This window comes from Equus asinus, chromosome 13 (genome assembly GCF_041296235.1).
Source record: "Equus asinus isolate D_3611 breed Donkey chromosome 13, EquAss-T2T_v2, whole genome shotgun sequence".
NCBI classification, from domain to species: Eukaryota; Metazoa; Chordata; class Mammalia; order Perissodactyla; family Equidae; genus Equus; species Equus asinus.
Window position 1 is genome coordinate 56956437 of NC_091802.1, and position 140953 is coordinate 57097389.

At 54.5% G+C, this 140953-nt stretch overlaps 1 protein-coding gene across 3 annotated transcripts; it reads left to right on the plus strand.

Moving 5' to 3' along the window:
• Positions 1–7835: 7835 nt before the first annotated feature.
• On the plus strand, positions 7836–83564 carry MGAT5B (alpha-1,6-mannosylglycoprotein 6-beta-N-acetylglucosaminyltransferase B). 3 transcript variants are annotated; one of them, XM_044745759.2, is made up of 17 exons: positions 7836–8053; positions 11891–12003; positions 20722–20869; positions 38190–38305; positions 38870–38943; positions 39917–40087; positions 40850–41014; positions 41699–41868; positions 58133–58264; positions 59611–59744; positions 63919–64049; positions 72524–72679; positions 73755–73901; positions 74078–74194; positions 79612–79686; positions 80778–81034; positions 81966–83564. In XM_044745759.2, the coding sequence occupies exons 1-17, from the start codon at positions 7986–7988 to the stop codon at positions 82162–82164; spliced, it is 2373 nt and encodes a 790-aa protein (XP_044601694.1). In that variant the 5' UTR covers positions 7836–7985; the 3' UTR covers positions 82165–83564. The 3 variants fall into 3 exon arrangements, with proteins under 3 accessions (XP_044601694.1, XP_070339794.1, XP_070339795.1); XM_070483693.1 differs by lacking the exon at positions 11891–12003 and having other exon boundaries at positions 7917–8053; XM_070483694.1 differs by lacking the exons at positions 7836–8053; positions 11891–12003; positions 20722–20869 and adding an exon at positions 22978–23283.
• Positions 83565–140953: the final 57389 nt, after the last annotated feature.

Sequence of the window (140953 nt, forward strand, 5' to 3'; positions counted from 1 at the left end):
AATAATATTCCATTCTGTGGATATACTACATTTTGTTTCTCCATTCATCTGTGGATGGACGTTTAATTTGCTGCCACCTTTTGGCTCTTGTGAACAACAATGCTATGAACGTGGGTTTGCCAATATCTCTTTGAGATCCTACTTTCAGTTCTTTGGAGCTTATACTCAGAGGCGGGATTGCTGGTCATTCTATTTTTAATTTTTTGAGGATCATTCCTTTTCAAAGCTGAATAGCATCCCATCATGTGGACAAACCGCATTTTGTTTATTTATCCATCCACTGATGAACAGCTTGGGTTGTTTCCACTTCTTGGCTGTTCTGAATCATGCTGCCATGAACATTGTATACAGGCTTTTGTGTGGCCGTATCTCATTCCTCTTGGGCACAGACCTAGGAGTGAAATTGCTTCCTCCTTTGAGCCTCCGTATTTGCTTGTGAAACAGGAGTTGTGACCTCGCAGGCTAGTACAAGTTGATGAGATGTGTATCTGGTGCAAGATGGTGTGCCCAAGAAACGGAAGCTAATAATAACAATGATTTTATCTTTCTCTGTGCCTGAATCTTGTTCTCAAGCAGCTTATAATTTAGTAGGAAAATAAGACAAACAAAAATCAGCACTCACTGTTTATCTGGCCCCATGAGGCGTCCGCAGGTGTGGTGCTCGCTTTACACATGAGGGGACTGAGGCTCTGCAAGTAATTTGCCCAAGGTCACAGCTGGGAGCGGGAAGCAGGATAGGAGCAGAGTCCTCTCCGACTCCAGACTCACGCAGGGGATGAGGAGGCTTGTCGGGGCTGAGAAGATCCTGTCCCCATCCTGCGGGCACTGCCACCCTCCTGCAGGGGAGCATCCTTACCGCCTCCCTGTGCTGCCTGTCCCCTCACAGGTGGAGTGGGGCCGGGCCACACCCTGAGGGCTGGGTGGATACACACCCAAAGAAAGCCAGGAACAGTGTAGAGACGCTGACCCCAGGGGTGATACCCAGAGTGAGTAGGGATTTGCACAAAGGAAGCTGGTTTGGGGACAGTGGAGAGTTGGGAGGGTTTGGATGGCATGGGATGGGGCGTGGGAGTGACTATTTCATGAGAGGAGGGGTCTGCAAAGTAAAAGTGGGGTGCAAGAGGCAAAGTGAGAAATGGTCCTAGCTGAGCACATGTCAGGCTGGCCTTAGGGACAGGGGTCCTTAGAACCAGTCCTCCTCCTTTCTCCCCGCCGTCCCTGTACATATTCGTTCATTCAAAACTTCCCTGTTGAATGTGGCTTGTGTCAGATGCTGTTCAGGACATCTGAAATACATCAGTGGACAAAAGAGACAAAAATCCTTCTGGTTGCGGGGCTGGCCCCGTGGCCGAGCGGTTAAGTTCGCGCGCTCCGCTGCAGGCGGCCCAGTGTTTCGTTGGTTCGAATCCTGGGCGCGGACATGACACTGCTCATCAAACCACGCTGAGGCAGCGTCCCACATGCCACAACTAGCAGGACCCACAACAAAGAATATACAACTATGTACCGGGGGGCTTTGGGAAGAAAAAGGAAAAAATAAAATCTTTAAAAAAAATAAATGAAAAAAAAAATTTTTTTTTAAATTAAAAAAATCCTTCTGGTTGCGGGGAGGGCATCTTCACCCTCCTTCATCTGTCTACTCCTGAAACCTCTCACAGAACCTAGAAGGGGTCATGGCTGTCTCACCACACACTCTGCCGGGGCAGAGAGGGACTGATGGTCGGGGGACCCCCACACATGCCTGCTTCCATCCCGCCGGGGGAAACAACGGGAAGTCATTGCTCTCTCAGGGCGGGAAGATCCCAGTGCGACTGGATGCCATGAGATCTTGCTAGCCAGGGATGGATTCTGAGGTGGTCTGAGGAGGAACCCATCGAGGCTTGAAATCCGGCATCAGCCTCGCGTGGATAGAAACCAGAAAGGGGCGTCTCCCGGCAGCTGCCCTTTCAAGATGACCCAGGGGAGCTAAGGAAGCAGGAGAAGGAAACTGAGGCAGCTGCTTCGGTCTGGTGCTTGGTGGCCTGCCGTGTCGTCTCCTCAGGTGGCACCAGCCGCTCTCGGGGGGAAGGAGCCCTTCTCCAGGGGCCCAGAGTCCCTGGGGACACCTGTTCACACTTGCCTCTGGGACCCCTGGACCAGGGTTTTGAACCCAGGGGGTGACAGCAGGTAAGGGCGTGAGCTCTGAGGTCTGCCGGGCCTGAGTTTGGAGCCTGGATGTGCAGGGAGCCCTGGTGGAAGATACTTCACCTCTCTGAACATCAGTTTCCTCATCTGTTGCAACCTTCATCCCCTATTCCTGTGTAACGTAACATAGTCGCAGATTCCGGGCATCGGGATGTGGTCATCTTTGGGAGACCATGATCCTGTCAACCCCAGATGGCTGCTCCCCTATTCCTGCAGTGACCTGTGATGCAACTGGGGAAACTGCCCAGAAAGAAAGGGGGTCTTTTTTTTTGAGTAAGATTGGCCCTGAGCTAACATCTGTGCCCATCTTCTTCTATTTTATACATGGGACGCCTGCCACAGCATGGCTTGATGAGCGGTGCATAGGTCTGAGCCCAGGATCCAAATCAGTGAACCCCGGGCCGCCGAAGCAAATGTGCGTACTTAACCGCTGTGCCACAAGGCCGGTCCAGGGTCATTTTTTTTTAAGTTGCCTTGCTACAGCAAATTTAAATAAAATAGCTATGTGAACACGGTAACATATTTAGAATCCCTGGGTCATTTCCTGGCATGTCATAGGTGCTCAAAAAATGGAATCTCATGAACATGTTAAAGAAGGTCTCGCCTGTGTCTCCAGCACTGGGATGGGGTCCACTTGGGAGGGTCCCCTGTCCCCAGCTTCTCTGCTCCTCCCCATGCACATGCACACTGGTGCACACACACACACCACACACACACACGCACGTACACAGCAGCTAACTTCCGTGCAGAACAGCGAAAGGACAATAGCTGTGCTCCCGGCTCCCACCAGCTGTGCGGCAGAATGGCCTTCTGGCATAAATAAAAATAAACCCCAGACGCTGCTTTTCAATCGGAGGATTGGCCTAAATGTTGTGAAACAGAAAGCATGAAAGATGCATTGGAACAACAGCTCTCCGCGCTCCTCAGCCTCCCCGCGCGGCTCGAGGCGCCTGGCGTCTGTGTGGGGCTGCTTGTTCCCGCCCAGCGAGGCTGTTGATGATTTGTGCAGAGTGTCAGTAAACGCTGTTATGACATTATTAATGCTCCGCACTCCGGCAAAGGACAATGGCCTATTGCCTCTTAATGTGCTGTCTGCCGCTGCAGTTGGAGCACATTAACTGGGGATTTCAAACACTGTAAACCGCTTGTTTCCTTCTTTCTTCTTCCCACCCCAGGCCCCGGTCTGTGAGCTCCAGAAGCATCCTTGATGCCTTGAGAAGGTGGAGGTGGCAATCAAGGCTCTGATGCCCAGAGAGTCTGCAGGGGGGCCAGCGAGGGGGCAAGGAGAGCATCTAGGAGCATTGACCTTCCTCCAGGGGCAGTGAGGTGTCTGCAGGGGGAGCTGGATGTGCTGGGTGGGCAGGGCTGGCAGGCTGTCTGCTCTGTCCTCCGGTGACATCCGCAGGGAACCTAGACAGCAGACCTCTAATGGATTTTATTGGTCTTGCACAATGTTCTAAAAACACTGAGTCTACATTTTAGAATTATCTGACTTCACATGAGAAGCCCAAATTTTTGACTCCTTTGAAATGACCGGGACCACATTCACACAAAACAATGATAGCATGTCCCTCCCAGAGACCTCCGGTGGAGCCTCAGCAGTCTCTAACCACGCTGGCCCCTTTCCACCAGCTCCCTTGAGTAGGTTGAACAGTACCCCCTCCAAATTCACGTCTACCTGGAACCTTGGAATGTGACCTTATTTGGAAACAGGGTCTTTGCAATGTAATTAGTTAAGATGAAGTCATTCTAGGTTAGAGGGCCTAATCCAATGACTGGTGTCCTTATAAGAGGAGGAGAGGACACAGAGAGACAAACCCAGAGAAGAAAGCCATGTGAAGACAGAGGCCGAGCCCACAGTGATGTTTTTACAAGCCAAGCCATGCCAAGGATTGCCGGCAACACGGGAAGCCAGCAGAGAGGCCTGGGGCCCATTCTCCCTCGGAGCCTCTAGAAGGAACCAACTCTGCCAACACCTTGATTTCGGACTTCTGGCCTCTGGATCTGTGAGAGATGAAATCTCGTTGTTTTAAGCCTCCCCAGTCTGTGGTACTCTGTTGCAGCAGCCCCAGGAGACTCAGGGAGCCCCCTTCCCTCTTCGCCTGGCCCACCCTCTAGGCCTTTTGAGTCTGGCACCCCTGAATAGTAGGACATCACCCGCTTCCCCCAAATCCCTTCCTCACATCCTGCTCCTCCTTTTTGGACAGAGGGCCTGCTCTGCACGGCCAGGGCCTCGTGCTGGCTCTGGGCTTCTCCTGACCACTCTGGCCAGGCCAGCAGGTACATCCGGAGGGCAGTGGGGAGGCCCAGGAAGTGCTGCATTGAGAAGGCCCAGGCTGATGCAGAGTGTGCTCCCGACCCCACGTTGGGCCAGCTCGTGGATCTGTTTACACCCTCAAAAGAGAAAACCAATGGAAATGGGAAGGGTTGGGAATCCGATATGCCCCGACATCATCAGAACTTGGATGTGCCCCCCGATTCCTGCTCCCCCGTTCTCCTCTAGCTTCTTTAGGGTGACTCTGTTTCCAAAGGCCAAGGGCATTATCTAGAACAGCGGGTCTCCACCGTGGCCTGTCATGTTGGCATAATCTGTGGCATTAACAAACAAATGTGCCCAGGCCCCACCTTAGGTCCTGAATCACAAGGACTCTGTTTTCTTACATTCTTCAGGTGATTCTGCTGTGAGTGAGGGCTGAAAACAGGCCGATAGGGCAGGGTCTTGGTTTGAGTTCCCCAGAAGTAGATTCTAAGTAGATTCTGAGACAAGGATTCAAGTGCCAGCAGCTTATGTGGGAGGTGACCCCAGGAGCAGGGGCGGAGTGGTGGGGAATGAGGCAGGGAGGGGAAGGAAGCCAACATGGGGTGCATTAGAGAGCCGGGTACCGCTGCAGGCAGCTGGAGCTCAGTCTCACTGGGGAACTCTGGGAGCCGGTGTGGAACATGCCAGAGTCTCCTACCTGGGTCCCTATCCTTTCCTTGAGGGCTGCTTCGGGGCATCAATTCTCTGGCACTTCTGTCTTGCCCCTGCATGTTGGAGCATATTCCCATAGCCAGAAAAAAGCCTCAGGCAGTGTTGCATGTGTTCTCGGTAATCCATCTTTTGGCACGTAGAGGTGCATGCCCAGGGAATAGGGCGTTAGCTACGGGCGGATCAGTGACAAGAAAAATAATAACCATGTGCTGTGAGGGCTCGTAGGTGCCAGGCAGTGGGTTGCTTACACGTATCAACAGGCTCAATTCTTATAACCACCCAAGAGGCAGACTGTAAATAGTCTGATTTACAGCCGAGGAAACTGAGGCACAGAGAGGTTCTACCCGAGGGTACTCGGGGATGGGGACCCACCAGTTTCCTCCTAATGTCTAGAGCACAACAGAGAGCAAGCAGGACTGCTTATGCCAAACTTGCCTGCAGATGAGAGGCTGACAAAAGGGAAACAGACTCTGAAAGGAAGAGGCAGCTGGATGGTCCAGCTCAGAAGGTATCTTTCACAGTCAGCCCCACACCTCCCTGCCCAGCCCGGGCCTGCCAGCAAATGGCAGCGGGTGCTCTCCCCCTGCCTATCTCAAAGCCCACATCCAAGAGGACAAGGCCCAGATGGAGTGGGGAGTCCCCTCTCCCACCTTCTGAACTCTGGCTTCCGGCTGAGGGAAGGCCACCTTCTCAGATGGACCACACCAGACACGGCTGTGCCTTTTGAGGAGACCCATCTTCTCCCCTCCCCTTTGGCCTAAAATGCAAACCAGGTGTAAATTCGGTGCCCTGAGCTAACACGAGAGGCACACACGGTCGGAAGGGCCATTTCATTCCTTAGTGCAGATACAGCTTTTGCCTTGACATCCAGGACTTAAATTATTGCCTGAGTGTGTGTGCACGGTGTAGGCACCCAGGCACAAGGTGTGATTCAGAGGCCCAGCAGAGACCTCTGCCCTCAGATATCTCCTTGGCCGACCTGCCATGATGCCCAAATTTCCTGCCACCATTTGCCACTCTTCTGCACGAAGGCATGGTCAGCATGTCCTTGTTTGATGCAAATTTGTTACCTAGCTGGAGCAACACATTAATCCGCCAACACCAATTCATCATCGGTTTTCACATTAGCAGAGAGCAAGGCGATGAGATAATGGAACGCAGGACAGGTGAATTTTGATGAAGAAGGAGCAGGAAAAGCAGGAGCGTGAGTCACTGCCGGTGAGAAGTGGCTCAGAAGAGGGGCCGGGAAGTGGGCTTGGCGGGCAGCAAAGGGGCTGGGAGTGGGGGCCGTGGTTGGATGGGGCCAGGGCAGGAGGAGAGGAGTAAAGGTTTTCTCTTCTCCTAAGCCAGGCTGCAGAATCGCTGTCTGGGATGGAAAGACCCTCAGGCTCACCCAGGTCATTTTGCACACGGCCCGAGGCCTTGGGCTCATCCCACCCAGGGGCTTCCATGTCTGTACCTGACCAAGGTCTGGTCTCCAAAAGTTCTCAAATCCAGGCCTGGCTCTGGGAGCTGCGCTGGCTCAGTGTGCGTACAGGAGCCCTAACCTATCCCCACAATGGCAAACACATCCCCAAAGTCAAAAAGAGGAGGCAGGGTGGGGGCACATACGTGCTTTATAGAGCATCTGGGCACTCTCATTTCATCGTGGAGAAACCGAGGCTGGGAGCCTCCTGTGACTTGCAGGGGTCACCCACTGGTTAATGGAGGACCTGAGACTAGAACCCAGGACTACACAGCATGAGCCTGCTTCTGGGCTCAGGGGAAGAGCCTGAGCGCCTCATGCCGAGTTTGAACTCAGATCGGTAAGCAAAGGGGAGCCGTGGCAGTTTCTGACCAGAGAGACCAGAGGATGGGTGAGGGTTGCAAAGCCAAATCAGAGCGGGTATGAAGTGACCGGCGCAGAAGCCCACAATGGTTGGCAGAGGCAGCCGACCGCGAGACAGCCCTGGCACTGGGCGGAAGGGAGTGGGTCTCCTCCCAACACCGACCTCCTCTGTGCTCTGCAGGAGCCGAAGCAACCCTCAGTCCTCGGGGCTGGTGGCGCCCAGGATGCTTCCGAACGAAAGCAGGGCCCCGGGAAGTCGCCTGGCTGCAGGGAGGCAGAGGGACCCTCGCCCGCCCGCCCCCCGCGCCCCGCCCCGGGCCTGGAGGGCGCACTGCTGGGCTGCGGCCACGAGGTGGCGCCGGCGCGCCGAGGAAGCGCGGCGGCCGCTCCCGGGCCGCCCCAGCCGGTTGGGCCGCCTCCTCCGAGGAAACAATGCGGCGCCTCCGGGTGTAGCGCGGCGCGGGCCGGACGCCGGACACCGAGCGCGGGCAGCCGAGCGAGCGGGCGGCAGGGCGGGCGCAGGACGCGCCCCCGGGAGCCATGAGCGCGGCGCGGCGCGGGGCCGGGGAGCGGCGCGGCCCGGAGGCACGGGCAGCCGGGGCGCGGGCCCGGGGCCGCCTCTAGCCGGCACCGAGGGCGCGGGCCCGGGGATGAGGGCGCCCGCGGCGGGGAGCCCGTCTACGCGCCGCGGCGCCGTCCCGCCCAGCGAGCGAGCCCGAGCAGGCAGACGCGCGGCCGGCGGTCTGGGGGCGCGCCGCCTCCCGGCCCCCAAAATGTGAAGCGGGAGGGCGGAGACGCAGAGACGGCCCGGCCGGGCGCCCTCGCCGCCCTCCGGCAGCCGCGCCGCTCCCCTCCTCTGCCCGCCGAGGCCACGCCGACCCCGCGGGCCGCGGCCCGAGCAGCGAAGCCCCGCGCCCCCGCGCCCCCCGCCTCGCTCGGAGCAGGGCCCGGGACGGCGCGTCCGGCCTCGCCCGCGGCTCCTCGCCCAGACAACTTTGAACAATGGTCACAGTCAACCCCGATGGGAAGATAATGGTCAGAAGATGCCTGGTCACCCTGAGACCCTTCCGGTAAAGTTGTCTCCCGTTCAGCGCCGGGAGGTCTTTTTTCCCCGAGGGGCGCAGGGTAGGGGTGGGCGAGGCCGGACTTCGCGAGGGTGTCTGTCCCGGTGGCAGAGGGGGCGGTTCTTCCTTCCACCCTGGGTCAGGGCCAGTGGGGCTGGGGAAAGGGATGGAGCTGGCGTTCGGGTTCAGGTGGGGAGGGCTGTGTAATTCTGAGACGCGTCCTGAGTTGGTCTAGGAGAGGCTCGGGGTGCGACGGGGGGAATGGGGGCAGAAGGCACTCAGGTTGTGGTCCTGGGCCCGCGAAGTTGCCCCAGCCAGGGCGCTCCTTCCCTGACCCTCGGGGTCCTTGCCCGCTCGCGGACCGCCCCTCCACCCCAGCGGCGAAGTTAGCGCGCTGTGCCGGGCTGCACCCCCACCCCGCGGGCCCGTCGAGCCCCGGTCGGCCGGCCCACCCCCTCCGCCTGTGCCATCCCCTTCCCTTCCCCCGCCCCCCCTGCCCCCCCCCCCCCCCGCCTTTGGCGCGCACTCCCCTTCTCGCGGCAGGGTGCGGGCCTGTCTTCAACGGGAGGGGCTCCGAGGTTGGGGCAAGGACAGCCTCTGCTGGGGATTTGAGCCCCCATCGCGGCAGTGGAGAGGCGGGGGCAGGGGCGGCACTGCAGGGGGGAGAAGGGCGTGGGAGACAGCACCACTGGCGGGAGCGTGGAGGCAAAGACCCCCCCCCACACACAACCTTGGGCGGCCAAGACCAGGCAGGACTATGGCCGCGCGGGGCTGACCGGGCTCTGCTGGTTCCACCCCAGGACTCCAGAACCCGGCGGTTCCGGGGCAGCTCCCTCCTCTCCCAAGAGCCCACGGAGCCCGGCCTTCAGCCTGGGTTGGGGAATGGGCGCTAAGCGATGGGTGCCCAGCGGGTGCCATTTTGCCCAGGGACTGGGAGGCGGAGGGCACCGAGGGAGCGACGGGCCGGGGGGCGGGGGGCTGCACCGTGGGCTCGGCCACAGGTGGGGTCTGGGCTCAGGACAGAGCCCGAGAGGGCAGGAACTGGACAGGCGGAGGCTACCTAGGCTTGGGCTGCGGGAGGGGCTGGCTTTGAGCTCCTTGCCCCCAGCCCTATGGCCAGAGCCCCTGCCCCTCTCAGGCCCCCGCTGGACTCACTCTGGGCTTGGAGGAGGGCGGGAGGTGGGCGAGACCATGGCGCACGTGGCTCTGGCCTCCCCAGCCAGTCTAGCCCCTGGATGGGCTGGGCCTGTTGTGCGGAGTTGAGGAGACAGCCGCCTGGACGGCCCGGGTCATGCTGGGCCGGCGCTGCCCGGAGGGTGCAGGAGGATCGCAGAGTTGGGGGTCCCAAGAGGAGGGCCTTGGGCGGGTGATTGGGCATCTCTGGAAAGGGCCTTGCTCCTCCAGGGAAATTCTCAAATCCCTGGCCTAACCTGGACCGTTGGAAGGGTCCTCGCCCCACCTCTCCCACCCCTTGTCGGCTGAGCCCTCCAGGCCACAGGAAGCTCAGCCGCTGACCCCAGCTTTGGCTGGACATTTCCTGGCGCAACGGAAGGCGGCGGCCGGACTCCAGCACCACGGACAGCGCCAGGTCCCCTGCCTGGCTTCCCTCTGGGGGCCATGGCGCTCTTACCTGACTGGCTCTTATCTGACGGCAGGATTCTGAGATGGGTTTGCACACGTTCCCCTCCCCCCCCCCCAAGTTATGTAACTTCCCCCTCAGGGTCGCTCTAGGCTGCCCAGAGACCCACAGCCACCAGTGGAGTTTTCATATCCCATCCCCTTCAGATGGGTCGGGGTGGCCTCCAGCCACATCATCCTTGTTTGTTAATCCCAAGGGCAGGCTGGGGGCCCTGTTCCCTCGGGTTTTCCCAGAGCCTCTGGCAGGGATCTTATTCTGTAGCTGCTCCTGGAAGCTAGCTTGAGTGGGTACATGCGTGAGTGACATCATTTTTTAATTTGAATCTACTGTAAAAGGCCCCAGGATTGGGGTCTGGCAGAGAGGGATGCAGCTGACATGTGTTGGGGGCTTCAGATCCTGGGCTAAAGGCTTAGACGCCTTTCTCATAGCAGGTCTTTGGATCCTGTCAGCCCAAATCGCCAGCTCTAAATACAGCCCTATAGCTGGGCAAGAGGGCGGGGGGAGAGAGGGACAAGAAACTTGAGGGATTCATCCTTGTCCTCAGGCTGGGAGGACAAACAGCTGATGGCCCCAGGATTTCCCTGGATGTGCGAGCCTCCTGTTCCTATGCTGGCCCTCTGGCTGCTGTCCTGAGACCAGCCTGACTTCATCTCAGGAATCCCAGGGCCCTGGCCCACCCCTGGGCTGGGCGGAATTCAGTAAGGGGCTCTTCGGCGCCCTATCGCCTGTCCTCCCTGTCACCCCCTGGGGGAAGCCCCCAGTGCCCTCTCTGCCTCTGGGTTCTGCCCCCTCTCCGATTTAATTTCTAACAGCTTCCTTTAAATATGGGTTGGGAATTTTGTCCTGCTTTTATTTTCTTCCGCAATTATGTGTTTTCTTTAATGGACCAAATTTTAATTAAATACTGCTCTGCCAGTTTCAAAGATTGAAGATTAAAATGCATAAAACAAGTCTTGCATAGAGATACAAACAAATGTGGCGTTTGAGAATTGGGGTGGAGGTGGGAGGGCTGGAATTCTCTGGCATGACTTGCGGGGCTCCCTGTGGTGAGCCTGGCTCCACATGGGCTGAGGTTCCTCACTCTGACTCGGGGGGCGGGGGGGGGGCTCCCCTTTCGACTCTGCCAGCTCATCTAGTCCTCTGATAGAGTCAAGGGCCCAGAGCAGCCGCCACCTCTGGCGGCCCCAGGGCTGTGCTGGTGAGCTCAGGTCTCCTGCTTGGGGCCCAGGATCCAGTGTGGAAGCAGCAGGAGCCTGGGCTGGACTTGAGGGTGGGTCCCCCGCTGTCCCCCTGGGGCTGCCCTAGTGCCTGGCACTGGTAGATAATCAATAACTATGTGTTGAAGGAATTAATAAGAGTTTTGGACAGCTCTCCTGACCAGTGTGACAACACACACACCGTATGACACCCCAGACACAGGTGTCGGCTCACTCTGGCCAGTCTCTGCTGCAGGCTGACAACCTTACTGTGTGCCTGTCTGGTGAAGATGTGGGTTAGGTAGGGTCTGGGCACAGAAAGCGGCCATGTGGCCCTACCCTTCTAGATGTTGCCATCTGGTAATGACAGAGGGCACATGCCACCCCCCTTGCACATGATAAGGATGTGTTCAAGTAAGCTCGTGACTGATTGCTGCCGGAAGGCCTGTGTGCACAAGTGCAGAGTGGGGCCCGGGTGATTGATGGGATCCAGGTGGGTTTCTCCTGGGCCAATTACCTACCCTCTGGCTGGCGTCAGGTCCTGCTGTTTCCCTCTCTACCAGCGACCTTCAAACTTTAGTAAGTATCAGGATTATCTGGAGATGTGTTAAAACACATTGCTTACTCCACCCCCAGAGTGTGTCATTCGGTCTGGGGTTAGGACCCCAAAATTTGCATTTCTAACAATTCCAAGTTGATGCTGATGCTGCTGGTCTGGGGACCACACTTTGAGGACCGCTGCTGTAAATGAGCCAGACTCTTTCTGGAGGCCTTACACTATATGTGCATGGTTGTCCCTCAGGGTTTTGTGTGTGGCTCGTGGCCAGTTCCTTGGAGTCAAGTTCTCCTTATCTTGTGGCAATGAGAGACTTCCTGGCCTGGGAGCTTGGCCCCCTGATCTTGCATCTCCCATCCATCCATCCCTTCTTCACTCATTCGTTCTACGGAGCCCTTACTGGATGGGGCGTATGCTGCTGGCCGCCCTGACCACCCGTTTGCTCTCTGCAGGCTTTTCGTGCTGGGCATCGGCTTCTTCTCGCTCTGCTTCCTGATGACGTCTCTGGGAGGCCAGTTCTCGGCCCGGCGCCCAGGGGACTCCCCCTTCACCATCCGCACAGAAGGTATCTTCGTGGGGAAAGGAGGGTGAGAAACAGATGCAGGTGCCTGGGGATGAGGAGGGGGAGGCCTGTGAGCCTGGCACCGCAGGGCGCTTTCTGGGGTCCTGTCCCAGGCATTCGATCACCTCATTGGTGGCTGTGTGAGAGAGAGGGGCCTTGACTTGGGCTGCGTGACCTTGCACGCTGCTTCGGCTTTGGTCTTGGCGGTGGTCATCAGGCTTCCTCTGGCCTGGATTGTCAGGCCAGGGAAGGGCCTCTGGGCCAGGGTTTCCTGGGCACCAGAAGAGGTGGCCTCTGTTGCTTCTTTAGTGTGTGTGGAGTCTCTGAATTTGACACCTGTCTCTTTGAGACGCATATTCTGTGCCTTTTGCCTGGGCTGCGGCCAGAGCAGGGGGCAGAGGGCAGGCCTGGCCGTGGGCTCACGTGTCTTGTCTCTGAGCTCTTCGGACACGGCCTGGACCTTCAGCATTCCTTGCCCACGTGGTACTTTGAAAGCAGGGAAGTGGAGGTTCAGAGCTCAGCTTTGGGGACCAGGTGGACTGGCTTGTTCTGTGGGGCATCATCTGCCAGCTGTGTGCCATTGGCCAAGGCACTGATCCACCCTCAGGGTAGGAAAGCAATGGCACCTTCAGGGGTGGGGCTGGTGAGCTCTCAGGGCGCGGGGGTGGACGGGGTGATGACCTGGGGGACTCCTCTTGCACCTGGGTCCTGCCGCCCTCTCATCCTACTCAGAGAGGGTGGACAACATGACAGAGGCCTGCTCAGTGTGTTGGGGGCTCTTCTGGTCAGCAGTGGGAAGCAGGAGCGTAGTGGGGAAACTGATGCAAATGAGGTTTCCAGAACTGTTCAGGGAGCTGGCTCTGTGGGCTTGTCCCTGTCCCCCCAGGGAAGCCTCTCTCTGAAGCCCACCTTCTCGAATGCCCAGGGCTCAGCCTTCTGGCTTCCCTTTCCCAACGAAGAATATACCCTCAATAGAGCAGGTTGTCACCTAGGGCGGGTGATCTGAGAGGCACTCCTCATGCCATCTGGTGTCTCTTCATTAGATTCTTTCCTTTGGTTGAATGTGTACTTCTTTAAACTTGCAAAAGCCCCCGGCAGGAATTTCACATTTCTTAGTCATTCAAGCCTGAATGCAAATTAATTTATCCCATCTCTGACTCGCAGAGATTCCTCAGTCTTTCTGAGCTTCCGTTTTCTCCTCTGATAACTGGGACCAATAACACCGACGTTCCCCCCAGGATTGTCGTGAGGAGCGAAAAGATAACGTGTGTGAAGGGTCTTGTGCAGCCTCTGGCAAATAGCACAGGCTCCCTAAGTATTTACAGGGTGGGTGAGTCTGAAAGGGGGGCTCTACAGAAAAGGATGTTTAGGAAAGAGGACCAAGGAGGTGCGGGGATTTCTGCACAGGAGACGCCTGAGGACTGAGGCTGGAAGAGGATGGGGCAGTCATGAAGATGCCCTTGGGAGGGAGCCTGGGGAAGGACACTGGGCGTCATGGGTGGGGGATTGGTGGTGAGGGGGCTGGAGCGTGGGGAGATGGGGTGTAGAGAGTGATGCTCAAGCTACCTGGGTGCCACCCCTGGAAAGGGGCCCTGTCTGTCTGGCTGGGCTGCTACAAGGGGCTGGAGGAAACTGGACCTCCGGAAAGGTCAGGGATCCAAGAGATGGGAATCAGGCACAGGGGGAGGAGAGGTGTGTGGCTGAGATCTAGCTCTTCTGCTCCTGAGGGAGTTGGGGGTCCCATCCTGGCGGGGAGTGGGCCCAGTGGCCCAGAGAACAGGGACTTCTGGGAGCCCTGCCCCACTCTGCCCTGTGCAGTCGTGCCTGCTAGAGGACGCAGGGGTCCAGCTCCAATCTTGTGTGTTAGGGCTGGGCAGAGCCATCGAGCGGGGAGGATTCCCCAAGGTCATGCAATTACTCTAGAAGCCTTTGTGTCTACCTGTATGTGTGTGTGTGTGTGCGTGCGTGTGGGCACACGCGCTTGGATATTGGAGTATAATATCCACAGACTGAACACGTCCATGCAGCCTGCAACCCAGATCAAGAAATAACACCATCAGCCCCCAGTAGTGCCCCGTGCTGCGTCCCAGTCGCTTCGTCCCCAGGACGTCAGGACCCTGACGTCTGACATCACGGGGGCGTTTTGCCTGATGTTTGGACGTCGTGCGGATGGAATCACATAGCAGGTGTTCTTGGTGTGTGCCTTTCTCTCGGTACCACATGTGTGAGCGTCTTCCATCTCGGGTGTGCGGTGTAGACATTTGCTTTCACTGTTGTGTAGCACTCCACCGTGTGACCGCACCACGGTGCCTGGTTATCCACTCTCCCATTGGCGGACGTTTGATTGTTTCTAGTTTGGGGCTTTTGTGGCCAGTGCTGCTGAGAACATTCTAGTGCTTTTCTTTGGGGACACATGTGGGCATTTCTGTTGAGTCGGCCTAGGAGTCGAGTTGCCGGGTCTCCTACGTGTTGTGACATTAGTTCTCAGGCCAAGTTTATCCGAGTCAAAGTCTTCATGATTCCCAGGCCCCTCTGCTGGAAGCTAAGTGCCTGGAATACGGAACCGAAGGCCGCAAGGAGGAGAGGACAGGAGGCGGAACTCACCCTGCTTTGGTTCGGGTCCCGGCTCTCATCGTCCCCCCACTTCCTTTCATGCCTTGGGATTAGGTTGATTTGCTTGGAGAGACCCAAGGCAGGGACCTGGAAGAGGCCCAAGTTTACACTGTGGGCTTAAAATCCTGATCCTGCAAGAGTTGCCCACCTGAAGCGACACCCCCATGCTGAGGCTGGGGCGGCCCCGCAAAGCACCCAGGCGGCTCCGGCTTTTCTACCCAGGAGCTGCCCAAGTGAAGGATTGAGGCCGGGAGGGGCAGCTGTGGAGGGGCCTGGGAGGATACTGGGGGTCACGGGCCGGGGTTCGGTTGTCAGATAGTGTTTATTCCTGGGGTCTGTGCATCTGCAGGACACAATCAGGGAAAGGAAACCCACAAGGCACTGCCATTTAGGAACGAAAATCCTTGCATTGGCCAAGAAAATAGTGAGCACAAATGGAAGAAACCGTTTCTCCTCCCCTTGCCGGTCAAGCGTGCGTGCGAGGAAAGTGGCTTCCCACGTGGCCGGGGCCAGGGAGGGGCAGGAGAAGAAGGGTTTTCTAAAAGGGGTGACAGACAGACCGACACAGCCTCTTCTGGACGGTGGTCTCCCTGGGGAGGCTCCGAGTTCCCCTCTGGGCTGGTCTATATGTCAGGATAAAGTCTCTATTACGGGGATGAAAATGTGGCAGACTTCCCACTCTGTATTCTGTACATTCATCTTAAGATTCAGGGAGAAGGAGGCTGAGGGAGAGAATCGTAACTCGGCGGAGGTCTAACCTAATCCTCTTTGTTGTCGTTGGGCCTGGCTTGGCCTCGGGGGAGGGTTTTTTGCACGCTCCCTCACCAGGCAGCCCTCGCTCCCTTCCCAGCCCACTCCTTCCTCCTCCCAGCCTTGTGCCTCTGCTGCCCTTCTCTTGTCCTGGGAGGACCTTGCTTCCCTCCTAACGACAGGGGACGTGCAGCTGTGTCTGAGGCCGCCTTCCCAGCGTTGCTGCAGGTTCCCTAGAGCGCATGTGGCTGTTCCTGGCTTTCTGTCTTGTCTTGAAGAAGTAGAGGTTGGAGGCCATCTCTGGGGACAGGTCTGCAGGCTGGAGGTCCTTGGTTCAGCTGCCTATGTCTGCTCTGAGGTTCCCCCATGGCCTGGCCCTGGCAGACCCAGCCCCTGGCCAGGATTTGAACTTGGGGAATACCAGAGAAACATTTCCTTGCTCTGAGGCGGTCTCTGGCCCTGGAACTTGGTGCTAAGAAACTCTGGGGTTCTTCCTTTGAGAGGCTGGTGATGGATGGGTGGGCCACGGCCCAGGCCCTGCCCTTGCCTCCTGCACTGCCCTAAGCCCAGAGCTCCGACAGTCTCAGCTGGTTTCTGCCATGGCCGTGTGCAAAGAGACAGATGTGCTCATCGCTCCAGCTGGGCAAATACCAAGTCACAGCCCTCATCTCAAGTGCCAGGGAGGCCTCTCTTACCTGGCCAGGTGGGGGCTTGTTCACTTTCCAGGAACCAGCGGTAAAGGGTGGGGGTGGAGACAAGAAAAGCAGTCAAGGGAGAACAGGAGAGACAGAGAAACACAGAGCATCTGGGGAGGGGATGGCCCCGGGTGGTAAATGTGAGGAGATACAATGTAAATTTGTCTCTCTCCCTCCTAGCTTTCCTTATTTACATGGAAATATGGAGGGAACATGTGTGAATTCTGAGATGTGTTGCTGGGGACTCACGTTAAATACATTTTGATTTAGCTGACACCAAGAGCGGTGAGGCACCTCAGGGCTAGTCACATCCAGAGCCGGCACTGCTGACAGTCCTGGGGCTGATGGTGGCCTCCAATAGCGCATCACGCAAGGAGGGCCAGCCCGACTGGCTGTGCAAGGTCTGCTTCCCTCCCAGGATCCCACCGCCTGCCTTGTCCTGGGCAGAAAATGTGCTCGATGCCCCAGGAACTCCTCCAGAAGCCATGGGCGTCTGTCCTGAGCTCTCAGGAGCTCCCAGAGTCCTGCGCCATCTGCAGGCGATGGGAGCTGCCCCTAAGCCCCAGGTGCTGGGGAGGTGTCTGTGGTCCTGATCCAGCCTGAGGGAGGTGGCCTTACAGCCCGTCTGAGGGGGATCTGTCTCCTTACCTGCATCTGTGAGCCCCTCAGTCTTCTGGGGTCACTGTTGCTGTTGACATTTTTTAAGAATTGGCTTAATCCCTCCTGGGAAGGGCCATCCAGAACCCCCAGATATCTCCAAGGACTGTCGGGGGCTCACGTTTCCCTGGTTTCCAGCTTCTCCCCTGCCATCCTGCTCAGTGTCTCCCCGCTTGCCTCCTCTGTGTCCCCCACGCGGACCCGGTGGGAAGGGCACCCCTCTCCCCAAGCCTCTTGCACAGAGGCGGGGGCTCTGACCGCTCCTCAGCACAGCACGCAGATGACAGTTCCCTCTCGAATCCCTGCCTTTCAGAGCCCCTTTTGTCCCTGCAGCGGGAGCTTCCCCATCCTGCTTAGCCCCTCTGGCCGCCACTGCCACTGTCCTTGTTCTCTGTCCTTGTCTCCCAGGCCGAGTGGGGAAACGCAAGTCCTCCTGCTGGAATGTGCAGCGTCCTTTGGCTTTCTCTTCGTCTCACAGCTCTGGGCATCTAGACTCGGCTCTGGGCCCCCGGGGGGTTAGCAACGAAACAGAGCTGTCTCCCCAAGGGGACTCCGCCAGCTTTTACAGGAGCCATTCTTTCCTTCCCCATTTCCCTCATCCCTGGGGGTAATCAGGGAAGCGCCGGAACAGGAGTCCCAGCCCGTAGGAACTCAGGGCTCGCTAAGTCCAAGCCCCTCATTTTGCAGGAGGGGAAACTGAGGCCCAGAGAAGGGACGTGACGGGCCCTGCCCCCATCTGGTTGGTGGCAGAGCAGGCCTAGAGTCCAGGCTTTCTGACTCCCACCTGGCCTGTCCCAGGCCACCTTGCTGTCCTAGCCCCTGCACAGCTCTGTCGGGCTCTTGGGGCTGCCGCAGCTCTTGGCTGGATCTCACAGCTCTTGGCCCCGTCAGCTATTCCATAGCCTGTGCAACGGGGCTGGGGGTGTGGGGGGGGGTGCTGTGTCAGTGAGGTCCCGGTAGGGGCACAGGGGGTGAGGAGGGGCAAAGGAAGCTTGGGATGAGCTCGGAGAGAGGGGCAACAGTGTGACAGGGCAGGGTGCCATCCTGAGACATTCCAGGGAACACAGCACCACTCCCGAAACAGTGCTGTGGGCTCAGCATCGCCGGGGCACTGCGTCTGCAGGTTTGAGCTGCTTCCCAGGCTCTGCCATCCATTCCAGCCTGAGTGCTCCGCCGGGGCATGGCTGGGGGCCTCGGTTAACCGGCTCTGACTCTAGGGTGCCCTCAGCTGTGGGCTCGCTCTCCTTTCTTCATCCCACTCCTTTGGGGAAGGGGCCACCCCTGCCTGCGCTGTGAGCAATGGCTCTCCGGGGCTGCCCAGTGAGGCCAGGCAGGCCGTGCACTGCACAACTCCAGGATCCTGATGGTGGCCCACACCCCGGGTGGCACCGCTGGAGTTGTACAAAGCAGCGGCCGGGTCAACTGCCTGATGTTCTCCTAGCTTTCGAGCCGAAACGATGGGAACCTCGTCTTGTTCACCCTGTGCTCCCAGCCCTGGTGGAATGCTCGGTATTGCATTTGGGTGATGGGCTTGGGTGGGCGTCTCAGGGGTGAGAGGGACTTGAAAGACTCAACTAGGGCCCCTGACTCTGTGGAGTTGAGAGAGGGGGAGCTGTGTGCATCTTGCTTGCTTGACTGACGAACTGACTGAGCACGTGGGGGAGTGGGGAGGGCAGAGTGGTGGAGAGACCCCAGTTTGCTTCCTTTACCACTAGGGGGAAATTTCCCCGTCCCAACTGGTTTTTTGACAATCTACCCGGTTTTCCGAGAGGGTGAGTTTGAAGACCGTCTGCCGGTTCAGCAGCTGGGGTGGGGAGGAGGTGCAGGTGGTGTTTCCTGCCTGCCTGCCTCACTTAGATGACCTCCCCTGCCTCTGCCCTCCCCCATTCACGCCCTCCCGTTCACGCATCTTCCTTTCTTTGGGGCCGGGAACCCTGGCTCTTTAAGGAGGCCGCAGCTCCTCCCTGCTCTGCATGATGCCCAGCGGGCACTTGCACCACGTTTGGGTGAGCCCTCCCCGGCTTGGCTCCCCGTGGCCTCCCTTCTGACTTCAGGCGGGTTCAGCTGGCAGGGGAACCCGGCCGGGAGGTGACTTAGGCAGTGTGAGAAAGCAGCGGCAGCCACTGGCCTGGGCCCGGAGCCAGGGGCTATGGGGACGAGCAAAGCAGAAATGTCACAAGCCGCCCCCGTGACGCGGGGCGTCTCTTGGCTCTCCCTCTTCAGCTCCGTCCTGAGCTTGGAACAGAGACCAGCCGTCCTGCCTCCCCCATGGCCCCCCGTCTCTACGTTGTGTTCAGTGCCCTGCCATGCTCTCTCCTGCACCCCCCCCCCCCCCCCCCGTCCTGGCCCTGTGACATTGGGCTGCAGACGGGGCTGGAATTGTCTCCTGGTGTTGGGGACGCTGAGGCTGAGAGTGTTACCATGATTCTCGGCCACACGGGCGTTGGTGGCACAGGCAGGCAAGAGTCCGTGTGTCTGCCTCCCAGGCCCACTGAGCCGCTGGGCCCTGGCCTTTCCTTCCTGAGAAGCAGACGCTGTCGGTGCTCACACTGCATGGCCATCATGATCCCCGTGCACGTGGGTGGACTTGCAGCTGCTGGCACCTGTGGTTCTTTGCCTGGGGGCCTCCTGTAGCCACTTGATCTGTCTCTGCCACCCCAGGCAGGCAGAAAGTTCCAGAACATGGCTGTCCCTGGGAGCAACCCTCAAGCAGTGACTGGCGGCAGAGGGTGTGCACATGCCCCAGCTCCCTCGCCCCTCAGGGGGAGAACTCTGAGGCCGGTTCTACACCTGCTGGTCTCCCCAGGTTGCTGAGGCGCCCTCTCTGGGCTGCCTCCCCTTCCATGTGTCACCTCCCCATTCCTCAACTGGGGTTTCCTTCACCTCCCAAATAAACAGTTTGCCTCAAACCCTTGTCTTGGGGTCTGCTTCTGGGGAACCCAACCTAAGGTCCCCCCTGTACCCCCGGCGGCTTGAGAAGCCCCTGGAAGCTCTGGGTCTCCACCAACTCGGCTCATTGGCTCTGAGAGCTTCAGAGCCTGGCTCTTGGGGTTTGCAGGGAGCTGAGCTGGGGGTTGCAGCGCCTGGAACTGAGTACTTCATGGACCATTTGGAGGTGCTGTTTAAAACCTTCACAAAATTTAATTAGAAAGGGAGGGCAGGACTCACTCTCCCACACTGGCGCGTGCGGCGCTAATGATCGAGAATGATTGGAAAGGAAGTCGTGGAGAGTCCCCGGCTGGTTAACAGGATCTTGGTTGAAGCACCTCATTTTCACGTAATTTTATTCTCCACAAGGTCTCCCCTGCCCCTCAGCCCTGGGGGTGATCTTTGGGAACCTGAAGACCAGCTTGAGAGTCAGGACAGTTTCGCGATGGTGTCTACAGTGGGGTCTCGGGGGCGGGGGGAGAGGGAGAACGACAGGACTCTGAGCCCCTCCAACACGGGCTTGCAGCCTCTCCCGTGCATCCAGGCCACGTGGGGAGCAGGCAAAGTGCAGGCTCCTGGGCCCCTGCCCTGGGGATATGAATCAGCAGACCTAGACCAGGGCCCGGGAATCTGCATGTCAACAGCCTGGCCAGGAGATTCAGGTGCGGGGGCGTGGCTGACCACACTTATAGAAACCCTGATCTGGACGTTCTGTCTGGACCTTGATGTTGGGGGGCTGTGAGGTTCCTGTCCCACTGCCGGGCCTTCCCTGTCATCTCGCAGACCTGAGATTATGTCTAAAGCTCCACTTTGCAGGCGACAAAACTGAGGCTCAGAGAGGTTAAAAGTCATCCCAGTGTCACACAGCTGGTAGGGAACAGGGTTGGCCCAGGGCTCTCTGCATTCCTGCCCTGCAGGCGTGAGGGGTGGGGCAAGCTCACTCTCCTGACCCCTCCTCTTCCTGGGCAGATGGGAGTGGGGCTGGGGTCTGAGCCACCCCGGCCTGGAGACCAGGCGGCCTCGGGTGGCCTCCAGGCTGTTCGGCCTGCACCTGACTGTGCCCATGCTGTGCCCGCAGTGCTGGGTGGGCCGGAGTCTCGTGGCGTCCTCCGCAGGATGAGTGACCTGTTGGAGCTGATGGTGAAGCGCATGGACATGCTGGCCAGACTGGGGAACAGCAGTGAGCCGCACCGGGCAGCTGGCGACACACACTTCGCCGTGGACAGGTGAGGGGGACACGAGGACACGGGAGGGAGGGAGGGAGGCACGCGGAGAGGGTGCGCTGGGGCCAGGAGTGCTGTCGCTCGTCCCCTTTTGTGTTAATCTGGAGAAAACTTTAAAAATACAGGAAACCACACAGTCATACAACCCAGAGCTCGTTTCTGCCACCCAAATTCAACAGTCCTTAACATTTTGTCACATTGCTGGCGCATCTTTCTTTTCTCCTTTTTAATAAAACATCACTGCTGTAAGCTGAAGCGTCCTTTTACTGTTCCCCGGAGAGACAGGCACCCTCATGAATTTGGTGTAAGGTCTTCCGGTCCATTCTAAATCCTGTCACTCGTGCATTTTGTACACACGTGCATGCACACACACTGTAAATGCGCTGCGGGTGGTTTTCACAAATCTTACGTAAGTGACATCCCACGGAGCATGTTCTGTGCCAGCTTTTTTCACTCAACCTGACGACTTTGAGCTCCGTCTGTGTTGACAGGCATGTGTGGGTGTCCACGTGGATGTGACGGCCAGGTGACCATCTGTCCTCCACCCATGGTCCTGGGCCATCTTTGCCAAGAAGGTTTCCTGGTTTCTTCACTCTAAGTTGTTCCTCTCCTGAGGCCACAATGTGCAAAGATCTCCAAGAGTTTGTGCCATAGTCCCGTGTGTCCCAGTAGTGTCCTCAGGAGCCCATGGTTTGTTGGTGTGCGACCACATCATGTGTCTTAGGTGTGAGGGTGATCTCCGGAACCCCAGAGAGCAAGGGAGCGTGACGTCAGGGCCATCCCGATTGAGCATCCTGGTCCCCAGACGTGGACGTGGAGGGAGGGGCTTGGACCCACCCGTCCCGGGGAGACGGCCTCCACCTGGCCTTTCAGACATTGGGGTCCTTTATGCAAGACATTTGCTCAGTGTGTTCTCACTGCTGAGAAATTAGTTTGAAACCCACACTTTTGCACAATTTGGGAAAAGCTATACCTTGGCCAATGTTTTTTGCTAAAAGTGTTCTATTGCTAAAAAATATGTTTGGAATCCACACTCAGACAATTTTCAGAAAAGCTATACCTCAGCCAACATGCGTGATGCAATAGCTAAAGCCCCAGGCATTTCTGGGGTTTGGAGTTGGGCAAAATCAGAGAAAGCAATGGTGTTGAGTCCTGGTCGTGGTGGGGCCCTGGCCGGCCTGAGGAGGGAGTGTGTTTGCGGGACCCCTGCTGCGTGGGACCTGAAACATGGCCTCCCCTTTGGACTGGGGTGGGATCCTCTGCCCCGGAGGCTGCCTGGGCTGGGCTGCTGGCTGTGCGGCCACCTCAAACTAGCCTCGCTGATCAAATGTTCCGGATGCCCAGTCGGGTGAGCCGAGGTCAGCATCTCTGTCCTCATAATCTGTGACGTTTACTGAAAGTTCACCGAGTGCCTGGCTTTGTCCTCGTTTCTTACCTCAATTATCTAGTCAATGCCACAGCCACCTCATGGGGGTGCTTTAATCTCTGTTGCATAGAGGAGGAAACCGAGGCACAGAGAGGTTCAGGAACTCTCTCGAAGTTGCACAGCTGCTAAGGGGCTGGGCCTGGTTCTCGGCCGGGGCCCAGAGCCTGCCTTTCTAACCGCCATGCTGTTGATGGCTGTTCCTTAAACCTGTGGCTATGTGTGGGTTACTTTTTATCTCTTTGCAAGACTTTTCATATCGATTAGTTGACAACTCTGAAAAAAACCCCTTCGTTAGAGCTTTGCTGGGTTTTTGTGGTTTGGGAAAGGTGGGCCCTAGAGTTGCAGTCCTGGAGCCTGGGTTGAACGCCGTGGTGGCCCCCCATGGGGCCCGGCTCCTTGGGAGCTCTTCACGGCAGGAAGTCAGGCCTCCAGGGTTGGCTGCGTGGCTGTGTGCTGGCTGACGGGTGAGATGCTATCTCACCCTCCGGGGACTGAGGATCTGACAGAATAAACAGAAGAGAGGCGCTCATGGGATGCTTATTGGACCTATTGGGTGCCAGGCACTGCTGCGGTGCTAAGGACACAGCAATGAGCCTTGTCCTCATTCCTGTGGGGGAGACGGGCAGTAACGGAGAAAAAGAAATAATGAGCTACTGTCAGCTACTGATCCACTCTCTGAAGGATTGGGGGCGGGTAACTAGGAAAGTGGTGTCCAAACAGGGTGGTTTGGGAAGGTTCTTCCAAGCTGGTGATGTTTAAGCTCGATTCTGAGTGATGAGAAGGAGCCAGCCACATGGGGAGCTGTGGGGAGCTGTGGCTAGCTGTGGCTAGAGAATTTGAGGTAGAGAGAGCAGAGAGTGCAAAGGCCCTGGGGTAGGAACAAGCTTCAGAAGTTGGAGGAAAGGAATCAATGTGGAGGCTAACGTGGTGGAGCACGGCGAGGAGCAGCAGAGGTCAACAGGGCCGGTGGCATAGGGCTTTGTCAGCTGTGGTAAGTAGCATTGGGACATTATTCTAAGCTGTGGAAAGTCAACAAGGGTTTTCAACAAGAGGGTGACAGGATCTGACTTCTTTTTTGAAAGATTGCTCTGACTGATGGAGAATGGGTTAGTGGGGCAGCAAGTGGGGGTGCAGAGGAGCCAGGAGAAGAGACGGGGAGATGGAGGCAAAGGTGCTGGGTCCCCCTGGAGTTCCCTCTGCAGCCCGAGAGCGTTTTCTTCTCCGTGTGCACAGGTCCGTCTTCTCCAATGCTGCTTGTGTCCGCTCTGATCCTGCCCCTCGCCGCCCCCTCGTCCTTCCCACTTCCCTGTCTGCGCCCGCTGTGCTCCTGCCTCTTGGGCTGCGGGTCCAGCCTCCGTCCACAGGTCTGCCCCCCAGGGTGAGGGCGGAGGACCCAGCTGGCTCCGGGCTGGTCTTTTGGGCTGGGGGCTCTACTGCCAGCGCAGTCAGTGTCTCTCCGGTTTCTTCCAGTCCTGGCCCGTCCCTCCCTCCCTCCCTGCCCTTCCTCTCCCCGGGGAACGTGCGTCTGCCACCTCCCAGCTCCATCCCGGGAAATAGCAACAATCCATCATGCGCAGCAGAGCCCATCAAAGCCCACAGGCAGAGCCATAAATTTCAGACGCTGTTGCTTCTGGCTTCAGGGAGAGGGATGGTGGGCTCGTCCAGGGCATGCAGGCGGCTGCTTGCTCACGCCTCCCCTGGGCTCACACACTCCAGCCCCTCCTTACCCTTGAGCCACTCTGCTTGTCCAAGCTGAAGCCACACAGGCAAGGATCCTGCAGAAGCGCGTGCTGCTGTGTTTCCAGCAAACTCTCAGTTACCTGCGCTTGGATTCCTCACTTTGAAGTTATCTGTGGCTTAAAAAGAACCGCCCCGCTGTCCTCCTCCTGCCCTTCCAGAAGCTGCTGGGCTGTCACCTCCTGCCCATGGCTGGTGTGTCCTCAAGGAAAGCAAATTTGCTTTTTTAGCCTAGGAAAACATAATTAGGGATTATTTGCAGATTTGCTGCAAACGGCACCGTATTATGTCTCCTAAAGCCAAATGGTAATGATCTTTGAATTTTCGATAAGGCTTCTCTGCAGTAGCAAAGATGGTGGAAAGGTGAGGCTGCGTGCATTCGATCGGTCCATATGTGTTGAATGCCTACTGTGTGCAGAGTCTGGGCTGGAGTTTGGGGAATGGGTGGAGAGGACACAGGAGCCAGAAGTTGGAGCTCTGTCCTTGAAGAGTGACCCTCTTGGGGGGAGGAGGCAGCACCCCGTCCCCATGCACGGCTGGAGAATCAGAACAGGTCTGTGTTAGAAGCCACTGCACTCCTGTCCTGGCCTGACCTGCGTGCAGCGGCTCCCAGGGAAGGAGCCCCTGGGTCTGAACCCTGGCTGCTGACTGGCTCAGGTAGCGTCTGAGCCTCAGTTTCCTCCTCTTCAGTTGGAGACAACACTGATGGAGGGGAGAGCCACCTGGCCCTGCACCTGGCACTTAGAGGGATCTTCGTCTCCCTTCCCTGCCCTGTGGGGGCACAGAGCAGGGCCCACCAAGTCGCCACAGAGGAAGGGGCGTTTGGGGTGAGCCTGGAAGGAGGGAGACAGAGCCGGGCGGTCTAGACGGGGAATGAACAAAACCACCTGCAAGACCCAGACGCATGCTGATGCTGAGGGAGGGTGCTGGGGCGCAGGGGCAGCCTGGCCGCGCTCTGTGGCTGGAGAGCCTGGTGAGTGAGGGGGGGCGGGAGGGAGCCCCGAACTTGATAGCTCCAAAAACCGCCAGCTGACTCTAGAGTCCCCAGTTTGTCTCCTGCTGGGGCCGTAGTCCTGGACGCCAGTGTCGAATGTCCCCCTGCCCGCCTGCCTTCGTGTCCTGGGAATGCCTCAAATGCAGCGTCTCCTGGGTGCACCCAGCCCTCCCCGCCCTGGCCATGTCGGCAGCATCATTTTCATCACTCAGACCCCCGACCTCAGAGTCGACCTTGACCTTTCTCTCCCTGACCTGTGTCCACTCCATCAACAAATTCTCTCCACCTTTGGAATTCACCCAGGATCCCCGCTTCTCACCTGCCCCACTGCCACCTCTGCCCCCTGGCATCTGTTTCCAACTCAGGAGCCAGAGGGATCATTTAAAAATGTCAATTAGATCAGGTCCCTCTCTGCTCCCCACCACTCCTCATCTCACTCAGGTAAGAACCGAAGTCCTTTTTGTGGCCTGTGGCCCTGACATGCCCAGTCCCGTTCTCTCTGGCTCCTCCCTGCTGTCTTCCCACTTGCTTCCTCTCTTCAGCCCACCAGCCTCCTTGCTGTTCCTGGAGCACAGTGATCTCCCTCTGGCCACAGGGCCTTTGCATTGGCTGTGCCCTGCCTGGAATGCTCTTTCCCACATCTGGCTGGGTGAAAGAGCCAGTTTTCTCCCTCACATGGTTTTCTCCCTCCCCGTCTTCTAGTTTTTGCTCAAATGTCACCAGTGAGGTCCTCCATGATGACCTATTTCAAACTGCACCCCACTCTCCTGGACTCCCCGTCCTGCTTCCCTTATCACCTTCTCACACGCTGTGCATTCTCATTGTCTGCTTGTTCATTGTCTGTCTCCCGCACTGGGATGTCCACCCTGTGAGGGCGGAGATTTTCCTGTTTCACTTCTTTATCCCCGGAAGAGCAATTTGCACGTTCTCATGTTCAGTAAGTATTTGTTGAAGGAAGAAAGGAAGGGAGAGATGGAGGAAGGAACGAGGGTAGTTTGTGCACCCTTGGGTGCTTTGTTAAAGATCAATCTGAGGCGTTGTCCACATGCCGCGTGCCTGACGTGACGGGGAGGTAGAAGCCATGTGGGGCTCCAGCCAGCTTGACCCGGGGTTTGTTGGGCCTGATGCCCGTTCTGTACGCTGAGAGGGTTGGACCCCCTGGGAATCCCGAGTCATTGCCGTTGGCCTCTGGGAGCCGGAGCCGGTGGCCGGCCGCTACGTGAGTGGAGACTCAAACATGGTCACGCCCTTGGACCTGGATTTCCTTCTGGGAATCCGTCTTAGGAAAAGAATCTTGACTTCCATGATCGTCTTGGTCATTGTGGCCTTTTTTATAGTGTCCAAAAGTTTGAGCAACAGTTCAAATGCCAGTGAGGGGACAGGTAGGTGAGTTGCATCGGGCCCGCTCGCTGGGGCTCGTGCCGCCATGAAAGAGCATCTTGATGGGGAAATGCTGGGATTTTAATGGGAAGTGAAAGTGTGAGAAAAGCAGGTTATGTAATTATAAATATGGTGGTATTACATAGAGTGTGAAATTAAATAAAAATAAAATAGTGCAGGCATACATCTTGTGTGTGGGTAATGAGATGACGGGTTTTTTTCCTAAAAAAGTTTTTTTTAAAAGCTTTATTTAAAAACTCAAAAATGCTTCTATACATTCCCGCCATCTCTGTGCTGGCCGGGCCGTGTGGACAGGAGAACAGCTTCCCTAGGGGCCTGGGGGGTAGGGGGCGTGGGACACTTTACCTAGACAACTTTGGGCTCAATTTTAAGAGGTGCCTCACTTCTCTCAGACCCCGTGCTGGCAGGCCTAAAACCCAGTGACTCTGACATTTAAAATAAAAGGAAGGGCAAAATACATCTAAAAACACAAATGAAAAGAAAGTTTAGATGGCAACATTTACTTCAAACAAAGCGGAATTTGAGGCAAAAGAACATTTAACAGGACAGAGAAGGTGGGAGAAATTTCGACCTCACTGATAATAAAAATTCCACTTTTACGAAATGGTTTAGCTCATCAAACTAGCAAGTATGTTTTAATTATAGGACTTTTATCGTTGAGGGTACAGCCAAATAGACACATCTATATGCTACTATTGAGAGGACGATAGGAAAAGGTCCGTACAGTATGGATACACATGATGGAATAAAGTGTGACCACTAAAAATCATATGTTAAAAAATGTTTAATGAAAGGCAACGTACTTGTCATGTGATCTACATATGAGACATGAGACAGGCACCTCCAGTAGCATCTCAGTGTGTCTCAATTATAAAATATGCATGTGAGATATTCAAAGAAAACCCTCCAGGAGAAGGCCGGGCCCTGGGGTGGGGCCTCTGTTCCCCACAGGGCGGCTGCGACACCCTGGCTTTGCCCCACTCACGGGGCACCGATCCCTTCCCCGAGGGATGAGCCCACACCCAACCCAACTCCCGCTCTGTTCCCGTCAATAGTGGGAAGAGTAGCATCTGTCTGTCTACCTAATATACACATCTGTTTGTGTATGTATTTATGTGCACTCATGCGTCACTTACAATGGGGACCAGTCATGAGAAAGGCGTCATTAGGCGATTTTGTCATCGTGGGAACATCACTGAGTATTCTGACCTACATGAGTATACAAACCTACATGGTATAGCCCACTGCACACCTAGGCCGAATGGTAGTAACCTTATGGAACCGCTGTCGTGCATGCTGTCTGTCACCGAATGTCATTGTGTGGCGCATGACTGTATGTGTATGTATATTTCTTGGTGCAGAAGAGAGGAGTCCTCTCTGCTTATGCTTGGGGAGGGGCTGGCAGATCCTTGGTCATCTGTTTGGAGCCCCTGCCCCAGCTTCGGGGGCTCTGGATGAAGGTGAGGAGGGGCTGAACCTGAGGAGGAGAGCAGTAAAAATGCAGGGGAGGCTGGAAACCAGGCTGGGGGCTTCCTGTGTCCCGTGTGGTGCGTGTGAGAAGATGACGGACAGAGAGACAGACACAGAGGGGCACATCTTCCCGCCCACGACGCTGGAGTCTCTGGCTGTATGTGTTTGTGTCTCTTGGTACTTGTGTCTGCAGGCACCTGTGTTTTAAAAGGAAAGCGATCAGTTTCATAATCAAATAACAACTCCAGCAAGCATGCTGGCCAGCTGCTCGGAAATCGATACCCTGTTAATTGAATGCAACCCTCATAAATCATGAGAGGAACGAGAAATTAAACCTCCTTCCCGAGGCCTCCTGGAGCTCGGTCCCGAGGCCAGGGCGGCGAGGACTGGCATCTGTGATTACCTCGTGGGGCTGGGGGAGGGGGCTCAGCCTCAGGAGGCCTCTTGGGGGCCTGGCCTGAAGGGAGTTGATGACTGTGCTGGCGGCCTGAGGGGAAGTGGCCACTGGTGCCTGGGGGGAGCCAGAGCTCCCGGCTTGGCTCTGGCCCATGGCCCTGGCCCTGGGTGGTGGAGGGAGCAGAGCAGCCTGCAGCTGGCGGGCGGCCTGGGGTGCTGGCTGCCTTTTCAGGGGGCCCTGGGCCAGTGCCCAGAGCTGGCTGTACCAGGGTCAGCCTTGGGGCCAGCCAGCTCCAGCAGGCCACTTGTGCCCGAGCAAGAGGGGCTGGTGGTCAGTCTGTGGGCGTGAATTTGGGCAGGCATGCACGGACTTAGAATACTACGGATACTTAGAATAGCGACTGGTGGTCCCCTGGGGTGGGGAGTAGGGTGGGCGGGTGACCAGAGGCCTGGCTGGGCCTTCTTGTACTTTCTGAGTAAGAAATGATCATTTTGGTGGAATGCTTGGTCCTTAGTAGGTTTTTGGAAGAATACACAGGCCCAGGTCTCCGCCTCCAGGCTCCCTCCCGCTCCAGGCTCATTCAGCTGTTTTGTAAATGCAGTGGGAAGGAGCACGGGGGCCAGTGTGTGAGTCCCTGCTCTGTCCCCAGCCCGACCTCAGGGAAGTCGTTTTGTCTTCTCTGGGCCAGTTTCCCCTCCGTCAAGGAAGGCGCGGGGCGGCAGGTCTCCGGGATCCGCGCCGGCTCAAAGGGCCTGGGAGTGGAGAGTGCTGACTCCTGAGCCGGGGCAGGTTTTCAGGAGGCCACATGACAAGCTCCGGCCATCGAGGGGGCTGCACCAGGCAGGGAAGGGCAGAGCTCCCAGGAGGGCACCTGTTAGCCCGCTTCCCAGGAGGCGGGGACACTGGTGGCCTCGTCAGGAGGCGCCCGCAGATCCTGGGGAATTGCGTGCCCCCTACCACCCCTGCCCGGGGCTGCTCGCAGACCCTCCTGTTTCAGAGGCTGGCTCAGGCCACCACCAGCACCTTATGGGAGAGAGGTCAGGGCCTCTTCCAGGCAGTGCTACATGTGGGGTGGCCCTCGGCCCCCACGGGTGTGTTCCAGATTCCAGTGGACTTTGTTGCAGAGCTGGCTGAAGTAGCAGTAATAATAATTAATGATGACCATAGATAATAGTAACAGCCACCCCCTGTTGGGTACTTATGAACTTTGATCTTGACCAGCGGCCCAGTGAGGAGGATCCTATCCAGGGCCATGACCCACAGAGGACGGACCCGGGCTCAGCCAGGGAAAGGACGGCCCTAGGTCGTAGAGCCCGAGGCGGCCGGGCCTGACCTGCGTTGTCTGCACAGCCGGCAGCAGTGAGAGCTGGGCACCCACATGACTGCCTCGTTCGTGGGGCGTAGGGGGTGAAAAAGTCCCATGATTCTGAGTGGGGTCTCCACCTGGCTGGAGGCATGGTGGGACCATTCAGGCTCGTGTGTCAGCTCTGCTGGCCCCAAGAGTTTCCTGAGAAGGCAGAGTGTCTCCATGTTTTCTGCCCTTGCCCAGCCCCTGCAGTTTGCAGGCTGGGGCCAGAGAGCCTGGCTCTCCACAGGCTGGTGGTGCCGTCGGGGGTCCTCCCGGCCTGGCTCAGGAGTGACCTCCTGCTGCAGCATCAAGTGCAAAGGCAGGGGCCAGACTCTCTCTGCTGGCAGTGCAGGCCCTTACAGAGTCCCAGCCTGGAGGGGGCAGTGCCAGCCCATCGCTCCCGGGCGGCCTCAGCAGGGCCAGAATCCTGTCCTCGCCTCTCAGATCCACTTACACCTCTGCTTAAGCGACCCTGGTGTCAGGAGACTCACCACTTTCCACGTGGTCCATTCTGTTGTCGGGCATATCTAATGGGGGCTTCATCCTGTCCCAAAGGCATGGGACCTAACTTTGAGTGCCCACCATAAGTAATAATGAGAACCATGGAAGTAATCACTAAAATCAAGCTCTGAGCGTGCCGGGCAAAGGTAAGTGCATCATATCAGTTATTCCTCAGAGCAGCCCTGTGAGTGGCCTCCTGTGTCAGTCGGGCTTCTCCAGAGAAGTCCCACAAGCTGCTCTCTGCAAGCTGGAGATGCAGGAGAGCCGGTGGTGTCGTTCAGTGGGAGTCCCAAGGCCTGAGAAATAGCGGCGCTGCCTCGGGCAGGAGGAGATGGATGTCCCAGCTCAGGCAGAGAGTGAACCAGCCGCTCCTCATCTTTATGTTCTCTTAGCGCCTCAACGACGGGATGGTGTCCTCCCACGTTGGTGGTGGGGATCTTCTTCACTCAGTCCACCAGTTCAGATGCTGATCACTTCTGGAAACACCCTCACTGGCACACCCAGGAATGATGTTTGACCAGATCCCTGGGCATCCCTTAGCCCCATCATGTTGACACAAAATTAACCATCATACCTCCTTTGACAAATGAGGGAGCCGGGGCTCAGAGGGGTCGTGTCAACAACCCCTGGCTAGGACACGCAGAGCGGGGTCAGCCTGGCAGCCTGGTCAGCTCCTAAGCTCACGGCGTGTCTTACACAGTGCTGCTCCCTTCTGTCCCTTTCACGCCTCTCAGAGTCCCCCAGGAGGGCATGGGGATTCTTGGAGTGGGTCGACCAAGATGTGACCATGCATGTCCCCACCACTGAACAAGAAAGCAGCCAGCTCAGTGTGGCAGGTGTGGGATCAGGGCCAGGAGGTGGGAGGCCTTTGGTGACATTGCAGAGAAGTCCAGAACCTGAGAAGAACTGGAGTGTGCACCACCTTCCAGAGGGGGGAGTCTGATCTGGATGCAGACCTTCAGGTTCTGGCCTCGTCTCCGGCGCCCTTGGCAGGTGGAGCAGAGGGCCCTGGGGGCAGAACGAGGTGGGCATTGTTTACCTGGATAGTGTAGCCGTTGGGGGGGGTCTTGCTTGGGCTGCAGTTGGCTCTTCACCTCCTTGTTTCTGGCACAGCAGATGCTCAGGGCACCCTCCTCCTCAGCTGCTCTCTCCCAGGCAGGCTGCAGGCCCCCGCGCTCTCGCCAGTATGTGCCATTGAGCTGAATTCCCAATATCCGTTGCTCAACAATTGTTTTTCCATGTGTCAGTAAGTCAGGAGTCTGTATACACTGGACCACTGGGACTCCCGGGCATTGATGGCAGGAGCCTCTGGGGGCTTCAGTCCCCCCTCTGCTGAAGGCAGAACAAAGCTCTAGGGGCTGGGCCTGGGCCAGCGTTCTCTGCACCTCCATATGACCCTGAGTGCAGGCAAGAAGGGAAATGTCAGACTCTGCGGCCCATGGTGGTCCTGATGGAGCTGCAGACATGGGCACTGACACAGTGTGTTTGGGGGTCCCCAAAACCACCATTGTGTTCCATGCTTCACTGGAAGGACCCGAACTCAGCGAAGTTGTTGTTCTCACGGTTGTGGTTTATGATGTTAGATCTCCATCAGCAATGGGAAGAGGCGCGTGGAGCAGGTCCAGGCGAGACCAGGCACGCGCTGCCAGGTGTTCCTCCCAGTAGAGGCGTGCAGGCAGTGCTCAGTTCTCCCAGAATGACGTGTGACAACACACACTGAGTACTGCCACGGGGATGCTCACCTGAGTTTTGGTGTCTAGAGGTTTTACGGGGTATCAGTCACGTAGACATGACTGACCATCCACGTGGTGGACCTCCAGAGGCCCAGCCGATGCTGCGCAGCCCAAGGGCCCCCACTAAATCACATCGTTAGCGTGGACTCTCTGGCTGGCCACTCTTATCGGGTGGGACCCTTCCAGGACTCAGAGGTGCCCTCCCATGGTGGGTGAAGGGCAGGCCTTTTTTGGAATGTGTGGGGTGAGGACAACCTTCACTGCATGCAGCTTGGATTCTTGGCCGCCCACATGTTGCCCCCTCCCTGATGTTATAGGCACAGTGACATCGTGGGATGGCACCCGAGAGTCACCCCACACAGACACTACCCAGACTGTCCTCACCCTGTCCCTTCTCTCTGATACCCTCACTCAGGGCGTCCTTGAGACTGGGCCTGCATCAGATTCTCCTGTGTCCTCCAGGCCCAGAGCAGAGAAGGCACGCAGTAAATACGTAGGGAAGGCACATGGTGGGCGGGACCTCCTCCCGGGGCATCTCTTCTGAGATCTCCAGCCTTCCTTCTCTCTCCCTGCCTCTCCCTGATGTGGCCCTGAGTCTTCACTGCATTCCTGCCACGCTGCCAGGAGCCCACCAGTTCAAGCTCATCTGAGTTAACCACCTTCTGCTTTTAAAATACGTGCACCAAACATAAAAAAGGAAAGGGATGGAAATATACTCCAAGTGGGAGGAATAATGGGCTCTCAGTCCTTGTGCCAGTTGGAGGAAGACTGGGGCGCCTTGGGCAGTGGAAGTAAGGCTGAGGGCATCGTCCCCATGTTCCATTTGCCTGAGCAGACAGAATTCGAGGTTTGTACCCCAGGAACCGCCCTGCAGGGTTAGGGTGGATGTTGCCAGGGAAACTCCTTTGCCAGAACTCTTTCAGGCTTCGCCACCTGCAGGGGGGTGTTGGCGGTTATCCCAGTAGACGCAGCACTCACCAGGCAGCTTGGCTTACCGAGGACAAAGTGCTGGGGGCCCTGTACCGGCTTGTGAACTCTGCAGGTGTGTCCCGGTGTGTGTCTGGAAGGCCCGGCTCTCCGTCCTCCGGAATGCCTGTGGCTCAGCTGCCCCCGGGAACGTCTTCCCCCGTCTGCCCCTCTGCAGCACAGCAGCCGTTTCGGCAGGAGCCAGGCTTCCTGGTTGGAACCTGATCTTTCCACTTAATAGCTTTGTGACCTTGAGCAAGTTACTCAACCTTGCTGTGTCTTGGTTTCCTCATCTGGACCATGGAGCCGTTAAAAGGAATCATGATGTTGTCATGAGAATTAGATGAGACCATGTACATGAAGAGCTTGGCAAGGGAGTGCTCAATGCCTGTTGGCTGTTTTATTATCATGATCATTCGCAGAACACTTTCCTCATGTCCTTGCAACCGTCTAGGAAAAACCCTGCCTCTCTGGGCTGCATCATGACCTCAGGCACCTTCTTCCAGAAAAATCATTAGAAATTGTGTTAACATCCTAGGGCTGCTGTAACAGAGTCCCACAGACTGACAACAGAAATGTGTTGTCGCACATCTAGCGACCGGAAGCCTGGGATCAAGGTGCAAGCAGGGCGCTCCATCTAAAGGCGCCCCGGGGAAGATCTGGTCCAGGTCCGTCCCCGCCTCTGGCCGCTCCTTGGCTTGTGGCAACATCCCTCCAGCCCTCATGCGGTGTTCTCTCTGCGTGCGGGTTAGTGTCCAGATTTCCTCATTTTACAAGGACACCGGGCATGGTGGAATCGGGGTCCACCCCACTCCAGTATGACCTCATCTTAACTTCACAAATGACATCTGAAATCACCCCATTTTCCAATAAGGTCACATTCTGGGGTACTGGGAGTTAGGACTGTGATATGTGAATTTGGGGGCGGGGGGACACAATTTAACCTATAGAAAAATTATATTTTATGACCACATTGGTATAAAGATGAAGGCATTATCATTACATATTGAAACATTTTCTTTCAGCTACAAGTCTTCTTTCCTGATTTTTAAAGAAATTAAAACATGTTTGTGGACCCCTAGAAGCGCTGTGTGCCCTTGCCCCGCACCTCCTGGGCCTGATGGAGAAGTCAGTCCCCCACCACGTGACACCACGGTGACAACGCCACGGCTCTGGTCCCACCAGCTGGAGGCAGCTGCGCCATCTCCCCATCCATCCCCCCTTCTTCTTTTCCACGTCGGCCCTTCCCAGGTCACAGACCTGCTGTGGTTTGAGGCCTCGCGGCATCTACTTTTATCGTCATTTTCTAAAAAGCTTCTCAGGGAGAGAAGTCTAATCATATATTATTTGAAAATAGAAAGTGCTGTGCCAATGCTAAGTCCAGTATAATCATAGTGACGCCAAGTAATTCTGTTTTGCACAAGTTGAACTTGTTAAATCAGACAGATGCCATGTGTACTATTTAAAGCCCGTGCAGCGATACGTTTCATGCAAAAGCGCTTGTCCTCTGAAACTGCTGAATCCCCCAAAAAGAAAAGTGCTGTGCTTGGTAGTTAGGCTTGTGATACTCTCTCTCAGGGGTGGGGTGACCACTGTAGGTAGGGAGCAAAAGCATCTCAAGCCTTTATTGAACACCTGTTGTATGCTGAGTACTTTGAGGCTTATGTCCAAGCCACGCAATACTCTGCAAGGTAGTTGAGGTTGTTCCAGATTTTATAGGAGTTGACCCCTGAATTCAGGGAGGTTAGGTAACTTGCCCAAGATCACACAGCTGTCAAGTGGAACCAGGATTTGACTCAAGGACCTCTGATTCCAAAGTCCTTGCTCTTTCCAATAAATCTCTGAGGAATGGGGAGAGTCACGGACCCAGGGCTTGGAAAATTAAGGTGTCCCCTCGTTGTTCTTCATCTCCCACAAAAAAGGAGCAGCAGAATTAAGCTCGGGCTTCAGCGAGGGGTCCATGGGTTGGAGAGAAGTTCCTGATAGCAGGGGCAGGAGAACCTGGACTCCCTTTTGGTGATGGGTTAAAAACCATTTTCCCTCAATTCTGCAGGTGGTAATTGTATTCACTTCCTGGGGCTGCCGTAAACGATGACCACGAACCACGTGGCTTAAAGCAATGGTAATTGATTCTTTCCCTGTTCTGGAGGCTGGAAGACTGAAATCAAGGTAGCAGCAGCCATCATTTCTTCCAAAGCCTCCGGGGGAGGGTCCCTCCTGCCCTCCAGCTTCTGGGGGCTCCAGGCGTCCCTTGGCTTGTGGCCGCGTCTCTCCAGTCTCTGCCTCCATTGTCACATGGCCTTCCTCTCCCTGTGTGTCTTCACGTGGCCTTCTTAGAGGGACACCAGTCATTGAATTTAGGGCCACCCTAGTCCAGTATGACCTCACCTTAACTCCTTACATCTGCACAGACCCTATTTCTAAATAAGGTCATGCTCTGAAGTTCCGAGTGGATGTGGATTTGGGGGGACCCTATTCAACCCGGTTCAGTGATGGAGCCCTGGGCATGTGGCCCAGGCTGGGCAGTGCCAGGCTCCACATACGCAAGCGTATCCCTGTCCTTGGGGACTCAGGACTCTATTGGGAGTTTCAGGCTAGCCACTCACAGCCACGCCCCAGGGGTGGGGGCTCAGGGAAGTAATCAGGCTCCCTGAGGGGGGACGGAGCGGAGCCTCCAGGGCAAGGTGCCTTCAGGAAGGCTTGCAGTGGGGCGGGCTCCCTTCCAGACTCTCTGGTGGCCTGGCACGACCCCTGCCTGGTCTCCGATGTGGGTTGTTTGTGCCCTAGGCTCTCTGGTGAGAAGTCAGGAGGGGCGCCCCGTCCTTCCCTGACTGGGACCCTCCTGTTGTGTCTCGGCCGCGTGCGGCGCCAACCCCAACACAGCAGCCGCGAGGCCCCGGCCATCTGCGCTGTGGCCGCCTCCTTCGGTCAGCTAAAGGATCCCCTCCAGTCAGAGCCGCGTCCGTCCTGTCCGTTTTGGTTGGTGGGGAAAACGGTTCCACAGCCCTCGATCAGAACTTATTTCAGAGCCTGGTGGACGTCAGGGTCATCCCGTTCCTTCTCTGGTCTAACCCACGCATGCTCAGTGGGCGCAGATCACCCCTGAAGGGTGAGGTTTGGCTCCTGAGGGTGAGACAATCTTAGACATCACAGTGGTCTGTGGTCTTCCATCGTGCATCAACAGAGAAGCAGAATATCTGTGGTTTTAACATTTCAAGGGGGAAAGCGAATAGGGGAAAATGTCTAAAAAGGCTCCTTAGGGGGACGATAATGACAAAAGGCAGAGAAACCCTGGTCCAGCCAAATCCCTTTTGCTGCAGCTCCAGCCACACCACAATAACAGCACGATCGCTCACGCATACGGAGCTTGTTTCACGCAGGCATGGCTCATCTGCGCATTTTCTCCTCGTTCAGTCCTCACTCCGACTCCGTGACGGAGGTGCCAGTATCCTCTCTATTTTAAGAGATGAGAACTGTGAGTCACAGAGAGGCTAAGGGACTTGCCCAGGGTCACACAGCTCGTAAGAGACAGAGCTTCAGCTCATCTCCTCGTGTTTTTCTGGAAATTGACGATGAGCCGACTTCTCTTCCCCGCGGCCTTCCTTGACCATCTGAAGACCAAGGAGAGATATTTCTACTTCCTCCTGCCTGAGGACTTTTTGAGCAAAAGAAGCATCCATCTTTAGGTCTCTTCTCCTTCTTATTAGTAACCTCACAGGGGGCTGCTGTGGGTGGAATTGTGTCCTCCTGAAAGATGTAGTGAAGTCCGAACCCCAGAACCTAGGAATGGGATCTTATTTTGAAATAGGGTCTTGGCAGAGGTAATCAAATTAAGATGAGGTCGTACTGACTCAGGGTGGGCTCTAATCCAATGACTGGTGTTCCTCCAAGAAGAGGAAATTTGGACACGTAGAGAGGAAGGCCAATGCATCTCCCAGCCAAGGAATGCCAAGGATCGTGGCCACCGCCAGAAGCTGGGAGGGACTGTCCCTCAGGGGCTCCAGCAGGAACCAACTCTGCTGGCACCTTGATTTCAGACTTCTGGCCTCCGAAACAGGGAGAGAATAAGTTTGTGTTGTTTTAAGACCCCCAGTTTGTAGTACATTGTTACAGCAGCCCCAGGAAACGAATACAAGGGCAATGCCATTTTCCGTGAGAGTTTTAGTGTGTTTATTTTTAATAGGACTGACTGGACTGTGTATACATGTGTGTGCACACGCTTGTTTGTGTGTGGAGAGCTCGTCGCCGCCTCCTGCCACCTTCTTCCTCCCCCACCCCATGTCTGCCTCGTCCGCACCCGTCTCCTGCACCAGCTGCCCTTCTCTGTGGATGGGACCACCTCCTTCCAGAAAGGAGAGGAAGGGGAGGGCAGCCTGAGAGGGCAGGCAGCCTCGGGGGGGTCACCACTGTGCTTCCTCTGGTGGGCAGGTGGCCTTTACAACCCAGAATGGAGCCCGGGGGAAATCCTCCTGCACAGAGTTCTCCTTCTGAGCAGCAGTACGGACCCAGTCCTTGTAAACGGATCAACGGAGCTTAAACCAGGCCTGCAAAGCCGGAGGATGAGGCGAGAATCAAAGGAAATGGAATTCATGTGTTCAAAAAAGCAAGCAGCTTCTGGAAAAGGGCCCCTGGGTCTTGCTTGCACTGAGACCCATATGCCCGCAGAGAGAGATCTCAGTACAAGTTCTTGCAGTGAGATAAATATGTCATATGATGTCTAATAAACTTCTCTGAGAGCCGAGTAGTAATCAACACAAGGAAATAAATTCTCCCAAAATAAAGGCAGCACAAATATTGATGGGGGCTGGAGGGCTGTGATGTTCGTGGCAGTAAACTTGTTTAAGATCCTGGAAGAATTCATTCTTGGGAACCCAACAATAATTTACTAGAGGTTTAATAGTTGCCAAGTCCCCAGGCTGCTTTGGGTGGAATTTATTTTGGCACGATACAGCTCCTCTGGGAGGAAATAGAGAAAGACTCAGGGCAGCCGGCTGTGCCCAGGCAAAGGGCTTCTATCACCTGAGGGTCCCCGGACAGATGCTGTCCAGGCTCTTGTGTGGAGTTCCTCTGCCTTCTTCGGTCGCAGGCTGCCCTTCGACACATGTGCAGACACGCCTGGCTCATGCAGATATGGGCTTTCCCACATGGTGTGATGTGTGTGCATTGGATGGTTAGGGAGCCCCTCCAGCCCAGGCTGGGCCAGCAGACGGCTCTGTTTCCTGGCCCGGCTTCCTCCATCACAGCATTTTGGTTGGTTGCAGGGCAGCATTTGGGTACCGGGAGCATGACAGTCCTGCTGAGGCCCTCCCAGGAAGGCTCCGTTGGCTCACCCCTGGCTTCTCCCACTCAGGTTCCCCCCTGGGGCCAGCCTCATGGAGCGGATCCAGGCCATCGCCCAGAACGTCTCGGACATTGCCGTGAAGGTGGACCAGATCCTGCGCCACAGCCTGCTCCTGCACAGCAAGGGTGGGGGCCAGGGGGCACCCCTCTCCCCTCAGGAGGCCTGTGTCGTGGGTGGGACGTCTGGGATGGGGCCCTGACTTCTCCCCACAGCAGCTCCCCTGGCTCCTCAGGGCCCTGCTTCAGGCTCTCAATGGGGTGACTTGGAGTTCACCCCATGCCCACCTGGCATGAGGGTGCTGAGGACAATGGAGGTCCCTGGAGACCTGGGTGGCCCCTTTGTTCCTCTTGATGTGGGAGCAGCAGGCTGGGGGCTGCAGGCCCTGCCTCTGCTCCCCTCAAAAAGTTGGCGGTACGTGAGGTCTGCCCATCCAGGCAGCTGGTTCATAGCCATTCAAGCCAGCTCCTCACTGATTCTGAACCTCCTAAGGTGGGTGGGTACGGTGGCAGAGGGGGGCAACCCAGGCCTGGGGACCCCTCGGCCGTGGCCTTTTGGGTGAGAAAGCTCAGGGGGGAGCAGTGTGCTCTCCTGCCCTTGCCCTGCCCACCCTGGACCAACCCACTCCTCGCTCTCCACCGGGCTCCTCCCCGGACCCATGGCCTCAGCAAGTTGGCCTTCTCTCCCTGCAGTGTCTGAAGGCCGGCGGGACCAGTGTGAGGCGCCCAGTGACCCCAAGTTCCCTGACTGCTCGGGGAAGGTGGAGGTGAGTCCTGGAGCTGAGGGTGGGGGTGACCAGGAGGGGTGGGCTCCTCCTCAGGGGCCGTGCCCCAGACTGCCTCCGGGACTCCACTCCTGGCAGGGATATCCGCTAGTGAGGGTCTCTCTGCCCCGGACCCTGACCCTGGCACTAACTGGCAGAGGCTGACCTCCAGGAAACAGCCTCTCTGCTTGGGCCATCTGCCTGGCCCTCCTGCTCAGGTTGCCCAGGATAAGTCAAGTTTCAGGGTTTTCAGTACTTTCTTACAGTAAAAGAACTGTTAAATATGTGTGCACCACCACCCAGCCTGCCTCCTGACAAATTCAGACAAGGAGTAGACTCAGTCTCTGTCCGCATCCTCCTGGCCCAGCCAACCAGCTGGGCTGAGAGCCCCTCCCACCCCACCTCTGGCTGCGTGAAGTCTGTCCATCCAGGGAGCCAGTCCACAGGCGTCAAAGCCAGCTCCTGCTGGTTCTGAACTCTCCGAGAGGGGCGGAGGGGCGGTACTGCACACCTCTCCCTAGGTGACCACGGGGAATCACAGTGGGTGGGTCCTACCCTGGTCCCAGCTCTTGCACCCTCAGAGGCTGCTCCCACGCTTGGCCTCAGCTGAGTCCTGTCCTCAGTAACGGGAGTGGGCAGCAGAAGGAGAGGTATACCAGCCGGGCCCCGTGCTGCTGCCCCCCCGCTGTTTGCCCCAGAGCTTTGCCCGCATGTGCCCTGACCTGTCTTCGTTCTCCGGAGTCCTCCTCTTTCCGGGCCTGGGGGATAGTGGTCCTGCCCTGCCTTCCCTGAGGCCCTGGGACCCTGGTCCAGTCTTTCTTCTCTGCTGCTGGCCCTTGCTGCATCTTTACAGTGGGCCTGAGAAGCCCCCTCCAGAAGGACCTCATTGTCCCCAGGGACATGCATGCAGGGGGCCCATCAAGGGTGTGGGTGGGGCTGGCGACAGCTCCCTGGCCCAGACTGGCCCTCTCTGCAGTGGATGCGCGCCCGCTGGACCTCTGACCCCTGCTACGCCTTCTTTGGGGTGGACGGCACCGAGTGTTCCTTCCTCGTCTACCTCAGTGAGGTCGAGTGGTTTTGCCCCCCGCTGCCCTGGAGGAACCGGACGGCCACCCAGACAGCCCTCAAGCCTCTCCCCAAAGTCCAGGTGGGCCTGGGAGGCGGATGGGCCAGTGAGGGGCTGGTGGACAGATCTGCTGGCATCCCCGGGTGGGACATCCTTCGGGGAAGCTGGGAGAACGCTTAGTCCCCCAGTCAAAGGAGGCTGCCAGCTCTGCTGGTGGGTGGGCAGGTCCTACAGTGCCCGTCCCACCTTCTGGGGATGCTGCAAAGCTGGGCCTTCGTGAGGGGCAAGCTGGGGCCTGGAGGCACCCCTTCAGTGGACTAAAATAATAGTGGTAATAGCTGTCACTTATTGAGGGCTTCCTGTGTGCCTGACACTGTATGTACTTCAATCTCCCAGCAGTCCGTATGCGATCGTATTTGACAGATGATGAGTCTGACGTCTAGATGGTTGAGTTAACTTGTTCAAGGCATGCAGTTATTCTGCCTCCCCTGAAAGGTGGCCTGACCTCCCTGCTGTCCGAGCCCTGGCTCTGACCACTACACTGACTGCCTCCTTGTAGCAGCTGGGATCCCTGGGACCATCATGACTGACCACCTCCAGAAGGGCTCAGGACAGGAGGCTGATCAGAGCTGAGCGGGACAGACCACCTTGGCTGGGGGGGGGTGAGAGCAGGGCTCCCCAACTGTGGGGGCTGGTGGGCCTCTTAGAAAGGGCCGGAGAAGCCAGAGCAGGCCCCAGCCTCATGGGGAGGGTGCCAGCCCCTGTCTCCAGGGCAGTGGGTGACGGCGGTGGCACGGCTGCAGGTCTGAGGGTTCGACAACTGAGGCCTGCGCTCCCCTTCAGGCAGTTTTCCGGAGCAACCTGTCCCACCTCCTGGAGCTGATGGGCAGTGGGAAGGAGTCTCTCATCTTCATGAAGAAGCGGACCAAGCGGCTCACGGCCCAGTGGGCGGTGGCCGCCCAGCGCCTGTCACAGAAGCTGGGGGCTGTCCAGAGGGACCAGAAGCAGGTACTTACCTTCTCCTTGCGTTTGGGCAGCTGAGCTCAGAGAGCTTAGGAAACTAGCTCAGGGCCCCTGGCTTCCAGGTGGGCACTGGGTCTGCCCTTGGAAGAGTTTTATTGAATTTACTTGTGTTTGAGCAGGGTGGGGGGAGGCAGGCTCAGCATAGATGAATGTGGTGGTCCCTGGCTCTTTTCACGTTTGGGGCAGAATAACAAGCCCTCTCCGCTCCATTAGGGGTCCTGCATTCTGTAGACGTTTGTTCTTGTTAAGCAGAAAAGTCATGGCACTTATCTGGGATGTTGGGATTAATGTAGCCTGTTTGGGGGAGATTCATTGGTTCCTCTGTGCATCCGTCCGTCCATCCATCCAGTACTGTCTTGGCTCTCACATCACCTGTTTGTTTCTTTCAGAGCCCCTACCATTTCATGAGACTGTCTCTTGTCTGTGTTTACTGTTGTCCTCCTCTTCCATCTGAACGTAAGAGCCTCGAGGGCAGGATGTGACCGTCTTGTTCACCTGTGTCCCCAGGGCTGTCACTCTGCCTCTTGGTTCCCCCCCGGTGCTCTGGTGCCAGAAAGCGCCTGCCCAGGCACAGCCTGGAGGCAGCATCTGCTGCTGGCTGGGTCACCCTGGGGGTGGCAGGGCTGAGTGCCGCTGCTCCTCCACGCTGACCCGCTGTGTCCCCCCCAGATCCTCGTCCACATCGGCTTCCTGACGGAGGAGTCTGGGGATGTGTTCAGCCCGAGGGTGCTGAAGGGAGGGCCTCTGGGGGAGATGGTGCAGTGGGCAGACATCCTGGCCGCTCTCTACGTCCTGGGCCACGGCCTGCGGATCACGGTGTCCCTGAAGGAGCTGCAGAGGTGAGTGCTGGGTGGAGGGAGAGGGAGAAGGGGGCCCTGTCCCCCGGGGGCCCCTGCTCCACCTGCAGGTCCCTGGGAAGCTTCCTGGTGTGCTGTTGGATAGCGACATTCCTCATTTCCTCCTCCAGCTGCTCAGTCTGCCTCCCACCCACCCCCTCCTCCTCTGCGCTGGTCGTGTTTGGGAGGCACCAAGGAAGTGAATTTGCATGGTGCTGTTCAAACAGGGTCCTGTTCTCCATCCTGGGGCCCATGGGGGCCCTGACGTTTGCTCTCAGGGGCTGACAGATGTTGCTTATGGAATTGAGCCGCATCACACAGATGGGGTCCCCTCTGTCTGCCATCCTGGTCGGCTGGGTGCAGCCTCGGGGTTTCACTTCCGGAACTGGGCTCCTTCCTGGGCCTATTCTGGGGGCTGGGGGCCAGAAAGACCTGGAAGGTGGTGAGGTGGCTGGTGATGCCTTCTGCTTCCCCAGTGCTTGCCTTCGCAGGGTCCCTCTGATGCTGTTGGGGGGGACACTTGTGGTTAGGGGGGCTAGGATTGTGTGTGTGCGCTAGAATGATGGGGTTTATTTTCACTACTGTATCTGTGGGCTGTAGAAGTACATATGCTTTTTCTTCTTTTATTTATTAATATTTATTATATGATATTTGATATATACAAAAATATACATAGCATGTGTTATGAAGCACGAGACTAGCGTGCTCTCCCGTGATTCCACCATCCACCGTGAGAATGAGAACATGACCAGGACGCTTGTGTCCGCCTGGATGCGCTCTCGCCCATCCCTCTGCCTCCCCCTTGAGGAAACCTATAACTTGGATTTTGTTTTTATCACTCCTTTGCTTTTTTTAAAAAATTAGTTTTTCCCATACTCCTGCTTCCATAAACAATATATAACTTAGTTTTATTTTGTTTTGGTTTTGCAGCTCTGTAAAAATGGCATCTGTCATGTGTAGTCTCCGAGACTTGCTTTCTTCACCCATGATTATGTTTCAAAGATTTACCCACGTTATTGCATGCAACTCTCTTTCATTCATTTCCACTCCTGTCTGATATTCCATTATGTGGCTGCACTATAATTATTTATCAATTTTTCCTGTGTAGATTTTTTTTCCCTATTTTTACAAGTTATTTTGGATGATGCTGTGGCGGACATTCTTGTACATGTCACCTGGTGTACCTGGGTCAGACTTTCTCTTGGGTCTAAACTTAGATGCACAACTGTTGGGACTTGGGGCGTGTAAAGATTCACCTTTACAAGATAATGCCCATTGTTTCTCTAAGTGGTTGCACTGATTCACTCCCGCCCGGCGTAGGTTCCCAGTGGGCCGTGTTCTCACCCACACTTCGTGATGTCAGCCTCCCTAATTGAGGGTGGGAAGTGGATCCTGATGTCTCGTTGTGGTTTTAACGTGATTTCCCCAACAACTAATGCAGCCAAGCATCCTGTCCTGTTTGTCTCTCCTTCCTTCCTTCCTCTTGATGAAATGCCATGTTTCATGTCATTTGCCCATTTTTCTGCTGGATGATTTATCTTTTCCCTATTGAGTTGTCAGAGTTCTTTGTATATTATGGGTATAAATGCTGTCTGAGTTATATGTGTTTAAAAATACTCTGATTTGTGGCTTGTCATTGTAATTCTTTATTTTTTTTATTTTTTGGAGGAACAGAAGGTCTTAATTTTAATGTAATCAATGTCATCCATCTTTTTCTTTCTGGTTAGGGGTTTTGCGCTTGGTGGATTTCTATTCCTTCTTTCCACTGGCATCTGGATGAGACTGGCATCTGGATGAGACTGTTCTAACTTCACCCCAGGGCATAACTAAAGAAGGTCACCTAGTTATTTGCCTGCGGATTGACTTTTCTTCATCAGCCCATTAACTTACTCTTAGGTGGTTTTCAAGCTAAAATGTGATTCCTGTTCAAAGCCCACCCACCATCTTGGTGGTCTGTGGATTCTGGCTGTCTCTTTCTTTCTGATCGGCACCAATGCTGATGCTCCGTAGCACAGGAGTGTTGCTGATGGGGACACAGCCATCAACCATCTTAGTCACTTAGGTCTTGGGCAGCTTCTTAGCCTCTGCAGTTTTTCCCTGCGACTTGGAATCTGCCAGTAACCCAGTCTACGCTTTCCATGACCTCAACCAGAGGGAGGTACCTGGACCAGCCTTATTGAGTGCGGGGGGCGGGGGGGGGCGGGGGGAGGAGGTGAGACTGGATTGTGCTGGGAGGCCGCTAAACGACCTAGTGATTTGAAGACTTTCACCCTCGTGGTTTGCAATTCACACCAGTGAATCATTCTGTTGAGTTGATGCGCTTGTCTGCAGCGGGCCTAGTAAAGGTGAAAAGTGTCTTCAAGGAGGATCAGTGCGTGTAAGTGGAGACGTGGAACGTGGTCCATTTTGAAGAGGAGGAAGGTGACAGGGACTAATGAGGGGGCTGCACGGTTGTGGCAGCCTTGGGAAGCACAGTTCCAGGTGGGGGGCAGGGGGTTTTGGGGAAAAAGATGCCACTTGAGATAGAGCCTCCACCCTACCCCATCTGGCCAAATGTCACCTGGGCTGGGAGCTGTCCCCGAGAGCTGGTGCTGAACCTGCAGACCAGCTACCCAGCACTGGGAGAGGGAGCCAGTGCGTCTCAAACTCTGGCTCTCACCCCCATGGCATTTTGTTGTCAGATTCAGCCGTGTGAGTTGTGCAGACCCCTTCAGAGCCGGGTGTGCCCTCTCACTGCCCGCCACCGCACACTGCTGCTCACCATGCTGTGCCCACTCCTGGCTCCCTCTGAACAGAGAGCTCAGGAGATGCATCAACACTCTCTGTGGAGCAGAATGCTGCAGAGGCAGCTAACGCTTGTAAATAATGAAAAGAGGCACCCTTTGCCTGGCCTCGAGGCTTCCTACAGGAATTTCAGATGGGGCAGGGATGAGAGGAGGAAGGAGAAAAGGGACCCGGTGTGTGGGAAGCCAAAGTCTTGGGCAACTTACGGATGGCACGGTGAGTGGCTGTGGGTTGTCACGGGCCAGACCTGCATAAGGCAGAGCAGCAAGCACGTGTCTGTGGACCTTTGTCTTGGGTCTCTAGAGACCCCAAGATGCAGTGGGAAGAATCCTGGGGATGGGCGCTGGCCGGAGCCCTCATCCCAGGCTCTGCCACACATCAGGTCCCCTGAGAGTGTGGAGCATCTTTCTAACAGCATCACTGACACCTCGCCCGGCCTCAAAGTTAGATGAATTCAAGTTTATGAAACAGCATTCAGCTTGATTCCTCCCTTCTGACTGTGCTGCTTCTGGGGCCAGAGAGGTGAGAACTTCCTTCCTTTATTGCTCCCTCAGGGAACAGGAAGGCTTCTCCCCCGCATTTGTGACAGCCCAATACCACACTTAGAGAATCATGCATCCATGAGAGAGCAGGTATTTGACAAGTCTCCGTAAGAGTCAGAAGTTTCACTCAGTTATCCTGCTTCTCAGCCTACCCTGGGGTGTCTCCTCTCTTGACCTTCACCCTGAGTCCTTACCTGCCCAAAGGACTTTCTTCTCCTCTGACCACTTGTTGGGTGTGACTCTGAGCCTGTGGTTGGTGAGGCTGCCATTGGCCATCACAGGGCCACAGCAGTGAAGATGAGGGTCACTGCACTGGGGGGCCCTGAAGGCGAGGCCCTGGTGGAAAGTACCAAGATCAGAAATACCCCTCTGCTGCCATCTCTTTCACTACACACATGCACCCACGTGCATGCACATGTGTGCACATGCATGCATGCCCCTGTGCAGAACCATGTGTGTACACCCACGTGTGTGCAAACATGCTTATGCATGTATGCCCTGTGCCTATCCCATGCGTGCGCACACACAAATGCACATCCCTGCACACAAGTGTATGCACACGTGTGCACACACACACACATTCAATCCAAATCTTTGCACCAGCATGTCGCTTTCTGCCAGGCTCGTGCAAATCTGAAATTCCCAGAAGCAGGGGCTCCGGGAGAGGTCGCTGCATCTGTGATTTGCAGTCCATTAAATGGGCGGGCTCAGGGCTCTGCCTCGGTGCCCTGTGGGGTGTATGTGTGAGCGACGCTCTTGCTCAGACAGGGCAGAGCTGTGTAAACAGCCCGGACACCTCAGGGAACAGCCTCAGGAAGGTGCTCTCTGAATCTGTGACTAGATACAATTTTAAAACCACTAAAAGAATAAAAATAAACAGAAGAAAACCAACTTCCCCAGGAGACATAACACAGTTATGTCCACAAAATTAACAGCATCAGCTGTGGCTGGAATACGTTTCAGGTGGGGATTCTTAACCCTGGCCACGGCAGAACGAGCTCAGAAACAGGCCGACATTCGGGCCCCGCTCTGGGCGTCTCTGATTTAATTGGTCTGGGTGGGGGCCAAGTAGCAGTTTTCAAAGTTTGCTGGTCATCTGATGAGCAGTGAGGGTTGAGAAGTGGAAAAATTGCGACTGTGGCTTTTCTAAGCACTCCCCCCTTACACACACACACACACACAGCGTCCGGGAGAGGGGGTAGCTGTGGGGTTGGGACATTGTAGAATGTGTGGCTGGCCTTCATGGCTTGTTCTGTGTCCCCAGCATAGGTCCTGAGGGGCAGGATTAGGTCCTGGGATGGGGGTTCAGGACCTGAGAGATCTGTAGAAAGAGTGTTCGGATTCCTCCTGAGCCCACAGGTGCGCACCTGAAAGCACCAGCGCTACCTTTGGTTGCAGGGGTGAGGGCCCAGTGGAAGGGTGGGTCAAGGAAGCACCCTTGGAGGTGGCCCAGACAGTGGGGCCTCTTGTGCCCCACTCTGGGCATCAGGTGGGAATCTGCTGACCTCGAGTGTAGTTTGAGCCATGCCATTTCTTTCTTTCTTTTGTTTTTTTTTGTGAGGAAGATTTGCCCTGAGCCAACATCTGTGCCAATCTTCCTCTATTTTGTATGTGGGACACCGCCACAGCATGGCTGGATGAGTGGTGTATAGGTCTGTGCCTGGGATCTGAACCCATGAACCCCGGGCTGCCAAAGCAGAGCATACGACCTTAACACTACACCTCCAGGCCGGCCTCTACAGCGTTTCTTGATGTGCTTTTCTCTGTGACGGCTGTGGGCCAGGGCCATGAGCTCCCGGAGCTCACTGTCTGCCAGGACCACCCTGACGCTACATAAGTACAGCGGAGATGTGAATGCAGGCGTATACCAGTATGCTGGGGCTGCTGTAACAAAGTACCACAGGTGGGCCGGCTGAAACAGTATTTACCGCCTCCCGTTCCGGAAGCCGGAAGTACAGGAGCAGGGGTCTCGTCAGGCAGGGTTGGTTCCTGCGAGGAGACTGTCTCAGGCCTCTCCCCAGGCTTCTGGTGTTTTGTGGGTGATCATTGGCTTGTAGCAGCATCACCCTGATCTCTGCCTTCATCTGCACATGGCCTTCTCTCTGTGTGCGTGTCTGTGTCTGCATTTCCCCTTTTTATAAGCGCTCCCGTCATATTGGATTCGGATCCACCCTAATGACCTCTTTCCACTTGATTTCCCTTATAAAGACCCTCTCTCCAAAGCTCGAATTCCGAGGTACTGAGGGTTAGGACTCCAACATATGATTTGGGGGGACACAGTGCAACGCATAACAAGATGGTGACCGTTGGAACCTGGAAAGGTGTCGTGGGCAGAAACACCACTGAATATACGCATGGCGTTGCCTGGGTTCTGCAGGAGGAGGCAGGATCACCCGGGGGCCTCGCCTGCCAGCCTTGGGGAGCCATTCCAAGCAAGCAGTACCAGGTTAACTTGAAAGTAGGTCAATGAGATGTGAAGGTAATCCGAATTCTGACAGTCGCAGCTTGGCTCCTGCAGCAGAAACGTCTCCCTGGGCCGGCGACATGACCTGTGTGGGGAAGGCAGCAGGACAAAGACACTGCTTGGACGTTGTTGTAGTTTATTCACAGATGTTCCTGGCAGATGTCTCGGCCACTGACTAGGCAACAAGGCTGGACCGATGAGCCGCCTTTCTCTGCCCCTCGTGTTTTGGTGTTTTCATTAACCGGCTCACCGGAGTGATGTCTGGGGCAGTGCACAGAATCCACATCTGCCTTTGCTGCTGCAAGACGTTTCCAGAGTGAGAGAGGTGGCGTTCGGGAACAGTGCACTCTGTGACGAGCCTGCAGCGAGGTGATGTCAGACGTCCCTGCCCGCGCCCTGCCGCGTGCACAGGTGGGAAGCTGAGGCAAGGCCAGAGGCCCCATTGGCTGCACCCCGAGTCGTCCTCGTGAATGCCCGGATCCACAATGGGCATTTTAAAGTTCAGCCTTTCCCTTCCCGCCTGCCCGGAATTGGCTGTGCTCATCAATTTTATTTGCGTAATTTCAAGCATCATTAATAGTACATGGCATGAGGAAAAATTACTGAGCTCTTCCTCCATCCACGAGTGAAATTGGGTTTAGTAGAAAATTAGTTGACTTAACTGGCAAATGATGAAAGCTGAGAGGAGAATGTTAAAGGAGGATGAGGAGGGGAACGCTTGGCTGTCAAGCACGCGGCCCAGGCAGAAATCTGTCTCCTGGCCCTCTTGCTTGTTCCGTGTTTGTTCTAGGGAAATACCAGGGAGGGTCCTGGAGAATGATGAAAGTGGGGGCCACATCCTGTTCCTCGGGCTCAGCCCAGCTTGACCAAGCTGCGTCCAGCTAAACCATCTCAGGAGCCAGTGCACAAGCCTCAGGGCTTGAAGTCATTTGGATCTGGCTGTGACTGGCTCTGACTGGCCTGAACCAGGCTGAACTAGCCAGCTCAAAGCAGCCACTGGCTGGATGCTGCTGCCACTCTGAGGGGGGAAGAGAAAAGCCTTAGGTTTGGGGGTCCACTTGAGGGAGACCTTGAACTTGAGTTCAGACACTTTGAATTAGAGGTGCCCGTGTGGAGGCAGCCAAGTGATGGGCCCAGGGCTCAGAATGGAGATGGCATCCTGGCAGCCGATGGTGAGTGAGCACAAGTGTGAATGAAATTGCCCAGTGATAGGAAACAAGGCCTGAGAGAAAAGTCTGAAGAAGTGGCAGCCTTTACAGGCCTCTTAGAGGAAGAAGTGCTGGCAGAGAAGACTAAGGAGTGGCCAGGAGGGTATGGAGTCATGGGCACCAGGGAGAAGATGCTTCTAGAAGGAGGGTATGGCCAATGATGTGAAATGCTCATAAAAAGTAAGGAGACTGAGAAATGTCCAACAAAGTTAGCCACTTGGAAGTCATTGTCGACCCTAGACAGAATCATTTTGATTAAGTTGTGGGGGTCAAAAGTCAGAAGTTTGAGGGTTGCAGAATGAGGAGGCTGGTGAGGAAACCAACAGTGAGCTAAGGTGCTTCTCCCAGGAGCTTGTCTGTGAGGGGGAGGGAAAAGGGGACAGGAGTCGGGGGCAGTACAACTATAGGAAGAGGTAGGAGTTTCCTGAGGCTGCGGAAACAAAGTACCGCAAACTAGGCGGCTTACACAGCAGACATTTGTTGTCCTCCAGTTCTGGAGGCCAGAAGTCCAAAGTCAAGGTGTCAGCAGGGCTGGTTCCTTCTGAGGCTGTGAGGGGAAATCTGTTCCAGGCCTCTGCTAGATTCTGGTGGCCTCAGGCATGCTTGGCTTATAGATGGCTGTCTTCTCCTAGTGTCTTCACATCCTCTTCCTTCTGCCTCTGTGTCCACAGTTCCCCTTCTTATAAGGACACCATCGGGGCCAGCCCAGTGGCACAGCGGTTAAGTTCACACATTCCACTTTGGCAGCCCAGGGTTCGTCGGTTCATATCCCGGGTGTGGAACTACGCACCACTTGGCAAGCCATGCTGTGGCAGGTGTCCCACGTATAAAGCAGAGGAAGATGGGCACGGATGCTGGCTCAGGGCCAGTCTTCCTCAGCAAAAAGAGGAGGATTGGCAGTGATGTTAGCTCAGGCTAATCTTCCTAAAGAAAAAGAAAAAGGACACCATCATATCGGATTACAGCCCACTCTAGTGACTTTGTCTTAACTTGATCATCTGCAAAGACCCTATTTCCAAATATAGTCACATTCACAGGTACTGGGGGATAGGACGTCAACATTTTTGGGGGGGGCTACAATTCAACCTGTAACAGAAAGTATGCTTGTTTATTTTTCATGTTGGGAGAGTTGCAAGCATGTTTAAACGCTGGTGTAAAGGAGGCAGAAATGGGAGCAGTTGAAGATACAGGGAGAAGACAGCATCATGAGTGGTGGCCCGTGAGGGTGGCCCCAGGAGAAGAAGGAAGACAGCAGGATTGGGGGGTTGCTGACGGGCTACAGGGTTGGGGGCAAAGGATTGGGGCATTGACATCCGATGGTTTTATTTTATCGTTGACGTAGGAGGGACGAGCATCTGCTGGGAGTGAGGGGGAGGGGGCAGGAGATGTGAGGAGAGTGGACAACAGTGAAACACACTCCAAAGGCCCCACTGGGTTTGCGGTGTGTTGTCCTCTAAAAGAAAGATTTGAACCACATATGGCAAGATGTTAAGACTTGACAGGCCAGGAAGTGGGCGCACAGGTATTGATTCTATCATTATATTATTTTCTATAATTGTCTGGATGCTTGAAATCTTCTATAATACATAAAGTACATAGATCAGAACAAGAGAAGGGAGAGCTGCATTGAGCGGTCGCTTGGTGCTTAGTAGACTTGTGAACAGAGGCTCCCGCCCCCATCCCAAGAGGAGGATGAGAGGCCAATGGTTAATTTACACTGAAAAACTGCACCCCCTCGACCTTCTCCTTTGCCATTCTCCTTCCTTGGGCTCCAAGAAAGGATTTTAATCTCCTGTGTAGCGGGATCACGTTCAGCACAGCTGAACACCGTGGAAGATCTGCCGCCTCTGCTGCTGGGGGTCTGGAGCTGCCCTGGTCCCTGCTCTGGTCCCTGCCCTTCATCCTTCCTTGGGATCCAGGAGGGACAGCTCCTTGCTAGGCCAGCCCCCACCTCCCACTCCATGCACACTGAGACTCGGCTAGCGCAGTCTGTTTCTTGTAAAGCAAGGCCCCTGACCAAGTCTTGACAGTGGCCAATAAACACGACCTCACGATGCAGTGGCCGTGTTGCCTTTCCCAGTTCTGGCCTGGCCCATGTTGGGGTCGGAGGGCTGCAAAGGAAGAGACATTTAAAGGAAATCGCAGGCTCCCATGAAAGGTTTATGCAACCCAAGTGGGGTGGGAGGGACTTGGAGGAAGTCAAGTAAGAAATGGCGGGGGGGGGGGGGGGGGGGGGGGGGGGTGCGGTGCGGTGCGGCGGTGCTGACCCTGTGGCGCAGCAGTTAAGTGCGCACGTTCCGCTTCTCAGCGGCCCAGGGTTCGCCGGTTCAGATCCCGGGTGCGGACATGGCACCGCTTGGCAAAAGCCATGCTGTGGTAGGTGTCCCACATATAAAGTAGAGGAAGATGGTCATGGATGTCAGCTCAGGGCCAGGCTTCCTCAGCCAAAAGAGGAGGATTGGCAGTAGTTAGCTCAGGGCTAATCTTCCTCAAAAGGAAAAAGAAAAAAAAAGAAATGGGGTGGAGGACTGGTTTCTGAAGGCCCTTGAAGGGTGAGGAGGTGGGATCCATTCGGGGAGGAAGCCTCAGCACGGCTTCAAACCTCAGGGGCCGTGGGTTCTCATAAAGGGAGGTGGGGTCCCGTGTTCCCTCCCCCCAAGTGCACAGCAAGAGGAGGTCTTGTCAAACGGCACCTGGAGAGGAGGAAGGTGGGCCGTGGGACGAACTTCCGGGAGACTGAAAGTGCCCCCGACAAAAAGGGTGAAAGTCCACTGATCTGGCCTCAGAACGAGGACAGGGCTGGCCTGGGACTTTTTTATTCCTGGTGAAGCTGGCGGAATCATAAGATGGTACGAATAACCCCAGTGCTCCTTCCAGCTTTCGTTGAAACCTTAAGGGGTTCTGGTGAAAGCATGGCCTTTTCCTGGGAGCCAGGCTGGTCTTTCCTGAGCGGTTCTGGAGCGGACCCAGGGCCCTTTGCCGTTCCCAGCCGGTACTCGAGGGCTGCGTCCTTCCTTAACCCACATCTCCCACAGGGTTTGTTCTAACGGGGTTGAGAGCAGAGTCCTGCCCATCTGTGTGACCCCAGAGGCCCCTGCATAGGTTGGTTCTCAACCAAGCCTTGTGGGAATGAACAGAAGAGAGAGAGCCCCGGGGAACTGAAAAACCCACAGCCCAGGCCCCACCGAGCTTTGAGGCAGCACCTCTGGGGCCAGGCTGGGCGGCAGGAGCCACGACGTCATCTCGGTGATCCTGACTTTCACCCGAGAACCGCCATCCTCATACGTTTAAAGCACAGCTTGGATGAGAGAAGCCTCGACTCGATTCGTGCTCAGCATCCACAGGCATTTGTTATATAAATCCGGGCTGTCGGCAAGGAGGGAGGAGGCGGGAGACAGCGAAGGGATGTGTTCCCGTTTCTCTTCCCGCAGCAGCAGCATCACGGCTGCCCCCGGGAGCTGGAGGATGAGTCTGTGGATTCATCCAGCTCTCCTGGGAGCGGCGGTCCTATTCTTAGCTGCATTTGCTTGATAGGAAGGAATGCGGGGAAGGAAGCTCAGCTGTGAACAACCAGCAGCCCCCCACACCCCCCACCCCCACCCCGGTGTGGGGGAGGAGCTGCCCCTGTGTTTGCCCCTTGAGCCCTCGGCCCATGCGCCCTATGGGCCCTTCGGCTGAGGCTGACGCGCGGCTGGAATGTGCTGCCATCTGCTTTTCCCCTGAATTCCCTTTCCCTCTGAGCCCTAACCCCACTGGGGACCTGGCAGTTCTCCCTAGCTGTGGTCGGGACATCTACCTTCTCAGGAGACGAGGGCGGGCCCATCATGACGGCGTCAAAGTCTGCTTCTGTTGGGCACAGGAGTCAGTGCATCCTGGGCAAGAGAAGAAAACGCTGCAAGAGAATAGAATTCCTTCCTCGTTAGTGACCCTAACCTCCCTTCCTCCCTTCCCAAAGCAGCTCGTTAGCCGGCCAGGTAACTCCGCGTTCCTTCTTTATGCCCCGTGCTCTTGGGAAGAGCAGTGCTCTGCTCTAGTGACGGCCGGGGGAGAGGGACGGGAGCCATGCCGTGGTGCTCAGGCGATGAGCACTGGATGGGGTCAGAGGGTGACAGGCCCCCGGGAGACAGAGTGTCCTGGGCTGCCCCAGCCCGTGTGTTCCGAGTAACGAGATGGACCTGGGGAGGCTGGAGTGCCTGGGAGCACTTTACACCTGGAGCCAAAGATCTTTGAGCACTTTGAGAATTCCTTTTAATTAGGTCCTTCCCACACGAAGAACAGAGAGGGAGAGAGAAGAGTTTGTTCCGGAGCTTGAGCACTACCTGGAGAGACTATTTCCAGCCACAGACCCCGGGCGCAGGGAGAAATAAAGCCAGAGAATTTTCAGCCTAGAAGGGAGCGTGGAGATCCATCCCAGCTTCAGGCTCTGGGCGTGGAGGTGGACGCCAGGAAGGTTCTGCGAGTGTGCAAGGCCACCCAGCAACTTCTCGCCACGGCGCACGCCTGGGAACGCTTTTCAGTGTGCCGGAACTCAGCATTTTGATTCCCCAGCTGAGGGAGTTTATTTTCTTATTAAGCGTAGATTTTTTTTTTTTCCCTCCCTGCTTGTCGCATCTAACCATCCTACCTTCTGAAATATTAGCAAAGAGTGACGGACAGGATGTCAGTCCTTCCCCAGATGTTTGCCGAGCCCCCACATTGTGGCCAGCTGGGAGTCCAGGGCAGGGGCCCTGGAGAAGATGGGACGTGGGTGCCCCTGGGAGGTGGGTGCTGGGCATGTCCGGTGGGGCTGGATACAGCCCCTATGAGTGTGGACAGTTTGAGTTTGGCTTTTTTTTTAATTGTAGTAAAATACATGTAAGATGAGATTTGCCATCTTAGCCATTTTAAGTGTCCAGTTCAGTCACATTAAGCACATTCACATTGTTGCGCAACCATCACCACCGTGCATCTCTCCAACTTTTACATCTTCCCAGCTGAACCTGTCGCCACCACTCGCTCACTCCCGCCCCTCCCCCCACAGGTTGGCTTTCATGGGGGTTAATCTGGGTTGGGCGCAGGGGCCAGATGACAACCAGGGGAACTCTAGAGAAGCTCTCTTTCCCTAGGTCACCCCCTTCCCTCAGCCCTGTCATCTGTATTTAGACTCCCACTCCGGTGGCCTGGGGACATTCCGAAATGCATTCCAGCTGTCCAGCCTGTGAAGTCCACGTAAACTCCCGCCCTTCCTCGGCGTTGGTGGGGCAGGTACGGGCCAGGGTGCTGGGTGGGTGTGCCTGAGGCCGCTTCATGCGGAGATGCTGCCTCTCCCCGACTCACTGGCCAGCCCCCCAGAGAGAACTGAGGAACTTGACATTAGAATTCAGAGGGCATCTGGACGAGGGCCTTTGGAGGCGTCAGCACAGAAGGTGGATTGTGCAGCCGAACCTCGCAGGGCACTTTGGCTGAAAGTTGTCAGGAGACAGCGTTTTCAGTTCATGTCCCTGCTCCAGCCAACCACTTAGCGTAAAATTGCCTATAAAAGTGAACTTACATTACAAGTGAGAAAGCTGCAGCCCCTGCCCGTGGCTGACCCTCTGGCTCTCCTCGGGCGAGCTCAGATTCCTTGTGACAAGAGGAAGGAGGCAGCTCCATGGCAGTCTCCTTAAATTGGGAATCTTTGTCCTGGGGCTGGGGAGACCGTGTGGCTCCTCCTGGAAAGGGGACCTGTCGTCTCTGGGCCGGTTGTCTCTCCTCCTCTGCCTCTTGCCTGATGTCGTTTCAGACTTGGACCAGGTGCATGTGGCCACTTGTGTCCAATCTAATCAGGATGCTACTCACCCTTGGAGGGGCCGGGAGCTCGACAACCCTCGGAGATGCCCATTGTCCTTGGGCGCCTCTCCTCTCCTGCCTCCTCTTTCCTACTAAGCCTTTCTTGACCAAATCTTCAACCTTTAAACCGTGTCTTCCTCAAGGGTTCACTGGGCTCATGGGTTAGTTTATTCGTTCATGAACATAATGGATACATATTTGAGGCTGATTCTGTCCCGGCTCTGGGCTTTCAAAGATGACCTGGCCCGGCTCTCAGGGGGCCCCAGTGACGAGCAGGTGACTCAGGATGGTGCAGAGGGAGCACTGGCTGCTGGGAGAGGGGTTCCTTACTCCGTCCATGGGTCCAAGGAAGGCTTCCTGGAGGAGGAGGCGAGGTTTGAGTTAGGATCAGGAAATGAGAAATCTTCTGGAAAGGATCAGAACCCAGGGGCAATGTGACCAAGTTTATACTGTGGAAAGATCTCTCTAGAAAAGAGGCAGGCAAGACTGGAGGAAGGCAGAACAGAGAGGATATGATCTCAAGATTATAGGTGAGAAGTGACGGGGCTTTAAGTGGGGGGGGGGGGTTGGGGGGCCGGTTAAAAAGGAGCTGCCAGACTCAGAAATTCAGAAGGAGGAACTGATGACTAAAAGTAATAATAATTCGTGGGACTTCCACTCCCCTGGCCTCACTTAATCCTACCAAGAACCCTGCAAGGCAGCCATTTTTATTTGTCTTTGGCTGATGAGAAAAATGAAATTCTTAGAGGCTCCTGACTCGTCCAAGGTTAGAAGCAAGACTGGGGCTGGAGCCGAATTTCTGTTGGCAACCCCAGGGTTCCGATTTTGGGGATGTCACTGTGGTCCGACCATCCCCTCTTGTCCTGTCTGACGTCCAGTGGGCAGGAGAAGGCCGGAGAGCTTGGCTTGGGGGAGTGTGGTCTCTGGAGCCCAACTGCTTGGGTTTCAATCCCAGCTCTGCTGCTTCCTGACTGTGTGATCCTGGGTAAATTACTAAACCTCTCTGTTTCCTAATCTGTAAAGAGGGGAGCAGGATGAGAATGGGTCTGGTCTCGCAGGGCTGTTACCCGGATGACAGGAGTTGATGAATCAATAAGTTGAAAGTATGTGGAATGGTGCCTGTGTTCAAAACGTTAGCCATGAAGATGAAGAGGATGGGACCCGGCCTAGAACATCCGTGTGCGGTCTTTCTCCCAGGAGAGAGCTGTGACTTGCTCATCTGACCTCTCAGTGGCCCTCCTGGTGCCTGGGGCTGGGGAAAGGGGTGTGATCGGTGTTGGGGCAACAAAAGGAGGCCCCCGTGACTTTGTTGGCACCACACATGGCCACAGAGGGACCCCATGTTGCCTGGCAACCAACCAAAAAGGCAATGTGGGGAGTCAGTCCTACTCCTGGGCAGGTAGCCACAGTCAGACCCACCTACCGTTTATATTTTCAGAGCTGTTAATTCGTCCTTCCAGACCCAGATTCCAGGCGGGAGGAGCAGCCACCCCCTTCCTCGTTTCTGCAGGGAAGCCATAGAGGGATCATGGCTTTGTCAGTCTGTCTGTGTTCTCAATTGAGAGGAGCGAGGCGGGGAGAGGGAAGGGGGGGGGGGCTACCTGGAGCTTCTGACACCTGGGACGCAATGATGCTTCTTACCGGAGGAGTTTGGGGGTGAGAGAGCCATGCTTGGAGGAAAACAACAGGGACGTCCTACAGCCTAGGATGCAAAATCCGCCCGACACTTGAAAATACCACCAAGCATTTCACGGAGCCTCCAGGTTGCGGGAGCTGTTTCCTGTGATGGCTCCAGACCCCTGGGGTCTGTGCTCATACTCCTTGGCTTTCTGGGCATTTCGACAAAAAAGCTTTAGACGTGTGCCTGCCTTCGAAGCCCTGGCCTTGAGACCCCTGCATGGCGGTTCACTTGGAAAGAAGGGAGTCACTGGAGGGCTGGCTGGATGGATCGGGGAGCCCTTGGCCATTTTTAATTTTAGACATAAGAAATGAGGAGAGAGTGGTTATTAGATCTTTGCACTCCCCTCTGCACTTAGCGGCCGAGGTTCTAACGTAGCGAGGGGAGCCCGGTGGGGGAAGCTGAGTTGACCGGCGCACTGGTTGGTGGGAGCAGGCACAGAGAAAGCCCCCCTGCGGCCCCTCTCTGCAGGGCACGGGGACCTGACGCTTCCATCCCCCTGGCATGCAGCTTCCTCCCCCCCGACCCCCAGTCGTCTCTACTGTAAACCTCGTTGGAAAGTCCCCGCTGTGCGCTGTGCTCATGGGTCGGGGTACACAGCGCCCCCACCCCAACTCCTGATGGTGACAGGCTGAGCGTGAGCAAGGAGCACAAAGCCATCCAGGCGGCGCTTCTCCACCTGGCTCAAAGTGTCTCAGGGAGCCCGAAATATGACCCAGGGACAGGTGGATGGTGGCCCTTTGCCGCTGATGAGCCAGTGAACTTGTCAAAGCTCGCACGCAATCTCCCACCCGAGTCTGCTGGTTGTGGCATGGATCCCCGAAGGGGCTCGCTGGGACGCCTTCAAGGGAGGTGGGAACTGGGGGAGTCAGGCTGCTGTGCAGCCCCCAGAGAAAGGGGGGCTGCTCTCGGGGGCCGACACCACTGCCTGCCGGACTCAGGGGCTCTGTACAGGCTTTCGGAGGGAGCGAGCCAACCGCCTCCTCACCTCCTGCAGCGGGTGTGCGGTCGGGCAGAGCGGAGCCTCCTGAGTGGCGCGCAGGGGCCCTGGGCAAAGGCGTTTACGCTGCGGGTGCCTGGTGGGGGGCTTCCAGCCCGTCTCCAGGGAGGCAGACCGAGCAGACGTGCCGATTCTGGAGGGGGCCATGAGGCTCCAGTGAGATGTCCCATGGGCTCCAGCACGGGGTCCGCAGAGGCAGCCCTGGCCCGGATGAAACCTGCGTGTGGGTGACCCAGCAGCAGCGTCCGCCCATGAGGCAGGGCTGGGCAGCTCTGAGGGCAGGAAGCCGGTTGGCAGCGGGACTTTATCTGCTGAGGCAGGAGCCTTGGGACCCTTCGGCTCCAGACACTGATGCTGTGCCAAGGGCCAGAGCGGGCCTTCCTGGCGCTTTGTGAACGTTGGTTGGATAAAGGTGCTGCCTCTGGGTGGACACAGCCCTGAAGGGAGCACATTTGTGTGAATTAGCAAAAGCCGCCCCTTCCACCTGGCAGGGAGCCCAGGCCAGTGCACGGCTTGGCAAGTAGGATCTCAGTCCCACTTGCCCCTCATTGGAGTCTCTTGTGCCATGAAAAACCTACACAAGAGTACACGGCCGCCCTGTTTGCTTCCTCCCGAGAATCTGCCAATACTCATGCACCAGCCTCACTTTCCTTTCGGCACCCCTCCCTGTGTGTCATCAGGGTGGGCTCTAGGTCCCCCAAACGCAGGGGTGATGGGGACCATGGGTTTCTGCTGCCTGTGGGTCCCTCTTGGGGCTCAGACTCTGAAGGGCTCTTCTCTCAGTAACTTAGGGGTGCCGCCAGGCCGGGGGAACTGTCCGCTCACCGTGCCGCTGCCTTTCGACCTCATCTACACCGACTACCACGGCCTGCAGCAGATGAAGCAGCACATGGGACTCTCCTTCAAGAAGTACCGGTGAGGGGACAGTGGAGGGCAGTGGCACATGCAGCAGCCCCCGACCCGGCCTGAGCCCCACCCCCTCGTGCCCGCTGGTCCCCAGGTGGGAGAATTGTGTTGTCCCCGGTCTGCCATGGAGGGAGGCTCTCCCCACCCTCGGCCCTCCGCCCTCCCCACCACCTTCCTTCTCCCACCAGCTCTGCCTCCTGGCCAGCTCGGTGACAATTAATAAGCCACAGCGAGTCGCTCCACTGCCCCGCTGTGCGTGGCAGGCCAGGGAGCGAGTGTCAGAGATCGCCTAGATGGGGGGTGGGGGAGCAATTGCAGGAAGGAATAGGACAGGTGACCGGGCATGACCTGTGCTATGTGGGGGCCCAGCACCCCTCCCCCCTCCCTTTCTCCTCCCCCACCCCTCCTGGTCTGGAGGAAGGCCAATGCCATCGCTCCGGTCTCTGCAGCCGGCAGATGCAGGGCTTAATTTAGCACAGAGAGCCCTGCTATTTATTACATTTGCTCCAGTCCCATTGACTATCCCACATGATTTTATTAGGGAAAAAAAAGCACCAGGAAGCGTTATTGCTTTTATTATTAATGCATGTTCTCCAGGCACCAGAGCTGCCTCTGCCCGCCCCCTGCCCCTTCTCCGGGGGAATGCTGCCGACCTCAGCAGTCTGTGGACAATTCTGGGTCACCGGGAAGGACTCGGGGTGAGGGAGCTCCTTGTGGGGGGCGTCTGAGTGTCAGCGACTTTCTTCAGGGGCCCACTCCCCGGGGTGTGCCCATCGAGAGCGGCCTCGGATCGCACGGAGCCTCTGTCCAGGTGGGAAGTCCACCTGCAGTGGCCACACTTGCAGAGGAGACTTTGAGGCACCGCCTTCCCTGAGGTGGGCCCGCGGCAGTGGCTAGTCCCCCACCCTGCCCCTCTGCATCTCAGCCCGGGCGGGCCAGGCACGTCGGGGTGTCAGGCCCCTGGGCAGAGGGGCTGTGGACTCAAGCCACTGCCGCTCCCTGCCCAGGAAAGTGCAAATCCTAGAGATGACCCCTGGGGCAGTGGTAGAGACCCCCCCCAAGGCTCCCTTGAGGCGGGGGTAATAACTGATGATGTCTGAGCTAGTCCACGGTTTAGGTGTATCCATACGGCCATGAGACAGCTAGGCTGTTGTTATCCCCACTTGACAGATGGGGAAGCTGACCCAGAGAAGTTAAGGCGCTTGCCTGCAGTCACACAGCCAGGTAGTGTCTGACCCCAACCCTGACCCAGCCAGCGGCCAGTTACAGCACCCCCAGCCTGGCCAGCCCCAGCCCAGCCCAGGGAGATGCTGATAGGGACTGACCCTGGCTCCCGGTCCCCGGGGGGGGGGCAGGTGCCGAATCCGGGTCATCGATACCTTTGGGACGGAACCTGCATACAACCACGAGGAGTACGCCACGCTGCACGGCTACCGAACCAACTGGGGCTACTGGAACCTCAACCCCAAGCAGTTCATGACCATGTTCCGTGAGTGTCCCGGCTGCTGGAGTGGGCCAGCGGGCAGAGGGGCCTCCCCGTGGTTTGCAGGGTGGCACGGGGGAGGCCGGGCCCCGTCTTCCCTCTCTGTCCTCTCCCGGGCCAGGTGGTGCAGGGCTGGGACCCACCCAGGTGTCCGCCTCCCTGGGAGCCTCGTCCCCTTTCAGCCGCTGTGCAGCCACATCGGGAGGCACCCGCTGGGCCCCCAACTCAGGAGAAATGCAGCGACCTTCCCGTCGTGACCCCAGGAGGGTGTGGCCTTTGCCCTCCAGGAACACATGTTGCTCTAGAGAGCCGCTGAGCACACGGTTCCGGAGCTGAGGATCCCATGGCATCCCAGAAAGAGAGGCGTCCCAGAGTGGACTGGAGGAGTTCGGCAGGTGGCAGAGGAGTGGGATGGGCGGGCTTTTCTGAGCGGAGGGGACAGATGCAGTGAAGATGGATGTGGAAAGAACCGGAAGCTTCTGGAAATGCAGGCGCTCCGGTGGGCTCCAACACTGGGCATGGTGGGCTGGGCCCCGTGGAGACCCTCGGATGAAAGGCTTCGGGCGAGGAATCCCGTTAGAGCTGAGCTTTAGCCGTTTGTAATGAGACTCTAACACACGCACACTGAGCCCTCTCGAACACATTGAGCTAGGACTGGTTTACCCTTTTCCTGACGCCTCCGGGCGGGTCCCCGTCTCGTGCACAGGCCGGCCTCCGGGAACGGCAGACATGCGCGGAGCTGCGTCCCCTCGCTAATGGCGCCTCTCCTCCGTGTCGGGGCCGTCAGCTGTCACTGGCCGTCGCCGTCAGTGCTGCTGCCTCCAGCAGCATCTTCCGCGGCTCGTTTGCAGCTCTGAAGCCTCTGGGTCAGGAAGCCAGCAAGCACTCTCATTGGGACTGTATCTAAATTAAAAGCAAGCCAGGTTCTGAGCAGGGTCCTGAGGGCCTGGCTTTAAGTCAAGCGTCTGATCTTTATTTAGCCTGTCTAATTCATGCAGTTTCGGGGGGCTTCAGATCTTCTTTTGACTTGTTCTCCAGGCTCTGTATTAGAGGCATCTGAATACATAAATCATGGCTTGTTTGGATCCCAGAAGGTTAGGATGGTTCCTTGGAACCCAAATGAGAGGCCCAGAGAGGTAGAGCGTCCCGTGTGAGGTCACACAGCTCTGTGAGCACCAGATTCCCTCCCCAGGGCCCATTTCAAGGTTGCATGAGGCCTCTCCAAGAGAAGAGTGACTGAACTACAGCTCATCTGATGACATTGTGCTCCCAGGAGAGCGGCTGGCATGGGGTGGGGCCCCAGGAGCAGATTTCTGGAGGGAAAGTCCTGTGGGTGGTGGTGATGCACCAGGCTGTGGAAACAGCTCATGTGATAGCAGAGAACGGTAGCATGGAGCTGAGAGCCTGGGTAATGAGCTCACGGGGAAGGGAAGCCTGAGGTCTGAGGCTGCTGAGAGGGACGTGGAGGCTCCGGGAGCAGAGGAACAGGGCCTTTTAGCAAAGGTTCCTAGTTTACATCGGATGCTGTAATTCAAGATTCGCTGTAGATTCTTGAGCTAGAGAATGTCATGGAGAAAAAGTTTTTTGAGGCACATTGTTCTGGCAGATTGCAGATGGTCAAAGGGGCAGTGGTAAAGGAGGGGGAAGCAGGAGATGGGTTCGGAGCTTCTGCAATCATCCCCACTGAGAAAACGAGGACTGAATGTGGAGTTCCAAACCTGGTAAACTCCTACTCGTCCTCCAAAACCCCAAGTCAAATGTCTCTTCTTTTTACTGTCGTTTCCACTGATGCCCTCATCTCCTATTCCAGGCAGAATGTATTGCCCCTTCACCTCTATTTTTATAATTCTTAAATCTGTACACTGAAGTGTATTAGACTGACTGACTTATACATTGATTTCCCCCTGATCAATTATGAACCACTCAAGCAGGGGCCACGGACTGATTTATCTTTATCTCCCTGGGGCCTATCGAGGTCCTCAGAAAATGTTAATTGATTGAATAAATTAAAGAAAGAGAGAACGAAAACCAGAGAGGCCTGTGGGTTTTAACGATGTACCACATCCAGGAAGGAATTCCTGGGCAGACCCCTCTCCCATCGAGCGGTGGATTCCCCGGTGAGCTAACTGGGAGGCTGGCCGCCTCTCCTGCTCCTGCCCCCAGGAGCTCTCTGCTTAATGGTCCCTGTGATTTTAATTGGTTGCAATACTTCCCCGTCCCACGCACTGGAGTTCAGCTAATTGCATTCTAACCCTGTCCCTCCTGGTGGACTTGGTGGAATGAGGGATTCTTCAGCTCTGAGGAAATGGTGACTGAGGACACAGGCCTGGGTGGCAGCTGCAGCTGGAGCCAGAGGAGAGGGAGGGAGGATGGGGGCTGGGCAGGCAAACAGGGTCAGGGAGGGTCTAGTCTGCTCTCCTGGGGCCTCTCCCCGGCCTGTGCAGAGCCTCCTGAGACAGGAGAGTTGCCCACGCCCCAACCATCGCAGAGATAATTCCAGGTCTCCAGGGCCCCTCCTTCTGCCTCTGAAGCTCTAGAGAAGGGAGGGTTTTTTCTGCAACCAGCAAACGCCAGTCCGTACAGTGGTCGGATTTTCAGACCCAGAATCCGTGAGCTTCCTGGGCCCTTCCACAGAAAGCCATCGCCTCTTCTGAGACGCACCACATGTCGACTATGGCTTTTTGTGGCTGTTCAGAGTGGGCAGAAATACCACCTTAAATCCACACACTGGATTAAAGTATAAATCCCAATTGCACAAACGCTAAAATGTCAAAACTGTAGATCTGAAATGAAGAAATAGGGTATTTGGAGGCAGGGCTGTCCTGGAAATGCGTGGCTGCCGCCGGCCTGCCCTGCATAGCCTCTCCCACCTGGGCAGGGAGAGCCGAGGTGATGGGGTCAGTAAACTTTTGTATCGAGGTCCTCTCCCTGGGGAGGAGGGGTTGGTGCCTTGCGGGTGGATGGCCCTTGTGCCCGCGCCCCTGTCCCACTGCGGCAGGCAGCCAATCAGGGATGGCCCTTGAGCACGCGAGGAACGGGGCGCAAGGTCACACGCATCCCCTAGCCCCCGGTTTGGTGGGCTCTGGGGACCCTGAGAAGTCAGAGTGTGACCTGCGCTTTAACAGAGACGTAACCCCTGGACGGGGCACAAGCGGGGGGCAGGCACGCCCCAGAGAAGGCCTCCGGGAGGGGGTGACCCGTGAGTGGGGCCCTGAAGGCTGAATAGGATTTTCTCATCTGAGAAGGGGGAGGAGCGCTCCGGGCAGAGGGACCAGCAGGGAGAGAAGCCTGAAGGGGTAGGAGGGAAGATGTGTCCATGCATTCGGCCCTCCCAGGTGCCAGGGACACAGATGGGAGCAAACAGAGCTCCTGTGCTCCTGGCTTATATTCTAACAATAAGATGTGAACGAATCAATGTGTGATTTTACGTCTGCTCAGTGAGCAAACAAAAAACAAAGCAGGGGGAGGGGACAGAGGCTGACAGGGTCGGGAAGGACCACTCAGCAGGCCACGTGAGCAAAGGTCTGTGTGGAGAGAGGGAGTGCGCCCCGCTGGGTCTGGGGGCAGATCCTGCAGGTCGTGGTGGGGACTTCGGCCGATGGGGCCGCTGCAGGGTTTTGTGCAGAGAAGGGATCTGATTGGACCTAAATTTGAAAGGATTGACTGGGAGAAAAGACCACGCCAAGAGAAGCACAGAAATGGGGGGCCGCGGTCACAGTGGCCCAGGACAGAGCTGGTGGTGCCGGGCCAGGGCAGCAGTGAAAGGGTGGTGTGAGCAGCCCCACCCGGGGTGGCAGGTCCTGCTGACGGATGCCCTGGAGTGAGAGAGAAGGGGGAGCAGAAGCCGTGGGCCTGAGCAACATGGGGAGGAGGGCTGTGATGAAAGCGGGGTTCTGGCGGGGTCGCAAGGGCCCCGTGCCTCAGTTTCCTAGTCTGAAAACCTTCAGGGAGCACTAAGTGACCTCTCAGGTTTCCTTCTGCTCCAAGGCTTTGTGGCAGTCTCTGGGAGAGGGAGAGGCCCAGGGCCAGGGCGCTGATGGATATCGGCCCCCTCTCCCCACCAGCCCCTCTCTCCATCCCTGCGGAACGGGGACCCCTCCCACGGGGCCGGTCCCAGTAGACCTGGGGCGTGTCCTTGGCTGTCTGCTAACCCCCTTCCTGACCTGTGGTCTGGCTGCAGCTCACACCCCGGACAACTCCTTCATGGGCTTCGTGTCCGAGGAGCTCAACGAGACGGAGAAGCAGCTTGTCAGAGGCGGCAAGGCCAGCAACATGGCCGTGGTATACGGCAAGGAGGCCAGCATCTGGAAGGTGAGTGTGGCCGCCCGCGGCCCCCAGGGACTCCCACCGCCAGGATCCCGCTCCCTTCTGCCACCCCAGCCTGGACGGTGGGAAACGTCCCCACTAACGGTCAGAAAAGAGGTCCTACGGCCATTGGAAGTCCCCAGGCTGCGGGCTGGTGACTGTCCCCTCCCTGCCCCACTCTGCGACAAACTCAAATGTCCTTTATCAAGGACTGTGACTAAACCCTCCACCCGCTCTAGGACGGATCAGTAAACACTGTAAGCCTGGCAGGGGTGGGGGCGGGTTAGGCCAGACTTGGGTTCTGCGGGACGGGAGGCAGTGGGGAAGGCAGGAGAGGCCCAGGGATTGGAGCCCCATCTTCAGGGTGGGGGCCCCAGGGGGTGCTGCCTGTGTGGGAGGCTGCCTGCTCGCCGGTCACTGACCTGGTCTCTCTCCTCTTTTCTCTGCGCCCCGCTGGCAACGAGGCAGCTCCAGGTATGGTGGCCCTTTGCCGCGTGCTCCCTCCGCCTCCTGCTCCCCGCCCCTCTCTGCAGGGTCTCCCCTGAGGGGCCTCCCGAGACAGGCTCTCTGGGGTTCGTGGCTCCTGTGGATGGACCGAGGTGGGGAGGAGGGTGATGGGGACAGTGGGGTCCCAGGAAGGCGCTTCTCTGGGGCCCTCTGTGAGCGGAGAGGCAGGCCCAGAGGTCAGGTCCGGCAGGGCATGGGGCAGGGCAGCTCCCAGGATGGGCCGGTGACCTAAGGCAGGTGACACAAGGTAAAGGCTAATAATAAAGGTGCTGATCATGGGGACCCTGTGGAGCTGCACCTGCACCCTAGGTCGGGCCTGTTTGTTCCATGATGGTCTAATTCAGTGATTCTCGCACTGTATCGCTTAGGGTTAGGCCGAGCTGTCACAGGAAAGCCCCCAGTAATAGTGACTTTCACAAGTGTGTTTTCTTTCCTGACCTCTGTTTGTAAACTCTGGAGGTGTCAGTCCAGGGCTGGTGAGGACCTTCCCGGGGTCTTCTCACCGTGTGGACCCCTGGTTTTGTTTCCACCCCCAGTCTTGCCTCGTGGTTCAAGGTGACCACAAACATTTCACTCATGTCTGTCTGCACTCCAGCCAGCAAGAAGGAAGGGGCAAGAGGGGCCACACTTAGGGAGGTTTCCTGAGTGTCACATGCTTCGCTTGCCCATGCTGCCCCTTGGCTGGATCCCAGTCCCGTGGCCATGCCCAGTTTCAGGGGATGCTGGAAGCGGCTCTGCCCCAGGCAGCCATGTCCCCAGCTCAGCTCTGGCCTTCTGTGACTGAGGACCGAGGAGACGGGAGATATTTCGAGGTCATTCCGTGGTCTGGGAGGTCATAGCGGTGGCTAATATTGGTTCACCCAGAACTTACTGTGTCCCAGGCTCACATACAGTCTCGCACTTAGCCGTCCCCTGGGAGGCAGGTCCTCCGTGCTGTCATGCCCATTTTACGAGTGAGCAAACCCAGGCACGAGGTTAGAGTGACAGGCTGGGATTCAAACCCACATCTAACTCCAGAGCCAGGACGCTGGACTCCGACTCTGTCTCGCCTCCCTAGTTATGACGGCTTGGACGGTGGCGGAGAGAAGCTCTGGAGGCAGGACTAAAGGTCCAGGACCTGGGCTGAGATGCCCACCAAGGGGTGTGGCAAGAGGGGCGAGAGGTCATCTTCATATGATGCCGTACACGCTGGCTGCCACGGAAGCCCAGGGCGCTGAGAAGGGAGATAGCACAGACTTTGTCTGCTTTTACCAGAAAACACTGGTAAGGAACTGCCCCAAGGGAGGGAGAGGTTATGAAGTCCGGGCAGAGAAGGTTTTATTTCCAGCGCAGGAGCTGCTCTGATAGCCGGGAGCGACGCTGTTTGGCAAGAGACCTCAAAGAAGCTGCTTCCAAAAAAAGACATCTTTGCTCTGGTCTGTGTGACTGAAGGAAGTCAGAGGTGGCTGGATGAAGACAAGAATGAGAGCAGCATCCTGGGACAAATGCCATCCAGAGTTCAGGGGACCAGGTGGCTGAGAAGTGGAGAAGGGAGGAGACGAAAGGTCATCGCATCCTTGTGGGAGCAGCAGGCAGGATCGGCCCGGCTGTCAGAGGCCCCTCTTAGCCGAGTCCCTGGAGAGCAGAGCTGGAGCCTGAGGCTCAGATGCTGCTGTTTCATCGGAGCGTGCGGTCCCGGCCAGTGGGAGTCGGGGGCAGGAGAGAGGCAGCTGGTTCAGGCGCAGGGCAAACCCATCCTTGCTGCTGGAGGAAACGTTCCAGACTTCAGAAGACCCATGTGGGGGCAATATGGGGGCTTTCGAAACTGCAGGTTGCAACCACGGATAAACTTTGAAATCAGCTCAGAGCTCTCGTTTTTTTCTCCTCCGCTTTACTGAGTTATAATTGACAAAAGAAAAATTGTATATACTTAAGGTGTACAATATGATGGCTTGATATACATATATATTGTGAAATGAGGACCACACTCAAGCTAATTAACACATCCATCACCTCACATAGTTCTCTCTCTTTTTTTTTTTGGTGCAATGAGAACTCGCAAGATTTACTCTCTTAGCAAATTTCTAATATACAACACGGTATTATTAACTCCAGTCACCGTGCCATAGAGCAGACCCCTGAACTTGTTTGTCCTGTGACTGGAGGCTTGGACCCGTTCACTGACCTCTCCCCACGTCCCCACCCCAGCCCCTGGTGACCACCGTTCCTCCCTCTGTTTCTATGAGTTCGACTTTTCCTTTCCACATATTAGTGAGATCATCAGTATTTGTCTTTGTCTAACTCAGAGTCTTCATTAGCCTTTTTAAATGAAATAGAATAACGTAGAAACAGTAGAATAAAAGGATATTAGAGGGCCTTATATGTATCGAGTAAATTTCTTTTGTGAAACTTTGTTTATGTACATAAATACACACGTGTATTCTATATACGATTAGGTGCAACAAAGTTACTGAACAGTATATGGAACATGCGTTTGTGCATTTCTGTGTGTGTTTTAAAGAAAATGTATATATGCTTATAATGCACCAAAGAGCTCAGGGATTACACAAGAAACTATTAGTAATCGCTGTCAATAGTAGCTGCCTCTGGGAATGGGGTTAGGAAGTGGAGTGGGGGGTTCGGCAACATTTTCTTCACACTTTACATCTTTGATTTGATTTTTTTCTATGAGCATCACTCAGTTTTATCATAAGTAGTCCTGTTACATTTAGTGTGGTTACTGATATATTTGGCCTTGGATCTACTGTCTTATTAGTTGGTTTCTGTTTCGTTTTCTTGCTGTTTCATGTTCTTTTCCCCCTTATTACTGATCTCCTTTTACATTGATATTTTTAAATCCACCCCCTTTAGCTGACTAATTGTACTCTCTCATATTCTTTTAATGGCAACTCTAAAGATTTTAACATGCATCTGTGACTTATCAAAGTCTAATATCAATCAATACTTTTAGGGGCCGGCCCCATGGCCGAGTGGTTAAGTTCCCGCGCTCCACTGCGGCGGCCCAGGGTTTCACGGGTTCAGATCCTGGGTGCAGATGTGGCACCGCTTGTCAGGCCATGCTAAGGCGGCATCCCACATGCCACAACTAGAAGGACCCACAACTAAAATATACAACTATGTACTGAGGGGATTTGGGGAGAGGAAGAAGAAGGAAAAAAAGAAGATTGGCAACACGTTAGCTCAGGTGCCAATCTTTAGGGGAAAAAAAAAGAAAAACTTTAAAAATACTTAAAAATAAATAAATATGTTTACCTTTTATTGGGTAATAAGAGAACCTTAAAATGCTATAATTTCATCCCCCGCAAGCTATTTAATTCTCTTTACATATTTTATTGTTGTCAGTGCTGTTGAATCGATTCCGACTCTTAGCGACGCTGTGGACAGCAGAGCTGAACCCTACCGTCTTTTTGCACCAGCCTCTCACCTTCCGGTGCTGTGTCAGACACTGCTCCGCTGCTATTCACGGGGTTTTCATGGCCGGTGTTTTTGGGTGGCCAGGTCCTTATTGCTATTCTCTCTTAGTCTGGAAGCTCCACTGAAACCTGTCCACCGTGGTGACCCTGCTGGTATTTGAGAAACCGTTGGCATAGCTTTCAGCATCATAGCAACACGCAGGCCCCACCGTGTGACAACTGACAGGCGAGGGGGTGTGGTTCTCTGACCGAGCGAATACAGACCTCCGTGGTGAGAGCGCCGAATCTTAACCACTAGACCACGGGGGCGGCTCTGTGGGCTGTGTTCTGTATCCCACCGTATGTTATTGTTATTGTTTTATACAGTCAGTGTTCATTTCCATTTACCCACGTTTGTCCTTTTATTGCCCTGTCTTCCTTTTTACATCTCTGAGCCTCCATTTGGGATCATGATCCTCCCACATAAAGAGCAACCTCAGTCTGAGTCCGCTCTGCTTCTGATTTTCTAGAAACGTCTTAGGGGATACGTTCACCGTGAACAGGATTCTAGCTTGGCTTCTGGCTCCTGTCATCTCTGTTGAGAAGTCAGTGTGGTCTGATTGTTCCTTTAAAGGTAGTTTTCATCTCTTCGCCTGCCGTAGAGTCTCCCGTTTGTTTGGCATTTGGCAGTTTTGCTGTGATTGCCTCGGTGTGGTTTTCTTTTGCTTTATCCTACCTGGAGTTTGTACATCTTTTTGAATCTGTGGTTTGCTCTTCTGCTGGTTTTAGACAACTCTCAGCTCTGATCTCGGAGCGCTGCGTCTGGCCCAGTCTCTGTCCTTTACTTCCGGGACTCCCTTTGCACATCCTCTAGGTCCTTGCTGTATCCCCTTTGTCTCTTACGTTCTTCTCCGTAATTTCCACACTTTAGTTTCTCTGTGCTTCATTCTGGATATTTCTTTTGTTCTAAATTCACTAAATGAATTCTCTCTTCAGCTATATTCAATCTGCTGTTAAATTCATCCATTTAATTCTTAATGTCAGCCATCGTGTTTTTTATTTCTACCATTTCCATTTGGTTTCAAATTTTATCTTCTACTTCCCTGACCATACTCAGCATTTTCATCTTAAAGTCTGTGTCTGGTAACTCTAGCATCTAGATCTCCTATGGGTCTGTTTTTATTGTCTGTTTCTCTTGGGTTTTGATCATATAGTCTTGTCTTCTCAAGTACTTGATTTTTTTAAATCAAAAGTATTTACATTTTTTAATTTAAAAATCCACTTTGAACAATTTTATTGGGTGTAATTGACATACAGTGCATTAAGCATCTTTAAAATGTATAACTTTATAAGCTTTGACCACGATCAAGATAGTGAACATATCCACCTCCCCTAGATGTTTCCTTCTTCCCTTTGGCATCCCTCCTCCTGTCTCCTCTCCTCCTCATCTCCAGGCAACCCATGATCTGATTTTTGACACTATAGATTTGTTTTCATTTTCTGTAATTTTATATAAATGGAATCATAGGGTATATACTCATTTTTGTCTGGATTTTCTCGCTGAGTATAATTGTTTTGAGATTCATCCATGTTGTTGCATGTTATCAATAGTCCATTCCTTTTCATTGCTGAGTAGTATTCTATTGTCTGGTTCCACCTCACTTTGTTTATCCATCCGCTTGTTAATGGACATTTGGGTTGTTTCTAGCATTTGGCTATTACAAATAAAGCTATTATGAACGTTCAAGTACAAATCTTTGTACAGACATATGCTCTCCTTCCTCCTGGGTAAATACCTAGGAGTGGAATGGCTGGGTCATATTGGAGAACTATGTTTAATGTTTTAAGAAAGGTGGTTGCAAGATTTTACAGTCCTACCAGCAATACATGAATGTTCCAGTCCCTTTACAAATTCATCAATAATTGGCATGGTCGGTCTTTTTAATTTTAGCCATTCTAAAAGGTGTGCAATGGTATCTAATTGTGGTTTTAACGTGTGATCCCTTGTAATGACTAACAATGTTAAAGATATTTTTGTGTGCTTATTATCTTCCACATATCTTTTTTGGTGAAGTATCTTTTCAAAAATTTTGCCCATTTTAGAAATTGGTGATTTTCTTATTATTGATTTGTTAGAGTTCTTTACATATTCTGGATGTAAGTTCCTTATCAGATATAAGCATTGCAAATATTTTCTCTCAGTCTGTGGCTTGTCTTTCTCTTAACAGCATCTTTCAAAGAGCAAAAATTCTTAATTTCAATGAAGTCCAATGTTTTGTTTTATGGATTATGCTTTTGATACATCCAAGAAATCTTTGTCTAACCCAAGGCCACAAAGATTTTTCTCCTATGTTTTCTTCTATAAGTTTTATAGTTTTAGGATTTACATTTAAGTCTATGATCCATTCTGAATTAACTTTTATATATGATATGAAGTATGGATTGAACTTCTTTTTCTTTTCTTTTCTTTTTTTTTTGCATATGAATATCCAGTGTTTCATGATCATTTATTGAAAAGACCATCTTTCCTCCACTGAAATATCTTTGCACCTGTGTCAAAAATCAATTGACCGTACATGTGTGGGTCTATTTCTGGACTCTCTGTTCTGTTCTCTTGATCTGTCTGTCTATCTTGCCGCCAGAATCACACTGTCTTGATTCCTGTAGCATTATAATAAGTCTTAAAATCAGGAAATATAAGTATGGCCACTTTCTTCTCTTTTTTCAAAGTTATTTTGTCTGTTCTAGGTCCTTTGAGTTTCCAAACGGGTTTTAAAATTAGTTTGTCAATTTCTACAAAATCCCTGCTGGGGTTTGGTTGGGATTTTATTGGTTCCTTTTCTTATTTTTGGAAGTTCTGGAAAAGGAACATGAAAGATTATAGAAATAATGTGAGGTCAAGGATGATGCTGTCTTCTTCCAGAGAGAAGCTGACTTTATCTTGGCTCATGGCTGGGCCCTACAGTCCGCATCACCTCAATCAGTGACCGCGGTTGGACGATTTAAACAGATTCAGGCCTGGAGGGGCTGCCCCGGCTCCGGGCTGCCCTCTCTCCCAGACTGTAGTTGCCCAGAGTTCCGACCCGAAGAGGGGCATTTCCATCGGGGCTCCCCATCCTCAGCAGCCCTGAGCTCTGACTTGTCCTCAGCTCTGTGAGGCCACCAGAAGCTCCGCTCAGTCACCTAGATGCTGCCGTGGCCTCAGCAGGTGGCCCTGGGGGAAGCTGAGCCCAACACCGGCCTCAGCAGCCTCCTTTCCTCCTTCTCTGGACCTTGGCCTCGTCATTCTTCACCCTGGGTTGGCTTTTCAGGGCCTGCGCGGGATTGTTTCCATTTCCCGTGTTCCTGGTGGTTCTCCGAGGCCGGGCCCACCTGTATCACCTCGCGTGCCATTCCCCGGAGTGGACGGCTCCCACGTACACGGTTTAAGTTTCGAAACGTGAATTGTTAGCAATCATTCTGATGTCCACTGATGGCATCCTGCAAGAGCTGTGTTTGCAGACTAACACTGGGCTGAAGGTCCTTGCTGTCCGACCTCGTGGCTAGCCAGCAGGACGTGGAGAAACGTGGGCTCCTTTTCTCTGACCGGGTGGCCTGCTGGGCACTCGCCCTCCCTGGAAGGAGCCCCCTCTGCTGTCCACCCTTCTCCGTGGTCCAGAAGCTGCTCTCCCCTCAGCTTGCCCCTCCCTCTCTTCTGCCTCGACCCCCCCGGAAGCAAAGCCCAGCAGCAGATCCCGCGCTTTGCCCTGCTGAGGTCCTGCACTGAGCAGCTCCTGCGCGGGGCCCCGGCCCCAGGGTCAGACGGGTGCCCGGGGTGAGGGGCGTCTGCTCCCTGTGCTCTGCCTCCCATGCTCCCCTTCCCCTGCAGGCTGGAGGGGAAGCAGAGCCTGGATTTGGGACTCTCGGGTCTAGAGGGACTGAGCCTCTGCTAGTTTGTGGAGGGCACTCACAGGTGTCCTCCATGAGGACAAGTGCTCTGTCTTGTCCCTGCTGTGCTCCCAGCACCGAGCTCAGTGCCAGCACATAGCAGGTGCCCAATAAATACGTGCTGCTTGGACGGATGGGTAGATGGATGAGTGGGTGGGTGGGTGGGTGGAGGGAGGGAAGCAAGATGGCTAGTTGGAGAGGCAGACGGGTGGATACATGGGTAGACGGAAGGATGGAGGGGAGGGTGGAGGGATGGATAGATGAGGAATGGGTAGGTGGATGGTCCGGGCTCCAGAGAGCTCCACATGTCCCCAGAGCTCCTTGGAGGTCATCAGAGGTTCGGGGAGGCCAAGCAGCTCCACTTGGATCCATTTAAATGTTGTCCTCATGGGGTTCCTTTGGAAAGAAAACAGCTCCGTGGCTAAAAATAGTCCGGAAGCCTCTGGTCTAGTCCAACCTCCACGACTCACAGATTATGAAATGGAGCACCAGAGAGGAGAGGGACCTTCCCAAGGTCACACAGCTGGTTAGCGGCCGACCTAAGCCTGGCGCCGCGTTTTCTGACTTCCAGACCAGGGCTGTCTCTTCGGCTGGCTCTGCCTCCACAGTAGGCGACGCTCCCATCTCCTCCTCTTCCTCCTCCTCCTCTTTCAGGGGAAGGAGAAGTTCCTGGGCATCCTGAACAAGTACATGGAGATCCACGGTACCGTGTACTACGAGAGCCAGCGGCCCCCCGAGGTCCCGGCCTTCGTGAAGAACCACGGCCTCCTGCCGCAGCCCGAGTTCCAGCAGCTGCTGCGCAAGGCCAAGGTGAGCGCCGCCCCCGTCCTCAGCCCGGTCCCGCCAGGATGCCCCTACATGCCTGCCACGCCTGCCACCATCACTCTTGGCCCTTCCACGTGTGGACACGCCCCAGCATGCCCTGTGGCCCTGAGCCTCATGTCCGGGCCTCCTGGGGGCTGGTCAGAGCCGAGGGCAGAGATGGGGTTGCCCATTGGACAGGGGAGGCCCCGCGGTGAAGGGACCTGGGCAGGGCCAGCAGAGCAAAGCTCGGTGATGAGGAAGAGGAGTCGGACTGCCCACCTGTCCGCCCTCAGTGCCCATCCAGCCCAGCAGACTCCTGTGTCAGCCCTAGCTCTCAGAGCCACTGAGGGGGTGGTAGGGCAGGCTGAGGGGGTTCCTGGCTGGAGTTCCATCGGGCCATTAGCTCTGACTGATGCTTCTGGAAGGCCCTGAGCTGTATTGCTGGAGCAGTGGCGGGCACAGTGGGCATGACCCTGCTGCTGGGCCCTGAAGTGTAGCTGAGGCCAGACGGTCTCCAGCCAGCTTTCAGGCCCTCTGCTGATCTCACGATAGCTTCTTTCCTCAAGCTCCTTGGATGTATATGTGTGTATGTATGTGCTGGGGGTTGGGAGCAGGGTACCTTTGTGCAGTGAGCAACCCAAACAACCTTATGTGGCAACCCTGGATTCAGAATCATTTAGTGAGCACCTTCCAAGGGCCAGCCCTGTGAGCATTCTTAGCACAAGTTAGGCGCTGAATAAATATTTTTAGGAAGAGTGAGTAAAGGTCCTTTGAGGTCGGCTGTAGGTGTGGGTCTGAAGCATTCTAGGCTTGAAACCCTCGCTCTTCTCTTTTCCCCTCCAGAATCACAGCCTGTTAGAGCAGGAAGAGCCCGTTGGTATCACCTAATCGGACCCCCTCATTTCACAAATGGGGAACCGAGGCCTAGAGAGAGGAGTGCTTGCATGGCACACAGCTGGTCTGGGCTGTCTTTGCTGCCCCAGCTGCCTCCTGTGAATGTCCCACCCCCAGCCTCCCCCCTGGGGCTCCTGGGCCGCCGTGCCTAGCCCTCCCTGACCACTGTGCCACCTGACTTCTTCAGCTCTTCATAGGGTTTGGCTTCCCCTATGAGGGCCCCGCCCCGCTGGAGGCCATCGCCAACGGCTGTGTCTTCCTGCAGTCCCGCTTCAGCCCGCCCCACAGCTCCCTCAACCACGAGTTCTTCCGGGGCAAGCCCACCTCCAGGGAGGTGAGTGGGAAGGCCCTGCCCCACGAGAGGGTGGACGGGGGACCCTGCATTTCCTGGAGGAGGGAGACTGGGGCACAGGGTGAAGGCAGAGATGGGACAGACGGGTGGGGGCCTCCCCAGCCCAGCCCGGCCCGGCAGGCAGAGGGAGAAGCCTCCTGTCCCTGTGCCCTGGCCAGGTCTTCTCCCAGCATCCCTACGCGGAGAACTTCATTGGCAAGCCCCACGTGTGGACCGTTGACTACAACAACTCGGACGAGTTTGAGGCAACCATCAAGGCCATCATGAAGACCCAGGTGAGGCTCAGATGCAGTCAGGACTGCCACCAGCCCACCCTGGGGGTCTTCGCTATTGTTAGAAAAAGACACCCCTCTTGGTAAATTCAGACTTGCAGGCCTGGGTTGGCAAATTTGAGCACAGTCACCCACTCACCAACTTGGATGTGCGTGTGTGTCTCAGGGAGAGGTGGGAGGGGTGGACGGAAAAAAAAAAAAAAAAAAAAAAAAAAAACACCTTTGTGCAGTGGGCAACCTGCACAACCTTACATGGCAACCCTGGATCCAGAATAAGTTATTGAGCGTCTTTTGGGGGCCAGGTTCTGTGAGCGTTCCTAGCACAAGTTAGGTGCTGAGTAAATATTTTCAGGATGAATGCAGGGGGTGGTCTTTGAAGTCTGATGTCGGTGTGGGTCTGTGGCCTGTTAGCAGCACATCACAAAGTAGAATGTGCACACAGGTCATCTGGGGATCTTGGTAAAATGCAGGTTCGGGTTCAGCAAGGCTGGGGTGAGGCTGAAATCCTGTGTTTCTGACAAGGTCTGGGGTGGGCCGGTGGTGCTGGCCCAGGGGCCACCCTTTGAGTAGCAAGAGGGTGGAGCATTCCGCTCTCCTTCTGTGAGTGTGAGGGCCGGTGGTGTGGCTGCACCCGTGCGGGTGGGCTGAGAGTCAGGAGGGGCTTCTGCGGCTTATCTCCTCCACGGGAACTCAGTGGCTTCCGATGGTTCCTTGTGCTCTTGCAGTTCCCTCGTCTGGGGAGGGTCAGACTGCGTGAACCGTGCTCTGCTCGCTGTGACCCCTGGGCCCTTGGCGTGCTGTAGCTGGAACACCAGGCTGAGCAAAAACAACCACCCTGCCCGGTGTGCCCACCCCCCCCACCCCCCCGCCCGGGGAGGACACCTGGCTGCCCTGGTGTCTGCTGCGGGGGGCTGGGGCACCGCCATGTTCAAGGGCAGAGGCTGGCAGGGGTAGACCCCCATGGGGTCTTCAGGCTTAACTCTGGGCCAGGGGCCCTACCTGGTCATCCTGACCCTGAGGCAGGGCTGCATTTTGTTAACAGCCCCTGTGTCCCCTGTGTCAATCACTCCACCTCGGGACCCCCAGCCTCAGCTCCCCCTCTGCACCGGCCTGGGAAACTCCCGCCGCGCCCTGCCTCCTCCTCTCCTGCTCACATCCTTGTCCTCCCCTCCTGTCCGGGTGTGAGTTTCTCTAGTGAAAGTGCCAGGAGCATCACTGGGCCCTGGCCATGCCCGTCCTGAGTGGAAACAGGCGTGGCCGGCGGACCTGGGGAGAGGCTGCACCCCGGACCTCCGCCAGCGGTGGGTAGAGCCCCCCCCTCCCCCGGACGCATCGGCTCCAGAACGGTCCCTCCACTGCCACAGGGTCCTCAGCCTCGGACTCTGAGCTGGGTCTTCCAGGAGCGGGCCCCCAGGCAGCGATTTAAGCCGAGTCGTTTATCTGGGAGGTGACCCCAGGAAGGAAGGTCCTGGGGTGACAGTGAGACGGGGGTGTCATCCAGCCGGTCACCTAGCGCTCAGGCCGGCGGGGCCTCGAAGAGGTGGGGCAGATCACATCCCAGGCTGTCCCATCCTGGGAGCAGAAGAGCAAGGAAACTTGCATTTACCCCCACTCCACGCGGGGCTGGCCGAGGGCGTGCCTGGGGGCCAGCTCCCGGCACCCTGGCATGCCTCTCCTCCAGACGGCCCTAGGCGGGGCTCTTCAGGGGCCCTCGGTGCAGAAGAGACGGCCCACCCAGCCGGAGCAGCGGCCCAGCCCTCTGCCTCCCAGGTGAATGCCGCCTCCAGAAGGCCCCCCCATGGCACGTGGTGTGCGGGAGGGGAAGCTGCCCTGGAGGGCACCCCCGCCCCACACTCCTCCCGCCCCTTCTTCTCTCCCCTTGCAAAAGCAATTCTCCAAGGCCTCTACCCCAGGGGGCAGGGGGGCGCCGCCAAGGCTTCTGCACACCCCCAGGGCTCAGGTCCGGCCAACCCCCAGGACGCGTTGCTCAGCTGAGTGAGCAGGACGCGCAGCCGCGTGGAGGGCCGACCCCTGCGCAGAACAAGACGAGGGGTGTTCCAGGCGGTGGGCTGTGCACGGAGTGTGCTTGGCCACGCACACGTGATTTCTGGCTGGACACAGGAAATTGCTCACAGCGGCTACCCCGGGAAGGGGCTGGCTGTCGGGTCGGGAGGAAAGCTCACTTTTCGTTGTTTTTCCTTTTGATGTTTTTTACATGAACATCTGTTTAATTTTGTTAATTAGTTAATTGAAAATTACCATAACAAGAAGGTCAAGGACCCAAGACATTGCACATCCCCCAAGCTGAGACCCACAGCTGGACCCTGACCAGCCCGCCCTTCCCGGGCCTCCTGCCTCTCAGACACTGCACCCCAACCCAGGGATCACCTGGAGGTGTTTAACGTGCAGGCTCCTGGGGGGCTGGCCTGGTGGGGTAGTGGTTAAGTTCGTGCACTCTGCTCTGGCAGCCTGGAGTTCAAGGGTTCACAGGTTCAGATCCTAGGAGTGGACTACACACGCTCATCAAGCCATGCTGTGGTGGCAACCCATGTACAAAATAGAGGAAGATGAGCACAGATGTTAGCTCAGGGCCAATCTTCCTCACCCAAAAAAGAAAGAAAAAAACCAGATTCCTGGGCCCCTCCCCATCTTCTGATTTAGAAGGACTGGGTGTGGCCTTGGAATCTGCATTTTAAGCAAGGGCCCTGGGCGATTCTGATAATCCTGTTTTAGAAAACTGATTTAGGGACAGCTGGCAGCAGCCTAGAGAGCAAATGAGGGACACCATCGGGGGACACAGCTTGTTTTGCGAGTCACGGGCCTCTGCTGGGAGGGGGTAGTGGAGGGGAGGAGAAAAGGAGGGGTATAGGCACCCAGCCCAGCTGTCCCCCAGCTCTGGGGGCTCCTTTCCATAGCCTCTGGGCCTCGGTGGGGTTGCCTGTTGGCATCTCTCCTCCCAGGGTGAGGCCGTGGCAGAGGAGACGGAGAAGGCCATGCCAGTGCTGGCCTCCCCGCTCAATCCCGCAGGCCGGCAGCGCCGCACCTGTCACTCTGTCATTCCGATTCCCACACTCGCACCTGTGATTAGGCCTAATGGGGGTAATTTCCAGGCAGGCCGGCGCAGGCAGGAGGCTCGTGGCAGGTGGGACGTGGCTGGCTGAGTGCTCCCCTCGCACAGGGGCCTCTGAATTACTGTGCGAGTCAGCTCAGACCGCAGCGGGGAGTGACTCGGGGGCGGACCAGACAGAGTGAATGTGTAGGGAAGTTTCTTCTCTGGGGGGTTTTATTATAAGCAGGGTTTGAAGCACTGTCCCTGAGAGACACCCCCAGAGGTACCGGGGACCCCCAGGCAGCCACTGGCTGCAGGCCTTCGTGGGCCATCCGCTGGGACCCGAGCCGGGCGGAGCTCAGCGCTGGAAAGGCTGCGCCGGGTGCTGGGCTGTGAAGGTGTCTGGACGCTGGAGCGGGGGATTCTCTGGGAATCTGGAACCGCCTCAGTATTAAGAACAGCTGCTCACGTGTGGGTGCAGTCAGAACAGGGAACAAAGGGTCTTGTCCCGAGAATCAGTTCTGGTGGCCTGGACCAGCTTCAAGGGGAGCAGCGGCTGCTGCGTCCCTGGGTCCCTCCTCAGCTGAAGCATCAGGACATCCACTTGGCCAGAGGGCCCAGGGCGGGCCTCCAGCCTGTCGAGGTGGGGTATACAGGAAGCAGGACCCAGGGTGGCCCCAGCGGACCTCTGACACTGCCCGTCCCTCATGAGGAAGAAGGGGGCTGTGGAGTCGGGCAGAACTGTAGGATTTCCCTACCTGGGCTGAAACTACCCGATCTGGAGCTGCTGGCAGGAAAATGGCGTAAATGGGAGACAGGCTGGGCTGGGCCGGGTATGGTGCCGACGCACACACCTGTCGGGAATGGGGAGGTTGGAGGCCAAAACAGACCTTTCTCTGCATCTGGGAAGGGTCCTTCCCGTGTCCTTGTGTCACCCCGGTCCTGCTTCCTGCCCATCCTGCCGACAGATTCCTCCAGGGTGGTGTGTGCTGGGCTGTGGGGGTCGATGTAAACAGGGGTGGGGTGGGCAGGTGAGCAGAGTGGAGAGGAGGTGGGGTGCCCTCTCAGGGGAGGTGGACACCCCCTTTATCACCTCTTCCCTCTGTCCTCCTCGCTCCACGGGCCCAGCTACTCAATCTGTCCGCTCCCGTCCCCCACTGCTGATGGCTGCTGGACGTCAGACAGGCGGGGTGTGGCCTCTGTTTGGGGGTTGGAATCTTGTGTAGCTTCAGGTGCCTGGCCTGGGCAGGACGCTTTACAAATGTCGTCGCATTCCACCCGACTGGGAGATGCCCCTGTTACTGCACAAAATTGGGGTTCTCTGCCCGACGCGCATGAACAAGCCAATTAATTATGGTCTCCGCCTTTGGGGGAGAGATCAGCTTTTATTCCGAGAGAAGGATGTCCAGGGAGACAGGCGGCGTGCGCCCTCAGATCTGATTCCGCGATTCAGGATTTGGGGGGAAATTTAAGAGGTTAGGGAGAACGGGCTGCACGTGGAAATGCTGGTGGGGCAGGCTCTGATTGGTGGGCTTCAAGCATTTATGGTGAGGTTCTAAACGTTTAAACGTTTTGATGAGGTGGGGAAGGAATTTGCACACTGGATCTTCCTGAACGATGGACCTCTCGCTTCTGATAAGAGTCCGACTTTCAAGGTCCAGTCGTGTTCTGGTCCTTGGGTTCCGTGGAAGGAGAGTCTTTGGTCCCAAGGTCGTTTCAGGTCACAATTTCTTCGTTCGCGCGTGCCCTGGCTACGTAACTTTGCAGTTTTTCTGAAAGATAATTCGTGTTCACTCTGCTGATAAGAGATGGGGTCAGTTGACTGGCCCTGGAGGGCCCGCGGTTCACCCCTCTGTCCCTTTTGTGTGAACATTCCACGTCTTGGGCAGGATACAGGCAGAGCTGGGATGCTCTTTCATTCCACGGGTCTTTCCTGAGCACCTACTGTATACCAGGCACTGTGCCAGGCACCAGGGCTTCCATGGTGAGGAGTCACAGTCCCAGCCCGCCGGGGCTCGTAACCTCAGGGACAAGAGGGCAAAATCACAAATAACGACACAGGCACTAATTCTACGCTGGGGACAGTGCCCCTGGAACAGGAGTGGGGGGTGCTCAGAGACCGCTTCCCGGAGGAGGTGTACCTAAGAGTGGGGGATGAGTCCACTGGGTTGGTGTGGGAAGAGCAGGCTTCCTAGCCCAGGAGGGGACGGAGCTCAGGGCAGCTGGGATGGGGGTGGGGAGGGGTGAGCTGGCCTCTTGGTCCTAGAGCCGCCTAGCTCTCTGTCCCAGTGCTGGGCATGGCTGGGCCCCGGCAGCCAGGTCTGGGGACCCAGGGCTCTTTCTGCTGCATGTCTGCCCATCTCTCCCACAGGTAGATCCCTACCTGCCCTACGAGTACACCTGTGAGGGGATGCTGGAGCGAATCCACGCCTACATCCAGCACCAGGTAGGGGGGCCGCTCTGCTCTCTGCCCCAGGGATGGGGGCCGCCACCCCAACCCCATCAGGCCAGAGGAGGGGCCACCTGTGCCCAGGGTGCTGCGTCCATCAACCCCCGCCTTCCTGCAGTGGTTGGAGACGGGCGGGGGAAGCGGTACCACTCGGAGACCTGGGCCCCCAGCTCTGGAGCCCCCAACCCCGTGTCACAACACGGAAACACAGAGACTTTCATTTTTCACTTTCGTAACAAAGTTGTTTTGAAGTCTGGCAACTGATTGAGTGAATGAGAAGTAGGGAAGACCCCCCACTCCCCCCACCCCTGGGTGAGTTGGTGAGACGGGGCATGGGACTGAGAGCTCTGCCCTGAGATCCCAGGGGAAGGGCTGCTGCTGTGAAGGCCGGGTCCTGAGCCCCGGGGGCCTGAGCCGCCACACGGCCCACAGGCGGAGCGTGTTCTTCCAGGCCGGGCTCTCCTGATGATGATGCGTGGAAGGGCGGGACAGGGCCTGTGGCCTGCGGGACCAGGTGGGGCTGTTAGATTTTCAGGCAGGTAGTAGATGGCCTCTGTCCACCCCTTGCCCCCTACCCACGAACATTAGGGACTGAGAGAGTGTTCCAGCCCATCACTTGACAGGCGGGATACTGAGGCCCCAGAAGGGAGGGCTTGTTGTGGTGCTGGGCCAGGGCCAGAGCCAGGGACTCTCGGGTCCCAGCCACTGGAAGGGGTGTCATCATGAAGCTCCCAGACTCTGCAGTCCCATCCCTGTGCCCACCACAGGCGGGGCGCATGGGCCCCGGGGTGGAGACCCTGAGCCTAACCCAAGTGTGACCAGCAGCGAAACGGCACAGGGTGGACAGCACACGGACAGGCCTCCACTGTCCAGCCATAGGCCCTGAGCAGGTTCCTCCCTGTAAGATAGCTGGAGACATGTTCATCCCCATTGGGTGCGGTGCAGCAACGTGTGGCGGGTTGCCTGGCGTGGCGGGAACTCCCAGCGCTGCTGCCGTCACCATTACTGTAATCACAAGCCACGCCCCCAGGGCAGCCAGTGGCATCTGTGGCCCGTTTCCCCTTCTAACACTGCTTTCCTCTGGGCAGGACTTCTGTGCAGCCCCAGGCCCTGCCGCTTCAGGGACCCGAGCTCCGCAGAGCCCTTTCATCCTGGCCCCCAATGCCACCCATCTCGAGTGGGCACAAAACGCCAGCGTGGCCCCCGGTGCCTGGCCCCCAGCACACTCACTCCAGGCCTGGCTGGCCGCCGCCGGGAGGGCCTGCACGGACACCTGCCTGGACCATGGGCTGATCTGCGAGCCCTCCTTCTTCCCCTTCCTCAACAGCCAGGACGCCTTCCAGAAGTGAGTGAGCCCCGCCCCACCCCTTCCTCGGCTGGCCCAGCCCAGCTCACCCATAGCTCCTCCCTCCCATAGCCACCTCGCCCCGGCCCTGCCAGCAGCGTGGTGATTTAATGCCGTCCCATGAGCCAAGGGTTCTAGGGGTTAAGGTCCAGCGCTCTCCCCACGGCGGCCCGGGTTTGTTTCCCAATCAGGGAACCACACCCGCATCCGTCGGTTGTCACACTGTGGCAGCTGCGTGTGGCTGTGATGCTGAAAGCTCTGCCACCGGTATTTCGAACACCAGCAGGCTCCCCCATGGCGGACAGGTTTCAGCGGACCCTCCAGACTAGACAGGCTAGGAAGAAGGACCTGGCCACCCACTTGCGAAAAAACCAGCCATGAAAACCCTAAGAATAGCAGCAGAGCAGGGTCTGATTCAGCACTGGAGGGCGACAGGATGGCACAAAAGGCCCGGGCGGGGATCTGCTCTGCGGGCTTAGTGTCACTAGGCTTGCAGTTGCCTCAAAGGCACTGACAACGTGAGTCAGGAAGGATCCAGAAGGGACCTTCCAGGCAGGTATCCATGTCACGGCTGCGATACTCTTGGCAAAGCCTCAGCCCCAAGCCACCAGGGGAAGCTCCCTGCCCTCCCCTACCCCTCCCTCAGGCCCTGGCCAGCCTGTCTGGGCATCTGCTAGGTCTATGCTGTGAAAGCTGCCTAGGGTTCCTCCTGAGGGGTCTGCCTCCTGGCCGCCCTCCCCTCCTCCTCTCACTGCAGGTGGGAGAAGGAGCTGCAGCCCAGGGTCTGTGCTGGCGCTCCTGGAAGCATCGCCTTCTGGGGCTGGTGGTCCAGGATGGGATGGGCCAGAGTGGGGGAGTGGGCGGTACCAGGCTGCGGTGGCCCCGCCTCGCCCCGCCTGCTGAGTGCCCGCTGCCTGTGGTGTCCACCCAGGCTGCAGGTGCCCTGTGACAGCACCGAGTCGGAGATGAACCACCTGTACCCGGCCTTCGCCCAGCCCGGCCGGGAGTGCTTCCTGCAGAAGGAGCCCCTGCTCTTCAGCTGCGCCGGCTCCAGCACCAAGTACCATCGGCTCTGCCCGTGCCGGGACTTCCGCAAGGGCCAGGTGGCCTTGTGCCGGGACTGTCTGTGAGGCCGGCCACCGGCTGGCCCTCGCTGCCACAGGAGAAAGCACCAGCAGATTCCGAGCTCCAGCGACCTGCCCTCCCCTCAACGCCCCGAGCTGGAGCTTCGTTCCTCAGCCGGGAAGTGGGCAGAGCCGGCATGCACTTAGGTTTAGGGAGAGGGCAGCTGGTCCGACTGCCCGGCGCCCACCCCGAGCAGGCTCCTCCCTCTCATCTGGGGGGCTCGGGGCCATGTCATGGCCAAGCAGCCGTGGTGTTGGTCAGAGGGTCCCACTGACCCAGGAGCTGGTGATCAGAGGCCCCTTGCTTTGTGCAAGGCCAATTCTGGACCAAATGGAGAGAGGGCCCTGGTCCTTCTTGGGCTCAGGACGGGGGCTCTGGACGGACGAGAGAGGGAGCAGGGCGATGCTCACCCCATGGCCCGCCGAAGGGTCCAGGGAGTGGGCAGTGGTGTGTGAGGGCTCAGCCTTGTCCCTCTGGAGTTGTTTGGGGTGTGGACAGAAGGAGCAGGGGACTGGGGCAAGGCCTCCTCTTAGCCCTACCCTCCGCTTTCTCAAACTCCCCCCGCTTCTACACTTGGGGTGCGCATCGACACTGGGGTGCAGGGCCACCCAGACCCTGGGTTGAATTGTTTCCTCTCCTGCTTGTTCCAACTCCCTTCACCGTGGGCTCCTCCTGAAGCCCGTCCTGGCATGACGGTGATTGCAGAGCGTGGATTTGTTCCCCCGTCCCCCCGCCCCCAGCCTCTGAGAACAGGCTCTGGGCCCCACTCTGGGGGCAGCTGCTCCACAGGTGCTGACCCCCCACCCCCTCCCCCAGCATCTTTTGGAGGCAAAGGCTTGGGCTGGAGCTGCAGCCCATGACACGCCTGGCCTGGTTCCTGGCTGCCCAGGCCCGAGAGCCCCAGGTACCCACCCCCACCCCCGACCACTGCGTTCGTGTCCCCGCCTACGACTTCCTCCAGCCTCAGACCACCTCCGGATCCAATGGCCCTCTCTGTGCAGCATGCCTGCCCCAGCCCCAGGACGCCCCCTTCCCTGCACCCCGAGCCCTGCCTGATTAACACGTTCAGGCCTTCAGAAACACTGCCACCCCATCCCCAGTTTTATAACCCCACCCCCTCCCCGGGCGACCCCACCACCTCGGCCCGCCCCTCACCCTTCCAGGGAGGCAGCCCAGGACCCTGAGAGTTGCGAAGAGGGCCAGCCCCACCGTGGGGCTGACCAGGATGCCTCCCATCCGAGAGCCCTCTCTTGGCCTGGGTAGCCCCTGCGGCCACAGAAACTCAGTGGTCACCAAGGACCTGACCTGTCGGGGGAAAGCAATAGAGACACTCTTTTCTCTCTCTTTTTTTAAAGATTTATTTCTTGAAATAATAAATATTTTATTGGGATGTGAGGTGCAGAGGAGGCGCTGTGCCCTTTCTAGTCTTTTCCTGGGACGCCCGGGGCTGGAGGAGCGCAGGGGGGTGTGAGTGCCTAGGGGGCAGGGTGGGGGTGAGGGTGGATATCCGGGGCCCCAGGCCCCTGCTCCAGGTTGTCACTCGGAGCACGGGGAGAGGTTAGGTCTACAAAGCCCGTGCTCTCTGCGTCGGGCTGCCCAATGCAAGTCCCTGTGTGGACCAGAGGCCTGCGGGCCCCTCCTGGCTGCCCCTGCGCTGTGACTCTGGGGACCCTGCTTGCTGTACCCTGTTCTGTGCTCCTCAGGCTGGCCTTTGCTGGCTGTGGCAGTGTGAGGTCAGAGAAGACAGATGCATCTTGATGAGAACCTGAGCTATCTTGTGCTAAGAAGACTAGCTAATATTTACGGGGCATTCACTGTGCTTCAGACAGCGACCTGGGAGTTTGACACACGGTTTGTCATTTCATGGGCTCAGATAGATACTATTATATCCCCATTTTACAGTTGAGAAGATGGAGGCTCAGAGAGTTTAAGTAACTTGCCCAAGGACACACAGCTTATAAGCAGTGTGGATGGGGGCAGGGCCGGGAAGTCAGGGGAGGTGGGGAGTGATCATTTCAAAGTTTCTGTGAGGATCAAATAACCCTGTAGTGTGACATCCTAGCCCGGTGCCCAGCCCACAGGATGTACTCGTGGTTGACGTGATCCTCTGAGGCTCCCCACAGTCAGGGGCTTCCTTCTAGCCAGGGGCTCTCCACCGGGGGCAGTTTAGCCCCCCCAGAGGACAATTGGCACTGATTGCAGATTTTTTTTTTAAGATTTTATTTTTCCTTTTTCTCCCAAAGCCCCCTGGTACATAGTTGTGCATTTTTAGTTGTGGGTCCTTCTAGTTGTGGCATGTGGGACGCCGCCTCAACATGGCCTGATGAGCGGTGCCATGTCCACGCCCAGGATCCGAACCAGCAAAACCCTGGGCCGCCGAAGCAGAGCTCACGAGCTTAGCCACTCGGCCACGGGCCGGCCCCGTCTGCAGATATTTGTGATTGTCCCGACATGGGGGGTGGCGCACGCTGCTGGCATCCAGTGGGTAGAGGCCAGGGATGCCGGTCAACATCCCACAGGGACAGGACGGCCCCCACCGACGTGGATGCTCCGGCCCAAAGTGTCGGGAGTGCCGAGGTGGAGAAGCGTGTTCTGGGCCAGTGGCTCTCAAAGTTTGGCACCCGACTCTGAGCTGATGGAAACAGGTTGCTGGGCCAGTAGGCCTGGGGTGGAGCCTGGGGATCGAGTCTTTACTAAGGTGCCGCCACTCCTGCAGGCCCTCGGCCCACCCTTTGCCAACCACCGTCTGGACCGAGCGGGTAGCAGCAGGTGTCCCACCTGTTTGTGACTGACTTTTCTTTTACATGTCATTGATGACGCAGGGTGTGGCACATCTTTTCACGAGCTCACTTGCCGTCTGTATGTCTTCTTTGTGAGGTGTCTGTCCAGGTCTTTTGCCTGTTTTTTAATTGGTTGTTTGTCTTCTTATTGTTGAGTTTTAAGAGTTCTTTGTGCAAGAGACTACCTTTGAACCCTGTCTTAAACTTTTAATCAGGTGGGCTGGGGTGGGGTGGAGTGGGACGAGGGAGAAACTGGAGGGGCAGGCTAGTGGCAGGAGAAAGAGAAGTCGGACCCTGGAAGGACCTACAGCTGGGGTATAAGGCCAGACACCAGTGCCAGGGAGCTGTCGGCTCTCCAGCCCTTCCTCCCTGGACGGACGCTGGCCACCCCCTCTCCAGCACCCCCACCTCCCACCCACCACTGGACAGCGGAGGAAATATCAGGGCTGGCCTCACCTCCACCCCACAAGGCGACCTCGTCCTCCCACCCACAGGTGAGGAGACAGCCTTTGGAATCACCTGGGGAGCGTTAGGCACCCTCACACCCAGGCTGCACCCAGACAAGTTAACCCAGAAGCTCTGAGGTCGGCCCAGGCTGTAGAGGTTTTCAGAAGCACTCCTCGGGTTTCCGATGAGCCTCCAGTGTCCCCATCGGGCTTCCACGGCCCCTCGTGCCTGGATGGCTCCTCTCGGCTCCCCCAGCTCTGCTCCCCGAGGGGCTGAGCAGGTCAGGGCCTCAGGGGAAGCCTCGCCCCTCCCAGCCCCAGGCCCACATTGCTTGTCCCTGCAGCCCCGGCCTGGGCCTGCGGAAGCCAATGAGCCCGGAGCAGAGAGAAGAGGCTGGGTCCAGCCTGGGGCGAAGAACGCACGACCAACCAGCCTCAGCTGCTCCGAGTGGAACCCGAGGGCCAGGGCTGGAGAGAGTGGCTGGAGGCTGCTGACTAGCCTTCTCCCCAGAACCAGGGAGGTGGGAGGGAGACGGCAGGGTCTCCTCTGCTCCCTGCGGGGCCTGGAGGCAGCCCCCACTCTGGGTTCTCCCCTGGTAGCTGGGGCTGGGCCTGCTGGGGCCAGAACCTGGAGGAGCTGCCCTCCTGAGCCCAGGCCCCACAGCTGCCCCCTTCCCTTGGCCGACTTCAAAGGACCCTCGAAACCCCGGCCTGCTGCCTCGGGGCCTCACCTTGCTTGGCACTAGGTCCTCCCGCACGAAGTAAGGAAAACGGCCCCAGGACACACGGGGTTGAGGAGGAAACAAGGCCGGGCAGCTACAGCTCTGGGTGCGGGGTGCGGCGTGCGAGGTGAAGCGGGTGCTGAGTAAACGGGGCTCAGGACCGCCCCGGGTGCCTACAGGTGGGGACAGTGAGGCTCCAGGGAGAGCCGCTCCCAGCCTGCTGCTGCCCAGACCGGACGCCAGGTCCTCTGACCCCAAGCCAGAGGGCCTCCTCCAGCCGCAGCTGCTGGGGGTGGCTCTACCGGGATAGAGTGAGATGGAAGGTGTCATGGGCGGAACTGTGTCCCCCAAAAGAAGTCCTAACCCTGGGGCCTGTGGGTGTGACCTTTGGAGAGAGAGTGTTCGCAGATGTAATTGGTTAAGATGAAGTCCCACTGGATGAGGGTGGCCCTACCTCCAGGGACCGGTGTCCTTAGAAGAAGAGGGGGATTTGGACACAGACACAGGCAGGGGAGAAGGCCACGTGGAGAAAGGCACAGAGTGGAGTGACGCAGCCACAGGCCACGGAGCGCCAAGGAGAGCCGGCAACACCATAAGCTGGAAGCAAGGAAGCGTTCTTCCCAGAGCCCTCGGAGGAGGGCGTCTCGGACTTCCAGCCTCCAGACCGTGAGAGAATAAATTCCTGCTGTTTTAAACCACTGGGTTTGTGATGATTGTTCCAGCAGCCAATACAGAAGCGGTCAGTTTTCCGCTGCCTTTAAAGATATTAACGGGAGAGGGAGGTAACCGCCAGCCCAGAGGCCTGAGCTGTGTCCTGAGTCACGAGCCGAATGGCCTCCTGGCCCCAGCACCCAGCCCAGCTCATCTTTTCTCAGAAAAGCGTGACACGGGGGTTGGCCCAGTGGCACAGCAGTTAAGTGCGCATGTTCTGCTTTGGTGGCCCGGGGTTCACTGGTTCAGATCCCGTGTGCAGACATGGCACCGCTTGGCACGCCATGCTGTGGCAGGCGTCCCACGTATAAAGTAGAGGAAGATGGGCACGGATGTTAGCTCAGGACCAGTCTTCCTCAGCAAAAAGAGGAGGATTGGCAGTGATGTTAGCTCAGGGCTAATCTTCCTCAAAAAAAAAAAAAAAAAGCGTGGCACTTGCTCAATTAAAGCCCCAAAGGAAAAAGCATTGGCCCCAGGGATGCAGACAGACTGTGGACCACACCAGTCTCTCCCCACCCTCCAGATAAACACCTAACATGGGCCTCCGGGCACCTGGGACCCACATGCAGGCGCTTACAGCAGGAGGGCAGTCCCTGGCGCCCGACTTCCCAGGTTGATGCCGGGACTGTTTGATTCAGCCCTCGATCTCCTCCCTCTGACGATGCTAAAAATAGCCCAGGCCCAACTTCTGCATCTACTTGAATATTGGGCTCCAGAGCCTCGTGATTCTGGAGAAATAGCTCAGCTGCTGCCCCCGACGCTGGGTGTGAAGCGAACGGAACAGAGGCCATTTGTGTCAGCTCTCAGTTCCCCCGGCTGGCCCTGGCTGCCCAGGCCTGACCATCGGCCACCTCTTCCTTCAAGACCCTTTGGGGAGGGGTCTTCTCCGGCAGGTGTACCAAGGGCTGCGGTGGGATTGGGCATTTGGCTGTTGGAGTTTCAGGCTGGGGGCTAGGCCGAGGGAGGGCTCCTTGGGGCGACATGAGGAGCCCCTGGATACTCAATACCCTTGTCCTAGACCTCCCCCAGTCCCTTAGAATCCCTCATCTGTGCCCACCCCATTGTGAATCCCCAGCCTTGTCTACAGCTGGATTTACACATCCTCCTTTCCCATCTTGTTCCCCTCTCCCCATCATGCATTCATTCAACAAACATTTGCCCAGCACAAGTGCTTGGTGTTGCGCTGAGCCCAAAAGGTACAAGGCCTCCCAGCTAGTGCCTATGTCTTTGACACCAGCGTCCAGGGCCTGGGACTCACCCAGCTTCCTGAATCTGATGAAGCTTGGTTTTCATCAATTCTAGAAACCGCTCAGCTGGTGTCTCCACAAAGGCTGAGCAGCCTCCTTGTCTCCCCGTGCTGGAGCGGGCGTTTACTGCCCTACCTTCGCACTGAGGTGGCGTCTGTAAGGGGTCTCCGTTCCCCACACCAACCTCAAGGCCACACCTCGTCTCCACAGAGGGATCAACATCCATCCAAGCCCCTGGGTCCCAGGGCCTGGCGCCGCCCCTCAGCCTGCGCGGCCAGCTCACACGCTCACTCACCATCTGGTTTTCAGCTCTGCCTTCCCCCGGACATTGCTGTTTGTGGTGGTTTCTTTAATTTTCTGTTTTGCAAAGAAAGACTTTCCAGTTACCTAGGCTGAATGGGGGTGCATTTAAAGAGTGGCTTCTGGTGGGACAGAAGAAACAACTTGAACCTTGGCGTCCGCCGGCCCTGGGTCCAAACCCTGACTTTGACACTTGCCCTGAACTGCGACCCTGCGGAGTTCCCTGCTCCGAGCTTTGGCCCATCGTCCGGTTAAATGCAGACAGTATGATTCCCATGGCTTTCCTGTTGCTGCTGGAACAAATCACGACAAACTCAGGGGCATAAAACAAAACTAGTTTATTATTTCATTATTATTATTTTTTTTTGGTCAACATTCAAAATGGGCCACACGGCTAAAATCAGTCTCTGCGGGGCTGGTTCCTTCTGGAGACTCCGGCAAGAATCCACGTCCTTCTAGAGGCCGCCTGCGGCCCTTGGCTCATGGCCCCGCCACGTCTTCAAAGCAGCAGTGGCCGGTGGCGTCTTCCTCACATCTTTCTCTGACGCTGGCTCTCCCGCCGCCTCCTTCCACTTTTAAGGACTGCGTGATTACATTGTGTCCTCCTGGATAATCCCGAATAACCTCCTTATCTGAAGACCAGCTGATTAACTATTTTAATTCTGCAGCCTCATTCTTTCTTGCCATGTGTGTCAGCCAGGGTTCTCCAGAGAAGCAGATGTGTGTGTATCTACAGACGTGTATATTTATGTACAGAGTCACGCGTCACTTAACAACAGGGAGACGTTCTGAGAAACGCGTCGTTGTGCAAACATCGCAGAGGGCACTTGGCAAGCCAGGTGGCGCAGCCTCCTTCACACCTGTGCTGTGCGGTACTCATGGGGCCACCACTGTGTGTGGCCCATTGCTGACCACAATGCCGTTATGTGGCACATGGCAGAACAGACATCTACACATACAGGATGTGTATTTATATATAGAGAGAGAGACTTATTTTAAGAAATTGGCTCACGTAGTTATGGAGATGGGTTAGTACAAAATCTGGAGTGGACTGTGAGGCTGGAGACCCAGAGAAGTGCTGATGTTGCAGTTCAAGGCCGAAGGCCATCTGCTGGCAGAATTTTCTCTTTCTGAGGGGAAGTCAGTCTTTTGTTCTACTCAGGCCTTCAACTGATTGAATGAGCCCTACCCACACCATGGAGGGCAATCTGCTTTGCTCAACGGGCATCTATTCTGGTGACCACAGCTACCCCTGCATTAGTTAGGGTTCTCCAGAGAAACAGAATCAAAAGGATGGATAAATATACATAGATCATTTGATTATGGAGGCAGCCAGCAGGGTTGATGGTGTAGTTCCAGTCTGAGTCCAAACCCTGAACACCAGATAAGCCAAGAGTGTAAATTCCAGTCCAAAAGCCAGCAGGCTCAAGACCCAAGAAAAGCCAGTGTTTCAGTTCAAGTCTGAAGGTGGGAAAAGACTGACGCCCCAGCTCAAGGCAGTCAGGCGGGAGGGGTTCCCCCTCATTCATGGAAAGGTCACCCTTTTGGTTCTATTCAAGTCCTCAACTGATTAGACAAGGCCCACCTGCCTTGGGGAGGGCCATTGGCTTTATTCAGTCCTACCAAGTCAAATGTCAATCTCATTTGAAAACACGCTCAGACACACCCAGAATAACATTTGACCAAATATCTGGGCACTGGGGCCCAATCAAGTTGACACGTAAAATTAACCATCACCCCTCGCGGCAGGGAAGTTTTGAATCCCGTCACACACCAGCGTGCTGGGGCTAGCTCTCGCGGGCTTGCAGAGGTGGTTTTTAAGTTCCCAGGAATTCTACAAGCTGGTTGCTCAATTGTCGATATCTTGAAGCTGGTCGCGGTGGGAGTGTTTACGCCGTGGGAATTGGCACGAGCTGCCATCAGGGCTTTCACGTCTTATTTGCGTTTTCTTTTCCGGGGAGGGCGTTCATCCATGTGTGAGGCGCCCCAGCCGCTGCTCAGCAAGTGGTAATTCTTTCTCTTCCCCCTTTGCTGAAGCCAAAAGTCCTCGCTACACAGTGCAGGGGCTGCCTGCAGGGGAAGTCTCACCCTGGGGGGAGGGTTATCCGGTGCGGGCCGCCCCGCCCCGCCACCCGGCGCCTCTGCCGTCTTTCCTCCAGCGGTTGGGAGGCCCCGGCTCTGCTCAGGCTGCTCTGTCTCCCACCCCAGGCCCAGGCGATCCGGATGGCAGCCGACAGGGACGCTCCTCAGGGCCTCAATCATCCCAGGATTTGACAGCTGATGGTCGACTGCGGGCCGAGCGGGGTCCTGCCTCCCCCAGCCATCGCTCAAGAAATAATTAATAAGAATTGATGAGGGGCTGGCCCAGTAGCGCAGCAGTTAAGTTCGCATGTTCTGCTTCTCCGCGGCCGGGTTCACCGGTTCGGATCGCGGGTGCAGACATGGCACTGCTTGGCAAGCCATGCTGTGGTAGGCATCCCACATATAAACCAGAAGAAGATGGGTGCGGATGCTAGCTCAGGGCCAATCTTCCTCAGCCAAAAGAGGAGGATTGGCAGCAGTTAGCTCAGGGCCAATCTTCCTCAAACAAACAAAAATTAATGAATAAACTCTATTGAGAGCCATTTACCACAAAAAGCCTTTAGGGGGCTATGCACTCAGACATTCTGAAAAGCGGCATCTTGTAAACTTTGGTACGAAAGGAAAGCCGCCTCTGACGCCCGGTGCAGAGGCCCCACGCCTCCAGAGAACCCCAACTGTGCGGAGGCGGCCCGGAGGGTGGGAGCAAAGGGCCTGACATGGGGGTAAAGATGCAGCCAGAAAGCGGGGCGAGGGTCCAAGGGTGGGGCCCCGAAGATCAAGGGGAGCCTTCCAGTCTGAGAGGGCTGTGCAGCTGTGGCCGCCAGCGGGGAGGGACCCAAACGGCCGGAAGCAGGGGGCCACCCTCCATGAGGGGGCAGGACGACCCCACTGACGCCAAGCTCAGACCACACGGCCCCTGGGTGCCAGTTGCGTCCAAAGGAAGGTTTTTCCTCCTTGGACCCAACGCTGTGTGCTCCTTCCCTAGCCAGCGACAGTGACTCATTCACTCATCCATTCATTCAGCAAATAGTTATGGAGGAGCTACTGTGTGCCAGGCACTGTTCTGAGGCTACAGCTGTGCACAATGAAGGTGCCTGCTCTCATAGAGCTTATATTGTACCTCATGGAAGACAGACAATAAACAAATATTTAGTCCTGCTATGGAGAAAATTACAAGAAAGAGGGGGAGTGTGGAAGGTAGGCAGGTAGGTTCCTGGTTGCCAGTAAGAGCTCTCGCTGAGATGACAATTTGGGCAGAAAGCTGGAGGAAGCGAGCCAAAAGGAAGTGCAGACAGAGAACAGCTTGTGCAAAGGCCCTGAGGCAGGTGTAAGATAGAGGAAAGAGGCTAGTGTGGGTGGAGCAAAGACAGGGAAGAGTGAGTGGTGATCAGACTCTATTCTCTCTACAGAGAGTCCTAAAGTCTAGCCTGGTGCCTGGCTCTGGGCTAGACCTTCCAGGTACGGTAGTTGACCCAAAAATGGAGAGGCGTTTAGATGGCAGGAGAAATGCAGCAATTGAACCCTGCCCTGCCAGGGCTTCTGATGATCAGTGAGGTTGGGGACCCCTCCCTGGAGCCTGGGCATCTCAGCCTTAAACCAGGACAGGTGGGGCCTGGAGAACCTTTCCCCTGCACCTCCACCTGGCCAGGTGCGCCTGGAGGTGGCTCCCCGTCCGCCTGCCTCCCACTTGGCTCGCCATTTCTCTACAACCAGGTTCTCTCTTCGCTTTCCCGGCTGCATCAGCCTTGTTCTATTCTTGTTGAGGACCCTGGGGAACCCCCTATGTGTGGCTGTGAGTCATTGCCGACTGTGGATAACGACTGCATCCTCCGCTTCTCCTGGCGGACAGGATGGAACTAACGGGATGCCTCAGGGCGCCGGGGCCCCTCCCAGCTGAGGCTGCCGAGCAGCCAGAGAACGTGGACCATCTGTAGTTGTTCTGCTCGCTTGCTCTTTATGTTTCTCTAAAATCAGGAGACGCTTATCCCCCTGCGTCCCAGAAAAGGCTAAAAAAAGCTGCCTTGGGTGACACTGAGGGCCTCCAGTTCCTGCCAGGAGCGGGAGAAGTCGTAAAAGATTAAAAGGGTGTCCACAACTGCTGGAGCGGACACCTGGCTGTCCCCAAGGGGCCATGCTGAGGGCTGCAGACCATACCTCTCGCCTGCGCCTCCTCAGGAAGCATGCTCCAGGGCCCAGGATGGCGCCCTGGTTTGGGAACCCTGCCTTTGGGAGAAGGCTGGAAGCAGGGCAGGTAACATCTGGATGTGAGGTGGCCTGGCGTGGGACAGGAGAAAAGGGAAAAGCAAAACCTTTTTGGCCAGGTTCCCATCCTTTTGATGTCCTGCGATTTCCATTTCATTTTTGATAAAAGAAACAAAGCCGGTTCTAGCTGGTTCTAGTTGGTTCAGAAAGTAGTAGGAGTAATCCCTAATTTTGGTAGTCTCCCAACAGCTGGCTTGACCTTTGGTGTCCTTGTTTCCACCCATCCGTTAATTAAAAAGCCTTGATGGAGTGCACTCCGGAGCCAGGCACCGTGTTTTAGGTCCTCAAGACACAGTTTTGTCCCCTCCGGCCCTGGAGAAGGACTCACATGAGTGTTTAAGGCTCCAGAGGAATTACAATTATGAAAAGCACACACACTGCAATTCAGGTTTAGGTTGAAAGTATTAATTTCCTGGTTTTAATTATTCAATAGAAATTAATGAAAATGCAAGAGGAATCTCAAAGGAGCCTGTCTTAGCAGCAGGGACGGGCGTGGGCAGGGGAAAGCTGCAGACAGTGGAGTCTAGGAAAGTGGGGTGAACCCCAAGGCCACAGGCCCAGCACCTACCCCCAACCCAGCCAGGCCAGGAGCTTCCCGAGGGCGGGGACCAGACCTGGTGCCAGCTCACTCATTTGGGGGGTGGGAAGGGGGAATGCGTTGTGCTCCACCTGTGCCGCTCACCCTGCCAGATGTTGGGGAGACGAATAGGCCCCACCCTGCCCTGCCCTCAGGAAGCTCACGGCCCCCGGGGGAGACAGATTCCTGACTCTCTCACCCCACAGCAACACAGAGCAGCCGCTGGGGATGGCCCCGGGAGGTGGGGAAGAAAAGGGGCGGGTACACCCCCCCCCAGGGGGTGAGTCCTGGCAGAGTTCCAGGGTCTCCTGCTGGGTGAACTCAGAAACCCCCCCCCTTTGAGGAAGGGTGCCATTCTTAGGTCCTGATGACCACCTGGGGCAGGATAATTCACCCATGTGGCACGTGTAATTTGTCCTCCCTGGAAAAGAGGCAGAATTCAGAGAGTTCTTTCTTCTCGTCCACCCCTCAGGGCAAGAGGGCTCTTCTCTGAGTCCAGAAGCCTGAATTATTGGGGGGCGGGCAGCTCTGGAGCCTGGGGGACAGGAAGAGGAGCTGCCGCGGGAGGTGGCCGCCCCGGAAGGAAGAGGATCAGAGCTCTGGGGGTCGATGGTTCTGGGGGTGGGGAAACCTGTGTCCCAGGCTTATGAGGGTCCTGCAAGGTGACAGGCCCTTAGAGGGGATGGCACAAGGATGAAAGGCCAGATCCCAGGAGCTCCGGCTGCGGGAGCCCCAGCAAAGCAGTCACCAGACCCAGACTTAGCTCCAGGCCTGGGCTGCCTGTCTCCGAATGGACCACCAACTCTAAGGGGACCAGCATCTCGCTTTCTGCTGTCTTCGGGGTGTTTTACAAGTCTGTAAGTTGTAGAAAACCGATAACAACGCAAACAATTCTTGTCCACAGAAACGCATATAAACTGAGTCTGGTGGAATGCCACTGATTATCGCCCTGTGGCCAGTTTTGCATCTGTTTATGAATTCATCCCAGCATCCGTGACTGCCTCCCTGCCTGTGTTCTTCAAATTTCATTTGAACTGGATGTAAGATCTTGGTTCCCTCATGAATTGAGTTAAAGAAAATCTTTGACACGTGGTCATTTTATATTTGACTGAGCCACGATTTTACCTTTATAAAAATTATGCTTTAGCAATGTCCCGCAGTCCTTGAGGTGGGTACCATAATCCCTCAGGTTACAGAGGAGGAACGAGAGGCACAGAGAGGTTAGGAAGTTTGTCCGGGGTCTTCGTTAAGATTTGGGGTTGTGCCCAGGGCTCCCCATTGCCTGCCAGGCCTCCCCGCCTCCACCACGTAGGCTCAGTCCCTGGACTTCTGAGAGGCTGGTGGCAGGAGGAGCCAGACCTGGGCAGGTGACCTCTCCAGCTGGGCGGGCTTTGGGGCACAGACCTAGAAAATCTGCTAATTACCATTGGGGGCGGTGGCCCCATTCCCCTAGGCCTCGGCGAGGGCAGCGGCCAGGGATCAGAGGTGTCCACCGCTGGCCTCATCTGTTTACCAAGGACTCATTAGGCTAATTGAAATGTGCCGAATAGCTGCCTGGGGCCCGACGAGCGGAGCAGCCGGGCTCCTGGGTCGACTGCAGTGTTGATGAGATATTAAAGAGGAAAAAACACCGGAGCAGCAGCTTCATTTGCAAAGGAAATGACTTGAAAGGGGTTCTTCATTTGCAATCTTTCGGCCCAGAGGTTTTGATTAGCTGCGGAGGAAAAGGTCCCTCCTGTTTTATGCATGAGGAGCTGCACCAGGGGACACCAGGGGACCGGTCGCCTGCAGGCCACTCCTACCCTTTCCTTCCCTTCATCCCAGGAGGGGAAGGAGGAGAGGGGTGGGGGAGGGTTCCCAGAGGGCAGGGTGATCGTCAAAGGCTGAGGCCACCCTTGGGTGATAGGAATGGAAATTTCATGGAGCGAGGTGTCCCTGCCTCCTCGGTAAAGTGGAGACTATAGGACCGCTGCCCTGGGGCTTGGGTGCACTTGAGCTCAGCGGGCAGGCGCCTTTCTGGCTCCAGACGCCCCGCCCGCGGCTCCGTGCCCGCCCCTCCCCCGCCCCTCCAGCTCCCCCGGCCCCGCCTCGCGCCTCTCTGAACCCAGCCTCCGACCCCTGGGCTCCGTGGCGCGCGCCTGTGCTGGGAAATCGAGGTGGCGTTGACAGAGATGCCTTCACACGTTTTCTCTCGGATTACCAATTTTGGGGACAGTTCCCCTTTAACAGCTAGCGGTCTCTTCCTAATCCTTTCCTTCCCTACTCTTCACACCCCCTCCCCCTTCCTTGGGTTTTTTCCACCTTCTGTGACGGCTGCGTTTATGAGACCTCCTCCTTTGCAAATGTGATTAACTGCTGAATCCAGCCCTGCTAGTGGCGGGGCTGGAGGCTGCCCTCCTGGCTGGGGCCTCAGCACAGGGCTAGGCGGCTGCAGGGCCGGGCAGGCCAGGGAGGACCGGTCCAGAATCTTGACCCGATGTAGCTGTTTCTCTGGGAGGATGTCGGGGGAGCCGGGGGATGGCCCAGGGTTCATCCTCCAAAATTCCTGAGCATCACGACCCAGTAGCCTTGGGAATGCCCAAGCTGGGGGCCTCATGAGCTCAGCCTTGGGGGCTTGGCTGCCCCTGCCAGGCTGTGGCGGAGGTGGGAATCCCGTTGATGCGGGCTCGGTGAGTCAAGGAGTCGAAAGAAAGATTTCTTGAACTCTCAAGGTCCAGCAGCAGTACTCCTTTATTCAGAGAATAGCATGGAATAGCTTGGGGACAGGACCCATGGGCAGTGAAGAGCTGCAGGCATGGAGACAGGACCCACTGGCAGTAAGAGCTGCAGGCATGGGGACAGGACCCACGGGCAGTGAAGAGCTGCAAACATGGATTGAGGGTTAGAGCTAAATTTAAGGCATAGGTATGTGAGTTATCTCTTTATAGGACAAAGGAAAGATTATGTAAAAAAAAGTCATTAAAGTGGTTACCAGTGCAGGTGGGGTCTGGTTATTGGGTGGTCCTATAACTTTGGATGCGAATCAGGTCAGATCAGGTCAGGACGTCCTGTGCTTCCCAGAGGATGATATAGATGGGTATGTAGGGCAGGACACCTTGGACCTCTCTCCCTGGGGCAGGGGCAGCCTTGATCCTCATCACTGTCACTGTGTATAGGGCACACCGCCGTGAGCACCTTTCAGGCCCGGGGTTAAAGTCCAGCTCTGCCACTTACAGCTGGTGGCCTTGGACTGGGTCCTTAACCTCTGAAACTCAGTTCCTCTTCAGGAGAATGGGGGTGATTTTCCCCACCTGAAAAGGTCATTGGGAAACTAGAGCCAATGGAGCTAACGCAGTGACAGTGGTAGGTCCTCAATGAACAGCAGCTATGGCTCTGAGACTCAGCAGGTGGTGCCAGCTGAGGACCAGGTGGGGGCATGATGGGGAACAGCCCCCCTTAGGCTCAGATAGCACCCCCCTCCCTAGGGGGATCTTATCTCCTTTCTCCTATGTGGTCAGAGCAGGAAGCTCTGGGGCATTAGTCACCTGGGAGAGAGGAAGGAGCTGCCCCAGGCTTGGTCACATGGCTCCCAGGGGACCCTCTGGGGGGCAGTAGGGCCCCTGGAGGAAGCTTGGTGCTTGCAGTTTTCCTGGAACACAGACGTGGGTGGGGATTCAGGGTGCAGGGGCCTCGGTGATTTCTGAAGGCTGGGGCTGTATTGCCCAATTGATGATGGTCCTGCAGGGGCTTGGGGACGATGCAGGGCCATTAGCATCTGGACCTTCGAGTCACCTGGGCCCAGGGTTGGAATTCTGGCTCCACCTTTTCCTAGCCACATGAATTGGAGCAAGTTGCTTAATTTGTTTGCATCTCAGTATTAAACTGTAAAATGGGGATAATATTAATAACAAGAAATAAGTGAGATAAAGCATGTGAAGCACTGCGCCTGGTGTGTTACAGGTGGTGATAAATGTCCAATTTCACTCATGTCCCAAGAGCCTCTATTTCCTGCCACACCCCAATTCAGTCTCGGCGTGAGGCTTCCAGTTTGAGGGCTGTGCACGTGGGTCTGTTCCAAGTCCCCACTGAATTGCAGATGCGTGAAAGGAATGCACCCACGCAGCAAAGAGAGCCGTGGAAGGGGCAGGGATAGGAGAGCATCGATGGCTGCCCAGGTGGAGAGCACAGCAGCCCACAATATGCTGTGACACGAATGCAGAGAAGGGAGGGTGACTGGCAACAGACAGAACCCCCCAGAGACCCTGGGCTCAGGTCAGCAGACACTGTAGGATACAAGAGCCAAAGGGAGGTTGCTGAGCATGGGGGAGCTGCTGGAGGTCTCTATACCTGTGACAATGCCACCCCCTGGGCATTTCACCCAACCAAACCCTAGAAGGCTCCTTGCTGATAAAGCTGAAACAATTGTCAGGGATAGCTAAGGCCACTGAGCTGCAAGGCCACCAAGTATGATTGTGGCAGCTGGGAGGATATTGTGCAGCCCTACCCTGCACAATAGGGGTGGGGTGGGCAGCTGGATTAGTTTTCTCTAAAATAAAGCTGCCCTCACCCTGGCCTGTACAGAGTTCTCACTCTGGAGGGGCTGGGAGGCCTTGTGACACAGCAGCAGGAGAACACCAACTTGGCACCCAGTCCTGTCCTCCTGCACATGAATGAGCCATGAAAGATCACCAGGCGTTTGAGGAGGGCCACTAGCATGAACGAGAAGGCTCAGAAAACAACCAAAACAGTGGCTTGGAGGAGCAGAGATGGTTCATGGAGCAGAAGAGAGCCCTGAAAACCTCTGCTGAACATATTCAGAGGGATTAGAGGAGATATTCCAGCCATAAAACAAGAACTCAATCTTGTTAAAGGGGAAAAGATCAGAGAACAACTGAAGAGCTCTTGAGATTAAAGAAATACGCCCACTGAGATTCAAAGTCCAATAGAAGCACCAGATAATAAACTATCTAAGAATGCAGAGCTAAAGGAAACAGAAGGGGGAAATAGAAGAGAAGAGAGAAGCAGGCTCAACAAAGAGAATCAGCCAAGCACCACACTACCTGTCAGTAAAACTGGAGGCTGGAAGAAGATGGACCGTACCTGCCAAATGATAAGGGAACACTATTTCCAACCTAGAATTCTATATCCAGCTGAACTATCTATCAATAAACCTCAGGGCAGAATAAAGACACTTCAGACATGGAAGGACACAGTTTATCTTCAACACATCCTTTCTTAAAAAGTTCCTGGATGATATTCTCCAGAGAAACCAAGAAATAAATGAAGAAAGAGGAAAACTGGATCCAACCAGAAGACTCAGGGGAGTTTCAAGATAGGGTGACCAACTCATTGCAGGTTGCTCAGGACTTCTCCATTTTTAGCACTAAAAGGCTTCTGTCCCGGGAACCAGGATGGTGGGTCATCCCAGATCTAGAAATCAATTAGTCAAGATTAGAGTAAGAAGAATAAAGACTCTGAAGTGAGGCTTCCTGGGGGAACGGGGACCCACAGAATTTATAGTATGATGGAGAAATGATTAAAGTCCAACTGTGGATAGAGCAGACAAGCCTTGGTTGTAGTTCAGAGACATATTATAGGTGCTAAGAACTTTGACTATGTGAAAATTGGAATGTGGTTGTCAGAAGGAGTGGAAAAGATTGTTGGGAAAAGGGGTGCGTGTGACAAAGGAGGAGTCAGGAGATACTGTCAAAAGTTGATGCAGCATGAAATGGAGGTTCATATGTTAGAGTTAACAGGTACTCAATAGAACCAAAATAAAAATAATAACAATAATAACAATAACTTCCAAACTGTTAGAGGCAGAGGGGGAAGAGAAGGAAGTGAGCCAAATGCTCGTGTTCATAGCAGGAAGCTGAGAAAATCTCTAAAGTCACGATACAGACCTGGAGAGAATATTTGTGAAGCACATATCTAATAATGAACTTGTATGAGAATATGCAAAGAACTCTCATAACTCAATAAAAAACAAACAATTGGCCAATAAAAAACAACAGGCAAAAGATTTGAAAAGACACTTCACCAAAGAAGAGATGCAGATGGCCAGTGAGCACAGGAAAAGATACTCAACATCATAAGGCAACATAGAAACTCAAATTAAAACCACAGTGAGATACGCTAATGCATCTATTAGAATGGTTAAAGTTTAAAAAAAAATTGACAATACCAAGTGTTGGCAAGGATACAGAGCAACAGGAACTCTCATACACTGCTGGTGGGTATGCAAAATTGTGTGGCTGCTCTGGAAAAGAATCTGGCAGTTTCTTACAAAGTTAAGCATATGTCTAGCATAAACCCAGCATCCCACTCCTGGGTATTTATCCAAGAAAAATGAAAACGTGTGTTCACACAGAGATTTGTATGAGAATGTTTATGGCCGCTTTTGTTCATAATTAACCAAAACTGGAAATGGTCAAACACTCATCAACAGGTGAATGGATAAACCAGCTGTGGTGCGTTCCCACAATGGAACACTACTCAGCCATCAAAAAGAATGAACTACTGTTATGAGCAATAACATGGATGAACCTCAAAAGCATTGTGCTCTGTGACTTGTTGTGGTAGTGGTTATGTGGCTGCATACACTTGTCAGAACTCATAGAACAGTACAGGTAAGAAGTGTGAATTTTACTGTATTTAATTATACTTCAATAAACCTGTCTTAGGAAAAAGCCATTATAGACTTAGTCCACATTTAGAAAAATCCAGATCTCAGGGGCTGTGGTCTCAAGCACCTTGCACTGTTCTATTACATCTACAATATTGTACTCTCTCCTGGGCACCCTTTCCCCCTAATTGTCTATTTAAATGTTTACTAATGTGTTTGTTGGGATAAGTAATACATGCAAATGCTACAAAATTCAATAGGTACAAAGGTTATGCAGTAAAAAGTGTCGAGTATATCTTCCTCCTACCCCTTTCCCAGTCTCTCATTCTCCTTTCCAGAGGTAAATACTGTTACCAGGGTTTATATAGACTTCCAGAGGTACAGTTAGAAGAATGTGTGTGCTTGTGTGTGTGTGTGTGTATAGATATGTAGATAGTGTGGGGGACAGGAATTGGCCACCCCAAGATATGTCTCTTTGGCATGAGGATTATTTTGGGCTGGTTACTTTTGAAAACTGCAGACAGGAAAGAGACTCTGAAAAGTAGAATTTCCTTACCCTTTGTTAAGAGACATTCACATTGTAAAGGAAAGCTCCATCTGTACAGGTGTCTTCCTCTCTGCACCAGGAAGAAGGGGGGTGATCTTATCTCTAGAAACTCTTGATAAATCAATGTGGAAGGCAAGGACTTAAATCTGCATAATCTGGCAACCTCCTGTAACTGACTGCCCCCACCCCCAACATCCTCCTTTGTCTTTAGCTGAGGATGATATTTAAGGTGGTGGCTTCAGCCATTTTGGTAAGTTGCTCAGCTTGCCTGGGCCTCTCCCATGTATACATATTATAAAGCTTTGTTTAATTTTCTCCTGTTATTCTGTCTCACATGAATTTAATTTGTTCTCCGGCCAGAAGAACCCAGAGAGGGTAGAGGAAATGTCTTCCTCCCCTACAATAGCGATATCTAGAGATAATCTATCCATCCGTCCTTCCTTCCTACCTTCCTTCCTTCCTTCCACCCATCCATCCATCTGTCCATCCATCTACCCATCCATCTGTCCATCCATCCATCCATCCTTCCATCTAATCTATCTGGAGAGAGAAGGGGAGGATATTCACTTTTACTCAAATGAGCCCCTATCATACTTGTTTTCCTGCACCTCGCTATTTTTTAATTTGACGTTAAATCTCAGAGATTGTTCCATGTAAATGCATCCACAGTTGCCTCATCCTTTGTAATAGCTGCACAATATGCCACGATGTCATTATGCACCATAATTAATTTAACCAGTTCCTTACCAATCAACAGGCTCCAATACTTTTCTCTTACAAGCAACAATGCCACAAATGCCTTTGTATGTATACGTGCTAGGTGTCAAAGTTTAATTTTCAAAAAGCTGAAAAGCATGATTCTTACATCAATATAAACTGATTATGTGTTAAAGACTTTTGAACTCATTAATGAAGGAGCCAGCAGGATGGTCAAGTTGGTTCAGAGAATTCCAGGGACTGGATACATACAGGCACTGAAAGAAATCTGGAACAAGACAGCTGTGTGAGATACAAAGCCGGTTAATGTCTAAACTCCTGGGCAATAAAACTGTGATCTTTGGGATTAGCTTTTCTACGGGACAGAAATCATTTGCATCTCTCCCAGACAAAATTCATTTGAATTGTATTAGACAAGAGCTATTTGCATCGCTAACAGTTTTCTACAAGCTGACATCTGCCCTTCAGAGTTGTAAAATATCCTAATCAATAGTAAAAAGTGGGTCAAACTGAGGTGCAAATGTCTCTATAATTCGATAATTCTTGTTTGGGTCTGTAGAAAGTGCCCCAGCAGGACGCTGAAAGGACAAAGAGCCATCATCTTTCCTATTTCCCAGTTTGGGGTTATTTTTCTTAATGTAGGACAGCTGTGGGATACATTCCCAGGAGACCAGCTGGGTCTTAGGGGGCATGCATTTGTAATTTCCATGGATACAGCCGTGGAGTCCCATGGAGCTTGTACCAAAAGGGCCGCCTCCATGATCTTGCTGCTCATTGTGATACCTGCATCCACTGGGATGCTGATGGGTAAGTGCTGCCACACGGCCTCTGCCGTCAGGGAGGAGAGGAGATGGAGAGAGGAGCCATGAGGTCCTCTCCCTCCCAGCTATGCCGGCTGGGCAATGGCTCTTCTCACCACCGGCCCTGGCTTACAGAGGAGTCACCACGGCACCTTCCAGGGACACTGGTGCCCTCTGCCCACCTTCTTTATACTTTAGTAAACAGTGTGTCTTCTGGGCCCTCCCGTGGCGCCTGCTCATCTGGTGCTTTTGTGGCCTTACCTGGTCTATCTCCTCGAACATGCCCCCTTCTCTGGCCTTTCCACCCCTCCTTCCCTCTTCTGCCACGGGATTCTGCGATTTCTACCTGACCTGGGGTGGGCCATCACCTTCCTGTGCTTCCAGGGCTGTCCTAACAGCCTGTGAGCATCATCTCCCGGGCTCCTTGCCGGGGAGTTGAGTCCCAAGCCCTGGCAGAGTGTTCCCTTCCCCAGTCGTATGTTCCACCCACTCAGTCAAGCACCTTCAGCCCCCGCTTCCATGTAGCCTTGTCTGGCTCCTGCGGGGACAGGCTGGCCGGCTTCCCCAGTTCCTTGGGGTGGGGTCCTCTTCCTCTTTTATCAGCCCAGTGTGTCCTCAGCTGAGTTGTGCTGAACTTAACCCCACTTGTTGGTGGCCAGGAGGGGAGGAGGGGCAGTTTCTGAAAGGGACGCGTGTTGTTCTGCAGGGCAGAGGCCTCTACCTCGTCTCCAGCCGGGAGGGGTGGGTGGTGGAGCTCCCTTTGCAAGTAGGCCTGGGCCACTCTGCAGGCTCAGAGTTCGGGGAACTCTTGGGATTCAAGATTTTGGGGAACATCAACCTAGACGTCCCTGTCCCGCAGGTCATGGTCCCATTCTTCCCAACCAGGTTCCCGACCTTGGCATGACAGATCTTTCTAGATTAGGAGTTTGACCTGCTATGGAGTCTCCTATTCTTAGGGTCAAGTCTTGGGACTTGACCTCAGTATTTTAAGGTCTCATCCCAAGAGATGAAAGTCTCTTAGGTTTTACCAAGAAGGCCTTCCATCTTTCATGCTTAGCTTTTAATGGCCAATGAATCACTCTCAGCTTTTCATTCTCTTTTCCCAAAGCATCGCTGTCCTTATTGATAAGCGTTTCCTCCATTCTTATCAAATGCCAGATGTATCTCACCAGCCGGTGCGTTCTCCCCCCCCCCGCACCATGCCGTTCACCACAGGCAGAATTTTCACAATTTTTGCTACCTGTGCCAGGGTCTGTGCTCCACCCACCACTGTTAGTGGGATCGCTGTTGCCGACCAGATGGTAGGTGACCCTGCTCCAAAATCAGACCCAGTGTGGGCATTTGGGGACCACGGCCACAGGTTGTGTTCCCCGGGAGGCAGATTCTGAGTCCGACATTAGCATCATGAGGTTGATTGGGGTGCTCTTGGGGTCTTGCCTGTGGAAGGGGAGGGAGGGAAGCAGACTGGGCCGAGGGAGAAGCTGGGAGGCGATGTGGTCTCAACAGAAACCTCTGCTGGCTGTGCAGGGCGTCCTGAAGGTGCATGAGCCTTCGGGGCCTCCCGGAGTTGGGAGCCGAGGGCCAGGACCGGTCTTCTCCTTAGTGAGTCAAGTCAGGGTGCTCGCCACTCTTCTCCGTGTCGTGGTTGGGGGGTGGGTGGCTTCCACCTCCTGCTCCTCGGATGGGAGCTGCCTTTCCAATGTCAAACCCTCCCTGGAGCCCCAGCTTGACCTTGCCGTTTAATGGCATCTCGGTTTCTGCTGGTTTCGGTTGTCTCTTCATTTTCACCACACTGGTGTCTGACTAATGCGACGTGGGGCCCTGGCCTTGATCTTGGAACAGAAAAAGGGCTTTAGTGGAGAAACTGGTGAAATTCATATAAAGTCTGCAGTTTCGTTAACGGTGTGACCCCAGTGTCAACTTCCTAGTTTTGACACACGTGCCGCGGTCGGGTAAGATGCTAACATCAGGGTGAGCTGAGGGAGGGGTACGTGGAAACTCTGTACCTGCTTTGCAACTTTTCAGCAAATCCAAAATTATTACAAAATAAGAAGCATGTTTTTAAAAGATGGCAAATCTGGGTAAAGGATACACAGGAATTCTTTGTACTTCTTGCAACTTTCTTATACATTTGAAACTATGTCAGAATAAGTGTTTCTACACTCATGTTCATAGCAGCGTTATTCACAAGAGCCAAAAAGTCCATCGACACGTAAGTTGATAAACAAAATGTGATGTAGATATACAACGGGATATGATTCAGCCTTAAAAAGGAAGGAAATTCTGACACGTGCTACAACACGGATGAACCTTAAGGACATGCTGAGTGAAATAAGCCCGTCACACAGGACAAATACTGTAGGATTCCACTTATATGAGGTACCAAGAGGAGTCAAATTCATAGAGACAGAAGGTAGAATGGTGGGTGCCAGGGCTGGGGGAGGGGGGTGGGGAGTGAGCGTTCGTTGGAGACAGAGTTTCAGTTTGGGAAAGTGAAAGAGCTCTGGAGGTGGATGGCGGTGATGATTGTACAATAAGAATGTCCTCAACGCCATTGAACAATACTTTAAAAAATGGTTACAATGGTAAATTTTATGTTATGTGTATTTTATGACAATTTTTAAAAGTAAAATAAATAAAATAAAGTTCCTTAAAAAAATTGTGTCTGCTGTATACAGAAGGCTGTAAGGCCTTTGGCTCCAGGCTCCTCACCCTTGAGGAGAGGCAAAGGCAGAAGTGGCCATGTTGGGGTCTTCTCAAGGGTGGGGCCCCAGTTGCCAGGGTCTAAGGGTGATGCTGCTAGTGGACATCTGCCCCTGGTCGCTGGACTGGACCTTCCTCCTGGCTGAAGGCACTAGGCAACCTGCCTGTCTGGGGGTCCAGCGAGGGAGCCGGTGCCCCTCCTTGGCACAGCTCAGGAGCCGGTTGATGGGTGTGGCTGCTGAGGACAGCAGCCAGAGCCCTCTCCTGCCCTTCCCCCGGCCCACGCCACTAGAGAAGGGGAGGAGTGGCCAGTGGGGAGCAGAGCAGCTCTGAGAATCCCAGACTCACTCGTGCTGCAAGTCCCAGGGACTCCTCCAGGCCCCACAGGGAGGCGGTGGTGGACGAAGGGCCCTGGGCGTTCCGCCATCTGCAGGGGTTTGTCACTCTTTCCTCCTCGGCCCCCACCGACCCCAGCTGCCTCTGCCACTAGCCTGAGAATATACCAGAACCTTGGCTCTATCTGATGCTCCTTCCAGCCTGCAGTGGGCTGCGGCCCCCAAGAACTTCCCAAGGAGGCCCAGCGACTGTTGTCTTCCTGCCCCAAAGCTCCCCAGGGCCCTGGGCTGGGCTGGAGGGGGCTCCCCTAGGAAGCCACACCCATCAACCAGCTCCTGAGCCGTGCCAAGGAGGGGCACTGGCTCCCTCGCTGGACCCCCAGACAGGCAGGTTTCTTGGTGCCTCCAGCCAGAAGCCCCTGTCCCTACCAGAGACCTAAAGCACCAGGAGCCACCTGCCCTGTCTGTCCCCCAGCTGTGGGAGGGACTCCGGAGCTCTTTTAGGACATCTAACATAGGACACTCAGTTAAACTTGAATTTGATAAACAAATTTCATTTAAGCATGTCCCAAACAGTGCATGCCTTAGCTGTTTATCTGAAATTCAAAGTTAACCAGGTATTTTTATTTGCTAAATCTGGCAACCCTCCCAGGTGCTCAGCAGGCACAGAATCCCGGCTTGGATTTACCGAACAAACAGGACGGGGCCAGAACTCCACGACTGCTCCAGCCCAAAAGCCCCCGGATCCAACAGCCTTGAAGACACAGGCTGTGCCCTCCTCGGAGGGCCTGGGGGCAGCAGCCACGGGGCCCACTCCCAAAGGGGGTGAACGGGACAGGAGAGGGGTCTCACAGAGGTTTCCTCTGAGCCAAGCCAAACATGGCAGAGTGCCTGGAATGAAGGAATGAATGAACAAGTGCAGGAGTGAACTTCTGACCTAACAGTGGGACAGAAATTCACCACTTCTGTTACCTGCATGAGCCTGAAGAGAAGTACAACTGGTGGTGGATACAATTGTTGCAGAACCCGAGGGGATGCCTGGAGGGCTCCAGCCCACCAAGTACCACATGCACTGGGGTTTTTCAAACTCAGGACTGTAACCCATAGCAAGCGATGTATTTCACATTGCAACCCACGATACGCAATCACGTATGCACAACAGAGCAGAAACGCACGCAACCATCCTTACTCTTACCATGCACGATATCCTCTGATATTTACCATCTGTTCCTTAACATTCTGTTTTGTTTTTTTAAAGATTTTATTTTTCCTTTTTCTCCCCAAAGCCCCCTGGTAAATAGTTGTATATTTTTAGCTGTGGGTCTTTCTAGTTGTGGCATGTGGGACGCCACCTCAGCATGGCCTGACGAGCGGTGCCATGTCCATGTCCAGGATCGGAACCGGCGAAACCCTGGGCCGCTGAAGAGGAGCGCGCGAACTTAACCACTCGGCCATGGGGTGGGCCCATACATTCTGTATTTTTAAAAAATGTTTGCAACCCAGCGAATTGATTCACTGTCCCAATCATGAGTCATATTTGGCAGTGGAAAAATACTGCTGTATCGTGCAATTGATAAGGCTAAAGGGCAGCCTGCACTCCAGCTCTTTCATTTACTGGCAGGGTGGGAAACTTAATTCACGTCTCTGAAACTCGGTTTTCTTTTGTCTGTAAAACACACATGATTCCTTGTTTGTGGGGCTGCCCGGAGGACCTAGCAGGACAATGAGTGAATGCAGAGACCTTAGCACAGCGCCTGGCCCTCAGACGGCTGTCTGTCGTCGGTGTCAGCCATGACTGTGGTCTGATCAAATTTTGATAGAAAACTAACCAAAACGCCATCTTGTCCAAGCTGGACTCTGTGAGGGAAGGGAAGACGTAGCGGGAAAGCAGAGCAAGTGCTTCTAAGTTTCAACTTTGAATTAAATTTGATTTTGAATTTTCCGAAGTCAGTTTTGAAGGACTCAGGCCATAAAGTTAATGCCATGAGTAAGGTAGGCGTGCAGAGATGGAGAGCCGGCCGCTGCGTCTCTCCTGCTCCCAGCACAACATATATAGGGTACTCTTGCAACAATAGCAGACCAATGACCTAATTCCTTTTCTAATTCTTTTTAGTGAACAAGAGATTTGAACGCGCGCTTCATCAAAGAAGATACGTGGACAGCAAACGAGCACACGAAAAGATGCTCACCATCATTAGCCAACAGGGAAGTGCAAATACATTAAAACCACAATGAGACAGCACTACACGCCTGTTAGAACGACTTTGGAGAGGATATGGAGGAACTGGGGCTCTCAGCTGCTGCTGGTGGAAATGTAAAACAGCACAACCACTTTGCAAAACAGCTTGTTCGTTTCCTAAAAAGTTAAAGGTAGTCCCACCCCAGGACGCATCATTCTGCTCCCAAGAGGAAAAAAAAAATGAATTTATCCAAGACAGCTGAGAGCACTGCCTGTGCAAAGACTTGTACACAAATACTCACAGCAGCTTTTTGCATGAAAGCTCAACTCCGGAAACAGCCCAAATGTCCTCAGCAGGTGAGCAGACGCGCAGATGGTCACACGTCCGTACAGCGGACACTACTCAGTAACTCAAAGGAACGAACTGGTACCTGCTATGATACGGGTGAATCTCAGAACAGTTATGCTGAGTGACAGAACCCAGACAGAAATGAGTCCGCTCTGTACGATTCCATCTATATGAAATTCTAGAAAATCCAAAGCAATCCATGTGACAGAAAGCACATGAGGGTTGCTTGGCCTTGGGGGATGGATAACGAGGGCAGGATTTCAAAGAGTGAGCATACTTTTGGGGGTGATGGATATGTTCATTATCTTAATTGTGCTGATTTTTCATGTGTGTTTACATGAAACTCATCAAATTATACCCTTTAAATATGTACAATTTATTGCATATCAATTATAACTTAATAAAACCAGGTTTGTTTTTTTTTTTTTAAAGATTTTATTTTTTCCTTTTTCTCCCCAAAGCCCCCCGGCACATAGCTGTGCATTCTTCGCTGTGGGTTCCTCCAGTTGTGGCATGTGGGACGCTGCCCCAGCGTGGTCCGACGAGCAGTGCCATGTCCGCGCCCAGGATTCGAACCCACGAAACACCGGGCCGCCTGCAGCGGAGCGCGCGAACCCAACCACTCGGCCACGGGGCCAGCCCCTAAAACCAGGTTTTTAAGCCAGTCTTAAAGGATTCAGGATCTAAAGTTTATGCCATGAATAACAGATTGGTGTGAGCAGATGAAGAGCCACCCCTCCTGCCACACACACTCACACACACGTGTACAATACATACTACCTACATACACACACACATCATGTATGCACACACACACAGAAACCAGGGAGAGGTTGGTGAGGGGTCAGCCACATCAGCAGGCACCTCGCCATTATCACAGGCTCCTGGGAGCCCTGTGGGAACCATGTCACCACCCGCAGACCACACCCACCAACCCATAAGCAGCAGTGACCCTCCCACGGGCCCTGAGACTTTGCTCAGCCCCCTCTGATGTCCTCCTGGTGAACAACCACCTTTTCTACACCTAGGAAGTTCATTGCTCACCCACCGCCTACTGCCACCGGCAGGACCAAATAGAATCAGCTTGAGATCTCCCCTGAGCCCAACCAGGGTGAAACCCGCTCCTTACGTCACCACTGATGTGGATCAAGGCTGGCCCAGGTAGAGAAGCCCCGGGCATCCTGGCCTACATGCCGATCTATATGACCCAGAACAAAGCTAAAGTTGTATGACCACACAATAAGCAGACCCCACCTGCACTGACACCATTTAACGACTTTTTACATCATCTCTCCTTTGTCTAGTAAAAATAAGTCACGTATTCATGCCTTATAAATTTAGCCCTAACCCTCAACACATTGCAGCCCTTCACCGCCCATGGGCCCTGTCCCCATGCCTGCAGCCCTTCACAGTCCATGGGCCCTGTCCCCATGCCTGCAGCCCTTCACAGTCCATGGGCCCTGTCCCCATGCCTGCAGCCCTTCACAGTCCATGGGTCCTGTCCCCATGCCTGCAGCTCTTCACTGCCCATGGGTCCTGTCCCCATGCTGTTCTCTGAATAAAGGAGCACTACTGCCAGACCTTGAGAGTTCAAGAAAACTTTCTTTCAACTCCTTGGCCCACCGACCCCTCATCAACCGCCGTTATCATTCTTATTTTGAGCGTCCCCGGATACGTGTGAATCTGATTAGGGCAGAATTCTGCAGAAGGGAGAGGGCTGCCTGGCTGTCTCCCCCTCTGAGCGTCAGAAGCCAGGCTTTAAGACTCTGTCTAGGACCCCAGTTTCAGACACCTCCCCATTACTTACCTTGAGGTTTGAAGAGGATGGCGAAAGAGTTGTTGAGACTGGTCGTGCCAAGATGTGCTATCTATGCGTTTGTTCTGCTCGTTTCCATCCCCTGAACCGCAAGTTAGACTTACTGGACCCTGATTCCCATCTCCAAGTGCTCTTCACACCGTCCCCCTGCAGGCCTCCTGACGCTGCCTCCTGGCTGAGACCCCGCCCCTCAGCCTCCTCCCTCTGCTGCTGTCCGGGGTGGCAGATCCTCCAGGTGAGGCTGGAATCAGACGCTTCACTGGAATCAGGACTTCAGGCCACTGCAAACTGCCTTAGATGACAGTGTGAGGGACTGATGCTTGTGACCCCCCGAATTTGGGATTAGTGCCCTTATAAGAACAGGTCGGAGAGCTAGCTAGCTCTCTTCCTGCCGTGTGAGGACGCAACGAGAAAGTGGCTGTCTGTGACTTGGAAGTGGGCCCTCACCAGAACCCGACCCTGCTGGCACCCTGGTCTCCGACCTGCAGCCGCTGGAGCTGTGAGAAATACACGTCCGTTGTTGATCAGCCACGGGTCTACAGTAACTTGTTACGTGACGGTGTAAGGGAGGGAGAGTCAGGGCCCTCCGGGGCAAGAGCACAGAAGCCAAGACAAGCCCGTCCTGGGGAAGGCAGAGAACATTCAGGAAAAACAAACCAAAACCCCCTATATTTTCTGAACCAAAAATTACGACCCTGGATTCCCTCTTTCAACTTGAGAATGAAGTTAAATTACAAAGATGACAGGAGCCAGGTCCGTACCACGTGGCCCGCCCTGTGCCAGCTCTCCCCAGCCTGGGCACTCACATTCCTGGTTCCTTCTAATAACAACACCCACCCCGCGCCCCACACCACCATGACTCCAGGTAACCACAGCGATCCCTGGAGTGTCACCCAAACAGCCATAGACATTAAGTCACACTATGCATTTAACAACTCTTCTTTATTGAAAAGAATAAAATCTCATGAGCAGAAATAGAAAATCCTGCAAAAATATATATCCGTTAATATAATAGTTGAAACGGCAAGGGTTTTAAGAAACCTGGGAGGAATGACGTCCGTCATCTCGCTCAGGGCCGCGGATGAGTAAGACGCAAACCTCTTCCACCTTCATCCCCTACTCCCCAAAAACCACCTTCAGGGGCCAGGCCGACCTCCCCAGTGCAGTGAGGGGGTCTCTGAAATGTGGGAGTGAGTCATGATTTTGTGAGTTGAATTCTATTTCCGATGTCCCGGGGGTGCTTGCTATTTAAAGGGGAAACTTCAGGCGTGCTAAGAAGAAATTATTATAATGAAAATCAGCCCTCTCCATTCTATCCTTTTTTGGTAACTCTGATTTTTGACTTCTCTCCATGTTTAGAGCTGGGAAGAGCGTCTGTGAGAGAGAGCCCTGGGTGGCCACAGCCAGCTCATCGGTTGTCGGTCAGTAACGGTCCAGCTGAACTTTCTAGGCCAACGGGGGATGAGGAGAACTTGACCCTGTTTGCACTGCTGTGGGGAGGGGGCTGCAAGGACTTTGAACCCCAACCCCTCAGGTCAAGGGAACCAGCTGGCTACTCTGTGGAAGTGCCCTTTGCCCTGTGACCCAGGGGACCCAGTGTGATGGTTTAGCAGCACCTGGGCGCTCCCCTCAGCACCCCTCATCTCCGTTCTCACTGTCCTTGTCCAGACCCTTACCAGCCACCTGGATCTGTTTGTTCCCTGCAGTCCCATCCATGCACTGTCCCAGCATGAGTTACCCCGAAGGAACCATCCCCTCAAACTCCGATCCACCCTCAGACACAGGCAAGAGGGACCCTTGCCTGAGCCTCACACTTCAGAAGGCCCCGCGCTGGCCCTCCTCTGAGGGCAAGGGGTCTACCTGGAATTGAGTCAAACTCCACAGGTTAAGGACCTCATCCTCCACAGGACTCCCCTCACTTTAGATACCAGCTGCAAGTTTGGGGGTCCCCAGGCCATCACTTCTGGTTAGCTGGCTACAAATTCAGGGGTTCCCACTACCCTCTAAGATTCGATAATTCTCTAGAACAGCTCACAGAACTCAGGAAAGGCTCAACTTATGCCTCCAGTTTAGCGCTAGCAAAATGATACACATGAGAACCAGTCACAGGAAAGACACATAGACTAGGGTCTGCAAGGGTCCCAGGCTTGAAGCTTCTGTTGCCCTTGGGGACACATTGCCCTCCCAGCACATTGATGTGTGACAGATGACACACAGAGTAGTGCCAGCCAGGGACGCTCACTTACGCTTCAGTGTCCAAAATTCTTACAGGCGTTTCGTTACGGACATGGAGCTGAGTCTGCAGCCCCCTTCCCTTCCCAGAAGTCAGGTCAGAACCCTCACCCTCTCATCTCATGCTGACATGACCAGCTCCCGTCCTTGGTCATCTCATCAGTGCAAATTATAAAGGGTGGTCAGAGGGGTCCCCCATGAATAACAAAGACATTCCTAATACTCAGGAAACTCCAAGGGTTTAGAGGTGACTTCCCAGGACCCAGGGGCAAAGGTCAGGCAATTCCTTATTACACAGAGTCCATGGATCCAAGGGGAGATGCCTTTGCATCCATGTAGGCCATGCTCCAGAACTTGGGACTCTAGAACCCCTGCCCCTCCCCAGGCCTGTCCTTCTACAGGCGGTCAGCACCGTGGTGCACAACCCTGTCTGCAAGGGGCACGGATGCAGCCGGGGTGTGGGGCTTGGGGGTAGGGGAGGGAAGCCCCCACCACCTCTCCCAGCACCCCCGTGTTCGTGTTCCAGCACAGAACACCAGTGGTTGGAAAATTCTGAAGTTGAACCTGGCCTTCGAGGTGTTACAAGGGCATATTGTCACGGTAGGGAGTTAGAAAGACTAGAACCTATTTTACTGAAGGGTTTGTTAGCCTGACCTAGAACCTATGAATGTTCACACTTGACATGTTCTGTGTGCACTTGCTTCTACACTCTTGTCCTGGGGCCCCACAAATGTCAGAGCTGTGCTTGTTAAAACCCTTCAGTGGTTCCCTTCAATTCAGGGTTAAGACTAAGCTCTGAGCGAGGCACCAGGCTCCCGTTTTAACTCTCTGCCTCATCTCTCACCACGCCCCCCTCAGCTCTCGCTCTGCCTGCAGCCACGCTCAATTCCTAGCAGCTTCCCCAAAGCACCAAGATATCAAGTGTCCTGTTTGCTCCCAGGGCCCCCTGCCTGGGAAGCCCTCGGCGACCCCCGTCCGCACAAAGAAACAGCTGCTGGCTCGGGTGGCCCCAGGGGGCTCTGAAAATCCTTTATTGCTCCTGTATCCGCAGGTCCGACCAGCGATCCCCAGCGACAGGAGACCGGTGTCATTCACCTGTGTGTGCACAGCCCCATTTGGGTGCTGGTGGGTGGTGCTCAGTGTCCATTCCCTTCACGGAGGGCAGAAGGTAGAAGAGGAGGATGTCGGTGGAGGGAGGAGGAACCCCGAGGATGCCTGCCCGTCTGTTTCTTTCAGGCTCTTCTCTTTCTTTCAAGGGCCTGGAGCTTTAGCTGAGATCCTCAACAGTCTCAAAGCTCGCCCTGTGCGTAGTTTCCTGCTGCTGCTGCAACGAACGACCTCACACTCCATGGGCTGAAACAACACGCATTTGTTCTCTCACGGTTCTGAGGGTTAGAAGCCCAACACGAGTCTCACCAGACTAACGTCAGGTGTCCACAGGGCTGGGTTCCTTCTGGAGGCTGTGCCGAGGAGTCTGCGTCTTTCCTTTTCCAGCTTCTAGAGGCCGCTCCGCTTCCTTGGCTCGTGCCCTCCTCCTTCACAAAGCCGGCAACGGCCCATCGAATCCTTCACACCACCCCGTCTCTCCGGGCCCAACTCTTCTACTGTCCTCTTCCCCGTGTTAAGAACCTTGTGATTAGATTGGCCCCACTCAGATAATCCAGGATAGTCTCCCATCTCAGGGTCCTTAATTCAATCACGTCTGCAAAGTCCCTTCTACCACGTGTAAGCGGAAACTCTTCTCCTCCTCTGCTCTCAATACTTCTGACACCAGATGTGGGGTGGGGGATGATCCCCACAACAAGACAGTCTTCAATTCTCAGCACACACCGGCTGGGCGTACTGTAACTCAGCTCAGTTCTGACACTATCTGTCTGGAGATAGTGTCAGACCCCACATGTCAAGGGCTCAGTCCCACAGGACTCTGCCTCACCCCGCCCCCACAGATTGTCACCAGTACGTCTGTCCGGCCGGCTATAAATCAGGATTCCCAGCAACACTTCCTCAGGTTCAATCATTTGCTAGAATGGCTCACAGAACTCAGGGAAACGACTACTTACATGTACCAGTTTATTATAAAGGATATTATAAAAAAGGCAGAGGAGCAGCCAGACGAAGAAGTCCATAGGGCGAGGTCCGGAAGCGTCCGGAGTACAGGAGCTTCTGTGTCCGTGGAACTGGGGCATGCCATCCTCCTGGCGTGGGGATGCACTCAGCAACCTGGGAGCTCATGAAACCCTCTTGTTCAAGAATTCTCATGGAGCGCCAAATCCAGCCCCCGCACCCTACCTCGAGGAGACCAGGTGGGGAGTTGGGGAGGGGGCTGAAAGGTCCAGCCTCCAATCGCTTGGTCTTCCTGGTGACCAGCCCCCTGCTGAGGCCATCGAGGGGCCCCACCCTGACACCTAATTAGCATAAACTCAGGTGTTCTTTGCAAACGAGTTCTTTGTAAATGAAACACCGCTGACGCTCAGGAAATTCCAAGGGTTTTAGGAGCTCTGTGCCTGGAACCGGGGGGCACAGACCAAATACATTTCTTGTTATCCCACAGCATGTAAAGTAATGTATTCACAGGTCCAGGGACTATGACGTGGACATCTTTGGGGGCCACTACTCTGCCAGGGGCGCGCTGTGCCTGGCTCCCTGACTCGGAGGAAATTTGATTCAATTCTGTGTGCTCTGTGGACGGAGGGCGTGGCCGTGCGCCCAGTCAGGGGGAAGGCTGAGCGCAGGCCACCGTCCTGCCTCAGCATCAGCAGAGCCGGGCTCCCTCCTGCCCTTCCTTTGAGACTTTCCCTTCTTACTTTCCCTCATCCTCAGATAAAAGGAAAATCGCCATAAGTTTTGCGTGACTGTGGAGGCAGCTGACAATACCAGGAAATCCCACGGAGGCCTCCCTATCCCGCCCCCTCTCAGTGCTTGCCCCCGGAGCGGGTTCCTCCCAGTTTGTTCTTTGGGGTGAGTGGATGTTTATTCATTGACAGGCACAGCCTACACAGGTGTGCCGTCTCCCAGGAGAGTTGGTAGGGAACGGATGCATCTTGCAAGCACATTTGGAAAGAACTGGGCCCCAGGAACATCACCAAACCAGGGCCCCAGAGATCTTGGGCAATTTTCTCATCCTGAGCTTGCACAGACCAAACAGGCTTATCTCTCCCTGACCCGGAGATGACTGGAGGACAATGCGAGAGACAATGGTCATTTCAGCCTCAGGCTTCCCGCCGAGGGTCAGGACATCCGTCATTGTTCCTCCACAAATTAATAGAGCGGACCCCCCAACTCCCCCACCCTGTCCCTCCCCCCCCCCCCCCCCCCGTCCCTGGTCACTATAGCAACCGCCCACCCCCCCAGTGCTTTTGTGATCATGAAATGGAATTCAGCACAAGTGCCATTCGGTGAAGTCTTCTCCAGACAAATTGATGGAGGAAAGAAATTACCGGAAGCTCAGCACCTCTGATCAGGTCTTTGTTTCCAGGAGAACAGTTCAATTGGCTGATGAGAGACCCAGAAACCGCGGCAGAAAAGGACAGCTATTAATTAAGGAGTATTACAGAAGTTGCCCTGACCGCCATGGAGAAGCGCGCTTTGTGGATCCCACACACGGTTCCTGGCACCGCAATTAACCCAGAGCCCTCCGGAAATGTCAAAGACGATGAGGTTTTATTTTTCTCCTACTTTCCCACTCTCTTTGGCTTGACTTCAGTATTTCCCATCTCAAATCGCCTTTACAGATCCCTGGCTTTCCAAGGGATGCTGTATGCAGGAGAACAGAGGCAGCTCAAAAACAGAAAGTCCGGGAGCCCCAAACCGGTGGTCTCCTCGAGGGGTTCGTGGAGGCTCCTCCAGCCAGGCAGGACAGTGAACAAACTCTGCCCCTTTGTAACAACACTCCGGACCCAGACCGGCAGCACAGAAAAGCTCCCTATTCCACAGGATGCGGATCAAGCCTGCCCCAGGGAGAAAAGCCCAAAGCATCCTGCCCTACATGCCGATCTATATCATCCTCTGGGAAGCAGAGGACATCCTGACCTGATCCGATCTGATTCTTATCTAAAGTTATAGGACCATCCAATAACCAGACATAACCTTTCCTTTGTCTTGTAGAGATAACTCACATACCTATGGCTTATAAATTTAGCCCTACCCTCAACCCATGTTTTCAGCTCTTCACTGCCCATGGGTACTGTCCCCATGCGGCATCTCTTTACACCCTTGGGTCCTGTCCTCATGCTGCAGCTCTTACTGCCCATGGGTCCTGTCCCCATGCTACTCCATGCTACTCTCTGAATAAAGGAGCACTACTGCCAGACCCGGAGAGTCCAAGAAGTCTTTCTTTTGACTCCTCGGCTCACTGAGCCAGCATCAGGCACGCACCTGTTTCTATACAAAAAAAGAAAAAGAATTTTTTCCAATTACATAAGCAATTCAGATCCCCAGTAGAAAAACTAGGAAATAGAGAAAAACGCAAGGAATAAAACAAAGCCAATTATAATCCCCACCCCCACCCAAATAACTACCCTTCGCGTTTCCGTGCAGACCTCCCCAGTCCTGCAGAGCGGCCTTGTTGACTTGTGACGTTAAGGAAACACTGCTTAATTTTTGTTTCCTTCCGCCCCTTAATCTGTTGGGGAGAGGAAGTCCGTCTTCCCTCATGCCAGGAGGAAAACTCTGGAAATGCCATGGCTTCTCAGCAACTTCTCTTGAGTAACAGCTCCTTGGCCACTTCAGGGGCAAACTCTTAATTCAGTCCTTAGCATATTGAGCCCATCATACTAATCAGGCCCCCCAGCTGGACTTGGGGTTGAATCTTCTCCCCGCCTCACCCCCGCCCCCCAGAGGCCTGCCATGAGAAGCGAGGCAGGAGGGAGGGGAGGAAGGTGGGAGAAAAGGTGGGTAACCTGTAGAACGGTTCTCGTCACCTGGATGGCTTCCTCTCCTGGCTCCCATGGGCTCCGTAAAGGTTTCCTGCTTGACTCCAGGGCTCCCATGACCCCTGGGGTGCTCCTCATATCCTGAGTGGTCCCAGATGATCCCTTCCTCACGCTGGACATCCATCAGGGGCCCCTCCAGCATCCTGCGGGGCGCTGCCCCCACCCCCATCAGATAGCCCCATTGGGCAGGTCCCTGGGTGGCCCCTTGCAGGATCTCTCTCTGGTCCACAAGGAACACTGCACTTCCTTGCTTGGACCCACAAAACCTGGGCCTGTGTGCCGTCCTCCCATCCCCTAAGCCTCTCCTGACTCTACTATCTGAACCGCCGAAACCCGGTTCCTTACCATGATGTCTCTGGGGTGGCAGACCCCCAGCCCCACTCGCTCGAGCTTTTTCAGGCTGAGCCAGGTGTCCATCCTTTGCATCTCTCAGCTGTCGGGGACAGATTTGAAGGGCCTCTTAGGGGTCTCCTGAATTCTCGGGATGCTTGGGGTTGGAAGGATCCACTCGTACCCTTCCACCCACAGAGGGGCGGGGCTCAGCAGACGAGCAGCTGTGCCACAGCCATCTCCTCCTCTTCTGTTCCCATGGCCTTGTGCCCCTGCTGGCTCTCTCCTTTCTGATATTCTGGAGAGACTGAGGGGGTCCAAGAGGAAGGGAGAGCTTCTCCTTCACCCCCACTGTAAATTCTGCACACGCAGGATGGGGGTTCATGGTATCTGTGGGCAAACTCAGGTGAGAAGAGCACTGTTGCAACGGCCTCTTATTCTCAGTGCCTTCGGGCTGCTGCAACAAAATCACCACAGCACAGGTGGCCTATAAACAACAGACATTTATTTCCTCAGTTCTGGAGGCTGGAAGTCCAAGACCAAGACGCTGGCAGGTTCAGTGTTTGGTGAGGTCCTGCTTCCTAGATGGCCATCTTCTCGCATGTCCTCATGTAGCAGAAGGGGTGAGGTAGCTCTCTGTGTGTGTCTCTCTCTCTCTCTTTTTTTTTTTTTTTTTGAGGAAGATTAGCCCTGAGCTAACATCTGCCGTCAATCCTCCTCTTTTTGCTGAGGAAGACTGGCCCTGAGCTAATATCGTGCCCATCTTCCTCTACTTTAAATGTGGGATGCCTACCACAGCATGGTGTGCCATGTCGTGCCATGTCCACACCCAGGATCCAAACCGGCAAACCCCAGGCTGCCAAGGCAGAACATGCGAACTTAACCGCTGCGCCACTGGGCCGGCCCCCTCTGAATCTCTTTTATCAGGTTACTAATCCCATTCGTGAGGCTCCACCCTCACGACCTGATCACCTCCCAAAGGCCCACCTCCTGATGCCACCACACTGGGGTTAGGGTTTCAACGTACAGTTTTTGGGGGGACACAAACATTCAGCCTATTGGAGTCTTCCACAGCGTTCCTTCTACACGTAAAATGGGGACACAACGGCAGCTACATTTATCGAGCGCTCACTATGTGTCAGGCATCACGATAAACACTTTACAGGGGTTAGCTCCTGGAACCTCCCAGCCTTAGGAATCAGACGCTGTGTAGAGAGTTAACCTGACCCAGAGAGACGTCTGGCCTCACCCTCACCTACTGGGAGGTGCTATCTGGGCTCCTGCAATGTCCTGCCTGACGGGGCTTTTTTCCCCAAAATGGCCATTGCAGTATTTCCAGTCCCATGTGCTCTTCCAGAATGTTAACACTCCTCACCAGGAGGTGAGCTCTGTTTCCCCTCCCTTTGAACCTGGGCGGGCTTGTGAGCTGAGTGGAAAATGATGCTGTGTCACTTCAGAGGCTGGGTTGTAAAAGGCTATATGGCTTCTACTCGGCTCAGTTCTCACTCTCTCTCCCTCTGTCATGGTAGCCACCAGCTGTATGTGGCCATTGAGAACTTGAAATGTGGCTAGTGTGACCGAGCAACTGAATTTTAAATTTTATTTAATTTTATTTAATTTTAATTGAAATAGCCACATACAGTGCACTCACTCTCTCTCTTTCCACTGGCTTACAGAGCCCGAGCTGCCACGTAAGAGGCACCATGCTGTGGAACCTGTGTGGACAGACACATAAAGATAAGGAAGCCCGGGAGCCCCAGAATGCAGGCCCCAGCTGCAGGGTGTTTCCAGCCCAGGCTCTGGACATACAAGCGTGAGGGAGCCCTCAGATTCTTCCAGCCCCAGACACTGTCTGGCAGCAACCATATGAAAGACCCCAGAAAGGCCACCTGGGCGCAGTCAACCCCCAGGCCTGTGAGAGACAATGCTAAGTGTGGTTGTGGTTTTAAGCTGCTAAGTGTTGGAGTGCTTTGCTATGCAGCAACAGACAACCAGAAGAGGAGGTAAAAGGCACAAAGGACCGTATGCTAGACCGTCCCACCACCCACCAATACCTACTGCCCCTCCCAGTAAACCACAGATCAGGAGAATACAGTCCACGGGCCAAATCGGCCCACTGCTTGGTTTTATAAATAAAGTTTTATTGGAACACATATTCATTTACATTTGTCTACAGCTGCTTTCTCATTAAAAAGGCAGAGTTTAGCAGCTGTGACAGAGAACACGCAGCCCACAATAAAATGTTTTATAAAATATTTATTATATGGTACTTTTTAGAAGTTGGCCAACCTCTGCAGCAGAGGATTAGATTTCCGTGCTTTTTGAACTCAGGGGTGTCCACGTGACCTGCTCCAGCCAATTAACCATGAGCAGGGTGATTGGGTCCCCTCTGTGTGGGAGCTTTGAGAATCAGCTCGCACTTTGTGCCTGGCTTTCTCTTCCTTCCAGGAAACTCCCCAGGGGTCTAGGCAGAGGCTGCTCCGTCAGCCTGGGTCCCGGATTGCAGATAAAATTTGTATCAGCTTCCTGAGGCGGCTGTAACAAAGTACACAAACTTAACAGAAATAAGTTCTCTCCCCCTTCTGGAGGCCAGAAGTTGGAAATCAAGGTGTCACGGGGCCATGCTCTCCCCCGAGGCTCCAGGGGAGAAACCTGCTTTGCCTCCTCCGGCTTCTGGTGGCCCCAAGTTTTCTTTGACTTGTCGCTCCATCACTCCAGTCTTGGCCTCTGTCGTCACACGGGGCAGGGCCGTAGCTGCCCCACAGTGGACACGCATCATGAGCTAAAAAAAACCTTTGTTCACAGCCAGCCGCGGAGACGCGGGGGTTTGTTTGCACCACAGCACAAACTGTGTGAGTGATGCTAAATGTTAAATGACACTGACGAGAGGCAGGCTGTGTGCCTCGAAGTGCGTAAGGCAGGTGGGGCCAGCGACCAGGTCAACTTAGACAGTGACAGGAGGCTGGAGCGCAGCCCGGGGCAGAGCTGTGGCTGTAGAAAGCTTTGCTTTGTAATATTCCGGAATGATCAGATTTCCTTCCACCAGCGTGCTTTTATTTTTTTTCCGAGGTGTTGATTACAATTTTAGGACTAGAAACATGGTCTCGGGGACAAAGCATAGACCATTTGACAGGGTTATGGGAAGCAACCGGGACCGCCCTCCCCTGGCCTTGCCCAAACGGAAACCCCTCATCCTGACAGTTCCTGCTCCGAACCGCAATCTGCTGCCAGCCCTGTCTTACCTTGGGACCTGGCTGGAGACTGAAAACGATGCACCAGGAAGACTGCAAATCTTTCTGAATTTACATATAGATTTCCCAGGGCAGGTAGGTGCCCAGCTTTTCCTGACGAGGGGAGTTTGTTCTTGATTTTGTGATTACCCAGAAGTCAGGTTGATGGTGTAGGCTTTTGCAAAGCATCTCTCCGGGTTTGGGGGGGGGTGGCACGGGGTGGGAATTTCACAGTGGAAGTCGGTAATCCTGGGCTGGGGGGAGAGCTGGTCAGATGCACTGACTATGGATTCCTTTCGGAAATCTATGCCACAGAGTCCAAACATTCCTTATAAGGAGCAGGGAAGAAAACAAACTTCCGGTTCCTTCCCTTCCACGTTCCAGAATCACCGGCTAGAAGGCAAACTTCCTCTATCCCGCCTCCCTCCAGGCTCTTTCTTACCTCTTTCCTCCTCTAGCTGATTCTACATCCCTCTTTTGAGGCTGGGCCAGTCAGCTTAATGAACCTCACTGAACTGCCACTAGATGAATGGTGTACCATTAGCCGCCTGCTTAACAACCATTTTTCTTCCTCTCAGTGAGGGCTCAATATCTCTCCCGTGAAATATTGCTTGAAGAGCCCCCATCCCAGAGTTGAAGTACCAAGCAATTACTCAGCAGTGATTCTGGCGCTGTGGCAGCTTGGCGACAGCACCTCTTCTGTCTCCACTGCTTGATTGGAGATGGGAAGTGGGCAGGCTTCCATTTTACACAAGATTGATGTGTTCTCACCAGCACTTTCTTGGCTCTCCCTCCGGTGTCCTCTTTCCATCCTAAATTCCAGAGTCGTGGGTCTCAGTGTGCTCCCCGGGGGCCAGGAGGGTCTGCAGGCTGGACCTCTGCTGGAGGGAGCTGGCTCACCTGGCTGGACCATGGTACTGACCTATGGCAACCACAGAGTCGGTTCCCGTGAGGGCATGCTAAGTTGAAAAGAGATAACAGGCAGACACAGGGCGTCTTCTCCTTGGAGGGGTCTCTCAAACCACCTCACTTGAGTTGCCTATTTAAGTAGGCCCTCCTCCACCCCAAATCGGGTGTCTTCAAATCCATGTCTGTGGAGACTGCCCCTGTGGTCACTGAGGGCATGCGTCCCTCCATCATGATTTATCCTCCTTCTCCCTCGCTGGTCCTCACCCCCCACCCCACGTCCTCTAGCTAAGGGCCCTTTGAAACATGTTGGTGTCTGTTAAAACCAGGTGGAGGGCAGATGGATGGAGAGAGAGAAGGACTTCCAGCAACATGGCAAACTAAGGGAACGGGGCTTTTCTCTCCTCTCTTCTAGTAAAAAAATAAGCAGAACAAAATACAATACCATTGTCAAAAGGTTTTTAAAATGAGAAAGTTCTTAAATAGAAAGAGGAGAATCTTCGGGATGGGAAATAGAGAGTTAAAGGCTGGAGCAGGAAAGCAGAGGCCGGCACTCCGACAGTCTTCCCGTTTGGGGATGGGGCTGAGGTGCTGTGTGGGGACAGGAGATGATGTTTGGGGCTCACTCGAGGTGATGTATCTGGAGTGGAGCCCCCACTTACAGCTTGGAGTCTTCAAGAACTGCCTATGGTTGCCCGGAAGCTGGTACAAGGGGCAGGAAGCACTCCACCTATTGGCCAGTGACTTAGGGACTTGAATAGAAAAAAGTCCACCTGTCAGAAACCAAAACCCCATGCCCCTGCCAAAAACAGGGCAAGGTGTGATTTTAAATTACCTGAGAGGTGGAGGAAGCCCAAGTCATGAGAGCAACATAAAGAATGAAACATTGTAACACCCCAGCCCCAGCAGAAGCAACTGTGAAATTGCTCTTCAGGGACGATTTCACAACCTAGAGCATATTGGACTCCCACAGGGCAGGGGAAATACTTTCAGTACAACCCACAATAGAAAAATTACAAACCTGCATGTGAACCAACTGCCACAGAAAAGAGACATAAGAAGTAACAAAAGGAGAATTAACTTCCCAAGAACTGTAGTTAATAGAACATTCGAACATCTGAAACACCTTTGAAGTGTATTTAAAGGATGTGGGAAGTAAAAGAAGGAATTAGAGCCATAAAGAAAGAACAGGACATTTTTGGAAAGAGAATAAGCAGACCTGAAAAAAATTAAATAGACCCCTAAAAGTAAAAAAAAAAACCTTCATTGAAAGTATAAATTAAATTCAGGAAATAAATAGCAGAGCTGACAACATCAAGCATAGAATTAGAGAAGTAGAAGATACATAAAAGGAAATCATCCAAAATGCAGTACAGAGATATAAGGAGATAAAAAATATGAAAATACAATAAATAAATGTAGAAGATAGAATGAATAGGTTGAACACACATCTAATAGATGGTCTAGAAAAAGAGAATAAAGACAATGGGGGAACACAAATTTAAAATGAAAAAATTGCAAGATTTTTTTCATAATTGAAGGAATGAGTCATCAGAGTGAAAATCACTTATCCAAGCAGGACAAATAAAAATAAATATTCATCTAGACACATTATGGAGAAACTAGAGAGCATCAAAGACAGAGATCTTAAAAGAAACCAGAGAGGTAAGACTAACTACCTAAAATGAAATGCCAATTTGATTGACAGGATTCTCAGCATCACCAATGGATGCCAGAAGACAAGACTACAATGTCTGCAAAGTACTGAGGGAATGTATCTGTTGACTTAGAATTATACACCCGGCTAAACTATCATCAAAAAGTGAGGATTGTAATAGAGACATTTTCAGAGAAAGCCAAAGAAAGTAAATTCATGGATCCTCACAGAAAGAACTGCTAAGAACTTTGCTTCAGCTGGACAGGAAATTAAATCCAGAGGATTTAAATGAGAGTCAACCAGATAAGTATTGACTATATAATTCATAGTAATATTAATTATGATACCGATGATAAATGAAAAGGGGTTAAAAACAAAGTGAAACTAAAATGCAGGCTAACAGTAACATGCAAGATGGGAGGGGAAAATTAGAGAAAAGACAGAAGTCAGGTAATAGCTGTAAGTCCAAATATATCAGTAATTACGATAATAGTAAATGTATTACACCTGTCTATTAATTGACAGAGACTACCTGGATGAAAAAAAAAAAGTCCACCAATACAAAAAGTTTCAAGATACAACTGAACCAGACAACACAGAAAGTTTGAAAATAAATAAAGGTTGAGAAAAATATGTATACAAAAGGAAAAAGAAAGCTGGAATAGCAATGTTACTACCAGACAAAGGAGTCTTCAAAGCAAAGAGCAAGTCTTTACTCAATCATAAATAATTCTTCAAGAAAATATGCCAGTCCTGAGCCTCTGTGCATCTAACTATTTGGTCTCGAATACAGAAAGCAAAACCAGAGAGAAAATAACAATTCACAATCATAGTAGAAAACCTTAACATATCTCTGTCAGAAAATCATAGCTTAATTAGTAAGAATATAGAAGATCTGAACCACATATTTAACAAGCCTGATCTAGACAGACATAGGAAATAAATATTCTCTTCAAACACACATCTGACACTTCCCAAAACTTAATCAGATATTAGGCTACAAAGGAAGTTTCAATAAATACCAGAGAGTTGGTATCATCCGGATCATCTCCTGACACTAAATAATAAAATGAGAAATCCTCAAAATTTGGAAGCTTAAAGAGCATACTTCTAAATAATTTGAAAGATAGAGCATAATAACAAGTATCAAGTACTTAGAACTGAGTGGCAGTGAAAGGACCACATTTCCAAGCATGGAAGACGCCTAAAGCAGTGACGAGTGCTTAAGACACTCGTTAACAAGTGCTAGCGAACCTTCGTAAAGCAGCATTCAACACAAGGAATTAGAGAAAAATACCAGAGAAAGTAAACAAAAAATGGGAGGAAGGAAAGCATAAAGGCAAGCACAGAAATTAGTGAAAGAGAAAACATACAAAAGAAAGAATGAACAAATGCAAAGTTGATTCTTCAAGGAGACAAAGCAGATAAACTTTTAGAAATAAAAATCATGAAAAAAGGGAAATCTCAGATGAATATTATCAGGAATGCAAAGGAAGACACAAATACAGAACAGGATTCTTTAGAAAAATAAAAAGAGCACGATGAACAACTTACGTCAAAAAGCATAAAAAGGATGAAATAGACAAATGCAGAGAAATGATCAAAACTATCTCAAAAAGTAACAGAAAACCTGTAAGCATTAAGAACATCAAACCGGCAGTCACACATCTATTTGCAAAAAGAGCACCAAATCAGACAGTATTACAGGCAAGTTTTACCAAACCTTCAAGGAGCACGTGACCCCTCTCAGATGCAAATTGTCCCACAGAACTTTCCTGGGACAGGCCAGGAGGAGGGGCTCCCCAACTCCTTTTCTCAGGATGGCAGAACTTTGATGCCAAAAGCAGGCAAGACAGTACCAACGAGGCAAATAGGAACACAGATGCACAAATCCTCAATCAAAATTAGCAAACCAAATCCAGCAATCTATATATAAATGCTTTATTGTGAGCATGGCATCTTTAACTCAGGAATGTAAAGACAATTGAACATTAAAATATCTGCCAAAGTAATTCGCCACATTAAAAGATTAAAGGAGAAGGTCCATATATATAATCATCTGAGATGCATGGAAGGCATTCAGTAAAATGCAGTCTCCACTCATGATTTCTTTTATTAAAGATTGGCACCTGAGCTAACAACTGTTGCCAACCTTGTTTTGTTTCGTTTTGTTTTATTCTTCTCTCCAAAGCCCCCCGGTACATAGTTGTAGATTCTAGTTGTGAGTGCCTCTGGCTGTGCTATGTGGGACGCCACCTCAGCGTGGCCTGATGAGCGGTGTGTAGGTCCACACCCAGGATCCAAACTGGCGAAACCCTGGGCCACCACAGGGCCGGCCCCCTACTCATGATTTTTTAAAGAAAATTCTCAGCAACCTGAGAATAGATGGAAATTTTCTTAAACCAGTAAGAAACATCTAACAAAAAAGCATCACACTTAATGATAAAACATTAGGATTATTTTTCTTAAAGCCAAGAACAGGATAAGGATGCCTGCTCCACATTTTGATTCAATATTTTACCAGGATTTTCAGCCAACATAAAAAACAAGAAAAAAAAATATTACTTCGGATAAATGTTTGGCTGCATTTCATTGATATCAATGCAAATTGATAATGACTTAAACAAAATGGGTGTTCCTTTCTCACACGAGTATCTGGAGCAGGTCCAGGGCCGAGTCCTGTGCTCCAGGAGGTTGTCCAGGGACCGAGACTCTAGCCATCTGGTTGTGGTACCATGCCAAGCGTGCTGCCCTCAGCCCGTGGTCCACCATGCCTGCCGTCATGTCCACATGTGAAAGTCCAAGGATTGCCAAGCAATTTTGAAGGAGATAGATAGAACACTTGCCCTCCCAGATGTCAATACTTACTATAAAGGAACGTGCAGCAATAAAACAGTGTGGTTTGGATCCAAGACAAACAGACTATGGAACAGAAGAGAGAACCAGAAGCAGATGAGCAAGTGGAAACCTGGCAACAACAGAGGAGTCAGCACAAATCAGTGGGGGCAAGAGCGGGCCCTACAATAAATGGGGTTAGGATACCGGGCTGTCCACACAGAAAGACAAGAAAGTAGTATTCACCTTAAACTAGACTGGAAAATAATCTCCAGGTGAAATAAAGGCCTAAATGTGAGAAAGCAAAATTTTAAATCTTGCAGGAGGAAATATAGAAAAACATCTTTATGATGTTAAGATAGAAGATAGTGCTTCTTAAGATCCAAAAAGCACAAATTATACAGAATAAAATTAAGTATATTTGACTACAGTAAAATGTAAAGCTCCTAACTAAAAAGACAATGTAACAAAGTAAAAAGACAAGAGGCACTCCGGGAGATGTGTTAACCACCATATTGCCCAATAAATACAGGATGGATGGAGGGAGGGAGGGATGGATGGAGGAATGGATAGACGAGTTGGTAAAAAGAGACGCATTTGTTTAATTCTTCTGCCTATCCTAGCAAGGGGCAGAAAGGCTGAGTCTGTTACTTTGAAAAAATATAATGTGTTAATAGAAAATTTGAGGTATGGTAAGGACAAAAGATCAGGAGGTGACTGCCATTGAAAAGAGAATTACCCACAGTTCCCAAGAGAGGGAGTACACACCATGTCACCAGGGGGCCACTGAAAGAAGAACCAGGGTGGGTCAGGAGGCAGAGGGAGAGGTGGGAACTGTGGCCAGGTGCCTTTATTGTGGTTTCCATGGAAAGGAATGGACGAGGCAGGGTAAGCAGGCTCAGGGTGGGCTGCTGTGAATAATTTCAGCAGTGCTGAGGCACACCTGGCCCTGGGGTGATTAAGGCAGGTAATATAGTGGTGATACGGTGGCCTGGAGTGTGAGAGCCTGGTAAGGGAGGTGGCTGGGGTGTGGGCCCTGGATTGGTTGGGTTGTATTTGAGAAGTGTGGCCCTGGGAGGACTCCCTCTGAGCCCAGGGTGGAGAGGAAGAAGGGAGGTGGATGCTGGCAAGGGAGCAGGAGGCCAAGACGGGTGACTGGGGCGTCTCATCAGGCTGTCCAGAACAAGGAGTGTAGGCAGGTGTGAAGACATCGAGTGTGCAGAAACCAGAAATGTGGTTAATACAGTTACACGCCGGTAAGTATTCCCATTTCCCATTGTTTTTATTGCCCTGCTCTGAATTTCCTTTCCTGGTAAACAGCTGCTCAGTCTGGAGCTTCAGGAGAAAAGAATGAAATTAAGGTGCCAAAATCAAGAATTTATTTTCGTTTGTACCTTCTTTTGGCGTCTGGCACACAAGGTCTGGCAGAGCATGCTAGAGGACAGGCGTATCTCCTTCAGCTGCTTTGCCAGATGGAAAGAAAAGGCCCCTCCCCCTCTGCCAAATGAGGGGGCACACAGCTGCCTCTTCTGGGACAGGCCCCTCTGGATCGGCTCCATCTCTTGCCCACACTCCTCACACACCCAGCCCAGTCTGTTCCCCAGATGATTTCCTGCCAAGCTCTCTGCCTGAGCAAAGGAACCTTTCCTTTGTGTGCGTGAACATCTACCCTAGTAGGATTTTAGGATATTTAAATGCCAACCCGGCTGTTAAACTCTCCCCTGGGGGTACAGTTTTGAACCAGCTACTCACTCTTGCGGCCCCAGATCAGCCAGCAACCCAGGTTGTGCCACCCTCAAGAAGCCACTGAGAGAGGGGCTGGCCTAGAGCCAGAAGAGGGGGCTCTTCTCAGGCCTTGAGTCGGGGAGAGGGCTGGTTCTGAACCCACCTGAGCAGCCTCTGCTGGTCAGTCTCTGCTGCTTGGAAACCTTGTCTGTTCGACTACACTTACAGGTCTCTCTTATAGATCAGTCACTTTCTGGAACCCAGTCGTAAATAAGAGACTCAGGATCAGCTGCGTGATTTGTGGCCCCCAGTACCAAGAGAAAATGTGGGGTCCCTTGTTCAAAAATCATTAAGGATTCCAAGTCAGTGAGGGGAGAGCATTAAACCATGCACAGGGCCTCCCATGACGCTGGCCCTGGGATGCAGGCCCAGGTTAGGGTGCTGTTGGCTGGCGGGGTGGAGAAGTGGCACTGGCCACAGGAAGGCTGGGCCGTTAGGAAGCTTGTTGGCTGAAGGAGGGGATTCACAGTGGACCCTGGCTGCCGCTTGGTTTCAGTGGTTGTTTATGTCGTTGGTTCGGCCTGCCCGGGTCTTCTCCAGCAGCTGGGTTATGGGTTGCACAGAGAAGCCCCAAAGACCTTTTTTCATCTTCACGCAGTTCCCTCCTGGCCCCAGGCTCCCTCCCTGGGATGACTCTTCGCTACCCCACCAACAGTGGCATTTGGGTGGTTTACTAGGGTCTGTCCTGCATCCCAGCTAGTGGCCTTTACCTTTTGATGGGGGGAGGGGTGCCCTCTGGTGCTCTGGTGGCAGAGGTCCCAGGCCAGGTGCTCAGTCCCCTGTTAACGGCTTACTGCCCGCCACTGACGGTGGTTTTTGAGTGCCCAGACACAAGGTGATGGGCGGGGCAGGCTCAGTCACAACAGGCGGAAATGCGGCACTGTGCACAAGTAACGGTGGAGAGCGCGTGCTAGTTAATTCAGAGCAATCGTATTTAGAAGCTGTTGTATGCCAGTGTTTGTCTGGGAAAGCCAATTTGCCATTTCTCATTGGAACTGCTCTCCGGGCACTAACCGGTTAACACAGTTCCAGGCCAGTCTTTGCCTGGGGCGCTGCATGTCCTACTGTCATTGTGCATATTCTTCCAGGCAATGCCCTCCGAAAGGCCTCTGAAAAAAGGCATTAGTGCAAACTTGGGCCACAGCTAAGCAAATTCTGGAATTTTGCATGCTGGAAGGAGGCATGGGGATCAGAAATCAAAATATGCATGCAGGAATATTTAGATAAAATGATCTACAGTCTGCTTTTATTTACATCCCTGGAATGTGCATCTTCTAACCTCACTTATTGTTAAAGTGGACAAATGCACATCAACCAAAATGGCAAGAACCTGAGGGCTTTAAATCACGTAGAAATCAGGGCTGATGAGGTTCCCACATTTGTTCAGGGGCTAATGAAAATAAATATCAAATTTATGGAAAGATGTACCCAGGGGCAGGAGGGACACTGGCTGAAACAGATATGAGACCGCTCTCCTCTTTGCTGGATCTCAAAACAGAAATCCTTTCCCCAGGAAGTGAGGCCCTGCAGGTGGACAGAATCCTACGTGTATTCCACCTGGTTGTGAGTGCTCCAGTCCTGGCCGCTCCTCCAGAATCAACAGCCTCATCTCTAACAGCAACCGGGACCCAGTCACATCCAGGGAGCACAGGCTTTGCCCATGGCAGCGCTGTGCCAGCACCCAGAGGCTTGCCTCCTGCCTCCACCCCACCCCACAAATGCGCTGTGTTTGGGGCTGCTAGCCTGGTCCACCCAGGATGGGCTCATTCTTCAGAGCAGAGTGTCCACAGGACAAAGAGGCCCCTCTTTAGCCAATACCACCAGCCGCGCCAGCACAGCCTCGTGCTGTGCGATGCAGGAGGGGCAAGGAGCTGTATTCATTTCCTGGGGCTGTTGTAACAGAGCGCCACAAACGGGGGGTTAACACGACAGAAATCTAGTCTCTCCCAGCTCTGGAGGCCAGAAGTCTGAAATCAAGGTGTCAACAGAGGTGGTTCCCTTCGGGGGCTCTGGGGAGAATCTGTCCTGTTCCTCTCTGCCAGCTTCTGGGGTTTATTGGCAATCCCCGGATTGGGACAGCGTCGTTCCAATCTCTGCCTCTGTTGTCACGTGGCCATCTTCTCTGTCTGTCTGTGTGTCCTCTCCTCTTCCTAGAAGGACATCAAGCATATGGGATTAAGGCCCACTTTAATCCGGTGCAGCCACATCTGAAACTTAATTACCTCTGCAGACTGCAGCCAAATCAGACGCCATGTTAGTCAGCTTGGGCAGCCACGACAGAAGACCGCAGGCCAGGCAGCTTCAACAACAGACGTTAACTAACTCTCCTGCAGCTCTGGAGGCCAGAAGTCCGAGATGGGGGTCGGCTTCTGGTGAGACTCTGCCTGGCCTGCAGACAGCTGCCTTCCAGCTGCGTCCTGGCTTTTCCTCTGTGCGTGCTCAGGGAGAGAATGCTCTGAGGTTTCCTCCCCTTCTTATAAGGACGCCAATACTAACGGATCAGGGCCCCACACTTAGGATCCCATTTCACCTTAATTACCTCCCGGAAGGCCCACCTCCGAATACCGTCACCCTGCGTGGGCAGAGCCTCAACGTACAAACTTTGAAGGGACACAATTCAGTCCACAATAGTCACACTCTGAGCTTCAGAGTGGACACAAATTTTGGGGGGACACTATTCAACCTTCTAAAGGGGTGAGAGGGACCAGGACACTGTCTTCCAGCCCCTCCCCATCCCCAAGTCTACCCGCAGCCTGACGCCCCCAGCTCTGTCTGTCCAGCACCCAGGCTTGAAATACGGACATATCTTGTCCCAGCGAGCCCCCACCACATCTCTATGTCCCTCTGCCTCCCTCTGCTCCCAGCTGTGAATCCTTTCCCTTCAAATTGCCCCCTTCACACTCCACATTCTTCCAGCTCTCTTCCCGAATCCTGCCCCTCCCGCAAGGCCCACTCAAGGGCCACGTCCTCCTGGAAGCTGCCCCCATTCTCCGAGCTTCTGTAGACTCTGCCTTTTCCTCTTCATTTCTTCCTTAAAAATTAGCTTAGCTTAGTCCCTAGAAACGTCATTCTTGTCCCAAGCTGAACACACACGTGGGGACTTCGGGGGAGCGCAGAACATGCCCTGCATCCTGAACCCCCGGGGGCCCAGCACAGCACCTCGCACCCAGTACTGGGGGTGAGGGGGCCGAGCGCGGGTTCCAGCCCTGCCCCTGTCCCTTACTCTGTGTCATGTTGGGATGGTCCTCCTATCTTTCTAAGTCTCATTTTTCGTGTCTGCAAAATGGGATTGTAAGATTGCCTGCCCCCCGGTCAGTATGAAGAGAATTAAGACAGTGCTCAGAGCCTGGATGTGCCACGTGAGGAGAGCCCGTGTTCCAGGCCCCTGAGACTCAGCCAAGGTTCAGAGCCTCCCACGCTCAGGACAGGCCGGGGCCAGCGGGCCTGAGAACCAGACCCACTGTGCTCAGGGTCTCCAACCTTGACCTTTCCACCATCCCACTGCAGAGCCCCAAGGCCCCCATTCTGTCCCCCTCAAACCTGGCTCCCAGGAGGGGCCTGGACACACCCCCCACTCACTGACTCGGAGTGGGAGCAGCTTTGCCTCCTGGGGGCAGTGACATCACCCAGGACAAGAGTCTTCTGGAATCCGGGGAGTCCAGCCAGCTTGGGGGGTGGGAGGTGGATTTGGGGGCAAGGGGACGCCATGAGGACTGCCCAATTGCTGGAGATTTGGAGGGTTCTGATGGATGTTGGCTCCCCTGTTCTCCACCAAGGGAAGATTTGGCAAAGCAATTACAGCGTTGCATACCAAGGGGAGGGTCGCTGTCAAGAGTTTCCAACATTAATGCTCGGTGGGCGCTCCAGAAGTGTGCCCTGGGAACAGCTTTCTCAGCTGCCTCTCTGGAACCAGGAGCTGAGGACAGACTCCAGGAGCTGTGTCCATGATCTGCGACCTTCCCAGGAATTCCACTCCCCCCCGAGAAGCCCAGATGGGGCATCGGCCATCTCAGAGCCTTGCAGGTGGGCCGATGGGGCGGGGGGAGGGGTTCCCAGGCGCTGAGCTGAGCGCCTGCTGTCAGATGGTGGCTCCCTCTGGCTGCCACTTGACAGGAATGTGTCAGATTCACCCAGAGGCCTCCTGCCAGCACTCAGGTTGGGTGGGGTCTCCAGGGGTCTGGGAGGTTAACAAGGTGGACTTTGCTAAGGATCAGACTCTCCTCAGCCACCTGCCAGCTGTGAAATCCAGGCTGTCACTTAACCAGGACAAGGCCCAGAGCTCTCAGGTGTGAAAATGTGGGAGCGAGGCCTTCCGCGAGATGGGCAGGTTAAATGTGTGTGCAGCGGCCCCGACAAGCTCCCCGGGCAGGAGCCACATCTGCCTCGTTCGTCCTCGTGTCCTCGTTACTGAAGTCACGCCCAGGCTTCAGCAGGTGCTCAGTGCCCACGCGATAAATGAGAAATAACACCTGAACAAATAATAAGTGAAAAAGAGGTAATAATGGGAGAATGGGGTCATAATAAATAATGAATGAATAATTGAAGATAATTTAACAAACATTTAGGTGGAGCTTTCTCTGGGCCAGGCACTGATCTAAGAACTTTCAATTCATCAAATGCTCATTGTTATCTCCATTTCATAGATGGGGAAACTGAGGCACAGAGGCTAAGCGACTTGTTCAAGGTCCCACAGCCAAAGAGGGGCAGAGGCTGAGGCTGGAAGCAGGCTCTGATCGCTGCTCACAACCCCCACGTTCCACCTGCCCAGGGGCCTGAGGATGGCTGCAGCTTCCCACACCCTGGGGCTGGGGGGGAAACGTGGATGGAGGCGGTGGCCAGGCAAGGGTGGGGGGAAAGAGGCCATCACTCTGAGGACTGCGTCTAGGCACAGACCACCGGCCCAGGAGGCGAGGTCCAAACCACCGGCCACTTTTTATCCCCGCACCTGGAGTCGTGGCTCACAGAAGTTTGCAACAGGAATGAAGACAAATAATTGAGCCTTAGGAATAGCCATTTGTCGAGAGAAATCAGTGTTTTTCATGGAGTCCTACTGTCTACACCTGGAGAGAGGCTGACATCATGCTGTGTGCTCCCCAGATAATCTCCGAGGAGGGAACAGGGACAGCAGGTGGTCCCCGTAGGTGGCTTTCGGCTTCCATCTTCCAAAATCTGCCCTAATTTAGACTAACTCGGGTCGAGCTCCGTCTTACTAAGGGAAAAGACTGAATTACAGACTGTTGGGCGATTTTTGAAAGAACTTTTAAATTAGGCACAGCAACATAGCTAACAAAATAGAATTTGCCAAGTCAAATTTCTCGCTGGCTTCTGGAATGAAAGGAAAGAGACAATTTGCAATCAGCATTTTCATTATGTGCGGATGACATGCTTGAAGATGATGGGAAAGTTAATGCTTATTCCACTCAGGGGTACCACCCGCACCAGCCTGAACCCGACAGAGCACTCGGTCTTTCACTGAAAAAGGCTTGCTGCTCCCACCAGGCACCTCCCGGGACCCCGATCCAACGCCTGTTCCCATGTCGTCTTATCCCTTCATCGGATGCGGTTTCTCCCTCCTCTGAACTCTCACAGAACTCATTTGTGTCATCTTTCTGCCAGTGAGTCCTTGCTGTCTTGTAGGCTTAATAATGACAGCTCCTCTTCGTTGGGCACTTACTACATACCAGGCGCTCTGCACACATTCCCTTCTAATCCTCACACCCCCTCTGTGCAGAGGGTTATGACTCCCATTTTACGGATGGAGACTAGAAAGGTTAAGTCGTTTATTACGCACTGTGCTAAAATAATCACCTGTCTAGCCTTCTCTCATTTCCCTCAGATCCTAAGTGAGTGACGTGAATCAGAGAGGGTACATTTACTGGGGAATGGGAAGAGCAGACTGTTCGTCTTCTGCAGGCTGTATTGTGTTCATTGACTATTCAACCAATTCCACACATTATTGCACTTATTCTGTAGGTGTCAAATGGTGTGCCAAGAATTAGAATTTCAAAACTTCATAAACTGAGACACCCAGGAGCTCCCGGCCTCCTCAGGGAGATGTCACGGTTGCGAAATAAGCTTCACAATGTGCCCACAGAGGAGGGAGTCATGGGAGTGGCCAACACTGTTTGGAGGCATTGTCAGTTGTATGTGAGCTGGGTTTTGAAGGATGAGTAGGAGCTTCCTGGCAGGCAAGAGGAAAAAGTCGTTGCTGGGAAAGGGAGAATGGAGTGGGTGAGTCAAGGGGTGGAGGTGGTAGAAGTGAGCTGAGTTTCTCAGGCATCACGGCCACAGAGAGAGAGGAAGTGGTGGTAGGTAGACGGGCGCCTGCACCCATACAGAGGGATGGTAGGAATGAACTATTTACTGTGACCATGCAGCAGGCAACTTCCAAATATAGTGAAACATAGTTATAAAAATATTTAAAAAGCAGTAGAAAGATATGTGCTTTTTTACTAGGACGCTAAAGAGCACAATCCAGCAGATGCCTAATAACCATTGTAATTTTGTAATAGCGATAAGCATAAACAGTAGTTCAAGATTTCTGCAACAGCTGTGATGGGATAGGAAAATATCTGTAATTGTTATCGGTGACAAAGTCACAGTATGTCTAACCTGTTGACTACGTTTGTAATGGAAGGAAATGTTCAGTGTCAGGTAGAGTTTTGTGAAAATAAAGAAGTAATTTCGAGTCCATCCGAGTTCATAGAGTCCCTAAATTCTATCCACAAGCCCCTTGGGGTCCCTGCACCCCAGGGTCAAAACCCCAGATCTACACTACTAACCCCCCCTGTGACTTTCACCAGGCTGTCCTCAGAGGAGGGAGCCCGGAACAGGAGGATCGGCCTCCGTCTGTCTGTCATGGGCTCCTGCTTCCTTCCATAGGAAACAAAATACGAGAGGAGAGTGTGTTGAGTGGAGGAAGATTTGTCAGTCTCCCCAATTCTGGATAGCTGAGGAGACGGTTGACTGTCTTACCCCATCCTGGAGTCTGAGGCCTGGACCCACCACCCTCACTCAGGCCACGGTCACCACCTCAGCTCATGACTGACCCTGGACACCTGGCCAAAGAGGCCCAGGACCCAGAGCAAGACCAAGGGACAGAGAAGTGTGGTAGTTTAAAATACGCCCACGGGGGCTGGCCCTGTGGCGACTGGTTAAGTTCGCGCGCTCTGCTGCAGGCGGCCCAGTGTTTTGTGAGTTCGAATCCTGGGCGCAGACACGGCACTGCTCATCAAACCACGCTGAGGTGGCATCCCACATGCCACAACCAGAAGGACACACAACGAAGAATATACAACTATGTACCGGGGGGCTTTGGGGAGAAAAAGGAAAAAAATAAAAAAATCTTTAAAATAAAATAAAGTACGCCCACAAATCCTTTGATTCCCCTCCCTTCCAGAGGTGGAGCTTAATTCTCCCTCTGAGTATGCGCTGGACTTAGAGACTCACTTCCTACAACAGAATATGGCAGAAGTGATGAGGTGTCACCTCCAAGATCAGTCAAAAACAGTCCGTGGCTTCCTGCTTGCTCTCGCCCCTGGATCACTCACTCTGGGGAAGTCAGCCACCATGTTGTAAGGCCACTCGATCAGCCCCATAGAGAGCTCCACACGGCCAGGGACTGAGGCGTCCTGCCGACCACCAGAGAGGAATTGCCGCTTCCGGGGAACAGCCCATGAGGGGCCAACTTGAAACAGATGCTCCAGCCCTGTCACACCTTCAGCTGACTGTGGCCTTGGCTGATGGCTTGAGCACAACCTCAAGAGAGAACCTGAGCCAGAACCTCCCCCAGCTGGGCCGCCTCCAGACTCCTGACCCTCTGACACTGGGAGATAACAAAGCTTTGTTGTTTGAAGTTGCTTGAGGTTTGGCTTATTTTGTTGAGCAGCAATAGATCACGGAGACAAGAAGTATGAAAAAGAGAGATGCTCTCCTCTCTAGGTGGCTGGTGGGTAAGGTGCTGGCGAAGGGAGGGCAGGAATGGAATTTTCTGAGACAGCCCTTTGGAAGATGAGGCCTCTCGGGGTGCAGGGGGCACATGCTCAGAGCATGAACCAAACAGTCCTGCTGGTGGATCCCACACCCGCGGGCCACCCGCTGCTTAAGGGCATGTTACAAAGCACCTCTGGTGTCGTTTCCTCAACCACAAAAGAGAGTAATAAGCCAGCCTACAGCTGCTGCAAGGGCTCAAGGAGGTTATATACGCAGCGCTTACAACAGTGCCAGACGCGTGATACAGGCTCAATAAATGGTGGCTCTTAGCGGTGAACTCACTGGGTCCTCCCTCCACCACCAAGCCAGACGCCCAGGCATGGCCAGCCCCAAAGGGAGCCCACTCTCCTCTGACACCCAGAAGGCCCTGGCGCCCCATGGGAGCACCAGAATAGGGCTGGGAGACTTCAGCGCAGCTCCAGTTCAGTCCCTGAGCTTCAGCCTGCCCTGGCTTGGGGGTCACCCTAAAGGGCATCTAGCGTGTGAGAAGAAACTCAGCTCACCCACAGTTATGGGAATGCAAATGGGAAGCACGCTGAGATGGAGACAACCCACGTACCCATCGACAGATGATGGATACGCCTGATGTGCTCTCTCCATACCACGGACTATTACTCAGCCATGAAAAGGAATAAAGTACTGACATGCTACAATGTGGATGAATCTTGAAAACTTTATGCTAAGTGGAAGAAACCGTTTAGAAAGGGCCACATATTATGTGATTCCACTCATAGGAAATCCCAGAATAGGCAAATCTGTAGAGACAGAAAGCAGATCGGTGGTTGCCAGGGCCTGGGGGAGGGGGAAACAGGGAGTGATGCCTAATGGGTATGGGGTTTATTTTGAGGCAATGAGAACGTTCTGGAGTTTATAGAGGTGGTAGTTGCACAACATGGTGGATGCACTAAATGCCACTGAATTGTTCACTTTAAAATAGTTGATTTTGGCAAAACAATGGAGATGGTAAAAAGACCAGTGGTTGCCAGGGACTGGAGGGAGGCAGGGATGAATAGGAAGCAGAGAGGGGCCGGCCCAGTGGTGCAGGGGTTAAATGCACACATTCCGCTTCTCAGCGGCCCGGGGTTTGCCAGTTCAGATCCGGGGTGCGGACATGGCACCGCTTGTCAAGCCATGCTGTGGTAGGCGTCCCACATAAAAAGTAGAGGAAGATGGGCACGGATGTGAGCTGAGGGCCAGTCTTCCTCAGCAAAAAGAGGAGGATTGGTGGCAGATGTTAGCTCAGGTCTAATCTTCCTCAAAAAAAAAAAAAGCAGCACAGAGGATTTTGGATTTTTAAGGCAGTGAAATGACTCTGTTTGATACTGTAATGGTGGATCCATGTCATTACACGTGTCCAAACCTGTATTATGTACACCACCAAGGTGAACCCTAATGTAAACCCACACTCTGGGCGATACGATGTGTCAATGTGGGTTCATCGAGTGTGACACATGTCCCCTCTGGTGCAGGATGCTGATAACGCGGGAGGCTGTGCCTGAGTGGGGGCAGCAGTTATATGGGAAACCTCTGTATGTTCTGCTCCATATTGCTACGAACCTAAACTGCTCTAAAAAATAAAGTCTTTTTCTAAAAAAAATGGTTAATTTTCTGTTATGTGAATTTTATCTCAAAATAAAAATACACTGAGATACCATTTTTCACCCATCGGACTGGAAGGAGTATCAGGGTGGGTCCCCTCCGCGGCAGCGGGCCAGGCTGCGGGAGACAGGCCCTGCAGCACGCTGCTCAGCGGAGCGTACGTGGGCGGGGGGTGGGGGGGGGGAACCTCCAGACAGCAGCTTGGGGGTCAGACAACGGCTCTCCCAGGCCCGTGGCCTTTGACCCCGCAATCCCGCAGCAGCCGTTTACCCTGTAAACACACCAGCACACACGAGCCAAGACACAAGTGCACGAACATTTGTTGCAGCGTTATGAACAATAGCAAAATACTGGAGGCAACGTAAACATCCAGAGGGCCGGTTAAACACTTGGCAGCAATTCCCACGGCAGAAAACTACGAGAAACAAGGCAGCTCTTCACGAAGCGGCTGAGAGAAGAAGGCGAGGTGCAGAACCATGGGTTACACACTTCATCTGTGCACACATGTCCATACACGCATGCACGTATATATAGGCCTATATGGACGTGCAAAAGAACACACACGCCCGTATATACGTAGGGTATCCTAGAAACGTGTACAAGGATTAGTAAGAATTACCCTTGGGGGTGAGGGGAGAGGCCTCCACGGTGGCTCCAGGGACCCCCCACCCCCAGTGTTCACACCCCAGCGTAGTGCCCTCCTTCTGAGAATCGGTCTGTGAATACAGCAGACGTCTATGGCTCCTGAGGCCATGGTGTGGGCGGAATTGTGTCCCCTCCCAAATTCACGTGTTGAAACCCTAACCCCCAGCGCCTCAGAACGTGACCGCATTCAGAGAGAGGGCCTTTAAAGAGGACATGAAGGTGATATGAGGTCATACAGGTGGGCCTAATACACCAGGACTGGTGTCGCTATAAGAGGAGGCGACCTGGACGCAGGCGCACAGAAAGACCACGTGAGGACCCAGGGAGAAGGCGGCGTCTGCGAGCCAAGGAGAGAGGCCTCAGAGGAAACAGCCCTGAAGGCACCTCCGTCTCAGACCCCTAGCCTCCAGGACTGTGAACAAAGAGACTTCTGTTGCTCTGGCCGCCCGGTCTGCGGTGCTGTGTCAAGGCAGCTCCGCAAACTGATACAGGCTGGGTCATAGGAGGCGGCGTGGCTTCCGGCCTGCTCTCTCTCGGACACTCGGCCTGGGGGCAGGCGGGCCCCACTGCCACGGGTGGGGACACACGAGCAGCCTCTGGAGGAGCCGTCATCTTGAGGACGTCCTGCCAACAGCCGTGTGAGCGGGCCACCTTGGAGGAGACTCTCCCGCCTGGTCAAGCCCTGAGATGACTCCAACATGGCTGACAGCTTGACCACAACATTATGAGACCTTGAGCCAGAACCACTCAGCTAAGATACTCCAAAAAACCCGACCCAGAGAAATCACGTGAGGTGATAAATGTTCGTTGTTTTGAGCTGCTGAATTTGGGGATAATTGGTCACACAGCGATCAATAACTATTACAGGGGCTGCACCCCTCTGTACCTGTGGAAGTGCAATAATGGCCCCCAAAGATATCCAGCTCCCGTCCCTGGACCCCGCGGACGCACAAGGGATTGGGCCGATGTGATTAAGGGTCTTGAGATGGGGAGGTTACCCTGGATTTTCTGGGTGGGCCTTAAAGGCGATCACAAGCGTCCCTATTAGGGGGAGGCAGAGGGGGATTTGACCACAAGGAAAAGAGACGGTGGTGCGAGCACCTCAGCAGAGACAGACATTTGCCGCTACACTGCTGGCTTTGAAGATGGGGAAATGAGGTCACGGGAATGCAGCTCTAGCAGCCAGAAAAGGCAGGAAACAGATGGTCCCCTCTTATCTCCAGAGGGAGCACAGCCCTGCCGACTCTGCGATGCCAGCCCAGTGAGACCGATTTTGGGTTTCTGATCTCAGCACGGTAAGAGCATAAATGCATTGCTATAAGCCCCCGGGTCGTCTAATCTGTTACGACAGCCACGGGAACCATCCCAGGGGCAGCTTAGTTTTGTTCTGAGTGGATCTATTTTACCCACCAGCCCCGGGCCTATTTGTCCTCAGATCCAGGCCCTGCCTCCTGTGGCCCAGCTCTGGGGCTCGGAGCCCTGCTGGCTGTTCCCTGGGCTTCCATGGGTCCACGGACTGCTGACTGGTTTCAGGACGCGGGAGGCACTGGTGGGAAATGGGAGGGAGGGAGTCCCAGCGAGCTTCTCCTTCCTCCTCTGCCGTGGGCTACATCTCTCTGTGGCTGTGTTTCCTCCGGGTGGCCCCACCAGCAACCCCAGTCCTGAGGTCCTGGTAGCTCCGTGTCTGCCCTTCATCATTCCAGCCCTGAGGGTGGCAGCAGCTTCCTCAATTGCTTGCAAACCTCTAGGTCGCCTCAGTGCCCCCTTCGGGTCCTCAATTCTTCATCAACTCTGTAACCAGCAATTCTCGAGCAGGTGACACCTGCTCCCACCCCCAGGGAAGGGGCTCACGGCTGGAGGACCTGCCACCGGGAGCAGCTGTCCCTGATGTCAGCCCCCTGCAGGGTCTGCAGACCTCGGAGTTGCCAGGAAAGACATGACTCACGCGGTTCTGGATGGAACAGCGCTTTCCTCACAGGGAGCCGAGCCAGGGCAAGGCCAGCTTCAAGAGGGAGCGCCAGTCCCCACAGCCAGGGTGTCACCCTGCAGCTGGTGCATGGGGACAGTCTGCACACAGCCCTCCCCTGCTGCAGGGGGAGGGCCCCGCCCCCTCCCGGCCGGAGCAGGCCTGGCAGCGGGGTTGGCTGGTACCAGATGACACACACGCTTCAGTAGCGCAAAGAGGTACAGACGAGCCCGGGACAGGGCAGGATGTTCCCAAACAAAGAGAGGTGCCCCTCATGGGCTGGAGCGCTCCCAGCTCTCTGTGAAGACAGGTTCTGGGCCCAAGGCCTGATCTTCTGCCGCTGTGCATGCCGGGACTGCCTTTCCCAACACTCCTTGCATTGAATTCCCTCTGATTTAAATACCTGGAGTGTTTTCGATGTTCCTCCTTGGGCCCCCATTGCTATTCGAATAATAGAACAACCAAACAAGGAAGCTCGTAGAAGCAAGTAAACTACAGGAGTCTTTGGCGTGGCCCGAGCTCGAGCCTTGACGTCGCCTGCAGCGTTATCGTGAGGGGCCGTCTTGGCTCTGTGCTGCGTCTATGGAACTTGGCTCCCCTTCTCGCACCCGCCCCATCCCCCATGTCCCCAACGCCTCCCAGGGCTGAGATGCCTCCAACGTCTCTGGAGGCCGCCCAGCTGCTGCACCCGATTTCTGCACCACGAGGGCCAGACGGGTTAGAGAGGTGGGTGTCCCAAAGGCCGTGTCTGCTTGGCCACAGTGAGAGGCACAGAGATGTGGAAAATACAAAATGGCAGAGCACTGATAAACCATGCATCTATCTCTTAGTGCAGCCAGCCGTGGACAGACTGAGGCCCCAGAGGCAGACGTGCAGCTGCTCCTCACCCCGAATCCCACAGACGGCCCCAGCCTCTCTCCCAGCCGGCACCCCCGCTCTGGGCAGCCCCAGACCCAGCCACCCGGGGCTCGAAGATCTTCAGCGGTTCGCGGAGCCGAGGCAGACAAACCAGTTTCAGAGCATGAGCACTGTTCGCTTGCCTGCCTGGTTTTTTGTTTTTAGAGTCTGACACAGGAACGTTGCTGGGTGACCACATTTTTCAGAGCTCAAATTGAGACAGATGGTCTGCACAAAGATGTTTTCCTGACTTAGCCGTTTACTTATATAAAAAGCCCTACCAGAAGAGTGCACGCCAATGCACACTGGATTGTCCATTTGATGAATCACCTTTAACAGTGGTATTAAGCCCCGACCGTGGAGGGGTGACGTCTGGCCCGCATGGTGGAGCGGAGGGCAGGGAAGAGAGGGTGGGGAGGGCGCTTCTGAAGGCGCATTTCCAGGGGCACCAGCTCCCGCCAGGCACACCCACCATCCCCGAGGCCGGGGAGTTCAGGACGGGATTTTCGAAAGGCAGATCTGGCTGTGAAGGTGATAAACACTCTCCCAAGACTGAGGGGGCGGGGCCTCCACAGCTCAGCAGCTGGTCTTTCCCTGGAAGCCATTATCCCG

What these genes read in the sequence shown, in the direction of transcription:
- MGAT5B (XM_044745759.2), top strand. Translation starts at nt 7,986, where the DNA reads ATGGTCACAGTCAACCCCGATGGGAAGATAATGGTCAGAAGATGCCTG. An exon ending in CTTCACCATCCGCACAGAAG is followed by an intron (nt 12,004 to 20,721) that starts GTATCTTCGTGG and finishes CTGTGCCCGCAG; the next exon opens with TGCTGGGTGGGCCGGAGTCT. An exon ending in CTCTCCTTCAAGAAGTACCG is followed by an intron (nt 58,265 to 59,610) that starts GTGAGGGGACAG and finishes GGGGGGGGGCAG; the next exon opens with GTGCCGAATCCGGGTCATCG.